The following is a 144179-nucleotide window of genomic DNA, read 5'->3' as shown; positions in this document are numbered from 1 at the left end:
TGATTTAATTTGAATCTAGTTATTTCTGTAAAGCTGCTTCGTGACAATGTCTATTGTTAAAAGCGCTATACAAATAAAATTGAATTGAATTGAATTGTGTCACCAATGTATTGTTTCATCCCCTAGTAAATATTAGTAAATAATATTGTGGTAAATAATAGTATATAATTGTGGTAATTAAGGAATTTATTATCATGGGACATCATGAAACAGATTAAACAGATTAAACAGATTATCAGAGTAAACAGGGAGCAGAACATTACTAGAGCTAATAAGTGGCGATAACTACTAAGCAGGGAAAAACCTTTCATGTGTTCCTGACTAAACTAAAGTGGTCAATGTCAATTGTCCCGAAAAGAAGCACGACTTTATGAATATCAGCATGCGTGTCTTAATTACAGCTGTCAGCTGATACCCTGCTGCATGTAGTTACTAAAATTAAATTTAGTATATTAGAGCTTTAAAATAAAATTTTAGTGACCGGCCTTCAGGTGTTTTGATGTGTTGGTCAAATATGGCTCTATGGGTTGTGCAAATGGGGACCTCTGGTGTTCAAACAGTGCAACTGAATTAAATTAATAGAATTCTGATATTGGGCATTTCCACAATGCACAGTTTTTGCAACGGGATGTATCATGTCATCTATTGCTACATCTCTAATAGTTGAGGCTAAAATGTTTATGTATTTATAGGCTAAAGATATTCAGTCTCAGTTTTTCACAGCTCATACATTTCATGTTACCATACATTTCTATTCTCAAGTCAATCAGGGCATCTACTTTGTTCACATCAGAGATAATTTTAAAACAACTGATGAGAGACAGATTTATTTCAGCTTTAATTAAATGCAGATTCACAGAATTCCATACACCAAGTTGACTGTTTCTTTAAACAGTTTGAAAGATTCTGGTAATTGATTTAATGATTTTTATAAGCTTCTGAATTTTCATAATTAGCAGTTAATTGGGAATGCACTGTAAAATTTTTGGACTGAACTGAAAAAGTGTGTCTGAGAGAGGAGGCCCACAACCCAGACTGAGTTACACCAGTTCTGTCAGGAGGAATGGGAGGAAAATTCCAGGGTACTGAGAAGCTTGTGGAAGGTTAGCCCAAGGGGCTGTGTCAAGTTCAAGCAATTAAACGGCAATGCCACCATGGTATGTGTATGTAAACTTTTGACCCACTGAAAATCTTATAGTATGTAAAAGCTGAAATAAATCTGTCTTTTAGCTATTATTTTGAAATTACCTCTTATGGACATAAATTAGACACCCTAATTGACTTAATATGCACCCACCATCCACTTTATTAGGAACACCTTTACACTTGCACATACATGCAGTTATCTAATCAGCCAATCATGTGGCAGCAGCTCAATGCAAAAAAAAAAAAAAAAAAAAAGATACAGGTCAAGAGCCTCAGGCAGATACAGGTCAAGAGCCTCAGGCAATGTTCACATCAAACAACAGAATGAAGAAAAAGTGTGATCTCCATGACTTTCATTGTGGCATGGATATTGGGCCAGATTGGCTGGTTTGAGTATTTCAGAAATTCCCTGCTGATCTCCTGGGATTTTCACACACAACAGTCTCTAGAGTTTACACAGAACAGTGTGAAAAACAAAAATCATTGAGTGAGTGACAGTTCTGTGGGTTGAAATACCTTGTCGATAAGAGAGGTGTAAGGAAGGATATAGTAAATCAAATAATCACTCTTTACAACTGTGATGAGCAGAAAAGCATCTCAGCATGCACAACACATCGAGCCTTGAGGTGGATGGGCTACAACAGCAGAAGACCACATTCCTGTCAGCCAAGAACAGGAATCTGAGGCTATCATGGGCACAGACTCATCGAAACTGGACAGCTGAAGATTAGGAAAAAATCACCTGGTGTATTTCCAGTCTTCAACCGTCCAGTTTCAGTGAGTCTGTGCCCTTGATAGCCTCAGAGTCTTGTTCCTGAGAATTTTGACACAAAATATGTGACAATAAGAAAAAAAAATCCTAGGACTTGTTTGCAAAAGTAGGTTTTACATGTTATGCAAATTATTGTAAATTGGAGTTGGCAGTGATAAATGATTCAAATGGCAAATTTATATGGGTTGAGCCAAGGAATCTAACAAAATTGTCCAGATACATACAAGCATTCATGAGTTACAGCTCTTTGACTAAACTATGCTCCATCTCATTAGAATTGATTGACGTGTGGCGGCTATATTGTTTAGAAATGGCTACATGTTTTTGATAATTATTGAGGTTCACCCTCTCCAGATTAGTTTGGCTGATTAGTTTGAATAGGAATAGTTGGCAAAAGTAGGTTTTGCATATTATGCAAATTAGTAAAAAAAAAATCCATTGTGGCAGACATTAGTGGGGAATAAGAGCAAAAAAAAAGAATTTTGAGTGTACGACTTTCGGTTCTCGAAATATACACTAAAACGTAAATGATTGCACTATAGTGCCACCATCAGGCCGATATTGGTCCCTTGACTTCTCAGAGTAGCAATGGGAATTCTGCACCATGTGACAAAGTTTGGTATTCCTATGACTTATGTTTTTGGGCTGCCCATCACGTTTTAGTGAAGAAGAAGAAGAAGAAAAAGAAGAAGAAGAAGAGGAGGAAGAAGAAGAAGAAAATCCTAACAAAAACAATAAGGTTACAAGCACTTTGTTCTTGGACCTCTAAAAACCCTAAGAATAAGTTTACAAGCACTTTGTGCTTGGAGCCTTGAAAATAGCCGCAAGCAGCGATCTGAGGGGGCCAAGCACAATGTGCAGCTCACATCACAGGAAACTAGTTCTCACCAAGCTAACATAAAGCAAACATAGATGAACGTACTATTAAAATCTGGTGACAGGGGCTTAATGTTAAAACTGTGAAGTGTGTTGCTGATGGCCCCCATGTTTTTTGGAGTAACCTAGTCAACAGTAGAAAACCACTCACAGATTAGCACAACAATGCAGTACAACAAATTTTAGCTTCATAGGACTTACAGTCTGAGAAACAGTTACTTGAGTCTAACCCCGCCCCTACTGAAATTCTGTAAGACAAACTGTGCTTTCTTATATGATCACTGTATTGAACCAGCTCATCATGACTCAAACACTCATGCATGTAACCTTTACACCCAATTACTTTACACTCAGAATCTGTCCCTGTGTTCTATGCAGGAATGTTTGGGTCATGATGTACTATGTCTGGAAAAAATGATCATGTAGAAGAACACAGTTGATATTACAGATTTTTTTAATCTATTTAAAATAACTGTGAGATTGGATTGGTGATGGGTATCAAACTGACATTTTGAGGCAGACAGAATACAAATTGACCTAGTAAAGATCAGCATTATCATCAGACATTTGGCTAGGAGGTGGTTAAAAAAGCAGGGCTAAAATGTGGAAACTTGGGTAAAGACCAAACCATAGCCTTTCATGTCAGAAACATTAGAACATTGATAATGTGTGTGTGACACTTCTCCTGTGTTGGGTCGGAAATGAGGAAGCGGGAGGCAGGCTAAGGACAATTGAAGGGCTCTTTATTTTAGCTTATGCTTTTCAGCAGATTGAACACCCACGAGCACACACAGCTCTGTGCTGGTCGGCTGGCTCTCTTTCTCTCTCTCTCTCGATGCACTTGTCTCTTCCCTCTTTTTCCTTGTCGCCGTTCACTGCAACACAGAACGTTCATTAGCAAGATTTCCTGTAGGTGTGTAATCCTTACCACTCACCTTCTCTGGCTCTGCCCCCATTCACAAACCGGCACTTGACCACAACCCCCCTTCCACATACCCCCAACTCCCGACTCAGGCTGGAGAGCCATCTGAACAGAGGGTGAAGACTCGTGCTCTGTAGCACCAGTAACAGCCAAACGCAATACAGTGAAGGTAATTCTGCAGAATATCTGGAACCTTTGTGATCCAGAGCTGTTGATGCTGATTGGTGAAGACGTGGTGGAGGGTAAGTCATCTCTGACAGCTATAAAATACTACATGCCTCATAATGCTGTGTTCTGAGAAGACAAGGTAACAAGAAAGCTGAGAGCGGTCTTTGATGCCTCATCGTATGACATGGGCCTTCCTTCACTGAATGACTGTTTACTTACTGGTCCTAACCTGAATCCAGATCTGCTCAGCATCTTAATAAAATTCAGACTGCATGAGATTGCATTTACAGCAGACATCAAGAAGGCTTTCCTGCAGATTTCTCTCGATGAGAAGGACAGAGATGCGGTGCGATTCCTCTGGCTCACTGCTCCGCCTCATGAAAACACAGGTGAGAAGCTGCATGTGCTACAGATGGCGAGAGTGGTGTTTGGTTTGTCCCCCAGCCCATTTCTCCTGGCAGCTACTGTGAGAAAGCATCTAAAAGAATATGAAACACAACTTCTTGAGGTTGTGAAGATAGTAAAGTAATTGCTTTATGCTGATGACTTCATCTCAAGTGCAAGTGATGTTGAAAATGCCTTCTCTATAACTACTGGTGCAAAACACATTATGTCCACCACTACCATGGACTTTTGCAAATGGACCACCAACTGTCCTGTACTGAAGGAGAAATGGAAGACAACAATGAATGAACTTGCGCCAGAGACAGAGACACATGGATCTGTACTGAAGGTGCTGGCTTGGTGTGGAGGACTGAAACAAATGATTTTATCTTTGATCTGACTACATTGTTGGATGCTGTAACGAAGGGGGAGAACACAAAAAGAAGTGTTCTGAAACTCTCTGCTTGCATATTCGACCCAATAGGCTTTCTGACCCCTTTCACTGTGTGAGTGACATGCTTTTTTCAAGATATGTGTATATGAAGCCTCAGCTGGGACGAGGAGCTGCCTCCAGATCTTGCACAAGAATGGCAAAGACGGTATTCAGAACTTCCACAGATCCACCACATAGTCATCCCCCGTTGGTATAGAATAAAATCTGGCACGATGTACAACAACTTCATGCGTTTTGCGAGTGAGAAGGCTTATAATGCCGTCGCTTACCTGCAGCGAGAAGCAGATGATGGAACAAAGACCACATGCCTTGTCGCTTCAAAGTCCAGTGTAGCCCCTCTGAAGAAGATGTCACTGCCACGTCTTTTGCTGATTGGAGCAGTGATTGGAGCACCACTAGGAAATAACTTGTTAAAGCCTCTGAATATGGAACTCCAACAAGTTCACATGTAGACTGATTCGATCATCATGCTACATTGGATTCGAAGTTCAGCTCACAATTGGAAACAATTTGTGTCAAACAGGTGGCTGAAATCCAGTCCTTAACCAACCCTGCAATGTAGTCCCACTGTAAAGGCAAGGCAAATCCTGCAGATGTCCCTACAAGAGGTCAGACTGTAGCCAACCTGAAAGAGAATAATCTGTGGTGGCAGGGATCTCCATTTCTAACCACACAAGATCCATTGGAGGAGAGCGATGAAGATCAGAGCTACAGAGATATGAGTGACAAGCTAAAGCAAGGTCATCAGGTCACTGTGCAACTCAGCAGCAGCGATCAAAGGGCAATGGAACCCATGCTAGATCTACTGAAGTACAGCAAGCTGAAGACTGTGTTACGGGTAACTGCTTGGATTAGGAGATTTCTGCACAACACAAGTTCAAGCTCCAAGAGACAAGGGGAGTTAAATGCTGATGAAATGTTTGAGGCTGAGAAGTACTGGATAAAGGCGACATAAGATCACAGCTTTAGTCATGAAATTAGTTTGTTGAAGGCCAGTAAAACCTGAATTCAGATTCAACAATCAGAGAGCTAACACCTTTCCTTGATGATGATGAATTACTCTGTGTTGGAGGCAGACTACAACAGTCAGACTTTAGTTATAGAGAAAAAGACCCATGGATTTTACCTAATAAGGACAGATATTGTGAGCTGCTGATTCAGCACAACCATGAATGTATCATGCAATCTGGTCTGAGAGACACTCTAGTGCAAATCAGGCGTGGATATTGGAGTTTGTGATGCAGGCAACTTGTGAAAAGTATTCTGTCCATATGTACAGTTCGCAAAATATTTAAATTAAAGCCCATATAGCAAGGCACTGCCCCATTGCCACGAGACAGACTAACAGAGAGCCCTTCATTTGAAGTAACTGGCATAGAGGCTTATAGTGCTCTGTTTACATGTGCAGTCACTAGAACAGTACATTTAGAACTGGTTTCAAGTCAGTTAAAGGAAAGTTTCCTGTTAGCACTCAAGTGATTCGTTTCCAGAAGAGGGCTATGTAAAGTCTTCTATTCAGACAATGCCAAAACATTCAAGAGAGCAAACCAAGACCTTAGCGAGTTGTGGCAAGCCATCAAAGATCCACAACTTCTGGAATACTTCTCAGGGAAGGGTATTACCTGGTACTTCATTGCAGAGCAAGCAGCCTGGTGTGGTGGGTTTTGGGAACGACTTACACGGGAATGTGCAATAGGTGGGAAGTATGTATGAGGGTGGGTTAGGTTGTTTTAACTTGCTTTAACTTGCTTTATTTTAGTACAGTATTTCTTTTATCTTTCTTTTATGCTACTTAGTATTTTCTTTTATATGGTTGAAAGTTGAATGTATGTATGACTGCGCACTTTAAACTGATCGACACTTTAAATTTCGTTGTACATGTGGCATGTTACAATGACAATAAAAGCCTAAATCCTAAATCCTAATCCTAAAGTAAAGTCTGTGAAAACGAGCCTGAGAAAGGTGCTAGGAAGAGCATCACTCACCTTTGAAGAAATGTCCATGCTCCTCACAGAAGTAGATGCCACGCTGAATTCCAGACCACTTACCTTTGTCTACAATGAACTTGATGAGCCACAGCCACTGACTCTTGCCCATTTCCTGGTTGGCGAACGACTTACCTCACTGCCCCCAAAATCATTCCCAGAAGACTATGAGCATCCAACTGACAAGGACCTATTCAGTTGTTATATCCATTAGAGATTCAAGTTGGTGAACAATTGTTCATTGGGGGGGAGGGGGTTGTGAATTAATTAATTTAATATGGTTACTGACAAGTTTATGGTTACTGAAAAGTGTTAAATAATAATAATAGAAATGTAGTTTAAATATCCCTTGATATTATGCTGTTCAGCTTTAAGACTTCAATTTCAAACTAAGACTACATTTCCAACAATGCTGAGACAGAGATAAAAAATGTAATGAGTTACTGGTTCAGTCTGTGCTGCAGAAGTGAAAAAATTCCTGTGTTAAGCTGACCAAGTTTCATGTCTGTAGGACCTACGGTTTGGTCTGCACAATCAATTATGCACAACCCAGAAAAGCAGAAGCAGAAGTAGAAGAATCAAGAAGAATGAGAACAATAGGGTTCCAGGCACTATGTTCTTGGGCCCCTAATAAGAAAAGTCCTAACAAAAACAATAGGGTTACAAGTACTCCACAAAGAACAATAAAGAGATCATAGATGAACATACTTATCAACTTTTATGATGATAGCTCAGTGCTACTTGTGTGAAATGCTGAAAACTGATTGGGTGAAGGTGGCTATGCTTTTGAAGTAATTCAGTGATTAGATTGACCATGCCCCAAACTTATCAGACTTATCATCTTCAGAACCTTTTACTGAGCATGTCTTTTAAGTCTGGTTTAAATCCAAATGACCAATAATGAATTATAACTATTTAAGTAAACCAGCTCTGCCTTCTTAGAATTGATTGATGTGTGGCGGCCATATTGTTTACAAATCCCAAATTGCTGAAAGATTGAGTTTCGCACTCTTCGGAGTAGTCCTACATCAATATTGTGAAGATTGGCAAAAATCTTAGGACTAGTTCACAAAAGTAGGCTTCCCATTATGCAAATTATCATAAATTTGAGTGGGTGGGCTTAATTGTTCCAAAGGCAGTTTGGAATTCTTTAGCCAAAGAGTCAGGAGCAAAAATACATTTCACTCTAAACCTTATTTTACAGGAGATATGCTTTTTTAAAAATTACACAAAACAAATAGGACCCCGCAGTGGCCAATTTGAGTGAAACTGCTACTAGTGGTTCCCTAGCTCACAATAGCTCAATGTTAATCCTGTCAAATGCCAGCTGAAACCTGACTGACCAATCATCATCAAAATAAACTTATACATTAGAACTTAGATGCTGTATACCAAATTTGAGCTTGACTTGACATATGGCTCCTGAGAATCAGTTTATTTTTTATCTTATTTCTGTCTACTATGGAACACTATGCCCAAACTGGGCAAGCACCCTTAGAATCTTGTCCTAAAATGCCTTGCAATTTTCGCACAAATCCATCAAATCCCTGCTGAGTTACAACTCTTTGAGTTAGCCAAGCTTCACACCACTAGGATTGATTGGCCTGTGGTGGCCATATTGTTTACAAATCACATCATTCAGTTTTTGATCATTAAGAAATAAAAGAAGAAAAACTGAAAACTAAAAACAGAGGGTTCCAAGGAGTTTGTGCTTAGCACCCCTAATTAAGAATAACTAATTTTTTTAAGGATCAATAAAAATGTGCCTGAATGTCAAGAAAATATAACCGTTTATAAAACTTACTTCCCCTATTACAATAGTTTGACCCAGAAATGCATAAGGACACCTTGTCATGCAATTTATAACAAGCACATTACAGCAGTTAGCTTGTTTTATGTACTAAATATTTTTACTATTCATTGTACAAACCTATGTATGTACCCAGTTCCCAAACAGTAACCTTTGTTTTGCCAGCAAATGTTCTTTTATTTAAATGACACTATTACACTTATAAACACAGTAACACAATAAACAGTAGTCAATTTAATGTGGAAAATCCAATAGAATTTTTAATTTAAAGACTGACAAAAAAATATATATTTGCAGAACTGTTAAACCTAGTACTTAGAAAAGTAGCATACTCAATACTCACTGTAGCATGCTTATCAGGTGAGCCCATTTCCTTATACATCTTTTATTCTACAATTTGTTATTATTCTACAATTCGTTACAATGGATTAAAGGGAATTAAAATAAACTCAAATTACTGAACAGGTCTTTGCGACAAATATATAAGATTTAATGAAAGTAAAATAAAAAAAAAAAAAGCAGACAGGGCTAAAGCATGTACAAATAAATGTTTTACATGGATTAATGATTATTCAAATGACCCATGCTGAAAAAAGGACCTCTAATTAAATCAAATAAAATGAAGTAATTGTGTGCCAAATTACAAGTTCTCACTAAAACAAATTCCACCAGAGAAAAATGAAATCCTAGAATATTCCGTACAGATTTAAACACATCCCATCTATTTCTATTTTCTGTTATGTATAACTTAATGTACAAAATCCTGGGTCCTGGGATTTATCTGTGATAAACACCACTTAACATCTACATCAATTAAATGAAAATTACAGCAGATGTAAACTTAAGGAAAACATTACAAGGTGAAAAAAAACATTTGATACTTATTTGATACAAGATGCGTAATGTGGAGCAGCATGAGTCAGCTGTTCAGCCGATATGAATTGACTATGCTGGTGACTATGAAAAGTTAAGAGTGCATTTTCAAGAGTCTTAGATTGTGCATTAGAACTGTCCAAAAGGCACCTAAAGGGTCTGTTAGAAGTATGTCTAGACAGGCACCAAAACTTTTCGGTGCATTCAGATTTTAAATAAAATCAATCAAAGGCCACTGGCATCCTGTTTAGAGCTATATGACCTACTGATTTTGAAACATGGTAAGGATGGGACCTAGGTATTAGACTAATAAAAAAAAAGGGGGCTTTTTTTTATTATTATTCTATAAAACGTATCCACATACAGTATTTGTAGCAAGTGTGACTCTGTAACAAGCAACATTTCTATTGTCTAACAGTGTGTATGACTATCTAAAAAAAAAAAGGGGGTCTGTGAAATAGCTATTATTGCCCACATACATTAAAAAATCTTCAGCTTTCCCAAGGTAAATGAAGTCTTGGTTATGTGCTGGTGAACTGAAAATATAAAAAAATTATATGAAACTCAATGCTATAGAACTGCACTTCTTAACTGTTATGTAGCTGTTGTGTAAAGTAGTAATTGTAGATTTTGGCAACACCATCTTTTGAGTCTTTAAACGACATTACCGTAAGTTGCTGTTGAGTTTGGTCCACTCAAAAATGTCCTGCTCACATACAATGTCTGTGTTGATAAGCAGGTAGCGGTCACCAACACAGAAGTGCTTCTGACAGGCTGCACATTTGAAACACTCAAGGTGGTACACTTTGTCACGAACTCGCATAGTCATTTCAAAAGCCCGGATCCTCTTCTCACAGGAAGCGCAGAGCCCATCCTGACCAAACAGTCTGCAAAAGAAAAAGAACATCTAATTGAGTTTATAGTGCACCTCACTGAGTCCCACAGTTAGGATTTTTTTTGAACATTTCTATAAGTTGTATGCATTGGGCCTCATTTCTCAATCTTTTAGTGAAGTTGTGGGTAAATGTTTGCATAAGCCAAGCCGAACTAAAATTTTTCTCCGGTTTACAAAAGTTTCAGAAAGGCTGATTTTGTTCATACTCAAGTGCACATGTTTATCACCAGTAAAGTGCAAAGCGCATTCCCAACACAGCACACAAAACTCCATAAAAGTGCACAGACGTATGGGAGCATGAAACAAACAATCAGGGTAAAGGCTGAAAGGCAGAAGTGGAAATTATTTTGATTTTATTTGATTATTTATTTAAAAATATATAATATTAATAATAATAAGCAAGCACTAAATCTTCTGTCAGGTGAGGCATTTGTTTATGACTTATGGCTATGTACAGATATACCAGCCCATTCTTCACTGATACAGAAGCATAGTTTTATTTGTCTTGATTTATGGGTTGCGTTAGCTCACTTTCTTAATTTTTCATATTTCTTAATTAATGTCAATAATATAAAGCAACTAAAATTTTCTCAATGGTCCCTGTACTAGTGAACTAGCACGAGGATGTGTTTTTGATAAGGATTCCAAAGCGCTTCTACAAGTCAGTCTGGATAAGGGGATCTGCTAAATGCTGTAAATGTAATAAAAATAAGCAATTTAAACTTAACAGAATATTCCCTATATAAAAGTGCAGTAATCCCTGCAAATTATATGAGTTAAAGACGATCAAGTCGAGATTTGCACTGGTTAGTCATTTTATGCATAAATTTACATGCACTCAGGAGCATGAGTAGGATACGAACGTTGTTCCAAATTTGCAGTATGTTCACGAATACCAAATTTTTTGTGTAAATGCCTGTACGAACAAGTTAAGAATAAATCTGTTTGTATCCAGCTTGATGTATGAGACTCACTCAGACATTTTAATATGCAGAAAGAAATGTACAAATCAGGTTTAATATTACAATTTAACTTAAAACCACTTAAAACATTGAATAAATTGACTTAGCCCGTATTCAATTTTGCAAGTACCCTAAATTGCAATCATGTTCCACAGAATGAATATGCTTGACTCTCACCTTAGGTAGTCTCTTCGACACAGCTTCCTACCGAGCTTGTAGTACAATCTTCGGCCGACCTCACCCAGGCGGCAGCCGCAAAGGTCACAGCTCAGGCAGTCCTCATGCCAGTACTGCTCTATGGCCTTCAGGAAAAAACGGTCTCCAATGCTTTGCTGACAACCACCACACATTAGCATTGACGGAGGCACCTGGAGTACCTCATCCACTAGTTCTCTAGAGAAGGGGACAAAAAATGAACGTTACAATTTTTCCTTGTCTTAGTTGCCAAATAAGCTGTAAAGACTTTCACCATTCTAATAATCAGCCTACAGCATTCATCACCCAACTTGCTGCGTCTGCGCATATAAGAAGAAATGAAGCTGTCTAAGGAAAAGTAGTCATTCACCACAACATAAAATGCTACAATACATCTATTTCTCAGAGCAGCAGAAAGCCATATGGTGTAGTGGTGCATGGAGGTAACTGGTCCATGCTGCATATTTTTGCTGGGTAGCACAGGTCCATCATGCTTTCGGGTTCTTCCACTTCCCATAGTGTAACACGAAATAGTTGGCTTGATTAAACCAGCGGCACTACTACCACCAGTTACTGTTCTTAGCTGGCATAACAAAACTTGCACCAAATAAAAATAGAATATAATAGTACCCTGTTTTACAACCTCATATTTATAAGTAATCTGTTTTGTATAAATTCTAAAACAGCAATCCAATCTAAGCTAATCTGAAGCTGTCTTACTCTCTCTCTAATCTTTTATAAAAGTATCATATCATATCATTTGCTTTCCGCTATACTTTTGTTTGATCTCAAGTTCAAGGACTCAGTTCAAGGATTCGCAATAGCAATTACATGACAGACCTCAATTTAGTATATACGTATACATAAAATGGGTTCAGGAAAATATTCAGACCCCTTCAGTTTCCATTTCACAATGATGAGAACTCCTGAAAACTCCAAGCTTTAGAAATTGTTTTATACCCTTGCCCAGATCTATGTCTCCACACAGTTTGGTCACAGAGGTCTATTGGTGAGTTCCTTGGACTTCATGGCTTGGTTTTTGGTCTGATATGCACAGTGAATTGTGGGACCTTATACAGTTAATTTGATTGGTCAAGTGGCATTCCAAGAGTGTTTATATTTAGTATAACTGCACTGTGTGTTCACCACAAAAAATTCCACTTCCTAGTTCAAAACTGTTATTACAGTAGTGTTGGCGACATCATCAGCAGACATGGCAAATGATACATTTTTCAGGAATTTAACTTTTGCCTTATATGAAATATGAAAGCTTGTCAGATGAAGATGTAAAGGGACATCAATTTCACCGGAAGCACCTTTAACGGGAATGTACAAAGCATTGTGAGCTAGCTAGCCAGCTAGTCGACATGCTATAAAGTGCTTCTTTGAGATCCATTTCCGCTAGCAGAGCAAAAGTTAGTCAATATTAATTTCTTGTTTATGGAACTGTTGTATAAAGGCAATATCGCACTCACAATCATACAAGTTATAATTATCGGCCGATATTCAGTATAACCACATGATTGAGAGTGTGATATTGCTTAATTATACACACAGGTTTGTGCCTTTCTAAATCTCTCCAAGTCTAATCAATTAAATTTGCATTTTGCAAACTTCAGTCATGTTCTCAAGACATCTCAAGATAATTAAAGCAAAGGGGATGCACCTGAGCTCAATTTTAGTGCATTAACCAAGGGTCTGGATACTTAGAAAAATTTTTGATTTAACAAATTTGCTAAAATTTCTAAAAACATGTTTTTGCTTTGTCATTATGGATCATTGTCTGGGTACTAATGGTCAAAAAACTAAATTTAATCCTATTTTAAATTAAATATATAATACTGTAAAGGTGACAATACTTTCTGAAACCATTGTATGAGTCTTTGCCTATAGCCTTGTGATGTGGAGCTGGAAATTATTTGATGAGATAGGTTTGCGCGATGTAACAGTTTTATCGTGCCTACACAATATTACATTGCCACAATATGCAGTGGTGTCTACTCTGATTATATTATATTACCAGACCTACCAACATTCAATTTAACATTGGATTACACTAGAATTTTTGAGTGACAATTCGTACATCAAAAGAACATTAATTTTTCTCCCCAATAAACTATGATCTATGTAGGTATTTTGAACTCTCTAATACGAAATGACACCTCCTGAAAGCCCCACCCCCTCCACCCTCCTCTCACATGCTCTCAACTCGTGCGGATTCCCTTGCTTTCAACAAATGGAGAATATTTTTAAATCATTAATGTTAAATAAACTCTATCAAAAGATGGATGACTGTAGGATTGGACAAGCACATACTTCATGTCTGTAAACTGTGCTTATTAGGAATGACACTAAAAATTGGCTAAAAATGGTCAAAAATGACTTTGGGTTTTCAGCTAAAAGAGGAAAAAAGGGACAAAGACTTTGACCTAAAAGATTAAACAGGCCTACAATGAAGTATTAAATCTAACACTTTACAAATCATGTTAATGGTGATTATAATTAGAAAGTGATATGCTGTCTTTTTTTGACCAGCACTCTCCTGCACTCTCTTGCTCAACACTTGAGCAGCATCAACAGTGAAAATGTCAGCCATGTGGTCATTAGGACAAATGATTTGAAAAATGATTATAATAAAAAAAAAAAAAGTACTGTCAATTTTTTTTAACTGTTTACCTCACATTTCTGCAGAATCCAGCTTACCACTGTTCCTGACTTCACAGCTGGTAATATTATGCCTCCGCTGCTCTCCTTAAACCTGAAATTATGGACATGCTAGTTTCCTGTCTTTTTTGGGTTATCCATTTTGGACGATTAAATTGTTTATCGCAATATTTTTAAAAATTCAATATCACACAAGCCTATAGATGTATATTGTTTCAGACTCATTAGTATATAATTTTAGCCTGTAATCACTGGTTCATACTGAGGAATTTGACAGTCTAACAGCCTGAGTTTTTAAGACTATTGGCTAGTTAATTGTGTATAAGATACACATGTCAGGGTTCACATCCTGCTGTGTGCTTCTGTTCGTCTGTTCAGTGTCGGTTTGTTCGGTATATAATGCAGGTTATTGGAAGGAGTTGTGGAGCTCTTATGGAAAGCTGTACATCATGGATACATTGATTTTTTTTTTTTTTAAACAATTTCTTCACTTATTCTGTCTCACTGTGCAGGCCACTCAAGTTCTTCCACATCAGCTTTGGCAAACCACGTCTTAAATGACCTTGCTTTCTACAGGGGCATTGTGATGCGGACAAAATTATAACTGAATTTACAGAAATGAACCATACTAAACCATACTTTACATACACCTGATTCTTAAAAATGTGTGTTGTTACCTGGATGATCATGATTGTTATTAGTTTGTTAAAAGATCTTTTTTCATTTAGTATTCATTTCATTTAGCCCTTCAGAAGCTACATAAGATATTTACATGTTTCCAAGGAGACAAAAATAACAATTTACACCGTTCATCCTGTTCAAAATTTTACACCCCCCGGCTCTTAATGTATCGTGTTGCCTTCCTGAGCATCAGTGAATGTTTGCACCTTTTGTAATAGATGTGTACGAGTCCCTCTGTTGTCCTAAGTGTGAAAAGATGGATCTCAATATCATATAGCCACTGTTGGAAAGAGGTCAAATATGCAGAAGATGCTGGAAAAACAAATATTGTGCAGGACCTGGAGGATTTTTCTGAAAAACAGTGGACAGTTTAACTGCTCAGGATAAAAAAGGGACTCATGAACAACTATCACAAAACATAAAAACAGTTGTTGATCATCCCGGTAACAACACACAGTATTATGAATGAAGCGTATGTAAACTTTTGCACTGGTTCATTTGTGTAAATTCAGTTATTATTGTGTTTTGTGGACGATATGTAAACATCTGTTATACGAAATAGCTTATTCAGGGCAGTCCAGATAAAAAAAAACAAAATTCAATTTTTATGATCCCTCTTTTTTTTTAATTATTAACATTTTGCAGATTCTGCAAGGCATATGTAAACTTATGACCCCAACTGTAATCATATATAACAATTAACATCTGTCTGCAGGTGGTATTTGACTGGACACCCCTGCCCTAAAGACTTCTGCCCATTCCTCAATATTTCACGTTTTGGGAGTGAGAATGGGTTGAATTCAGATCATTTGTTCCAATGAACAGACATCATTAGACAGAACTCTGACTGAATTACTATTACAGTATTGTCAGGGCGACTCGTAGGAGCTCAGGAATATAATTTATAGAGTATTTGACTCCCCTGACTCAATAATATTACATACAATACACAGTGAGAATAAATTCGTATTCTTTTTCCCATGAGACATTCCATGTAGACTGAAAGGCTTCCAACTCCTGCAATTGCACAGAATTTCGTTATCAGTCCATAACCCGGTGCTACGGCTATTTTTATCTTTAAAATAAATCAATATCTTGAATTCCACACTGTCAGTTGCGGATGTCTGAGTGATATAAATGCAGTCTACACTGTACTGTACAGCCTGTACTGTATCTGAGATCTGTACACTAACACAGTACTTAATGAAGCCTGTTGAGACGGCATACGTTAGGGAGGAGAGTTCTGGACAACCAAAAAGCCACTCACTCGTTAACTTCCATGGTCTTCCTCTCAATTGTAGATGCCATGTTAGGTCGGGCTATGATTCCCAGTTGTAGCAGGACACACTATTGTGGATTTGGAGGTGACACTTCAAAGAGGAAATGCTTACTCGTCCGTTGTACTTATACTTCTGGCAAACATACACACTCACACACAGAAATAAGCACGAAATGTGCGTAAAAAAAAAGAAAAATACACTTGCGCCCCGCTATCATTCAGCTTGTCGACAGCGTGCTGTAAAATTCGCCCATTTCCAAGTAACACGTTTCAACGTCCCGAAGATAAACAGATGGGTTCCGCTAGGGTATGAAACAGAGTAACGCCACCAGCTGTAGACGTCCTGTATATCACGCTGTCAGAAAAAAAAAAAAAACGTTTTCATCCGAACTATTGTAATGAAATCGCAGGCTTATGAATGCTGAAAGTCAAACATCATGAGTAATGCTCGGCATTTTCTTGTCGTATGCTCCAACTACAAGCGGAACTTGTGTCCTGCGTTTTTGTACTGCAGGTATTTTTAAGTAGCCCCACCCACCTGGGCTGTTCTGCTTTCGTTTCCCACTTCCTGCTCACGACAATTCGACAATGAGCAAAGATACAGCGCTTTCACAAGGAAGCAATGAGCAGGTCGTGACACAGGCGGTCAGTGTAGTTGCACGGGCTGCGTCACCACAATGGTGCCGATTTAAGATACGAAGATAAAATGTACACTTTTGCAATACATTCTGGAGCGGTTTCTGTTAAAACTAGTGTTGTTTGTTTTATGCAGAAGATAGGTTCTCAAAATCATAGTGTTACAATGTCCTAAACAATTTGTTGTTTCCAGACCACGCGCTCATACTTTATAAGAATTATCCTTATTAAAGGAAAAAAAAAAAAAGTAGTTTTTTTTTTTAAGGCCTTCCAACAGACCATGGCAAGCATACATACTGAATACTGTTTTTCAGTACTGTTGTAACCCGATTAGCTTTGCAATAATTAATTACTCAAATTAAGAAATACATCTGACTCATCTGAGCAACTGTGTTTTAGGTTTATTGCAAGTCAGCATGTTGGTAATATTAATGCCTTACATGGTGAAAGTAACATTTTTACGATATAAATTTAGTTTATATGTGTTTTACTTCATAATGTAATGTGGTATTTCATATTTTATCAGCCCAGTGTTGATAGTCTTAAGACTACTTTGTGGGCTTTTAATTTGTCTCTTTACATCCATGTCTGCCTGATATTGTTGAGGAAAAATCTTATCTGCTGCTAGTGCCAGGTTCACTGAAGGAGAGAGGCAACTGGACCTGGAGATAAAACAACAAATTCAGTGTGGTTTGACCACACCCATTTCCTCAGAGGGCATTACATGGCCTGTAGCCGGCACAGAGATAACAGAAATTGCATATTTATTTTGTATAAACTGCAGCGAGCCAGCTAAATTGGAACTAAAAATATTGGAGTGAAATTTCCTCAAAAAATGTGTGGTAACAATTGCCACACAAAAGATCTTAGTAAATGTATCTAAGTATAGTTTAAGTAAGGTTTACATGGCACCGATGATTATTCTCCTAAAAAAGTAAGTAAATTTATCTAGCAACTTTCTTGTTTTATAAATACATTTTATTCAAATCTGAGTTAAATGAACTACATAAACCTTGACACTGTTAAAGGTACACATCATCTAAACCTTATCATTATTACTTTATGGCTATACCTTTTATAGTTCATACCAGAAATAGTAGGTCAATGAGTGGATACATTCCCCTCCACCTAAAGACTGAACTGACAAAACTCAAAATGCCAGCTTAACTAAATTGTGTCCATATATCTGACTGAGAAATACAAAGAGGGTGAACCAAGAAAACTTTACCAAAACACTTGCTTTTTCAAAACCATCCATAATGCTCAAAATTAAATCAGATTAACATTCTGTGAATGCAATCGGTTCAAGTAAATATTACTTCTTTTTTTTTTTTCTAGTTTTGTGATCACTTGCAAAACAATAGTCAATTTTACCCAGTGAAGTAATTAAAATATATATTATATATTTATTTATTATATGATATATATATTGTATAAATATATGAGTTTTAGCTACATGTTTACATGAAATAATTTAGTACAGAACTTAAAGCATTTATGTAATTCTAATAATTTTCTTTCTTTTTTTTGCACAGAAATCACAGATTTGTTTTTGTCATATTTACTGAACCACTGAATCATTTTTTTCAGTGTGGTACTTAGTTTTTGTAAGTAGTTTTTGCAGTCAATACATGTCTTGAAGCCAGGCTTAATTCTGCTGAATCCTCTTGGCTTGGATGCAAACTAATTTCATTAGAGTATATATGAATATATCCATGTGCATGTAAGAGATCTCAACATATAGGCCTTTTTTTTGTATGTTAAATGCATTTCAAATATATTGTTTTTCAGTACAAAATGCTTTCCAAACAGGAGTACCTGTCCTGTCATTTAAAGATCTCTTCATAAACCATGTCTGGAACCCTAGGGTTCCATAAACACGACTTCTAACTCAGAACCAAGAAATTTCACATTTAACATTAATTTTTTTTCTTTTTCTTTTTCTTTTCTTTTTTTTTTTTTACAGACAAACTTTATCTGGTTGCAAAAACACCTGTCTACGGTTGTCTCAACCTCAATCTATTATGCGGGAAGTCAGTCTAGGGAAAATATGATAGTCAATACTACTCCAGAGTTAAATAGTTGATAGGTTACCAAAGAGTAGTTGATAGTTGATAAGTGTGCCAAACTACTAAACTGTAGTTAATATACAGATCTCAAGTTATTTCTAACTTATAGCATACAAACATACATTGTCTGCAGTAACTCATTTTGTTACATTACACTTAAAGTTATGATACAAATGCCTTATAGAAGCTATGTTAAATCTGTGTGTATAATCCATTAGCCACAATATGGTTTTAAAAAGACCATTTAGTAAACAGTAATCTTTCCAATAATTCATAAAATATGGAAAGAATGTGGGAGATTGCCAAATTCTCTAGCCAGGATTTCCTCATTATTGATAATTTCAGTGCTTTGTTCTAACCATTTATGTTAGAACATAATGCTATCGAGGATGCCCACCATTTCCTGTAGCTTGGAGACAGCAAACAAAGGGGATGTACAGGAAATGTGCACAGAGCAACGTTCTACTCCCCTTGCTTTGCTTTTCTGCTGTATCATCATTAACTGGATTTCTCCAGATGGCTGTGCATGATAATACAATGCCATTTGAGAAACTGTATGGTGTTTAAAAAGTATATATAGTAGAGAGCGTGAGGATGGCCAACCTGAGGGCACAGAGCAGTATCAGCGAGTGGGGTCATTAAAGAAAGCACAAGGTTCCATAAATTGTGCACCAAAAAATACAGTGAGTGTGCTGAAAAACTTCTGCATGTGAGAGCATTTCAGTTTGGCAAGCTCTGAGATATTCACACTTCCATTCCACTGACTCACCAGGGTCTACACTTTGCTTGCATCCCCAATACGCTAATAAATTTTTTCCAGTCCCTTCACTTCTCAACTCATACAGTGCCTTGCATAAATACTCACCCCATATTACAGTATGGAATTCACAATGACTTAATTTGTATATTTACCATTTGAATTACATAATATGTCTAATATTTGAAGGTGCAAGTATTTATTTTTTTTATTGTGACAAAAGGGTTTATTAAACAAAAAGAGGACATTTGCTAGTTGCATAAGCCTACACCCCCTGGGTCAATAACTGGAAGAACCACCTTTGGCAGCAAGTCATCCAGTTAAATTTTATTAAATTTTATATACACTGACAACACAACAAAGGACTTCATCAAGGGAAAAAGTGGAAGATTTCAGGCTTGCCAAGTCAATCACTAGACCTTAATCCAATTGAGCATGCATTTCACATCCTGAAGAGGAGACTGAAGGGAGAAACCCCCCCAAAACAAACAACAACCGAAAGAAGCCGTGATACAAGTCTGGAAAAGCATCAAAAAAGAAGAGTGTAGCAGTTTGGTGACGTCAGTGGGTCGTCTGCTTGATGCAGTTATTGCAAGCAATGGATATGCAACCAAATATGAAGTGTTATTGAATTTAAGACTACCAATACTTTTGCTCACCTAAAATCTGGGTGGTCTGTCACCAAAGGTGCCATGTTCTAAGTTGTTTAATACATCTAGATGTGAATAACAGTAAAAGGAAAGCTGAAATTCTGATCTATCATTTCATATTCATCTTTTGATCTCAAACGCAAATGTCTTTAATGTATAGCAAAAACAAAAGAATTAGCCTTGCCATTCCAGTACTTACAGAGGGGTCTGTACATGTGTATCTGTGTATCTGAGTTGGAGCACTAATAAACTAATATTGTAATATATAGAAACCTACCAGAATGTTATTACAGAAAGCTTCTGTCCATACCTCAGGTGCTATGTAATGGGTAAGCTTCCTTTTAAGTTAAAAAAAAAACAAAACACCAGGACATGTTAATAAATTATTGAACAGTAAGAGTAATCATAGGAGACTGGGCTTGAACTTGAACTTCCACCTATAAATGCAAAAAAAGAAACAAACAAAAAATGGAAAGGCTCTATGGCCCAAATCAGAATTTCCATACAGCTACATTTCCATACAGCTACACACATTGAACTCAAATAGTTTGTGTTCAGATCTTTGCTTCATAACATTGCTGTAAAAACATAACCAAACAATAGCTGTATGCTTTTAAACAGTACTACACTATAAAAGCAACATACTGACAACAAGTAGCCAGCAAGCTGCTATATTTCAAACTGTGATAATATTGGTGTAGAAGTAACTACCATCATTTTCAGTATACTGTAAAGTGAATTACTGTAAAATCCAAAGTGCTGTACAGTAATTTTGCTGTTTAATAAATTACAGCATGATTAAACGATCCTTTAGAACTTTCAGTAAACATAACATAAAATAAATAACAATGAATAAAATGAAGCCTGTAATAAAGCCAAAGCATTTGGAAAGTTTTGGGTTTATTACAAGTAAGATTTTGTAACTGTGGGTGTGAAAAAGAAAATGCACAAAGAGGTTTTAGCTACAAAACTGTATCAGTTTATTGCATTAAAACAGTGTTCTATGGCATTGTCTGACAGTGTATTCAGCAGTATGAGTGACATTTGCATTGAAGCACTTCAATGTACCTAGTGTTTAAATCCACAATTCTATCAATCACCAATTGACAGATGCTTTAGTTTAAATTTTTTTATTGAGTCACTGTGGTTTACATCACATGTGTTTATTGGGAGTCCATTAGAAGAAAGAGAAAGTAAACTGTGTGATTCTGCAGGATTAAACTGACCATTATAATGAACTACCTGGTATAATGCCTCACACTTTATATATTTATATAAACAAAATATCATATGAATGCTGTTTTCTGTAAATAAATTATACAATTATGTGATCATATCACCGTGTGTGAACCAAACGTGAAGCAGTTTCAAGCAAGAGCATGTCTATAGAAGATGGAAAGTTCTGGACGCATTCTGGATGCGTCATGATAAAAAGACGTAAATATCCGTTAACACAGAATTATAAATCGCCCTTTAGAGTCGTCTACACATTATGTTCTGAGACAGTAAGTGCACCAACCCTCCAATGGATAGGCACATTTCTGTGGAATTAGCAGGAATGCTAGCATTAGCAGGGATGCTAATATTACTGGCGATAGCATCAAAACGTGCAGAAAAATGGTTTGTTAACCAGGGAGTGGTCAGAATTCACCATGGCGTAGGATCTGCCTCTATAGTTCATGATAGTCTGTAAACCATTCTATGAAAAGAGCTGTAATTGGACCAGTAAACTTCAGGATATGCTGCTAAATTACAGTGGTAACCAGAAATTTACTGCCCAAAACCTCTTAATTCTACAGAACTGTGAATTAATTGTAATGCCTTGTTATGAACCACTTTGTGATGGGCACATAATGAAGATTAACCTTCCGTGTTTCCATGGTTCAAGGTTCAAGGTTCTTTATTTGTCACATATATTATACATGGTCAGTAATCCTCTTCTGCCTGGGAACATTTTCACAGGTTGGTGAGAAATTTCTCACCTGTTTGATACCTTGCTAATCAAAGGGTTTCCTTTACTGGTCATTTTTCTCAAAATGAATTGGTAACCCCTAGGCAGATAGAAGGGACAGCATTTGATCATCAGGTGTTCCAGGTTAGGAGAGCAGGAATGGGAGATCAATGTTCCTAGCATTACATCAGTTGTTGTTGGTCATAAAACACACTTCCCCACCTTTGGATTTACCAGACTGAGAAGGAGAAGGAGTCCATGGGTTGAATGGACTGGCCTGGTACTGGGGGTAAGCCATGTGTTGGTGAAACAAAGGATATAGCAGTTCCACAAACAAACTCCTGCACTTCTGGCCATCCAAAAGTACAGGAGTCTGCTTTTAAAACCATAACACATTAAAACAATGAAATAAGAAACAATATACAATTCTGTTTTATAATGTAAATGTAAAAAAAAAAATTAAATATAAAATATAAAATCTATCAACTCATAGTCACTTTACGAACCATTTGTAATAACAGGGATGATCTGAAAGTCTAATAATTTTTTGTCAAAGTACAAAGACAAAGAATATTCTGAATCACTATTTGAAAGAAAATAATTCATCATATGCTAGTCAAGTTGACAAGATTAATTTTAGGGCTTTTTAGGATCATTACTGTCATAAAAAATTTAAATAAACTGAAATTATCTTTCCAAGCAGTAATGCCACAAACATGGCAAGCAACGTTAAAAAAAGGTTAAAGCAATACACACTGCACCAGCCTTCACCTGAATTTGGGCACCAGCAGGAAGTAGAGTCAACAGCATCAGCAGGAAGAAGGGTCAACAGGGTCACCACCACCGGCAGGAACCAGGGTCAACATCACCGGTGGGAAGTGGGGTCACTACCACCAGCAGGTCAATTTATTCCCCTTCGTTTGAAGTGTGGTCCCGAAAAATCTTCGTTTGAAGGTCTATCTGGCCCTTCCCCTTACCCCTACCCCTCCCCCTTACCCCTACCCCTCCAACCAAAAGAGAATCAGGACACCCCTACCCCTTCACTTGAACGCGCGAAATGGAGGGGTAGGGGAAAGGGGAAGGGCTAAGGGGTAGAAATGGGATTGGGCCTAAATCCAATCTGTTGTACTTTTAGTTTGCCCCATATTAGTTGGCTGATTGTGCCAAAACTTTCAAATAAAATAATAAAATCCACAAGTAAAATATTAATTATCAAAACGTAAAAAAGTAATGAGAATCAAATCAAAATTAATTTTTCAAAAAGATGATCTGATTCACACTCTCATTTCACTTAATTATTTTTTTTCTGTTTGTGGATTTTTCTGATGCAGTGTTTTTGCTTCTGCAATCTGTCGTTAGCTTCTGAAATCTTTTTTGCTTCTGAATTTTGGCACATTTTTGGGGAGGGGGGTCTTAGAAGAAGGCTTTCTCTTTAAATCTCTATTGGTTAATTAAATTAAAGGTGGCGCTGCCTCTGACATGTTGGAATGAATGGAACCAAGTGCTCAGCATTAAAACTGTATTTAATGTATTAGTTGCACGAAAAAGCTTACAAAAACATATGGGAGGCTACTGAATCTTTTGTAGATGCATTCACATAAATTTATTTATCATACAAATGTCTTCATTCCATCCGGTTAGGTAGCAGCTTAAAAAGATAACTATGTGATGTGGCTAAAGTTGGCTTTTTATCCACCAGCTTTTTATTCTTGTTTTTGTTTGTATTTTCTGTCTAATTCCTATACTATTATCTGTGACAATTCTGCACGAAACTAAATATACATTCAAAATGCACATTATGAAAAAAATTACTGTAGAAATGTTTAAATAATGGCCCGGTGAACTTGGTATTTGAGACCATGTTATGAAAAGAAATGTAACAGATTATTATAATAATGACATTATGGCCAAGGCATTAGGCAGAAAGTGCCTTTTGCCTGCATCAGATCTCAAATGTCATGTTCACATTAAAAATCCTACAATCCTATTTCTTCATACTGAGTATTTTTACAATACATTATTTTTGTACACTTAATTTTATACGAACTTGTGTAAGAAATGTATATGATATTAGTGTAGTTCATGGTGCCATCTACAGGCACGAGCCCGTAAGACCTGGACCTTTTAAGACGGAAACTGAAAATCCGGATAAGAAACCAACTTCAGCCTCGTACGTAGCTAACGTTACCGGTCTACAAACATGGCTGCTGAAGACAAGAGCACCTAACAACCATCACGAACTCTCTCACGTTCACGATCACCATCATTCTGATTGCACACACCTGGACTCCGTCACACTAATCCCAGCCACAATATTATTATTACTCACTTCACCCATGCACTTTGCGAAGTATATGCTCAGTGTCTTGTACCTGAAATACCAAGCCTTATTGTTCTGCTCTAACGTTCATCGTTATGATTACGATTCTGGTTATTTGGATCTGGCTGTTTTCTGACTTTAATTCTGCCTCACGTTTTGGATTTGTTTTCCTGTTGTAAATAAAAAAATCTTAAACTGCAGCTGTCACCGTCTCTGCCACCTGACAGAATACTTTGTCTGCACATGGAGGCAGCAGCTTTCCAAGAGTAGTGACAGGATTGTTCTTTTTTTTTTTTTTTTTTTTTTTGTGAACACTTATTTTATTGAGTAGTCAGTTCAGTATAGCACAAAGTACAACACAGTAATTTAGACTGTAGCCATGCCCCCCCACCCCCCCAACCCACCAGGTAGACTTATACTGTGCTGAGGAAAATATAAGACATTGCAGTGGAGAAAACTACAAAGTGTAATACGTAATCACAAGAAAAATAAAAAATATACATAAATACAAAAATAAATTATACATCAAAAAGAAAAAACAAAAGATTTAACAATATCAAAAGTAGCACTCCAGGTCTTCAAAGTCTTTGTCTTTGCTCTGTGAGTGCAAGCTGTAGATAGTTCCATAGAAACAATGTCGAGCAAAGATAAGCCCCATACACGTCTGGTCATTAAATGGGGAGGAAACCAGCGACTGACTAACATTTTCTTTGCAGCAGTAAGAGCAGCTAAAAGCAAGTTTCTCTGTTGCGGAGACAAAGCCAATTCCGAAAAGTTATTTAAGAAGAAAAGATCTGGAGTCAAAACCACATCCTTTTCTAATAGGAATGATATATCATGAGCAAGCTGAGAGCACAAAAGAGAGAGTGCAGAGCATTCCCAAAAAAAATGTAAATATGTACCGAGTGCCCTCTGCGGACATAAATTGCAATTTGGGGAAGGTATAGATATATATGTATGCATATAGAAGGGTTTTAAAGGGGACAGATAGAGTCTATGTAGTAATTTCCAATGGATCATCTGATGATTTGGGTTTTTTGAGGATGATGTAATTGTCTCCCGAATTTGATTAGAAAATAAAGTTTGTATGTCACCACTGATATCCTTAGACCAGATAGTTGTTATGGATAATGGTTTGTATGAGGTTTTGAGGAGAAAAGAGTAAATAACTGAAGCAGAAATAACAGAATTATCAGTTGGGAGAATTACTTTTCGCAAGGGATGTACAGGCAATTGTGCATCCCAGGGACCTCCATATGCGCGAAGCGCTGACCTAATGCGAAGATACATGAAAAAAGGAGGTTCCTGGTAGATTAAAAAGGGCCTTAATATCTTGAAATGATTTCAGGCCTTTGTCATCATAAATGTCACCAAAGGAATTTACTTTACATTTAATCCATTGTGGACAGTAAAATGGGTTTTTACCTGTTAGAAAATTATTATTGTGGAACAAAGGTGAATGACGATGGCACCTCAAGTTTGGCTGTATCTTTCTGGTCACCGTTCTCCACGTAGAAATTAAATGTGTTATGAGAGGGCCAAAAACGAAGTTTACATTGTCTAAGTGAGACACCAGCAAAAACCAAATGCTCTATATTGTGAGGAGAAACAAGAGATTCTTCAATGTGACAAGATTTTTCTTCATGGAAAAGAAAGGAGGAGGGTTCCAACCATGCACTGATTATCGCGGATTAAACCAGGTCACCTGAGACTTTGACAAATCAAGAAGTGGGCCACTTTTTGGGAGCATACTGCAGACCAGGAGGACTAGGACAGGCTTCTGCTGTGGGCAGAACACGTCCAGAACTCATTACATCATTCAGCCATGCAACTAACCCCGTTCCAGTGCATGCTAGGTCACCAACCTCCGCTGTTCCCTTGGAACACCAACCCCACTGATTCCCCTGCCATCGATGACTGGTTCAGGAGGAGTGAACAAGTGTGAGGTTGCACACCAGCACCTAGAACAAACAACCCAGAGGAATAAAGAATTTGCAGATAGACAACAAACCGACAGCAAGTCCAGCGTCTATATCTTCCCTTTGCATTTTCAATACTGGCAATGACCTTTGTCACCTCTTTTGCCCAACAAAGCAACTGAACCTTAAAGAACTGCAGCACCAGCAACCAAGTCTTTCATCAAGCTCACTGCCTGTAAATGTTTTAAATTGCTGGACCAAAAGCCTTTTCATAAACAGGAACGGGCATTTCCTCCTTAGTTCCTGCACATTAGATGACAGTGTAGCATTGACCTCACAGGGCGGGGCTATCAACTTGTTCAATTCCATGATCAGCTCCTTTCTTCCCCTCTTGGGTGAAAATCTTTTTCAGTTCCTCTTTCCTCTCATGCAGAGAAGCTCTTTTTTCTCTATCTGGTAGCTCAGTAGACTACCAGTTAATACAACCATAGCTGTCAGTTTTGGCATAGTTTTGATTGTGCTTGTTGACTGACCCCCTTTGTTCCAGCAGGTGTTTTTGGCTTTCTGGTCCTGTTCAGGTTATCTACCTGATTTCTCAGTTGTGTGGTCAAAGTGTATTATCCATTGCCCATCCTTTCCCCTTCATCTATTTGGTCTTCAAAGCTGTCAGGATATCTTTCGATTGTGCTCTTAGTAATTGCCATGCACTGACTTAATGTAGGATTCAAACATTTTTCTCTGGAGCATCTATGATGACCCTAACCAGGTGCTGCCTGTCTACCTCTTCTGTTCTCTGCTTCTGTGAAACAGATCTTCTAAGACTTGGCTTGGCCTTATCTAATGGTATTTGGAAAGTTGATGTCCATGTTTTGTGCTGCACAAGGATGGGTATTGTGCCAACTGCATTTTTAAAAGAACCTTCTTAGATATTAGCATCAAATTAAGGATAATGATGTTGGCTGCCACAGAGTCATTTGGGTGATTGCCGGGGTGGCCACCATTATCTAGGATGAAAAAAATGTAGCCTTATCGGGGCTAAGGGACAAAGTATTTTTGTTACTTAGTTTAAGATTCAAGATCTTTATTGTCATATGTACTTTGGTACAATGAAATTCTTTTTTTTTTTCTCATGAGAAAGACAGGGTAGAAGGGCAACAAACAATAAATTAAAAAGACAATAAAAATACAAATAATATACAATAAGGAAGAATAATAAAAATAAACAATACACAATAGCAAAAGTCAATTCACAGTCTGAATAAGAGAGCCCGAATGCAATAAGAACAGTTAACAATTAAAAGGTTTCACAGTATAATGAAGCAGTGCAAGTAACGATAAAGTGGCAGTAGTGTAAAGTACGCTAATTCCTTTCCACTTGTTTCCCTTCTTCTACCCATCCGGAGGCACATAGAGATTGTGCCAGCTCCAGTAGACAGAGGCCAACCCTACGAGGATCCTGAGGCATCCAGAGATGGATCAGCTCTAGCTGCTTTCTGCCTCGTGAGGATTTGGGTATTCAAAGCAACGCTGCCAACCCTATGTGGACTTTGAGGAAGACAACAACCTCCAAATTAATATACACATATAATTCTACATGACTATACATATATGCAGAAAGGACATTGTTCATATCACACTCTCCAGTGTCACCCAAACGCGGATGGGTTCCCTTTTGAGTCTGGTTCCTCTCAAGGTTTCTTCCTCATATCATCTAAGGGAGTTTTTCCTTGCCACAGTTGCCTCAGGCTTGCTCACTAGGGATAATTTTGTCTAACATCTAGGACTGTTTGCATGTTTTTGTTTCTGTTTGCATGTTTTTTGTTTCTTATGTTCTGTAAAGCTGCTTTGAGACAATGTTCATTGTTAAAAGCGCTATACAAATAAAATTGAATTGAAATTGAATTGAATAGTAGTGTAAAGTGTCAAGTAGTGATAAAGTTTCAGTGCAAAGTGTAGTGTTTAAAATGACAATGCTTATTAATCCAATTAGTATGAGGTGTGTGTATGATAGTCCATTTGGTAAGGTGCAGGGTGCAATTGAGCTGGGGAGCTGATCCTTATCCTGATCCTTATCCATTTCCTCTGTGGAAGCGGTAGTCGATGATGACTGTTGATCAATCTAATGGCCTGTGGATATAAACTGTTCCGGAGCCTGGATGTTGTGGCCACAGTACTCTTGTACTGCTTGCCAGACTTCATGAGGGTGAAGAAATTGTGGGTGGTCGCTGCTGATGTTGCTAGCCCATTTATAGGTCCTTTTATTGAATATGTCCTGCAGTGAGGGGAGATCTGTCCCTGTGATTTTCTGGGCCAGCCTTATCACCCTCTGTAGTGACCTTCTGTCATGTGCTTTGCTGTTGCCAAACCACACAGCAATGTAGCAAGTTAACACACTCTCTACAGTGCATCTGTAGAAGTTATGGAGTATTTGTGGTGACATGCCAAACTTCCTCCATCTCCTAAGGAAGTACATTCTTTGGTTGGATTTTTTTTACCAGATGCATTGTGTTCTCTGTCCATTTAAAGTCCACCCAGGACAACCAGGAACTTATAGCTCTTCACACTTTCTACCTCAGAGTCTCTGATCAGTAGTGGCTGATGGAAACGCTCACCTCTCCTCATGTCCACAACCATCTCCTTGGTCTTGCTGATGTTCAGTGTGAGATTGTTAGCCTCACACCATGTGACCAATTCTGAAACCTCTTTCCGGTAGGCTGTCTCATCATTTCCTGTGACAAGACTAATGACCGTGGTGTCATCTGCAAACTTTATGATGGCGTTGTTGGAGTGAGCAGAGACACAGTCATGTGTGAAATGAGTGTATAGCATAGGGCTGAGTACACAGCCTTGAGGAGTGCCTGTGTTCGTTATGAGGGTGCTGGATGAGTGTTTTCCGAGGCGGACGTGTTAGGGTCTACCATTGAGGAAGCTCAGAATCCAATTACACAGTGCAGGGGACAGTACCAGGTTATGCAGCTTGGTTATGCAGCATGAGTTTCATGGTTATGACAGTTTAAATGCAGTATCTAAAATTAGTAAGTAATGGAAAACAATCTGCAATCATCCAATGATATAATTTTCATATTGGAAGTCATCCTTAATCCTATTGTGGACAAATGAAACACAAGATCTAGATCGAACTGCCTATAGACAGGCAGTGGGTAATAGTCGTCAAGAGTCTCAGTGCAAACTCATAAATAATGAGTCTTGCAATCATTTGCACTGCAAATTGTTTGCAGTGTGCACCAAGGTCCAACATTGGCACTGACTGATATTTCTCAGATGGCTAGACTGTTAACCGGCACCAAAAAACGCAAATCTATTTCACCAGTTTTAGCATCCCTTCATTGGCTTCCTGTATTTTTTAGAATTCAGTTTAAGATTTTACTTATTGTTTTCAAAGCTCTTAATGGACAAGCCCCATCTTATGTTTCTGATCTTATTCATTTGCATTCAATGCCCAGGTCCTTCAGGTCGGCTACTAAAGCTCTATTACATGTGCCTCGGTCTCAACTTAAATCAAAAGGGAACAGAGCCTTTGCAGTCGCTGCTCCACGTCTGTGGAATCAGTTGCCACCTGACATTAGGAGTGCCTCTTCTCTTTCTATTTTCAAGTCTAGACTTAAGACACATTTTTATTCTCTTGCTTTTCCGGGCTTTTATTTTATTGTGTACTGTTGTCATTGTTGATATTATTGTTTTATTATTATTGTTGTTGTTGTTTTTTATTCTATTTTAGAATTTGTTGTATTGGTTTTGTTCAGCACTTTGGTCAGTGTAATGCTGAATTTAAATGTGCTTTATAAATAAAACTTACTTACTTACTTACTCAGACACAAAATAAACTTTGACATGAGTGTCTAGTATCAGAACAATTTTGCCATGCACGTAACCACAGTCATTAACATCAAGAACAATATTTATACCCTTTTGGTATGTTGAGCCTTTGTATGTCACTGTTGGCATTTCTTTTATGGTGTCTTTAGTCAAACATCTGAACCTCACAGCTTCCTGAATGGCTGCAGTATATATTTGACCATCAAATGCATTTGCCTGACCTACTTTCCTAGGAGGAAAAAGATTCCCAGCTGGAAGGAAGATAGAAGATCAGTTGATACAATCCCCTCAAACAGATCATGCCCTAGACATGGTGGCAGATCTGGTTGGCAGACATTAAAATGTCTTAAAAGATTGAAAACCAAATCTGCTTTCACACCATGCAACAACTCTTCAACACTATTTTGATAGGTTTTCTCTTTTGAAAGCTTTGTCAATCCATAAGGCAGCATCAGCAAAGTATTTGCTTTTGTTAAAGTTTTCTGTAAACCCTCCAGCAGAATGTGATCCCAAGTTGTCAACTGCAACCCTGCCAGCCTCTAAAACAATTCCAGCATCCTCAATATCCTTTAGGTGACAGTATACTTCGTCTTGACCAAAAAGTGTAAATCCTGCTCCCTGCAAAGCATCACTAGCTGCATGGGGTTTATAGAGGATCTAGGGCTATTATGTGGCAGCATTTCAACTAAGGTCAAGTAAACAATAGCCATGAGCTTGTTTCCTTTTATCAGTGCCATCCTCACATAATGTGAGAGAGAAGATGGAAACTACTGCAAAAGAGTAGTAATTTCTGCCATCTTGCACATCCTCAAGCAAATCTGGATCTCTCATAGGATGCATCTTTGCTATGTTATACTGCACCTTAACTGATGGATGGCTCAACAGTGCTTTCATAGCCTGGCATATCCTGGCAGAAATGCTCCATTCCATTAGCATCAATACTCAGATAAATGTCAGTTGGTTCAACATAATAGAAATTCCTCTTTAAAAAGGTTCTTTCTAGTTGGGTCTGATTGAAAAACTCTCTCATTGTACATCTTTCAAATTTCAAATATACACTTTACATCTTACAAATTTTCTTTTGATAGTACAACTACCATTTCTTTAATTCATATTAGAATTCTTCTATTAAGGCTGAAATTGTGTTAGCTGGCATCTTGGCCTGCATTGTAAGATGAAAGAAGGCTTCTTCTTGGTGCAGTGTCACATATAAGTACAGGACAGCACATTATCTGAAGAGTAGAGTACAATACAATACAATACATTACAATACAATATATCTGTACAGTAAAAAGTTCAATGCAATATGAGGATTCTGCTGATCCACAGCAGAAATGCAGGATTGTAATATAATCATTATATGGTTATGACTGTAATTGAGTGTTATTGTGCAATTACTGCAGGTGTTAGTACAATTACAAATGAGTTGTACCAGTGTAGTAAAGTGACTTGCGCTGCATGTCAGAGGGTTGGGATGTGGGAAGACTCTTAGTTTAGAAGGATTGTCGTCTGGGAAAAGAAACTGCAGGTGTTGGGGGGTATGGGATTTCACGGATCTTCGTTCAGTTCAATTCAATTCAATTTTATTTGTATAGCAATTTTAACAATGGACATTGTCACAAAGCAGCTTTACAGAAATATATAAATTCCTGATATAAATTTTAAAGTTATAAATTTATCCCTAATGAGCAAGCCACAGTTGATGGTGGCACAGAAAAATTCCCTGAGACAATATGAGGAAGAAACCTCAAGAGGAGCCAGACTCAAAAGGGAACCTATCCTCATCTGAGTGACACCGGATAGTGCAATTGTAAATAATTTCTCTTCTATAACTGTATACTATATAGTCAAAAAGTGCAATTGTGTAACCAGGAACTTATGAGCTTTTGAGCAACTTAAGAACATGAGCATCAGAGTTATTTCTGAATTCATTATAGTTTTAACATGAAGTTTATTATGTTGAAGTTATCGACTGTTCAATAATGGACAATTGAGTGCAAAACAGCAATTTCCGTCCATAATGCTATCATAACAATTGCAGGCCTAAGCATCTTTATGGTTTCTAAAGAGTGAGTGAGAGAGAGAGAGAGAGAGAGAGAGAGAGAGAGAGAGAGAGAGAGAGAGAGAGAGAGAGAAACACAGATTATCAGATATGCTCATTGTCATATAATGGTTAAAGAAAATGTACATTGTGTGCAGAGTGCAAGTAGGGATTTCGGCAATGGTACATGGTTTCCGTTGTGAAGGGAAACACTGAAAAAGAAAGTGGCTGGAATGTGTGGAGTCAACAATGATTTTCCCCACTCTTTTCTTCACCCAGGCTGAATGCAGGTCACTGAGGGTGACCTGCGATTCTGATGATGCGCTGTAGCTTGCACTTTGAGTATGAAGTTGCAGAGCTGTACCAGATGGAAATGGAGGATGTGACTATGTATTCTGTTGTAGTTCTGTAGAAGAGGCATAGTAGCTTCTGTGACAGCATAAATTTCTTTAGCTTTTACAGAAAGTGCAGGTGTTGCAGAGCCTTCTCAGTGATTGTACTGGTGTTTCTGTCCCAACTGAGGTCCTGCTGGTCCTCCAGGAATTTGTGTGACTCTGCTCTGATGACTGTTGAGCTGTTTATTTCAATAGGAATCTTTTTCCGTGTTCAACTCTAGGTTGTTAGCTGCAAACCGTGCCACCAGACAACTGTCCAATATGTGGACTCATCATTGTTTGATATGAGTCCCATCAGGGTGGTATCATCTGCATACTTGATGAGCCTGATGTAGTCACTCTGTGAACTACAGTCTTTGGTGTACAGCAAGTAGAGCAGGGGAGAAATTGGACAAGAAATTAATTAATTAATTAAGAAGTTGGACAAGAATTTAATAATCCAACTGCAGACAGGTGGAAATATGTCAAGCTGCTTCAATTTATGCAAGAGTAGGTCAGGAATAAAATTATTGAAAGCAGAGCTAAAATCCACAAAAAAGAATGTGGGCATAGGTGTGAGAGCTGTCAAGATGCTGCAGGATGTAGTGTAAAGCCAGGATTATAATTTAATTTTCAGTTTTATTTGTATAGCGCTTTTAACAATGGACATTGTCACAAAGCAGCTTTACAGAAATAAATACATTCAGGATATAAATTGTAAATGTATGAATTTATGATTATAGCATCGTCCACAGACCTGTTAGCTCTATATGCGAACTGGAGAGGATTTTAAAGGGCATGAAACATGATTTTGAGGTGGTGCAAAATTCTTTCAAAGCACTAAATCATTACAGATGTTAAAGCAACTGGTCTGTAATAATTTAAACAGGAGATTGTCTGTTTCTTGGGAACTGGAGAGAAAATGGAAGTTTGAAAACAGGGAGGCACAATATACTGGGCTAGGGACTAAGTAAGTTGATCAGTAAAAATAGGAGACAATTGTTCTGAACAGTGCCTGAGTTCCTGTTCACACCTGACATTAACATGTTTCCATTAATGGATGGAGTAGAAGGGGGCAAATTGAGCAGAGCTACATATTAGTAGCAGTCAGTAATTGTATACCACATTACTGAAGTCTTGAAGAATTATATTTTAGAAAGTGTTTGCAATAGTTTGTGTGCATCTAACTACATAGTGACATGATAATGATGTCTGTATAAAACTATCTGTGCTTCATAATCATAGTAACATCACATATCTTTCTTTCTCCCCTATTGTAGATTGTCATGGTGAGGATGGACCCTTGACCCTTTGCATTCCTTACACTGCCAATAAACTACTCAGTTTCACATGTACGAGATATACATTACTGCATGCTGTATGAGGGAACAGGTTTATACAGTATAGGATTATACATTATTGCACGCTGCATGAGAGCATAGGATTATACATTATTGCACACTGTATGAGGGTACAGGCTTATAAAGTATAGGATTATAAATTATTACATGCTGTATGAGGGTATAGGCTTATAAGATCAATACTGTTTTTTTTCCCTTGCTGAACATTGCCGCCTTGGTGATATTAGTGACAGCATTGTGTCAATCTATACAACATACTGCAAAACATTTATTACCAATAGATTAATACCAGCTGTCCAATAGTTAAAGCAGAGGTTCTCAAACCATACGACCATATTCTAATCTCAACTGTTTTGAGATGAGTCAAGTGGTGACTCACACAAACCCTTAATGTTTTTGTTGGCCTTTAAAAACAATCGGGAGAATATGGTAGTAGTACTTGTGGCTTGTGAGTTAATGCATTAAAGGATGTAAAGCAAGTCATAGAAAATTAAAACATTCTCCAATAGGAAGCCATTTATGAACAAGGAACTCCACCTCCTACTAAAGACACAAAATGCAGATTTTAAGTCTGGCAACCAGGAAGCCTACAGCTCAGGGCCAACCTGAGAAGGGGAATCATGAAAGGCAAATATGAGTATAAAATGTGGATAGAAGACAACTTCAACAACTCTGGTTGGTATGTCTAATCAGGTGGCCAGTTGGTGTATGTGCTGTTTAAAACACAGTATTAAACATGGGTTTTCAGCGAATACTTGCCTAATAAAAGGCACAAGTCAACAACTATAATTGTCTTAGAAACTCAGCCTCATGCAGAACACTGCTGTACTAATAATACTGTGTATTGTGGCCATATAGGTGGCTTCTTAAGGCTTCGTATGACGACTAGTCAAATTAAAGTACTCCAGGTACTCGTCAATGAGGCCTGCATCAGAAGAAATGGGCAGAAAACTTCTGCAGGAGATTGCAACACAGTTAATAGAGAGTTTAGTGGGTAATGTTTAGGACTATTATAACATCTATCCCATGTTCTACCACAATTAAAAGACTATGTCTGTATGAAGGCCATTTTAATGTGTTAGTTCTTCAAGCCACGTATGATGCTTCAATTTTTGCGTCACATACCTCAGTGCCACATATTAAATGAAAATGTCTAATCTGCATCAGCGGGGAGCTGCATGCACCGAGGGCTTCTTAGTAAGAGCATATTAAGAAGTATTGTCTAAACCAGTGAAGTGTGCTGGAAATCAGCATTTGACTGTTGTTCACATCCAGCGATAAACTGCCATCAGCTAGGGGATCAAATCTGGACATTGCTTGAATGTTCTATTGGCCAAGTCTTTTGCTTTCGTAGTCCCTGTCAGGTGGAAAAAATACTCAGGAATGATTGTTTTGTCGTAATGCAGTCAGTATAAAGCACAGACAGTATAAAATCTGGCTACATGATCTTATATCTGCGATTTAGGGGTTAAAAACATTCACATTTGGTAATCTGGGACACTTCTTCAAATCCATAATCAATATATTATAATATTGTATGAACACTGTAGACTGAGTAAAATTGTCAGCATATTAACATGTTGGCCTAAATAACATTCTATAATTCATTTCCTACAGCAATAACAATAGCATCAATAAATATAGAGCTTCTTTTTTAAAAGTAATTATGGTAAGATTAAGTCATTAAAAGGTAAGTAACATTTTACCATTTATACACTAAGTAAAATTCTGGCCTGAAATTAGTACAAAAATCCTCAGTTATGTGATTTTGCAGAATAGTGGAATAGTAGAATAGTTTACTCCTGAGGGTGGGGTGATTTTGGCAGGCTTGGATTTTTTTTTTTTTTTTTTTGGTGAGAAAGGGCTTCTGTTTAGCCAACCTACCCCATAGCCCAGACATATATGTGAAGTATATGAGAGATCGTTGTCATGCAGGCATTCAGGGAGTGACCAGTACCTGACAGATATTCAGCTCCTTTAATGTTGCTATAGGTCTCTTGGCATAGAGACCAATGCCAACATTAAGTTTTCCTCTTGTCCTTTCGGCAATTTTGAAGGACGTCCTGTTCTTGGTAATGCCAATGTAGTGCCCCATTTTCTCCATATGTTGATGATGGCCTTCATCTCTCCTCATCGATACCTTTCAACAATGAGATCCCGTACATGCTTCGTAAGCTCTTTGCAGACTATGGCTTTAACTGGGGTTAATCAGGATCACTTCACTGATGACAAGTAATCAAAAGATAATTACTTTTGAAGATGAGTTTGAATGTAATTGGTTAATTCTGAGCACATTAACATGCCTCATTACACTGGTGAGCACACTTGTGTAACCAGGTTATTGTAAGTTATGTCCTAAAACTTTTCTATTTTTTTTTTTACTTTTATTTTGTTAGTTGCTGTATCACGTTAAAGGTAGAAAATGATCGGACATAATTTATCATAGCTTAATCATTTACATCACATAAACCTGCAGTTGTAACAGGGGTGTGTAAACTTTTTATATCCACTATATTAAACATGTTAGTTTTGATTATACAATCAATTTAAATAGTCTTTTATATTATTTATTGGTTTGGTTTAGTTATATGTTCTTACGTATTTATTCTGTTGTATATTTTCTGTCAGACTGCTTTGTTAATTACAGTAGGTGTGCAGGCCCTTTTGGCCCACCACTGTATGTGTCGTTATGGGACTACTAGCTACACTGTTATAGATTCAATTATATTGTGTGTGTGTGTGTGTGTGTGTGTGTGTTTGTGTGTTTTTAAAATGTCATGTTTTTTCTTTTAAATTTTGTCCCTTTTTTAAACTGACATCAGCACTGCCCTTTGGTCACTAGCAAAAAACACCCAGTGCAAACCAGTAAAAGCCAGCAATGGTGACCATTATAAGCTGGTACACTAATGATCCTCAAAGACCAGCTAGGTTAACCATTATGAGCTGGCAGACCAGCTACACCATCAAATATACATGAAACCTTACCATATGCTGTTCAACCAGCTTAATTTGATATCTGTTTTTTCAGCAGAGTACTCTTTGAAGAACCTTAATTAATAAGTGGTTAATGGGTATATTGGTTATATCATATATTCTACACTCACTGCACACTTTATTAGGAACACTAATACTGGGTAGAGCCTCCTTTTGCTCTCAAAATTGCCTTGATTCCTCGTAGCATGGATTCTACAAAATGTTGGAAACATTCCTTTGAGATTCTGGTTCATGGTGACATGATTGCATCATCCAAATCCTGCAGATTTTTCAGGTGCACTTTCATGCTGCGAATCTCCTGTTCTACCCCATCCCAAAGGTGTTCTATTGGATTCAGATCCGGTGACTGGGAAGGCCACTGAAGAACAATAAACTCATTGTCATGTTCATGAAACCAGTTTGAGAAGAGTTTTGTTCTGTAGCCATTAGAAGATGGGTAAACTGTGGCCATGAAGGGATATACATGGTTAGCAACAATACTCAAATAGGCTGTGGCATTCAAGCGATGATTGATTGGTATTAACGGGCCCACAGTGTGCCAAGAAAACATTCCCCACACCATTACGCTACCTCCACCAGCCCGGACTGTTGACACAAGGCAGGTTGGGTCCATGGATTCATGCTTTTGGCTCCATATTTGTGCCTCAATAGAAATCGAGATTCATCAGACCAGGCTAAGTTTTTCCAGTCTTCAGCTGTCTAGTTTTGGTGAGCCTGTGCTCACTGCAGCCTCATTGCAGCCTCAGCTTTCTGTTCAGAAGTGGAACCTGACATGGTCTTCTGCTATTGTAGCCCATCTGCCTTGGTTTGACATGTTTTGCATTCTGAGATGCTTTTCTGCTCACCAAAACCAAAGTGGTTATCTGAGCTACTGTAGCCATTCTGTCAGCTCGAACCAGTCTGGCGATTTTCCGTTGACCTCGCTTATCATCAAGGTGTTTCTGTCTGCAGAACTGCTCCTCACTGGATATTTTTTATTGCACCATTCTAGGTAAACTCTAGAGACTGCTGTGCGTGAAAATCCAAGGAGATCAGCAGTTATAGAAATACTCAAACCAGCCCATTTGGCACCAACAATCATGGCATGGTCAAAATCACCGAGATCACATGTGTTCCCCATTCTGATGAATGATGTGAACATTACCTGATGCTGCTGGCCCGTATCTGCATGAATTTATGCACTGCACTGCTGCCACATGATTGGCTGATTAGATATTTGCATGGATGTGTAGGTGTACAGGTGTTCCTAATAAAGTGCTCGGTGAGTGTATATCGGTTAGGCTGTACTTGTAATTCAGCACCTGTATTTTGCGACAAAACTTCTGCAGACTAAAAAGTAGCCCGCTGTTGCCGTAGAGCTGGCAACACTAATGCGTGCCAGGTGAAACTGACAGGACGAGTGGCAGGCGCAGCCTGAATCTTTGGATTTTAAATATATGTAACTAAAAGTACAAGTGAAAACGTTTATACACAGACAGGGTGCGCACACCTTTTCGATTTGTAACTAGATGCCATTTATACTCGCAGTAGTCACGCTATATTAGATGAGTCGCTGTTGCGCCATTTTAGGCAGCTAGTCCAACAGGAACTGACGTGTCTAAGACTAGGTGAGCAAATTTTCCGGCCTTAAGGAAATGTCCGGCTTAAAACATCGGAAAGTTTGAAGGTGGGAGCTTTTATTCACTAATACTTTGGTAAACTAAAGACGTATTGGCACTTCTGTTTGCTTTGGCTACGTAACTTTTTTTTTTTTTTTTTTTTTTTTTTAATTTATTTTTGCTTGGTCGAAAACAGTGTTCGAAAACATTGCACAAAGCTCATGTAAAGTAGTATTTCTACAGGTTTATTTGTTGTTGTTCGAGTGTTTTAAACTATTGTTAGTTCCCACTGTTCATATAAATTTTCAACTAATTTGCGGTATTGTCTTAGCTTTGACGAGCCTTTTGCTGTTTGTTATTAGCTGGCTGGGGCATCGGTTTCAGAAGAACTTTCTCGCTAATAGACCGCCTAAAGAATTGGCTCCCCTCTTGCTAGTTAGTTTAAAGATTATACATTATGATTTATAGTCTGTCTATTTTTTTAAATTATACTTAAGTATGGACTTGAAGTTACAGGAGGGGAAACAACCAGTCTATTAGCAAACAACGATAGAGTTAACCTGTAGCGCAGTGTTATTTCCTGTATACTGAAACATTTTTGAACATTCGTATGTCGTATGAGAGGAGGCCTCCGTCTTAATGCTAACTTTAAGCTAAATTCTGGTTAGGTTCAGAGCTCAAAAGAACAAAGACACATGCCTTCTTAGGGGTGGGGGTGACTTTTGAAGAAGTTTTGCACTCAGTTTTGCACTCTAAACTCCTCTGTACAGTACAATCTGTGCTGTAGAGTTACAGATATAGAGACCTCGTTAACGGTTTGATAATGAACTGAAACCTGCTAAACGTCCTCCCTCATAATAAACCTATACAATCCTCAATATGCATGCTGGTGTCGCTTTAGTCAAGTGTATTTAGTTCTGTAGCACTATGGCATAAACAGGCAGAATCAGGCTTCTTTAGCCTAAATGTACAAGTTGTACAGTTATCGCAGCAGGCTATGCTTTCTCTTTATATTTGCGTTCGTCGCTAGATTGTTCAGGCATGAAGAAACCATTAACAGGCAACATTAACCTAGCGAATGGTGTTGATAAGTTTACATAAAATTGGGACAATCCCCTTAAAATGGCCAACAGTATGAACATTGGTGGGTTTTTTAAATCCTACACCAAGATAAACAACCCTGCAATTCTTACACACGCATCTTGTCAATCTTGTCAATGTCAATCAATATTTTAAGTGTACAACAAACTACAGACTATACTCCAAACTCCTGTACTTGTAACTATAAATTCAAGTCAATGTGTGTGTACGTGTGTGATATATATATAATGTGTGTGTGTGTATATTACTATGAGTTATGACACCCTATATATATAGGGTGTCATAACTCATAGTAAAGATCTTAAGAGTTTTTTATTCATGTAAAACATGAGTGAGCAATAACAAGATTACATAAATCACAGAAGTCATAACTGGAACCAACATATCTTGCAGATGTTCCATGACATTAAATGTAACTATAAACAGTTAAAACATACAATGTGTCATTTCTTAATAAATGAAATTTTAATTGTTGGCAGATTGCTGTTGTGTAAGATAAAATGATCTGGGATGTGCTGTTAGGGAAAATCAACTTCAGGGTTGTAGATCATATAATATTCTATACTTAAAATACTTTTAATTTTAGGAAAGGTGTTGCATCTTTAATTTTTTTTTTTAATTTAATAATTTAATTTACTGGAATCCTGGTGATATTGCTATTTCCATTGAGGCATAATCAGTCATTGTGCTTGAAGTGTAATGAAGCCTATGATATTTTGGGTTTTACAGGCAAGGATAACTTTTGCAATGGGCAGGGTCCCTGGTTTGATTCTGAGTTTAACTGTGTGTGGAATATCTCATGTTCTCCCAGTGCTTGTGTGGGTTTCTTCTGGGTTCTCTGGTTCACCCACTGTCCAAAAACATTAAAAACTGATCCAAAAGCAAACTGGATCAGAGATCAAAGCACCTGAACCTTGTTAGTTGTCTACTTCCCCTTTTTTGTTTGCTACAGCAGTTCAACCTGTACTAATAGCTTTGGGCCTCTCAGGGGGCTTTATGAAACAGGGTTGGTTAGTACATAAAGTTTTTCTGTAGGCAGACTAATTCCTGCAAAATGTGACTAGTAGATGAATGTTGTTGGTGTCATGGCTAAAGCATACAATAGGTCAGCTTTGTTGTGGGAGGGCAAGATGGTGCCTATGTTTTTTCTGGCAAGCTCTCGCCTCTTATCTGTTATGTTTAATCACACTATTTAATTATTCTTTGATCTTGAACATCTCCCCAATCTTGGTCTATGATTGCCAAGCTTGACTCGCCTTATGAACTTCTGCGGAAATTTACTGTGGAAATCCTGGTGAGCAAGACTTCTCTAACCCCTGGTTTCCATCCCTGAAACTTGCATACATTTCTCATCTTCCCTGCTTTGTGCCTAAGCAGGTGAAGTGCCATAGAAAACAGGGTAAAAGAAGTGGAAAACCTGGAGATTGTGTGTGCAAAAAAAAAAAATCCAGCTTTATAAAAATTTGCACACCTGGACGCCATTTCCGCTTTATAAATCGCAATCTTCTTGAAAATATGCACAGGTTAAAAAGCCTCTTCTCCTGCCCAGTTGCCCATATGCATAAACGGTCAATGCAAATTACATCATACATATTCAGATGTGGCATTACCCGTTCATTTTTGAGTGAGGTAGGCTAGCTTTGGCAATAGCAGAGAGAAAAGCAAAATCAAAAAAAGGAATGTGAGGTGGAAGTTGGCCTCAGCTATTCATAGTTGATGCATGATGTTCTCACTCAGTCTCACATTCTGAAAATTATGCTTGTCTGGTGGGTATAGATGTGAATGGGTTAATCTGGTTGGTTAGGGGGTGATGAGGAGGTAGAGCCCATTCTGCTGTACCTTGTTAAATAGCACAGCACATGCCTTCACTATCTGGCAGACCTTTTCTGATTGGTAGGCCATAGCAGTTTCCCACCTGTTGCATCTAGACAACACCATCACCCTTTAAACAGGCCAGTGGTGCTTTCGATTGATGAAATTCTGACTAGGTGCCTTATAGCAACATGAGTGCAGTCATTTGCTCTGATTACATTTGGGAAACTGGACATTGCTGGAGACTGTGCTTTGGTGTTGTCCTCTTAACTCACTATGTAAGGAATGCTAATATACCAGCTTGTCAATTTATTTATGCCAACCAGTATAGCTGATCTGATTGGGTTTTTAATGATGACTGGACTATCCCCGACCCACCTAAGGGTTGTTAAGACCTGTAAGTGGACAGGTATTGCACGTTGGGGTCTCTAAACCTGGGATCAACTCAGCACATAGTTCCAAGAGAGTGGTTTTTGGAAATTTAAATCAGCTTATTAGCCAGTTCTCATGGCAAGGAAGTTTTTGTGGTGTCTAAAAACATGTTCTTGCTTTATTGTTCAGTTGGTTCTAACAGTATCAAAAATGCAATTGTGCCATGGACAAATACAGTTCTCTAGCCTATTTATATCATTCTGTAGCCTTTTAGTAATACATCTGTATGAAATGTGTGAAATTACTTCAAAACTCTTTTCAGCCTGTAATTACCCCAACTAATAGGCCTACCAATATATAACGTACTAATACATAATGTACTATTTCCTTTGGAGAGGGGATTAAACAAACTTTAGACTACAAATAGTTAATTGGAGCAATTAATACATAGAAACAGACTAATTAGCCAGTCTACATGAATAAATAAACTCATAAAAATCCATAGGGTGTTCTACAATTATTATTATTATTATTATTATTATTATTATTAGGGGCCAAGCACCGAAGGTGCGTAGGCACCCTATTGTTATTCTACCTTTTCATATTCTTCTTCTGAGGTGTCTATGGCAGCCCATAGAACCATCTAAGACACACTGATTGGGGAGGGTCTAAGAAACATTCTGACCAAATTTGGGCCAAGTTCTGCCAACACTCTAACAACACCATTGGGTCAAATTGGGGCCTAATTTGGAAGTACGTTTGTGGACATAACCTTTGAACCATGTGGCCAAAATTTAAAGCCAGGAATCCCGGGATTTCCTGGGTCAAGAAGAGTTCAATGCACCCTATGTTGTCTATTTCCATAATCAGATTTTCCGACATGTCAGATTTTGTCAAAATATTTGTTTTTTTGCTACTCCTCCTACAAATTTTGTCCAATCATCACCAAATTTGGTACACGTGATTTTCAGAGTAAACCTCACAAAAGCTATCTAAAGAATTTTGATACTCCAAATGGTATGCCCATAATGGGCCAAAGAATCTGACAGTGAAGCTGCCAAACAGAAAGCGAGGCTGTGTCATGGCAAAGACTCTGCACACTGACACAAAACTTGGTAGGCATCTTTTGTGCCAACTCCACCGACTGGTCAGAAATGATCAATAACATGCTAAAAAATGCTTACATCTAACTGCCATTTTTGCTACTCATCTTGAGACCTGTCTGAGTAAAAGTTATCAAAGGAATTTTGATATTCAGAACCGTTCTCCTGTACATGCTGGCAAATACGTTGTGTGAATGAATGTTATTCTTATGCAAGCATGAGATTAACTGCTGTGCTACAGTGTTTTTAGGATTTTGGAGATAAAGGGCAGATTTGATATTGGCCTATAGTTCGACCGGGTCAGGTTTGGGTTTTTTAATCAATGGCTTCATTGAAATTCTGTCTCAGAAATAATAAGAGGTAGCAAGAGGAATAACGATTCTATATTTGAAAGCAAAACATCAAGCAGTTCCTGAAATATGGTACTTCCTCTTTTCAGTAGTTCTACCAAATCATGTCAAATCTTGTTTCTTAACTCTAGGTCATGTTGCTCAATGTATGTGACAAAATAGATGCCAATACATAAAAGGATCTGATATATGCCCTCTCTTCCTGTTTGGTGAATTAGCTGTCAAATTTGTTTGCAGGGTATGGACGAAACATCAAACATATTAAAAGTCTGGACTGGTCTCAAGATGCTGTGATCTAATTTTGGTGGACAACTTGGACAAAATTTGTTGGAGATGAAGGAAATTTTTTTTTAATTAAATTTAAAAATGCCTGACTTCCTGTTTGAAAAATCACATTATTTAAATAGTGAACTCTTGGCACCTTCAAGGGAATCAAGGGAAAGAAGGATCATGATTGCATGTTGAATGGTTCAAAAATTCAATGTCATAATATGTCACGCCATTGCTGAGATAGGCCTCACTTCCTGTCTGGTGACTTTGCCATCAAATTAATTTGTATATTATACATTTGTATATAAGTCATCCATCATATCAAAAAAATCTGAGAAACAGGTTTTGTTCAGTTTCATCTCCTGATGGTCTCTTCCAAATTTCATGGTTATTGGACAAAATTTGTGGGAGAAGAAGGGAAACTTTTTTTTTGTTAAAATTCAATTTGACTTCCTGTTTGAGAAATCACAAATTCGTTACATCAACAAGACTCAACACCTTCTAGGGAATCAGTATAATATATACACACATGCATCAGCCGTAACATTAAAACCACTGACAGGTGAAGTGAATACTATTAATTCTCTCATTACAGTCACACCAAGGGGTCAAGGGGTGGGATATATATTAGGTAGCAAGTGAACAGTCAGTTCTCGAAGCTGATGGGCAAGCGTAAGGATCTGAGCAACTCTGACAAGGGCCAAATTGTGACGGCTAGATGACTGGGTCAGAATATCTCCAAAATGGCAGGTCAAATCTTGTGGGGTGTTCCCGGTATGCAGTGGTTATTACAAAGCAAAAGTGGAAGGACAACTGATAGACAAAGGAAGGACAACTGGTGAACTGGCGACAGGGTCATGGGCACCCAAGGCTCATTGATTCTCGGAGGGAGACTAGCCCATCTGGCGCAAGCCCACAGAAGAGCTGTTGTAGCACAAATTGCTGAAACTGTTAATGCTGGCTATAATATAAAGGTGTCAAACACAGTTCATCGTAGCTGCAGACTGGTCAGACTGCCCATGCTGACCCATGTCCACTGCTGAAAGGGCCTATAGTGGGAATATGAGCATCAGTTCAAGTTGTTGACTTGGCCCCAAATTTCCCAGATTTCAATCTGATTGAGCATTTGTGGTATGTGTTGGACAAACAAGTCCGATCCATGGAGACCTCAGCTCGCAACTTACGGGACTTAAAGGATCTGCTTGGTGCCAGATACCACACATACCAGATACCAGATAGCACACCTTCAGAGGTCTTGTGGAGTGTATGTATGTATGAATGTATGTATGTATGTGTGTGTGTGTATATGTGTGTGTATATGTGTGTGTATATGTGTGTGTATATGTGTGTGTATATATATATATATATATATATATATATATATATATATATATATATATATATACATATATATATATATATATATATATATATATATATATATATATATATACATACACAATATGTATACACACACACATACACAGCTCAAAAAAAATTAAAGGAACACTTTTTAATCAGAGTATAGCATCAAGTCAAGTTAAACTCCTGAGATATTGATCTGGTCAGTTAAGTAGCAGAGGGGGTTGTTAATCAGTTTCAGCTGCTTTGGTGTTAATGAAATTAACAACAAGTGCACTAGATTGGCAACAATGAGACAACCCCCAAACAGGAATGGTTTTACAGGTGGAGGCCACTGACATTTTTTTCCTCTACTTATCTTTTCTGACTGTTTTTCACTAGTTTTGCATTTGACTAGGGTCAGTGTCACTACTGGTAGCATGAGTTGATACCTGGACCTTACAGAGGTTGCACAGGCAGTCCAACTCCTCCAGGTGGCACATCAATACATGCCATTGCCAGAAGGTTTGCTGTGTCTCCCAGCACAGTCTCAAGAGCATGGAGGATATTCCAGGAGACAGGCAGTTAATCTAGGAGAGCTGGACAGGGCCGTAGAAGGTCCTTAACCCATCCGCAGGACCGGTATCTGCTCCTTTGTGCAAGGAGGAACAGGATGAGCACTGCCAGAGCCCTACAAAATGACATCCAGCAGGCCACTTTTGTGAATGTCTCTGGCCAAACAATCAGAAACAAACTTCATGAGGGTGGCTTGAGGGCCCGACATCCTGTAGTGGGCCCTGTGCTCACTGTCCGGCACCGTGGAGCTTGATTGGCATTTACCATTGAACACCAGAATTGGCAGTTCTGCCACTGGCGCCCTGTGCTTTTCACAGATGAGAGCAGGTTCACCCTGAGCAAATGTGACAGATGAGAAAGGGCCTGGAGAAGCCGTGGAGAACGTTATGCTGCCTGTAACATGGTTCAGCATAACCGGTTTGGTGGTGGGTCAGTGATGGTCTGGGAAGGCATATCCACAGAGGGACACACAGACCTTTACAGGTTAGACAATGGAACCCTGACTGCCATTAGGTATCGGGATGAAATCCTTGGACCCATTGTCAGACCCTACGCTGGTGCAGTGGGTCCTGGGTTCCTCCTGGTGCACGACAATGCCTGGTCTCATGTGGCATTGTCGTGCACGTGGGGGCCATACAAACTACTGAGTACCATTTTGAGTTGCTGCAATGAAATTTCAGCAAAATGGACTAGCCTGCTACATCATTTTTTCACTTTGATTTTCGGGGTGTCTTTGAATTCAGCCCTCTATAGGTTGATAATTTTCATTTCCATCAAACGATGTGGCATCCTTTCGTTCCTAACACATTACCCAGTCCATATCAGTATAGATATCCAGCATGATATTTTTCCCCATTGAGATCTTATGTGTTTTCAAAGTGTTCCTTTAATTTTTTTGAGCAGTGTGTGTGTGTGTGTGTGTGCGTGTGTGTGTGTTTGTGTGTATATATATATATATATATATATATATATATATATATATATATATAATGTACACTGCTCAAAAAATATATATATATATGGAAAAAAGACCAGGTGATTTATTATTTTTTTTTCTCCCTAATCTTCAACTGTCCAGTTGCGGTGCACCTGTGCCTCAGTTTCCTATTCTTGGCTGAAAGGAGTGGAACCTGATGTGGTCTTCTATTATTGTAGCCCATCCACATCAAGGTTCGAAGTTTTGTGCATGCTGAGATGCTTTTCTGCTCACCACCATTGTATTTACAGAAATACAATGGAAGAGTATGGAGAAGGAAAGGAAGGGCTCATGATCCAAAGCATACCACTTCGTCTCTCAAACATGTGGAGGCAGTGTTATGGCATGGGCATGTATGGCTGCCAGTTGAACTGGGTCACTAGTATTTATTGATGATGTGACTGCTGATAGAAGTAGCAGGATGAATTCTGAAGTATATAGAGCTATACTTTCTGCTCAGATTCAGTCAAATGCTGCAAAACTAATAGGACGCCCCTTTACAATACAGATGGATAATGACACAAACTTACTGTGAAAGCAACTCAAGGGCTTCTTAAGGTAAAGAAATTAAATGTTTTTAAATGTCCAATGACCTCAACCCAAATGAGCATGCCTTTCACTTACTGAAGACAAAACTGTAGGCAGAAAGACCCACAAGCAGCAACTGAAGGCAGCTGCAGTAAAGACCAGGCAAAGCTTCTTAAGGGAGGAAACTCAGCATTTGGTGATGTCCATGGGTGGTGGTTGTTCTTTCGGCTGCTCCCATTAGGCGTCACCACAAATAAGTGGTCTGCATATTTTGATTTGGCACAGGTTTTACACCGGTTGCCCTTCCTGACGCAACCCTCCCATTTTTATCCGGGCTTGCGACTGTCACTGAGAGTATGCTCCCAGTCGCTGGGTTGGTTCCCTTGCCCGGGAATTGAACCCAGGCTATGACGGTGAGAGTGCAGGTCCTTATCCGCTGCTCCAATTACTTTTTGAGCCTGTGAAAGTGGAAGAACTCTTCAAAAAAAATGTCTGTAATTCCTAAACGGTTAATGCAATATTTTTGTTAAACCCCTTGAATTGAAGCTGAAAGTCTACACTACCATCACATCTTGATTGCTTCATATCAGATCCATTGTGGCAGTGTACAGAGGCAAAATAATGAAAATTGTTTCAGTGTCCAAATACTTATGGACCTGACTGTACATGCACACTCACCATCCACTTTAATAGGAACACCGGCTCATTTATTCAGCTATCCAATGTTGTAGCAGCACAATGCATAAAATTCTGCAGATACAGTTCAAGAGCTCCAGTTACTGTTCACATCAAACTTCAGAATGAGGAAACTGTGTGACTTTGACTGTGGCATGGTGGTTGGTGCCAGATGGGCTGGTTTGAGTATTTCAGAAACTGCTGATCTCTTGGGATTTTCACACTCGACAGTCTCTAGTGTTTGCGCCAAATTATATATATATATATATATATATATATATATATATATATATATATATATATATATATATATATATATATATGTCCGGAAGTATTTGGACAATGACAGAGTTTTTGTGATTTTGCCTTTATACTCCACCACAATGGATTTGAAATAAAACAATCAAGATGTGATCAAAGTGTAGACTTTCAGCTTTATTTTAAGAGGTTCCACAAAAATATGGCATTTACCATTTAGGAATTACAGCCATTTTAAGCAAAGTACTTCCATTTTCAGGGGCTTAGTACTTAATCCCTCTTAATCACATTTGGCCAACTACCCATCTAGCACTATTAACTACTACCAGAATGATGGGAAGAGAAAAGTATGGTGAAAGAAAGGAACAGCTCATGATTCAAAGTATACCACATCATGTGTCAAACATGGTGGAGGGAGTGTTATGGCGTGGGCATGTATGGCAGCCAATGGAACGGGCTCACTGGTGTTCATTGATGATGTGACTGCTGACAGAAGTAGCAAGATGAATTCTGAGGTGTATAGGGCTATACTCTCTGCTCACCTTCAGCCAAATGCTACAAAACAGAGAGGACGCTGCTTCACAGTGCAGGTGGATAATGACCCTAAACATACTGCGAAAGCAACTCAAGACTTTTTGAAGGCAAAGAAATGGAATATTCTTCAATGGCCAAGTCAGTCACCTGATCTCAACTCAATAGAGCATGCTTTTCACATACTGAAGACAAGACTGAAGGCAGGAAGACCCACAAACAAGCAGCAGCTGGAGGTGGCTGCAGTGAAGGCCTGGCAAAGCATTTCCAGGGAGGAAACTCAGAATTTGAGCTTTGAGAACATGGGCTCCAGACTTCAGGCACTCATTGACTGCAAAGGATTTTCATCCAAGTATTAAAACTGTGGTTATATGTTTACAATATTTTTACAATTATGTCCAAATACCTTTGAGCCCCTGAAAATGGAGGTACCTTGTTGAAAATGGCTGTAATTCCTAAATGGTAAATGCCATATTTTTGTGGAATCTCTTAAAATAAAGCTGAAAGTCTACACTTCGATCACATCTTGATTGTTTTATTTCAAATCCATTGTGGTGGTGTATAAAGGCAAAATCACAAAAATTGTCATTGTCCAAATACTTCCAGACCTAACTGTATACATACATATAATATAATGTGTATGTGTGTGTGTGTGTGTGTGTGTGTGTGTGTGTGTGTGTATATAATTACATACATACGTACAAGTAGTAGATGCAACACTTGACTGGACTGAAGTTACAGGGGAAACTGGCATGTCTTTTCCATGCTGATCATTCTGTGTTTCATTCATCTTTTAAGACCTTTATACTCAATGAAGACATTCTGAAGTTTTTAGTTTGTAATCTAGACTACAAGTCCTTCTCAGCAGACTTAATCTCTCAATCTAGACTGTTACTACTCAGCCTCCTCATTGTTTGCACCATACCACAAAACAGGTTACTGAATCTCTACCACAAATTCTCAATGGCTGTAATGTTTACAAATGACTTTACACAGCACATAAGTATAGCATAGCAGATCTCATAACAAAAGAAATATTCTACTGTGAAAATGTACATGCATTCTTGTCAAACCTGCCATGTTCAATCTCTGTAACAATGATTCTTAATTTTTCAAATCTCTCTCCACATATTGTTGTTGTAAATGAAGAGTTCAAACAGGTATTTGTCTTTGCTGTAGGCTGCATGTATGACTATAGCCTCTAGGAAGCCTTCATTACTAATGTTATCAAGTAGCAACCATTCTGGAAGGGGTGCTTAAAAGGAGCGCTAAACAGCTAGCAAAATACTGTTCAGTGTCTGCTGTCATTGGCAGCCATCATACACGGAGAAGATGCTGCTATTTGTATCCTTGATAATCTTGATACAGTCCAATTTTGCCTCTGTACACAATCATAATGGATTTGAAATGAAGCAATCAAGATGTCATTGAACTGTAGACTTTCAGCTTTAATTCAAGGGATTTAACAAAAAATATTGCATTAGCTAAGAATTGTCTAAGAATTACAGCCGTTTTTTCATAGTCCCTCATTTTCACAGGATTCCATACTGACCCACAGAGAGTCTGTATCATTTGAAAACCATCTGAGCATTTGTTTGATCTGAGCAGCCCAATAATAAAGCTGCATGTTGGGTAAAGATCTGCCTCCACACTACTTTGGCTTGAGAAGAGAAGTGAACTTGATCCTGGGTTTTTTTATTATTCCATATAAACTTACTAATAGCTGCATTCAAACCCTTAAAAAAGTTATGGTTCAGATAACAGGGTATAAACTGAAATCAATAAAGTAAATGGGGGAGTACATTCATTTTAATCTTGTCATTAAGGGTGAATAGTTCTTAAAGAACAAATCCTTTAAATCAGGGGTTATGTGTATGCCCAAATAAAGAAACCCAGAGGCAGTGATGTAAAAGGGACATTGTAGTTTAATATTTTGTGGGGCGTTTAAAAACATGGCTTGGGATTTCCCTAAATTTATTTTGCATCCACTAAACTGGCTATACTGATTAATTGTCTCCAACACACAAGGAATTGATGATTGTGGCTGCCTCAGGTAAAGAAGGACGTCGTCTGCATATAATGATATGCGGTGTTCCATCCCACCTGCCTTCACCCCCTGGATGCCATTATTCATGCGAATACTTTCTGCCAAGTGTTCGATAAACAAGGCAAACAGTAGTGGCGACAGGGGGCAACCCTGACGGCAGCCTCTATGAATTGAAAATTTACCTGATAATAAGCCATTGGTGTTGACCACAGCTGTTGAATCAGAGTAAAGAAGCCTGACTAATCTGATGTAGTTAGAGCCCAAGTTGAATTTGTCCAACACTTGAAACAAAAACCTCCACTCGACCCTATCAAATGCTTTTTCTGCATCCAGAGATATTATAGCAGCCGGGTCAACATCTGTATTCAACCGAAGGTATTATATTCAGGAGACGACGCACATTGTCTGAACCATAGCGAGATTTAACAAATCCAGTTTGGTCAGGTTTAATGATCTTAGGTAGAATTCCCTCCAGACGACGAGCTAAGGCTTTGGCCACAATTTTAAAATCTACATTAAGTAAACTGATTGGGCAGTATGAGGCACAGTCCAATGAGTTCTTTCCTTTTTTGAGGATCAGGCTAATAGAGGCAGTCTTCCAAGAACCTGGCGTAAGGCTGTGTTCTAAAAGGTTATCGACTGCAGGCATGAAAATAGGAGAGAGCTCGTACCAAAATTTTTTTTATAAAATTCCAGAGGAAAACCATACAACCCTGGCGCCTTCCCACTAGGCATAGATTGAAGAGCCGGGATGGACATAAGGAAGTGTACAGGTTCTCATAAAAGTCTTTAAAACTCGAATTAATTTTAACCGGATCATATGAAATCACTCCATCAGTAGTTTTAATAGCCTTAATGGATCTTTCAGCTCGTTCACAGTTAAGTTGATAGGCTAAAAGATGGCTAGGTTTATTACCATATTGATAAAACCTTTGCCTATTGGTATGGTCTTAAAAAGAAGAACACTATGGAGGAGGTAGGCATATCATTGTCAAAGTCTGCAGTCAAGGGATGCATTCATGAATGTAGATATAGTTGGTTTACCTCAAGATGCAAACCACTGGTAACAATCAAGAACAGAAAGGCCGGATTAGACTTTGCTTAAAAAAAAAAAAAAAGAAAAATCTAAAGCCTCCTCAGTTCTCGTACAAGATTCTTTGGACAGATGAAATCAACATTTACTCAGAGTATGGAGAAGTAAAGGAAGTATACCACATCCCAAGTATACCACATCATTTTTCAAACATGGTGGAGGAAGTGTCATGGCATAGGCATGTATGGCTGCCAATGGAACTGGGTCACTGGTGTTCATTGATGTGACTGCTGATAGAAGTAGCAGGATGAATTCTGAAGTGTATAGCTCTGTACTTTTATGCTCTGATTCAGTCAAATGCTGCAAAACTGACACCTAAGCATCTTTTAGGTGTCAGGAGGAAATTCAGGTTTTGGTGATGTCCATTGGTTCCAGACTTCAGGCAGACATTGACTGCAAAGGATTCGCATCCAAGTATTAAAAATAATCTTTAAATTTATAATTGTTTTTGTCCAATTACAATTGAGCCTGTGAAAATGGTGGGACTATGAAAAAATGGCTGTAATTTCTAAAAGGTTAATGCAATATTTTTTTGTTAAACCTCTTAAATTAAAGCTGAAAGTCTACACTTCAATCACATTTTGATTGCTGTATTTCAAATCCATTATGGTGGTGTATAGAGGCAATATTACAAAAATTGTTACTGTCCAAATACTTATGGATCCATCTGTATATATAAATCTCAAGATTAAAGTTGCAAAGTGTAAATATCAAGCAGGTTAGTTTTTAAAAATTTGCTTTGTATAGACTTTTCACATGCTTTGGGAACCACTAATGTCATTTGTAGAAAGAGAGCTCTTTTTGTCAGGAATTTTTGTTGCTCATTTATGTTTGTCTGTGTTTGTCTCCTTGTAGGCGTTATCTCCAGCAAGAATCTCTTTTTTTATTGACTATCCTTTTCATGGCAAGGCAAAGTTACCATGGACCAGTTGTCCAGTGGCAATGAGTATGAGCTGGACAATTCATCCACCTTCATAGTGGCTCGACCAAAGGGACCAGTGGGGAAGGACGAGGCTTTGCGCATGGAAGTAGATGCATTGGATAAAATGCAACATGAACGGAGACACAGAATCCAAGCCCATGCATCCCATGTGAAAGCACACCCTAATGCACAAGCATGCCTCAGCCAGCAGGAGAAAGACCTCATTGTCTTCCCTGACTCAGAACCCAAGAAAGAATCAGAGAAGGACACATTTTCAGACATAAACGTGGAGACATTGACAAATAAGGAGCTGGAGAAGCTGCTTTTGGATGATAACTTTGGCAGGCCCTCATCTCTGTTGCAGCACAACCTCAATGCATCAAACACAGGTGGACAAACTTTCAGTCCGTATCCTTTACACTGGACATCCATGCACTCCACTTCAAAATCCACTATGCCAACTCTGACTCACCTGCAGGGGCCAGTCTTTCCTTTCCAGTCTGTCCAACTCCCTGCCCAACAGAGCCCTTTCCTCCATTTTGTGTCAGTCCAGCCAGTCACTCCTCAGGTCTTTCAGCAGCCAGTCTTCAGTCCAGAAATGGCTAAGCTCTTTGACAAGATTGCCAGCACTTCAGAATACTTGAGGAATGGCAGGTCTTCCATCATAAGAGAGGATGAAAACTCTCTTAAAGTCAAGTCCCTGGAGCCTGTACTCCACCCTACTGATTCCCCCAGCTTTAGCCGCTTTGACTGGCTGGATCTGGACCCTCTCAGCAAGCGTCGAGTGGAAGTAGAAGAGATTCCTGATGCACTATGTGGACCTGTAATAGTGGAGTCTGCACCTGCAAGTGACCCCTGGGATGCAGTGCTGCAAGAGGAGACAGAGGTCAGGATGAGCAACAGTTCTTTAGCACAGGAAAAAGACAAGTGCACTGTAACTCCTCAACCCAGACGGGCATCTACAGGAATGGCAGTTACCAGGAACCACGTGTCTGCATCCTCTTTTCTACACAGCCAGAGTGACCAAGTATGAGAACCACTCTAACTACTAAGTCCTATGAAGCATTCATACAAACTTTATATGGGTAAAAGTTACGCACATGGTATAAAAAAGGATACTGATATGATTGTCAATTTCTTAAACTCGTATCAATAACAGTACTTTTATAAAAGCCACTTAAGTATATGTAACTTTAAAACAGTGTTGAACTCCCAAAAGAGCAAACTATTGTTCAGAAATCACAACTAGAGAACTAGATCCATTGGAACTAGGATCACATGGGACCCAACAAAAAGTCCTGGGAATTTTTTACTCTCATGTGAGAAGGGGTGAGCAGTCAGATATAAAGCTTACAGGACAAAAAAAATTAATGTTAATTGACATAGGAGCAAATTTAGCATGGGCACATCTGATATAAATTGGGATTCATTCATGGGTCATTCCCTGTCAATATAGATAGGATTGTTGCTGCATGTCTCAGATTTTTGTGCATTCTTTTTTATTTGTTGCTTGTGACCTACAACCAAAGTCTGTAAAGTATTTTGGCTAACATTATCTAATTTTTTCACTCCTCTGGAAAAAAAAGTCTTAATTTAAAAAAAAGTCTTCTCTGGGAAGTAATGTTTAGGATTTAATATTTTCAGAAATATTCCAGGCCAAATGCCAAATTTGGCAGACATAAAGACAAACTTGTTTTCTGTCTGTCCAAATGCTCAAAAGTCACCACAGGCCAGTTGGGCCAGTGGTGACTAAAAATTCCTTTTTTTTTTCTTATAGTGTAATCAAAAAGGGAAAAAGTTCTAAATTTCCAAACGTGAGTGATATTAGGTGCTTATAGACCCTGCTTTAATAGACACCCAGGCACAGTTTAGGTTTATGTAAACTATTACATTTCATTGACTTGTGTCAGAATCTGATGTGTGAACAACCAGTAGAATTGAAGATATTGACAAAATTACAAGAGAAGTTTAAAAATTTTGCTCTGTTTTAACATGCCCTGATGTTGGTGTTGACTCACTAGTAGAATCATGAAAAATTGTGTGAAGTATGTTTAAGGTATGGTCATGTTATGTTCCAAGTTGCAAGGTCTTTAAAATTGTCATATTTAATATGTTTGCAAATCCACTTTTGTTTTAGGACTTTTTCAAGCATTCAAAAATTTTCCTTTCTTAGTAGTTTACAGCTCCTCTGAAATCTTCTTTTCTCTCTGTTAACTTGGCTCTTTTTGTCTATAGCCATTACTAAATATACTTCTCCATATTAAATATTTTGCAGGTGTTGCGAGAGAAAAAGGGTTCTTGCATTTTAGCTAACTGTGTTAACACAGTCTGCTGCCATCAGCAGGTGAAAGGAAAAATTGCAACATGTTGGCTGGCAGGCCACTTATCATGCATTCTAAGAGAGCAGCCGTGGGCCTGTTAACATCTCTCTGTGGGCCATGTGCAACCAAGTTCTAACTTTCTGGCTGGTGACTTGAGGTTTTGTGTCAGTATTTCTAGTTAATCCTCTGTCCTCATGTTGCCATCTATTTTCTAATGCGCAGCAGTGCCTTTTGCAGCAAAACACCCCCACAAGAAGATGCTGCCACTTTTTTCCTCCTTACATAGTGCTGGTCCTTGTGACCAAACAGTTAAATTTTTGTCCTAATAAAGGCTAGGTCTTTGTCCTGGTGATCACCTGCAAACTTTATTCTGGCTCTTTATGTTGTTCTTGGAGCAGGCGTTACTTCCTTGCGAGCTAGCCTTTCAGGGGATGTAGGTACTCTCTTAATGATGGATGTACATATTTGATACCTGATGCCTCCAACTCCTTCACCAGTTTTTTTGGTTGTTGTCTTGGGGTTGAAACTTCAGCTGAACCTTTCGGACCAATGTTTGCTCATCCCTTTGTTAATTTGTGTCATTACATAAATTTCTGGAATCATCCAGACTGTTCAAAGAGACCGTCAGCTTGGTGTATGTAAACTTCTGACCCACTGGAATTCTTATATACAGTGCCATTAGAAAGTTTGTGAACCCTTTACAATTTTCTGTATTTGTGCATAAATTTGACCTGAAATGTGATCATCATCCAGTCCTAAAATGGATACCAGTTAAACATAGTTTTTACATTTATTTATTGAGAACAATTAACTAACATTAAATATCTTTTTTGTCAGAAAAAGTATGTGAATCTTTGCTTCCAGTAACTGGTATGTAGCCAAAACATTTCTGGTAACTGGTGATCAGTCCTGCACAATGGGATGGAGGCATTTTGCCCCATTCCTCCTTATAAAACTGCTTCAACTCAGTGATGTTGCATGAACTGCTCTTTTTAGGACCTTCCACAACATTTCCATTTGGTTAAGACTGTTTAACTATATTTCTTTGTTGACTTACTAGTGTGCTTAGAGTTGCTGTCTTGCTGCATGACCCACTTATGGTTCATGGACAAGTACCCTGACAACCTCCTGTGGAATTTGCTGGTACAGTCCAGAATTCATAGGTCCATCAATAATGGCAAGCCGTCATGGACCCAAACCATGACGCCACACCATGCTTCTTGCTTGAAATGAGGTTCTTATGTTGGAATACAGTTCTAATTTGGATTCATCTGTCCATGGAACATTCTTTCAGTAGGCTTTTGGCTTATCCACATGGTCTTGAGCAAACTTAAGACAGGCAGCAGTGTTCTTTTGGGAAACTACTGGCTTCCTCCTTGCTGTCCTTCCATGCACACTGTTCTTGTTCAGTGTTTGCCTGATGTGGTCTCCTAAACATTGACATTACTCAATTCAAGAGTGACCTGTAGGTCCTTAGATGTTACCCTGTGATTCTTTGTGGTGCCCTGTAATATTTGCCATGCCCTTGGAGTTATTTTTGCTGGATGACCACTCCTTGGGAGAGGAACTGTGGTACTGAATTTACTCCCTTTGTATATCATCTGCCACACAGTGGATTACTGGAGGCCAAACTCTTTAGAACTGGTTTTGTAACCTTTTCTAAAATAGTGAGCATTGATGACTCTTTTTCTGGGGTCCTCAGGAATCTCCTTTGTTCGAGGCATGGTACACTTCCATAAATCTGTTTGGTAAAGACCAGGCTTTATGTCTGGTTTATGTTCTTGACCAAGTTTATATTCTTGGAACATGGGGAGGACCTGCTAAACTCACACCTGATTGCCATCTCCTTGATTGAAACACCTGACTTCAGTTACCCCTTTACATTAACTCATACTTCTAGAGGTACACATACTTTTTCCGACAAAGATATTTAACTTTGGATAATTTTGCTCAATAAATAAATGTAAAAACTATAATGCTATTGTTTCATTTGTTTAATTGGGTTCTCTTTATCTAGTTTTTGGACTTGGATGAAGATCAGAAGATTCAGATCAAATTTATGCAGAAACGGGTTTCGATATGAGAGAGCAGCATGCACTTCACTACGGCTCCGTAAAAAATCTAATATAACTTCTTCATCATCTTTTTAGCAATTGTGAACATTGATAAAATTATAGTCTCACATCCTAGAAACTACTAGCCGACTTTAGGATTTAATTTGTCCAGTTTTCCAAACATGCCGGCCAAATCTCGGAAAACCGCGGACCAGGCCGCGACTGCCTCCAGCTTTAATGTTGAAGAAGCGCCTGAAGAAGATGCTCCAGAGGCGGGTAGTTCAGTCATCCTCAACTCGATCTCTTCCGTTCGCGCGGAACTTATTTCAATCAAATCAGACATTGGGGAAATCACAGATTCAAAGATTGAACAGCTCGCTGTAGCTATCAGAGGAGAACTGTCGGCATTTAAAAATGAGGCCAGCGCGGCAATCTCGGAGATTAAAGGTATGATGGACGATCGCGCTGCGAAATTAACAAGCCTGGAAAGGTATGCTTCCACTTCTTCTGACACAATGGTTAAGATGGAACAAGATGTGGGAATGCTAAAGCGTACCGTGGAGCAACTTACAGAAAAATGCACTTATCTCGAAAGCCGCAGCAGAAGACAAAATATCTGCATACTGAACATTAAAGAGGGTGCTGAATCTGGAGTAAAGCCTAGAGATTTTGTTGCCAAACAACTTGCAGAGGCCCTGTCGTTAGAGAAACCCCCGCACGTCGACCGAGCCCACCGAGCTCTCTGCGCCCGTCCTGGAAATGAAGAAACAACTCGAGCCTTCATTCTGCGCTTGCATTATGTCCACGAGATGGAAGAAATAATGCAAAAGGCAGCCAGGATGCAGAAGATTTTCTGCAGGGGCCAAAGAATCAACATCTTTCCGGACTATCCGCCTGCTGTGGTAAAGCGGTGCACACTTTTCAAATTCGCGAGGGAGTTGCTGAAGGATAAACCTGGAGTCAAATACGGTCTGCAATACCCTGCTAAACTGAGGGTCTCGCACAACGGCAAAGAGTTCTACTTCAGCGATCCAAACAAAGCGGTCAGGTTTGCTGAAAGCAACCTTGCAATTTCAGGACCAGTTTAAAGGATGTCGTTGGACTGAGTCAAGTAAGATCGGAATAATGTGACCGACGAACTTTAATGATAAGCATTGACTCTTACATGGCTGTTTACATGACTCTTGTTGTGTTATGTTATATCGAGATGCTCCCCTTGAACTCCTTATTACGGAGCTGTGCTGATAGGGGTTTTTGGAAGTTTAAGGTTTGATAATTTTTGAAGGTTTTTTTTTAGGTTTTATTTGACTGTATCTTTTGTATAATTTGTTATTATATTTTACTTAACCTGCTGTGTAATTCCGTATTGCGCCGCGAGTTCTAGTTAGTCGGTTAGATGACGGGATTTATGTTTAAGTTTTGGGGAATGTGGGATAGGGGCCTGTTTAAAATACTCCAAGGTAGTAAACAAGCAGTGAAGATGACTGGCCTGATTTTTAATCAAGCAAAAAAATAACAACTCAAAGTAACAGAAAGGGTCTCAAATTTATCTCATGGAATGTTAAAGGATTAAATCATCCCGTTAAAAGAAGCAAGACATTATCACATCTAAAATCTCTCTCCTCAGATATAATCTTTCTGCAGGAAACTCATCTCAAAGTGGACTAAAGGACAAACTAAAAGGTATTTGGATAGGACAGATCTATCAATCTAATTTTTCAGTTAAATCTAGGGGGGTTGTTATATTTCGAAAAGGGGTTCCATTTAAACAAAACGCTCTGAGAACAGATAGCAAAGGTCATTATATTATTCTGTCTGGTGAGATTTGTGGTTTCCCGATTACGTTAATAAATGTGTATGGTCCAAATAATGACGAACCAGACTTTTTTAGGAAGGTCTTTTCTCTTATCCCTAAATTATCCCAAACAAATCTTATTATAGGTGGGGACTTTAATTGACTTTAAATGTTCCTTGACACATATCTCGATAGATCATCGCTCAAAATCTCTTCGCAATCTAATTCATGAAATTTTTGAATGCTGTTGTTAATAATTCTAGTTTGGTAGACATATGGAGACTTATGCACCCAACTGAAAGAGATTATACATTTCACTCACATGTACGTAATGTATACACCCGTATTGATTTTTTTTTAGTGGACACCAATCTTATTTCCAATATCCTAAACTCTAAAATTCATGATATACTGATCTCAGACCATGCCCCAGTTTCATTTGAAGTTGTTTTCGATCAAACATCTTTTATCCGCCCTTTATGGAGGATGGATCCTCAACTAATTGATGAAGTTCATTGATTTCATGAGTTGAAATGAAAATGAAAACTGAAAACTGAAAATGCACTAAACCCCTCGTTAGGTACTTATAAGAAAATTTTACAGTTAAGGTACGAATACAATAATATGGTCTCTACTAAAACTTATTAACTTTTCATTTCATTAAACAGCAATACTTTGAATTTGGAGAGAAACCGCATAAATTACTAGCCAGACAATTGCATAAAATAGATAGTGAAAGGACAATTCATAAAATAAAGACCAAAGGTGGGACGCATTGTATTGCAACTAAAGAGATAAACCATTGTTTTAAGGAATTTTACTCAAAGCTATACTCTTCAGGCACTGATTTGGACCCACAAGTAATGGATACATTTTTACGTAAATGTAAATCTCCCCACGCTGTCTCCAGAAGAGCGGGCATCTCTTAATAAAGATATTTCTTTAGAGGAATTAAAGAACACAATAAATACTTTGAAGAGCGGAAAAGCTCCCGGTCCTGACGGGCTTCCAGTCGAACTATATAAAAAATTCAGTGACATCCTTACTCCATATTTGCTTAAAACTTTTCAGCAAGCGTTAACAACTGGACTACCACCAACTTTTTCTGAGGCTGTTATCACGGTAATTCCTAAATCCTGAAGAAGTTGAGGCATACAGGCCTATCTCCCTTCTTATTGTTGATCAAAAAGTATTATCCAAGACACTTGCTAATAGACTCGGCAAATTAATTAATAAATTGGTTAGCACAGATCAGAATGGATTCATTCCAGGAAGAAGCACTATGCATGATATTAGACGACTATTTAATATAATTTATCACCCTAAGGCAACTCGAGACAATTTGATTGTAATTTCATTGGATGCCGAAAAGGCGTTTGACCTGAGTGGAGTGGCGTTACTTGCTCACTGTCTTTGAGAAATTTGATATGGGGGATGAGTTTATAACTTGGATTAAAATTTTATACAGTAGTCCATCAGCACGGGTTTTAACAAATAAAACAATTTCAGACTCTTTCTATCTTCCAGGCAGGGCTGTCCCCTTTCACTCCTTTTGTTTGCGTTAACTGTAGAGCCCCTTGCAGAAACCATTCGTTCTAACTCTTGCATACATGGCTTTAATACTTCAAACAGCGATATTTTATTAATGGTATATGTCGACGATATTTTGCTTTATATTACTCAACCACAGGTGAGCCTTCCTGTTATACTCAAGATTATCACTACCTTTGGGAAATTTTCTGGCTTTAAAGTTAATTTTGAAAAAAGTGAACTCATGCCCATTGGTTTGAAGGATTTGTCTGTAATACATTCTTCCCCGTTTAAAGTTTCCACGGAAAAATTCTATACTTGGGAATTGTGGTTACTTATAAATACGCTCTTCTCTTCAAAGCTAATTTCAACCCCTTATTATCTAAGTTACAAAACTGTATACACTATTGGAGGACTCTCCTGATCTCCCTAATTGGCAGAATAAATGTGATAAAAATGATATTACTTCCTCAAATATTATATTTATTTCGTAATATTCCAATACTATTGCCCAAGTCCTTCTTTAAACACTTATAGTTCCATAGAAAGGGAAGAATAATGGAGTCTAAGAGTCACAGAATCAAAAAAGTTCATCTTTGTAAACCCAAACACGAGGGGGGTTTGGCCCTTCTGGATTTTTGCCTTTATTACTGGGCTACTCATTTACAAGTTTTTGCACTATGGTTGGAACAGTCGACTGTTGCCCCAGATTGGCTTCAGATAGAGTGGGATTACTGCCATCCTTATGATCTTGGAGCAGTGCTACTCTCTCCCGTGATATTAGACCAAACAGCAGTTAATAGTATTGTCATAAAGAGTCAGTTACGTATTTGGAGACAGATAAGAGAATACCTTAAGATAAAATCACTCTCTCTCTTAATTCCAATTGCAAATAACCCATCATTCCCCCCTTCAAGGTTGGAGACAACCTTTAATCAATGGAAGGAATTTGGTATTTGCACAGTCAAGGACCTTTATCTTGATGGGCTTTAGCTTCCTTTATGCAACTACAACAGAAAAATAGCTTCCCAAAAAAATTTTTTTTCAGATTTTTACAAATAGGGAATTACTTGCATACACAATGTTTCCCTAGATGAGGTCCCGCCCTCTGTTATTGATGATTGTCTCATATAGTTCAGGGGAAACAAATGTCAGCTATTTATAATTTATGAAAGGTTACTAGAAGCCATTTCCTCCTCTACAAAGTTGATCAGAGAGGAGTTTCACAAGATTTGGGACTCTTTCTTCTGTTACCTCAAGAGGAATTCTATTCCTTAATGCAATGTATTGTAACTTAAAAGTTGTTTTGAATGTCACTGTATCTTATATTAACAGGGGAAGGGGTGTTACATTTAATGTGTTTTTATTTATTTATTTATTTTTTTAATTAATTAATTTTTTATTTGTAAGTTTTTTGTGCATATAAGAAAATTAATACTGGAACTTGTGATTATTGTAAGGTTATTCAATGACTGAATTAAAAAACTTACTTGACAAAAAATCTATGCAGAAACACAGAAAATTGTAAAGGGTTCGCAAACGTTCTAGCGGTGAATTATAACTGAAATAAATCTCTAATCGATTGTTTTAAAGTTACCTCTAACATGAACAAAGTAGATACACTAATTACTTGCCAAAACAAATGTATCGTAACTTGAAATGTGTGGAGCTATGAAAAACTGAGATTGAATATCTTCTGCTTAGGTATATATAAACTTTTTGCCTCAGCTGTTTAGAGAAAAGAGCAGTGGGCCTAGAACAGGGCTATATAGAGCTGTCTTTTTAGACTTACCTCCTGTTCCAGCTCCTAACCCTGTCGTCACCAGAGCCACATGGACCACCTCTCTCCATGGTTTCAGGGGATTGAGGTGGTAAATTTGATGTGCGTTGCCTCCGTTCGCCTGTCCGTTCACCTGACCTCATAGTTGACTTCTCCAACTCGCTGTGTTATCTCGAAAAGGTCCTTGCCGCTTTGTGAATAATTTAAAGCTTAATGTGGGTAGTAAAATGAGTACCTTATGTCTGGGTGCAAATTCCCTGTAGCTAAGTACTCCTGTCATACAGGACTGTTGTTCTTGGGCTGGGCACAGATTCAGCTGTGTTAGGTGACTTAAGGTGTGGAATTTTGCTCTCAGATCAAGAATGTACTGGATTTCGTTTTTTCTGTTAGAAGGTCCCTCCTCCCATTTTTCCCTAAAGATGTCTAAGACACCATGAATTTTACGCCCGTACAATAATTTGAATGGGGAAATCCCGTTGTGGCTTGTGGGACCTCTCGTACTGCAAACAGAGGTTTGAGCCACTTATCCCAATTCTGAGCATCATTTTCAACAGACTTACAAATCATAATTTTAAGCATTTGATTAAACCATTCGACCAGCCCATCTGTCTGCAGATGGTTAAGACTGGTGCAAATCGATTTAATCCCCAATAATTCGTACATTTCGTGAAGAGTGCCTGACATAAAGGATGTGCCCTGGTCAGTCAGGATCTCTTTCGGGATACTGACTTGGGAGGTAACACGGAAGAGTGCCTCCACAGCGCTGTGTGCAGAGATGTTGTTTAGAGGCATTGCTTCTGGGTATCGTTGTGTAGTCCACTAAAACCAGCACAAAGTGATGCTCTTGTGCAGTCCTTTCTAATGGCCCGACGAGATCTATACCAATTCTTTTGGATTCACCAGCTGGCATTTGCTACATGTCACACACCACCTAAGAAATCCCTGAGGGCATAGTCCTTCCCACCCTCCATGAGCCCCGATGCAGCACTGACATCGACAGCCCTGGCACCGCCTCCCCAGTGCACACACACACCACCTTCACCAATTGTGCATTTCCCAGTGCCCTGCATTGAATCAGGTTTTGATGGTTGGTGGTCTGATGACACCCCGAGTCCACAAATGCCTTATGTGTACTCCCTTGTATACTCAGTGACACGCAGTACATTCCTGCTTGATCAGGGGAGGCCTGTGACACATCAGAGATCCGGATCAGCGTTCCCGATTCCATGAGGGAATGCTGATCCGGGAAATGCCTGGCTTTACTGTGGTCCTGGTGGGCATTGAAGTTTCCACTTGTATAGAGAGAGAGGGAGCTGGGGAGACATCACAGAAGGAGATGAAGGGAGGAGGAAAATCGGGGAGAAAAACGGGTTTAGGGAGCTGGCTTTGTGGCCCGGTCATCTTGGTTCTGGGGAGTTGGGACTGGGGGAGGAGTATGGAGAGGAGTGAGAGAGAGAGTGAGGGAAAAGAGAGACGTCTGGACCAAGGATCACTTCCAAGTGATTCTCCACCACCTGAAAGGCTTTGTCCAGGGACGCAGGCCATTGGCACTGGACACACTCTGCCTTTCCTGTCAGGGGGCATGTGATGAATTGCTGAAGTACCACCAGCTTGATAATCTGTTCCACGTCCTGCTCTTTCGCCATCATCCACCAGCAACAGGAGTCCTTCAGCTGCTGCACGTAGATTTATAGGTGGCCAAACTCAGGGAGCTGCAGTGCTCCTCTCGCGTCCGGCCGACCCATTGCAGGACCTCCTTCTTGACATTAGAATATTTCAGCTGCGTCTATTACGGCAGCGAGCTGAGCTTCCCCCCGATAGCAAGGGGCGGAGTCAGAGAGGCTGTTCCTCCTCTGGCCATTTCCATGTACCTGCAGCATGCTTGAAAAGCTCCAAGAAGGCCACTGGATCATCAGTGGTGAGTAACACGGGTGGAAAGTTGGCAGGGGACACAGCTGGAGATGTGGGTGCAGCAGCTTCTGCAGTGCCCGCCAGCTCTTGGCCTGCTCCTGCATACAGGCTTCGAAGCATCGCTGCTTCCTGTTGCGCAGGCTGAGAAGCATTTGGTGTGGGATTCGGTGGAGGATGGCGAGGACTTTAAGATCTCGCTGTGTGGGGAGACTTCCGTGGTGGTGTCCGAGTCTTCCAAAATCCAAGGTTTCGGCACCACTGTAGAACCCTTTGTGTGTGAGTGCGGAGGAAGACTTGGGAGGCAGGCAGAATTCTAGCAGAGCTCCAGGCTTGTGGTTATTCACACCACGCTTTTCATCACACTTTCAAAAACTCAATCAAAAAGCACAAACCAACTAAAAAGTGTCCATCATGAACTTGCGCCTTTCGCGCTGTTGAAGTTCAAGTTCACGCTCCTCAGCGTGTGTCTGTGTGTGTTGCATCCTCTGCCAGTTCGATCACTCGCTCGATCTCTCTGGTCACGGCTGTCGGTGAAAGAATAACGAAACACAAATAAGTAGACTAGCAGTATCAAGACACAGGTGAGAATCATCACACGTTACCTGCCATACATTTTGTAGTCTATCTAGAAGAATATTATGATGACTGTTATCAAAAGCTGCACTAAGGTCAGGCAGAGCAAGCAAGGAAATAAACCCCGTCGGAGGTTTGTTTTTAAAGAGCAAATTAGTGAAATTAGTTTGGAATGTTGGATTGGAGTAAATATTATAATCCTACTATCCCATCCTTCCCCACAGCCCAGACATATGAAGAATACGAGAGATTGCTTTTATATGCAGGAAGTGACAAGTACTTGTCAAATATTCCTGCAGCTGTTTAATGTTGGTTTAGGTGTCTTGGAAGTTTTCTTCTTATCCTTTCGTCAATTTTGGAGGGATGTCCTGTTCTTGCTAATGTAACTGTGGTACCCCATTTTCTCCACTTGTTGTTGATCTTCATTTGGGGTTAATCGGAATCATTTCAGTGATTACAGGTGAATGATAATTACTTTTGAAAATGAGTATAAATGTGATGGGTTAATTGGTGATCGGTTAATCGGCACACTTGTTCAACCAGGTTATTGTAAGTTTTTTCTTTTTCCTAAAATGTTTCTATTTGTTTGCCACTTGAATTTTGTTGGTTGCTATATCACATTGAAGGTGGAAAAAGATCTGACAGGGTTTCCTTTTTTACATAACAAAAAAATCTGCATTGATTAATATTTGGTCTACGTATACAGTGGATATAAAAAGTCTATCATATATATATGTACACAGTGGAGATCAGAATTAGAGAACAATTTATGAACACTTGATTTTTTCAGGAATAATGTAATCTTCATTGCTCAACATTTGAAGGAATTTTTGTTGTGGCTATACCATGCTAATAGAACAGTGTTTTACAAAATAACCAAGGCACTTCAACAAAAAACCTTTATTTTGTAGAAAACACAATGATCAAAATTAGAGAACAGCAATGACTGTAGCACAGAGAAAGATTACAACTAAAATTTCTGAAGGTTACATCCGTCAGCATTTAGTAGAAAGTGTTCAGGCCCTTGCTTTGAATGACTATAGCACATCTGCGGCCACAGGACGTCACTAGTCTCTCACACTGCTCTGGTGTGATTTTGGTCCACTCTTCTTCCAGTCTCTTCCACAGTTCGGTGACTGTAGTGGGCTTCTTGGCCATAACTTTGTCACCAAGGATTTTCCAGAGGTTTTCTATTGGGTTTAGGTCAGGACTCTGGGCTGGCCATTTCATTATTTCAATGTTTTCAGCTTCAAGGAACTGCTTTACCCATTTTGCTGTGTGACAGGGGGCTTTGTCGTGCATGAAAATTGCTGGCTGACTGGGCTTTGGACCAGTTCTCCTCTGTCCACACAACATGCTCCTCAGCAAAGGTTAGTCTAGCCTTTTGATTCTTTCTGCTAATGAGAGATTTGGTCACTGCAGAGTGGGCTTTCAGTCCAAATTCTCTTAAACGTTGAGACACGGTATGACGAGACAGATCCTTACTCTGTTCAGCGCTGAACTGGTGAGCAATCCCAGCTGCAGTGTTGAACCGATTGCCCATTGTGATTCTCTGCATTATCCTGTCCTCTCTTGCATTTGTCTTTCATGGACGACCGGGCTTCTTGTGGGACTTGAGTTTGTGACGTTGTAAAGATGCAATATTCTAGAAATCACAGATGTGGAATGACCAACTTCTCTTGCTATGGCTGAAAGGGTCATCCCTTTGGCCTTCATCTGGACAACCTGCTGCCGGGGGGTTTCAGTCACTTTAGAACGGCTCACCATCTTGCAAAGTCACTGTAAAGTTTGGGTTCTAGTTAAATAGGGTTTGTCAGATAATTAAAGAAATTAGCACCAAGTGCCAGATTAACACCAATTACTGGGAGGTATCTGAAAGTGTTCTCTAATTTTGATCAGTGTTCTTTTTCAAATCTCATTGAAGTTTTTTATTCTGTGCTTCAAAATATATGTAACTCATGAAATATGCTTAAAAAACTGCTCTTTTACTCCTGTTTAGATAATTTCAAATAGGACTAAGCAGTGACCTTGAAATTTAGGAAACTGTAGGTTGTTCTTTAATTTTGATCTCCACTGTGTATATATATATATATATATATATATATATATATATATATATATATATATATATATATATATATATATATATATATATATATATATAATGCTTTTAAGCTTGCAAACCCTGCTGTGAATGAACATTATTTTTAGTTCTCTGACTTTTGGAGACTTTTATGCAATTGCAGGTGATAAAACTGATGATTCCTGTTAGCATTTGGAGTCATATCCAAAAATTACGTTATGCTAAATCTGCTCTAATGTAGTACTCTGTGAGATGTCGTTGCAGTATTATCTTTTGTACGTCTGTGTAGCCTGTAGGTTTTGTGTATGACCCCTATGTTTTAATGTTTGATTCTGCAATTTGTATACAGGTTCTCTAGGCCTACAGCTGCTGCAAAACATGAATTACTGTTAAATTGAAGATTGTGTTGCTTGGTACCTTGGAAAGTGCATACCATTCTTAGTAAAATGCAACTGCCTATTCTTCCCTTAGATCTCAAAAAAAAAAAAAAAAAAACTGAAATAAAGCGTTTCAGGAATTTAAGGAATTGTCCATTATTAAATAAGGAAATATGTTATACTCATATAGGAAATGTTTAATTTGTTTTACACACCTGCTTTGGTGTATAAGCTGAAGGAAAATTAATAATAATTTGATATCATGCCAATATTTTCAAATTAATCAGAGGAGGAATTGAGTTTCTCAGAATAGGTTTCATGTAGTCATAATTTCATGCTGATTTAATAGCTGGAGTTCCGTTCAAACACTTAACAAATTTTAAGCAAACTTCTAAAAGGCTGGCAAAAGAAAATGAAATCTTTGTTTTCATTAGTTTTCATCCTGGAGATGACATAAAATGATTAAGAAAAAAAACACTATAATACCAAATGTGCATGTCTGTTTTTGACTCGTGTATATAAAGAAATGAGTGCCAAACAAACAGCAGTGTTAAAGAGAAATATAGAGCTGTATTGTGTCTTTGGCTCTATCTTAATAGCTGTGTTAAAGTGAAGCAAAAGATAGACTTCTTGGAGCAACAGTGGAAAATGCGCAACATATTATTTCTGAAGAAAATCTTGGATCAGTTTTAAAGTTGTATTTCATCTTAGGAAAAATATTGAAGAAAGTTTCCTATTAAAGTACTTTGTGAATTCTGTATACTGTACACAGTAGGATACATTTTGAACAGATTATTTCTTAAGATTGGTAATCATGTTATTTATTTTAGGATAGGGCTTTGAGCCTCACCCTTCCCCATGCTGTATAATGCTGACCAGAGCTACCCCTCCCCCCTGCCCCTCCTCATGTGTGTTTTACAGGTCACTAATGAAAGTGGGAATGCACTCAGAAAGAATACCATTTTACAAGAAAACTGGGGCCAGAACCTAGAAGTCTTAGCATTCTGTGAAGACATTGCAAAGTAAGTCATTCAAATGGAAAGAAGGATTGTGTGTGAACTGTGGGAGATTCTGTGTTTATGATGTCTGTGACCTCTATAGCCATTCTTTTGGGTAGCCAGTACAAGGTCTGGAAATTGTTTTAGCTTTTGTGATGTCATGAGATATAGAGTGTCACCATGTCACCAGTGATATTCAGGGTTTTTAAATCAAAGCTGATATTTGACTGCAGAATTTTTTATGCCAATGTATCTGTCTATTCTCTTTGCAGACTAAAATCAAAGTTTGCATTTGACGATCATTCTACCAATCCTGGATATGTTTTGAGCCCAGTGATCTCTCACAGGGAGGTGACAGGAGACAATAGTAGCAGTGTGAAAGTTTCCATTGAAATTTTGGACTCCCAGCAGCCTGTGACCTTCACCTGCGATGGTAAAAATTTGTATTTACAAATTATTTTGTTACCCACAGGCAAGTAAGGTCCCTTGTGTTTAAACTTTTTCACCTAGCTTTGAATGCTTATTATAAGAGTTCTAGCAATACCATATTACCATGTGATACCATGGGTTACTGTGTTAGCCATACCATGTTAGTGTTAACCTATTTTAGTAATATCATTTTGGTTACCAAAATTGTTAGCAAAATTTATAGTTTGAACTAATAAGCTTCACCTGCTGACACTTTGAGCTACTTTAGCATATGTGAAAGAACTATGCTGCCTTCAAGTCCTCCTTGGAAATTCATGTGTTAGTATGGTGGTGGCCATTATAACATGGTGTGTGTATAAGTGGTTTTGGTTGGAAAAAATTGGATGACATGAGAAAACTCTCAATTAAGAGGAGCAGTGGCTCCTCCTCTATTTAAAAAGAAAAGACAATAGGGGCCACCATCCCAGTTCAAAAGCACTACACCAGAGCTCCATGCAACTTTGAAGAGGCATGTTAACCACGTAACTCCAACCTTATACATTGCCTTCGACATCCCTGTCAAAATTTCATTCACCCCTGCAGCCTTGCCACTACATAGGTTTCTAACTACTTTAGTAACCTCAGCCACAAAACTAGACTCCAAAACACCAGAGATTTATGGCATTGCCACCTGAATGGTGGGCATGTCCATTCGTTTATGGAGTTCCTCAAAGTACTTTGACCACTCAGCAGTATTCCTAGTAGAAGTCAAGACTGCCCTTTACCCAATCACAGCTCTTAAAGTATTTCCATTAATCCCAACAATGAAGTACCCCAGGTGCACTGTGGAGTCAGTAAGGGGGTACCATCATGACCACATTCACGATTTTACATCTTGAGACTTGAAATTTCATGGATGCAATCTTCTTGTCCACTGGTACAATCACCGACTGTGAGACCCTCAGCCTGGGACTAATGAGTGTTCTCACGCCTGCCTGAGGCCTATGTCCTAAATCTTGAGAAGGTGAGAGATCATCCCCGATATAGAGGTTTGGGACCGTTTGAGTAATGTACTAGTGGCAATTAAAAATATTAATTTCTTTTTAGACCATGCACCTTGATTTGAAAGCTATTCTTGCAATTAATTTATTGACTTTTGAAAGCTGTTTTTGGGAGGGTAAGTCCCTAACTTGCAAACATCTGCTCCAAATATCCCTATGGTATCACACTTTCCCCAAGTAGGGCTTAGCACCAACTACCAAATCTGCATAATGTTTAGTTATTTGTATTAATGATTGATTAGATGTTGAATTTTAGTGTTTTATTATTAATTGATTTTTTAGTTTAACCCTTTACTTACCCTAAATTTTGCTTTTTCCTTCTTCCTCTGTCTAATTTTCTTCCTTGTAGTGAGTTCACCAGTGGAGCTGCTGATAATGCAGGCTCTCTGCTGGGCCCATGATGACTTGAGCCAAGTGGACATCAGCAGCTATGTCCTGAAGGTTTGTGGCCAGGAACAGGTCCTACAAAAGTAAGTCATTCCCCTGCAAATAGTCATTCCTCTGCTAATAGCAAGATTCCCCATTGGCTCTTGGAGAATTGAAAAACACTTGTTTTTGTCAACCTTGGGGACAATTAAGCAGCTCTTAATTTAGTATGAGAAAGTTGATAATCATTTAGACCATTGTGTAATTTGAGCAATCTACTTAAATCTTTTTAGGATGGGGTCTGTTATCCGGTTTGGCTGATATATGCATTTGTGCATAATCAGCCAAGCAATAGAAGATAATAGCATGTTTATGAATTTGCCAAGCTGCAGTTTTGTCTATGAAAATTTGAGATTGGCCTATAGTTGTACAAGTTAATTTTCAAGGTCAAGGTTATTTCAGTTTCTTATTCCAAGACCTTTTTTCAAACACCAGCACAACTACCACCACCAAAAAAGCCAAATTGCTATTATTTTACACCTTGCATACACTTTGTACCACTCAATTAAACCAAAATTAGAGCATTGGACAAGACTTTGGAATTGAAACTGTGCTGTACTGTACACTATATAAAAAGTAAATGAATAAGAACTTATTCATTTATAATTCTGATTGTAAGAATGGTCAACATTAAATGTCTTATGGGATGTAAAAAAATCCCAAAACATTAATCCTGTGACCACTTGATTGAAAAGGCTGAAAAGATTATTTTCTTAAAATTAAGACGAAGATAACCTGGAGATCTTCTGAATAGCACAGAGAGAATCACATTAGCTAGCACCAAGTTCTTTCACCCAAACTTAATTTGTACAATAGATGGCAGCTCACTCAGGGAGAAAAAGCAACTAGTGTACCAAGGCTCAAGCTGAACACCTTTCATGGTTTATATTATGTGAACTATAGACTATTTGGTTCAAACCAGACAAAAAGAATCTTAAAGATTTTGAGCTGACCTGTATAATGTATAAAATGTGAGAGATCATTTTTTAAAGAAATATTTACACCAAGACTGCCAAAAGTTATCAAATGGATTAGTCATATTTATATTTTCAAATTTCATAATGCAGTGCCCTGACAGCAAGCAGGAAGTAAGGCTCTACAACTGTATTTTAAGTCTCTTTTTCTGTATTGAATCCAAATTTTATATTGCATAAATTCCACATGACATTCAGTTGGCCTACCAAATTTCTTGTCAAAACTTTGCCTGGTCAAGTCACTCATCACTCTCAGGAAAGAGGTTCCTGTAGTTCTCAATCCTGCCACAGCATCTTGCCAGTGCATCTCAATTGGGTTGAGGTCCTGACTTGGCAATTCCAACACCTTTATTTTTTCTTCTGTAGCCATTCAGGTATTGATTTGCTGGTGTGCTTAGAATTCGTATGCAACAGCCAAAACAAATTTGTAGGCAAAGGTGATTTTGACTTCTCCACAACCTGTGCAAACTTTGTTTCATTGAACTTATACTGAGGTAAAGGGTCTAGCCTCAGCTTGATGGTGGCGCTATAGCGCAAGCTTTTACTTTTTGTTCTATATCTTGATAACTGTAAGTCATACACTCAAAAAAATTTTTTTTCTTATTCTCTGGATTCTGCTGAATTTAGCTATGATGGTTTTTGGATATTTGCATAATATGTAAAACCTACTTTTGAATCATAGGATTTTTCACTGATCTTCACAAACTGGGTGTCAGTTTTTTATTTTTAAATAGTTTAAATAGTTTTTCTATTTCAGAGAATGTGAACCTTAATAATTATCAGTTGATGTGTAAATACTATGGCCTCCACAAGTTAATCAATTGTAATGAGCCGGAGCATAATTTACTCAAAGAGCTGTAACTCAATGAATGTTTTGTTCATACAGACAAAACTTGAAAGGCATAAACAGGACAAGATTCTGAGGTCATGTGCAAAGTTTGGGGTGTGGTTATGAATAGGGGCAGAGCTAAGGTCAGATTACTGTTTCTCAGGAAACGTAAGTCAGATCGAGCTGATATTTGGTGTGGTACATTAGTGTGCTAATCTGTAAGTGAAATTTTGATGATGACCTAATTACTTAAAAAACATGGATGCAATTGGCCAGTCACAAGCTATTGTCATGAAACTTGAATGGGAAACAGTGAAATTCCTTGTTAGTGCTGATTTCTTGGCTCAATCCATATAAATTTATCATTTGAATCATTTAGCCCTGCCCATGCCAGTTTACAATAATTTGCGTAATATATACAAAATTGTGCTGAAATTTGGTGTGCTGTATCAATGTGCTAATCTGTAACTAGATTTTTACTCAACACTGAATTACTTCAAAAACCTGGCCACCTTCAGCCAGTCAACTTTCAGAAGGCATTTCACACAACTATTGAGCATTGAGCTGTTGTCACAAAACTTCGTAAGTATGTTCATGTATGGTGTCTTTTCGTTGTTGTGTGTACATTGGCAAGGACTGGTCACTGGGGGCGATGTTTACCAAGAATGCTTGGACCCCACAGATTGCCCTTCTCCTACGTCTACCTCTTCTTATTATTATTATTATTATTATGAGGCCAAGCACTGAATGTGCATAGCGACCCAATAGTGATTGTATGTTTTCTTATTATTATTAGTGGACAAGTCCCAAAGGTTTGTAGGCACTCTTTAGTGAATGTATGTTTTCTACTGCTTCTTCTTCTCTCATTATTATTATTATTATTATTATTATTATTATTAATTAATTTATTTATTTTTATACTTCCATATCAGAGTCTATGGCATAGCATAGTGATGGCAGCATAATGCTATGGGGTGCTTTTCAGCAGCAGCGATTGGGAGACTGGTCAGAAATGAGGGAAGGGTAAATTAAGCCAAATACAGAAATTTGCTTGAAGAAGACCTGCTCTAGAGCGCACAGAACCTGGAGTGGCTTTGGAACAAGTCTCTGAATGACCTTGAGTGGTTCAGCCAAGCCCAGACTTCAACCCATAGAACATCTGTGGAGAGACCTGAAGATGGCAATTAACAAGTGCTTGCCATCCAGTCTGATTAAGTGTTCTACAGACTTGTTTGTCTCTGTTGTTCTTGGTTATTTTCCACTATTCAAAGATAAACAGTAGTGATTTTAACACAGAATTTTAGCCTTTATAACAATAAAGTTAATAATAGTAAAAATATAGCCTTTTATTCCTGTGTGGTTATGCTATGGACATGTGTATGGACATAGCTTATCTAATAAGAATGTAATATTAAAATTGTATAAAAAAAAGTGTAAAGCTCAAACTTGTTTTTTTTTTTTTTTTTTTCCCTTTTTGAACATTTCAATACTGATGCTATAGTTACATTTTGCCACTAACCCAAGTGTGATGCTTCTCTTTGTTCCTTAGTAAGCACAGTCTGGGCAGCCATGAGTATGTGCAGAGCTGCAGGAAATGGGAGACTGAGATAAAGCTGCAACTCCTTACTCACAGCACAATGAAGAGAGACCTTGCCCGAACGGTAATATCATCCTAAACTTTATGGTTGTCTCCTTGTGGGGGACCAATTTAAGTGAGCAGACTGTGTATACTGGCTTTCAGGTTTTGGTTCAGTAGGCTACTCTTTTAATGCTCTGGTCACCAGCGTTGCTTTTCTTCTTAATAACTAACTAGTGAAGAAAACCGGACTCAAACTGGTTTATTATATTTTTAGTTGTATACCATATTCAATGGTGTATTTGAAACTTTGAAACCAAATCCAGCTGTTGCACTATAGACATTAACCAATTATGCCTTCTGCCCATTTATGAGACAAATGGGTTGGTTGGGTGAATTAAGTTTATTCTGAATTAATCCCTAGGCAACAATCTCATCATAAATATTTGGTTAAATTAAATAGCTACCATTATTACCATTATTTGGTTAAATTACCGTAGCTGTCTAGGTATTGTCAGCTAGTTAGCAAGACTAGGGGTTTCACTACAATTATTCATTATCCGTCATTGTGACGGACAGGGTTGTAAAAATTGTTATTGTATAATTTTATTTGTCATATGTTTTCCTTCATACATAATTGGATGTGTCTAGTTGCATTTACCATAACTTGGGTGAGATCAGATATTTAAAAAAATTTAAAGGACATTGGTTTCATTGTTTGTGTCCCTGAAATGAATGAACCGTGAAACTGCTGAAATGGCTCACTGATCATTCTAGCTGTTCTTCTTAACCAGTGTTCTTCTAACCAATTTTTGATAACGCTGTATTAGCTAACAAGCTGACAGTGAATCAGCCTAAATTGTTCTCTCTGCTCGTAAAGCCCATGTTACACCAGATGCAGTGGCACTTCCAATATGCTCCTACTTTAATCAGTATTACTTTTTGCAGCATAGCATTTTATTTTTTTCTCTGTTGTTTTTCAGTTCAAAGTAGAACATCCATTTTATACTTTTACATTATGTAGTATTATGCAGTTTAGGTTCATATTCTACACAGTAAGCCACAGGAGCTATATTTAATCTGTAGCCTTACTACAACAGTGCACACCCTTACAAGGGTTAAACTTTAGATTTTGTGAAACCAGAAGAAAATATGTAGTTGATCATATGGTGATGCTGCATGTTTTTTCTAATTTACTTCAATTAGCTCAGTGTTGATTTAGACCCCTAATGATTAAGCCAGAGGAGAGAGTGGCAAGGAAAAACTCCCTGAGATAACATGAGAAAGACACCTTGAGAGGAACCAGACTCAACAGGGAATATAACATTATATGGGTGACACCGGATAGTGGGATTATAAATCTTACTCTTCCACAGTTGTATACTATATAATCACACAGTATTGAGTGTGTTAAAAGGATATTCAGTATTAGCATGAGGGACTGTAGGTAATAGTCTGTAGTTTCCAAGAGAAACTATCCACTGAAGAATGGGTGAGTCTTGGGCATAAACTATTTTTTTTAATATTAATATTAATTAATATTATTATTAATATTGGGCCACATCAGCTTTTTTGAGAGACACTGAAGGGTTGTAAATGAAGAGAGAGAGTGTGTGTGGAGGCCCCTCTGAAAGTATTGGAACAGCAATGCCAATTCTTTTGTTTTTGCTGTACACTGAAGCCATTTGGGTTTGAGATCAAAATGAATGAGATGGTAGATCAGAATTTCAGCTTTTGTTTCCTCATATATATAGCAAGAAGTGTTAAACAGCTTAGAACATAACATCTTTGCTGGTAGAATTTTTTTTAAGTATTGAATCACACAGTCTTAAAGTGAATATCAAGTAAATAACACCTGAATATTTGGTTGAATAGCCCTTGTTTGCAATAATTATATTAAGCTGATGACCAACTGCCATCACCAGAATGTTGAATTCTTCTTTTCCAGGCTTGTACCACAGCTTCTTTAAGTTGTTGTTTGTTTTGGGGCGTTTCTACCTTCATTCTACTCTTTAAGGAGGAGAAATGCATGCTCAGGAAGGTCTGGTGATTGACTTGGCAAGTCTAAAACCTTCCAAGTCCTTTGTTGTGTTTGCAGTGTATTTTGGGTCATTGTCTTGACTTTCTGCATGATGAAGTTCCTCCCAATTAAATTGGGTGAATGTCTCTGTAAATTGGCAGACAGAATGGTTCTGTAGACTTCTGAATTTATTTTCCATGTCCACCGTGATTGATCGATGAGCTCGTATGTTCTGGATTATGAGCGGATCCTTTCTTTCTCCACACTTTGGTCTTTCCATCCCTTTTTTAGAGGTTTATCTTCATTCCAGAACTTTTATAGCTCATCTCTGTATTTCTTTGTGTATTCCAAACTGGCCTTACAATTCCAGCTGCTGATGAGTGGTTTGCATCTTGTGGTATGGCATCTATATTTATATTCTCAAAGTCTTATTTGAACGGTAGATTGTGATACCTTCACCCTTGCTCTGTGGATGTTGTTGATGTCACTGGCTGTTGAACATTTCTTCACAGCTCTCACACCGACCTGTTCGATGTCTGGTTGTTAGTACACCAGTGGTTTCTTTCTTTTTCAGGACATTCTGAATTGTTGTATTGGCTATGCCCAATGCTTCAAAATGGCTTGCTTTTCTCCCATAGACAGATCTATAGTCTGCATATTGGTTTAACAAATGCAGTCTTCATAGGTGAAACCAAGGGCTCAAACCAAGAGTAGACATTCAGAGCTGTTAATAGTTTAAACAGTCAATCTAACAAAGCACACCTGGGGGAAAAAAAAAAAAAAAAAAAAAAAAAAAAACACCTGTCAGTCACAATATTTTTGATCACTTGAAGGATTGGGTTCAAGCAAAGGGGGTTATATTTTGCGTTATTTAACACATCTAGATGTAAATATCAGGAAATGAAGGCTGAAATTCTGATCTATTGTCTCATTCATATTTTAATCTCAAACCCAGATGTCTTCAGTATATAGCTTATTTCACCCCTTTTTTGGCTGCTCTCATTGGGGTTGCCACAACAGGTCACCCATCCACATATTTTGATTCTGGCACAAGTTTTATATGCCCTTCCTGACACAACCCTCTGCATTTCTGGGACTGGCATTGAGAGTGCACTGGCTCGTGCAACACTCCAGTAGCTGGGGTTGGTTCCCTGACTGGGAATCGAACCCGGACTGTGGCGATGAGAGTGCCGAGAAACGTCCACTAGTCCACAGGGAACCTCTCCAGTGTATAGCAATATAGCAAAGACAAATGATCACCACTGCACCACCATGCTCGACAGTTGGTATGAGGTGTTTGTGGTGATATGCTGTGTTTGGTTTTCACCAAACATCTCCATCTTGGTCTCCTCAGTCCAAAGGATATTGTTCCAGAAGTTTTGTGGTTTGGTCAGCTGCAATTTTGCAAAGTTGTTGTGCCATATTCTTTTTGGAGGGAAGGGGCTTTTTCCTTACTACCCTTTCATGAAAGCCATACTTATTCATACTTGAGCATTAAACGGTCTGAACCTGGACTGAGTTTGCTGGGATGCCCACTCCTAAGAAGATTGGCAACTGTCTTTAAGGCTCTCCATTTATAAACGATCCTTCTCACTGTACAATGGTGAATTTGAATTTTTATGGGAGATGGCCTTATAACTCTTCCCAGGTTGATGAACTGCAACAGTTGCTTCTCTGAGGTCATGGCTGATATCCTTTCTTCTTGGCATGATGGGGACATGCACCTGAGTGCTCCAGAACACTTTATAGAGGTAGTCACAATTCTTGATGATTATCTAAACTTGTGCACTTCATTAGTAACACCTGGCTGCTAATTACTCTCTGAATGATTGTGGAAGTAGGAAGGGTGTACTTATTTTTTTCCCCACCTAGTTTCTGAATGTCTGTTTACTTTTTGGAGAAAAATGACTATATATTGAAATCTGTTGTGTTTTCTGTTGTCACCCGAGGTTTTTGTTTGTTTATAGAAGTTGGTAAGGACCACACAATTGTTATTTAGGTCCTGATAAATAAAAACACAGAATTGAAGAGTGTACTCTCTTTTTCCCATGACTGTGTGTTTTATATCATTGTCAAATAAATCTATCTATCGGTGGTTGCTAGGGTGTTGCTAGGTGGTTAGTAAGGTATTTCAGGTAGTTACCAAGGTGCTGCTATGGTATTCCAGGTGGTTGCCAGAGCATTGCTGTTGGTTGCTATAAATAATCATGAGTTAGAGCTGTTTGAGTGAATTAGTCTCTGCCCCATTAGAACTGATTAGTAGGTGGCGGCCATATTGTTCATAAATCTCAACATTTTGTCAATTATTGAAGATCATTCTGTCCTAAGCCATTTGACTCCGATTTTGTGAAGATGGGAAATTAGATGAAAATCTAAATTGGCAACAGGTGTTTGCTTTAAGACTACATGGGAAGCCTGGCTTCCCTTTAAAATTTCATTAAAATGTGGCAATGAAATCTTTACCAAAGTGTGTATATTATTCATCAGTCATGGTGGAATATTTTAGCAAATCAAATATCACTACAATATCACACTGTTCATTCATTTAACTCAGTGACCAGTGTCGCCTGCATAAAAATCCCCCTTGAAGCCCCCAGCACAGTGCTTATTGAAGCTGGTGCATCTCTTGGTGTTTGTTAGACATTCGTGAAGATAGTGTTTTAATTGAATGAAAAATTGACACTCATTGGACAAGAGGCATTTAGCATGTCATTTTGAGTGCTGCCAGGATGCACGGCTTCACTGGGAGTGAATGGAGTGTGGGCAGGTGCGTTTTGCACAGGAAAAAACCCATCTTGATGTTTATTGGACAGTGTGCTCTTTGCTTGCCCTGTCTGGATACACTGCTTCTCCTTATGATGATTGGTGGATCACTCAAAGTGGTGGAACCTCGTGACCAGCTGCCAAACGGTAAGTCGGTAGGGAGCATGACTGATATCTCAAACTAAAATATATCACCGCCAGTCGGAATCACTTGGAGCCTGCTGTGGTGTAATTTGTAATTTGTGGGGCAGTCGGGGCCTAATGGTTAGAGGCTCGGACTAGTAACCTGAAGGTGAACCTGAAGGTCGTGGGTTCGAGTCTCAGGTCCGGCAGGGATTGTAGGTGGGGGGAGTGAATGACCAGCGCTCTCTCCCACCCTCAATAACATGACTGAGGTGAGACCCTTGAGCAAGGCACCGAACCCCCAACTGCTCCCCGGCCGCCGCAGCAAAAAAGGCTGCCCACTGCTCCGTGTGTGTGTTCACTACTGTGTGTGTGCACTTGGATGGGTTAAATGCAGAGCACAAATTCTGAGTATGGGTCACCGTACTTGGCCACAAGTCACTTCACTTCACTTAAATGTTGTAAATAAACTGTAAGTATAAATTTGAGTGTGATTATTAGTATTAATTTCTGAAATTTGTTGTTTATAAGACTAGCTAGCTAGTTGCCACATGCTTCTTCAGCTAGGAGCTTAGCTGCTTTTTGCAGTAAAATGCCAGACACTGCTAATGTTCACCTGATTTTACAAAATTCTTTTGATGCTCATACTTACAAGGAGAGACAGAATATTAAACAAGAGGGCAGACCAAGATTTTAATACCACAGTCTGGCAGCGGAAAATGTCCTTTTAGCTTTCTTGGTACAGTAAATTCGTTAGGCTGTATTTATTATTAGTCTTTGATTCCAAATCCCTGTGACTTAACAACAATGTGTGGGTGTATATGTGTATGTATTGGGCAATGTTAGCAGCATCTGGCATTTTGCTGCAAAAAGCAGCTAAGCTACTAGCTGAAGAAGCATGTGGCAGCTAGCTAGCTAGACTTAAACAACAAATTTCAGTAATTATTACTAATAATCAAACTGAAATTTTTACTCACAGCAGGCTCCAAGTGGTTCAGACTGGCGCCAACTCTGGAGGCAGTTGTCCACATAAAAACACTCATCTGTACTCATGGTGCCATGCTGTTCTTGATTACATGGCACTGCAGAGCATAGGTGGCACTGCAAGGACTACAGGCAGTGCCAAAAGGTAATACCTGCCATTTTAGGGGACTCATTGAATTTCAGATCACGCCAGAGAAACTGCAGTAAGGGACAATCCTCAGGAACGAGGCAGACCTGATAGAACATTGCCTTGATGTCACCACTGACTGCAGTTGGATGCTGCCTAAAACTGATGAGTACACTTAGCAACACTGCTCCAAGGGTAGGGCCAGCTGACTGGTACAGATTGAAACCCTACCCATGATATTGGTGGGGAAAAGTTGAAAACATGGTGGGATTTCCCATTATGACTGACAAGGTGATGGGGTATATACCAACATTCGTCAGAGTCTGCTGTCTCTCTAGTTACTTTCTGGACAGCACTTGTCTGCAGAAGCATCTCCATCTCTGCTCTGTAGTTTTTGGCTTTCACTGGATCCTTCAACAAACGTCTCTCAAAACAGCAAAGATTAGGCATGACTGACTCCTTAGGGGCGTGCAACAGACGCATGTCCTTCTGTCAAAGTAATGGCATTGCCAATCGGAGAATTCTGTTCACTTCTGTGAAGATAGTCTTGGTTTCAAACAGTTTTATAGCCTCCTGATCTTGCTTGGACCAAGTCACCACTTTCTCCCTGTGTGGAACAGTTTCTATCTGCCAGAGTCTTTATACATTCTTAAAGAGCTCATTTTCTGGGGATGAAGACAGAGGTCAGCAGGCATTGTTGTAAGGATGCAGGCTGCCCCATTAATGACGCAGGGCTCTGGATGGTGCCCTGTTTGCCAAAGGCTTTGGCAGCAGTTGAGAGCAGGATAGTTCTCTTAGAACTGTCATCCAGGAGGACACAGGTATCTAAGGTAGGTCTTTGTAATGAACATGTACAAGAAGTACGTTCAGCATGACAGAGAGCTAATATAATAATGAGCTGAAGAAGAGCTAATAAGGCAACTCTTCTCAGCACTGACTGTGTCCTCTTGTGAGAATCTGACATTTACCTCGTGAAGAGGATGGAGGTGTTTACCCTGACACAAATTGCAAGGCTTCTTCAGGTCACACTGGGCAGCATGATGGGTCCTGGCACAGCACCAACAAAAGTTATTGCCTCGAATCCATTCCTTGAGTTTGTCAATGGTAAGTCTAGCAGCTGCTTTGCATTGACTCAGATAATGCTCTGTAATATCTCAGAAGGGACACAATCTTGAATAGTACCCTTCTGAGGTGACAGGGAAGTTACATTTTGAGTCTCTCCAACCCCATGAAGAATGGCTACAGTTCTCTTCCTCTATTCAGACCTAGTCATCTGTCAGTCTTGAACTCCTCTTGAGGCAGGCTCTACTTCAAAGCTATTACACCAGGCTTCATAGCGGAGCCAGTTGAGAGAGATCATGTAAGGCAGGTGCAGTTCCAGGGTGACAGAACATGTGACGGCAGAATTCAGCTTGCTGGTCAGAAGGAAGCTTGCTCAAAAGACTGATCCACAGTTCAGTTCAATGTCACCTTCGGGTCCTAAGGTTTTCAACAAACCCCTCAACGAATGTACCTAAAGAACGAACTTCTTTTGCAACTGTATCCCCACGCTTTACATCAGGGGCTTCCAGGACACCTTCAGTTTTCTTCAAAGACAGCTGGTAGGGCTGATCGAACTTCTTATGGAGGGCCACCATGGTATCAGTAAAGGGGGTAAGCGAATTCAAATAAGCATCAGCTATCAGTCTAGCCTCATCTAACTTTAAGTGGCTCACTAATATCTGATATTTAAAGAGTCCCATCTGGAGGGAGCAGGTTTTCCAAATCTATTCATAGTCTGGTGACCTCATTTGGATCTGGCTGACTGAACTTTGGGATGGTAGATGTAAGCCATCTGTGCACATGCTTTGACAATGATGTGTGGGCTAAAGGTGGTGTGTTTGACTCTACCTTAACCCCAGGTGCTGAGCAACTGGACTGAGCAGCTATGGACCCAGGTCTGGGGGGAAAAAAATGGAATTTGGGCCCGTGAGGGTCTCCGATACGAGGGCTGTGCAGCTGAGGATAATAATTCTCGGAGCTCTTTGGGTGTTGGAGGTGGTGGTAACCCAATTGAGGTTTGAGAGTAATACTGAGGATGGCGGTATGTAAGTGGAGGGTGGACGTGGGAGACCCTCAAATCCTTTGGTACCTCTGGTTGGTATGTAGCTGTGCCAGGTTTTGTTAACTTTAAAGTCTCCTTACCCTTTCTCAGGTCTGCCTCAGGTGCAGGCCAGGGTGGAAGCTCCGGCCACTCTACATCATCAGCTGATGTGGCCAGCTCACTCTGGTCTATGTGACGGGGAGGGCTGGATAGCAGTATGGAGTCTGGTCATATGGGAAGACTGCCATGGCTTTTTGCTGTGCTAAGGTCTGCTATAAGTGCTTGGGCAACTTTGACCAATTCTTTGAACTCTGTACATACGTCTTTCAACTCCATCAAGTCAGCATGAAGGGCTTGGTGTGATTGAAGAAGTCATGCATTCTTTCTATGGATGGGTTTGAGTTCATTAGGGTATTCAGGCTTGGGGTAACTGGACCGCTGGGCTGATGTGAATGATTAAGGTAGGGTTCTCCTGCGCTCTGGATATCTGAAGCTTGGCGGACCTAACTGGGAGTCTGTGTGACGAGCAGCATCGCCATAGAGGTGGCCAGGATAGTTCCATGTTGACCTGAGAGGTGTCATGTGGACAGGTGCTTCCCAGGGAGATGAAAGAGCATTTTCAGTTACAGGTCTGCCCCTACATACCGCACTTCATCTCCAAATCTTGGAGCCGGACTGGTGGACGTGTTCGTCACTTTGGTCTGGTTGCCCCAGTGATCTCGTAATCTGAGTCCATGGTGGTAGGAATGAGAACTACTATCCGGCTTGAACGACCACACTTGTTGGAGAGGAGAAGGGACTGATAGGCTCTGACTCTACTCGTGTAAGCAGTAAACACTCCTGTGTGTCGGTCAGGATACAAATAATGAGGAGACTGGAGCTTCTCCTATGTACTAAAGTGTATTAATTCACAGTCTGGGAAAAAAAACATTTAAACACATTACGTTAAAATAAAGTATGAATGTGTACATATCCGCAAATAACTGTGACTGCTCAATCCAGAATACTAACACATTCCACTTCACATTTCCATAACAGCCAAAGTTTCATACACACAGAATGTGCAAATGAGGTGGACAGAAATGACTTCAGCATTGAGATGTTATGACCAATAAATCCATGTGAACATCATCAAATAATGAAATAATGCTGGTTAACCCTTCTGCAGTATCATTGATTTACAGGTTACAGGTAGATTACAAGGTAAAATGTAACATTTAACTCAGTACAGGCCAATTTACACAATGTAACTAATTACCTGATGAATATTTATCTATCACGTGATCACACTTGAATCGCGGCATGCCTGTGCAGGTGCATAAAGTTGAATAATACACTTTAAACACAGTTAAAACTTAAAGAAAACAAAGAACTTTACTTTATGGTCATGTTCTAACACTTTGAACACCAAATTACCATCGAATATCCTCATGACGGGCAGAAAAGAAACTTTACATTCACCCAGCTCACGTTATCTCCGTGTTACACAATGACTCAGTAGGCAGTGAACTGGAACAATACCTCCTCATAACGGGAATATAAGGAATTGCAACTTAAAAATAAATATTATCAAAATAGAAGTCCTACAGTAAATGTCTCTCCTTCTGGAGGCTTTTATACACTCCCACCATGTATTCTCTATAGAGAAAAGCACGATTTGCAGCGTTGCTATGCGGAAATCCTAATTCCGATCTTTCAGAGATGTACGTCTCTGCGGAATTTCATGGTACTACATTAAAAATTGCGACCAGTGAAAATGGTACAAATGAAAATAATAATAATTTAAAAAAAAAAAGACGAAGAATAAGAAGAACAGTTTGTTGAGTCTATCAAGCCAACATAAGATTATGAAGAGTAGTATTTTGGTTCTGTCAAGGCAACATCATAATAATAATAAGAAAAAGAAGAATATATTTTGGAGAACAGCCAACATAATTAAAAACCTGATTAAATGAGTGGAGAAGCTTCAAGACAGGTATACTGCACGGAGCATTAATCAATTAACATTCTACTATTCTCTCTTTCATGTCTAAAAAGAATACTGACTAGGCCTAGTTGACATTAATTTGGAATAAGGATGTAACTTTGCAAGGGGGTCTTCAGAGTCTTGAGCTCTACACTGGAAGTACTTTGTGGCCTATAGTTGCAATATTATTTACAAATGTCAGTATGTTTTGATTAATTATTTATAATACATGACTACATAATAGATTCTAAACATTTTAGAAAACTCTTAAAAGCAGATTATACTACAAAGAATGGTGTGCAATGAAAGACTATAGATATTCTTCTCTTTTTACTACATTATCAGTGATGAGTAATGTACATTAATCAATTGCTAGAATTTTTAAAATAAATTTACTGAAATCTATGCTGCCTCTCTTAGAGAAATCACCTGTGTCCTAACTCATCCACAGAATTTTTTTAATGAGTAACCAAATGCCTTCCATATTATACCACAATTCCCACTTTCTTGAATTAGTGATGTTAGACGTCTTGATGCAACCTTTAAACTTTATTCTGGGTGTTGCTTTCTGCACATGTGCCAGCAGGAAGAAGATGACGCCTCACCTATCGACTTGGAGAAATACCTATGTGATATTGAGATGCCTTTTAAGAAAATAGTCACAAGGTCAGAATGTCTCTTTTCTTATCTGTAGCTTTGATAAAGTCTAGAACACTCAGGAAACATGTTTGAATTTGCTCACACTGCCTGTTGCCACGCATTCGCTTTTTATCATCTCATATTTTTCTTTTATAGAGAGAGCCTTGCTAAACATTTAGAGGAATATCACAGCCAAGTTGACATCTGCCTTCAGAATGAGGTGCAAGACAACACAGTGTCATAGTAAATCTAAATGAGATGATTTTGATAATTTTGAGAGACTTTTAATTTTTCTGTCTGTCTCTTTAGAGCACACGGTACAAAGCAGTGGATCGAGTAATCCAAGTGGTTAAAACTCTGTGTTATTTGCTGGATGAGGTGCAAACACCAGCCATAACCGATGCTGTGCGAAAACTGAGGCATTCAGTCAACCTTCCTAAAACCTGCTCACCAGAGGTCAGAGCATCTAAGATTGAATTATTTTGCAGAGGGTATTCACACACAACTCAGTTGTACAACTAAATTGTGTATTCATGGCAGCCTCTTGTTAACAGGGTAATACCAGATCAACATTTTCAACTAACGGTAAGCACAACACCATTGAATTAATGTAATTGCGTTGCTCTTTATAGTTATTTTGAGTATGGCAATAAATCCTGTCTTCTAGGTGCAGTGTACCAATAAGTGACACATTTCTAATGCTTTTGTTCTGCTCACACATGATTTAAAGTTTATGGGCAAGAATTATAAGAAGTTTCATAAAGAAACAGGATGGATTAATGGGTCAAACTTGTAGTAATAAAATACCATATTGCATACTGTAATTTTAACTAAAGTTAAAATGTTTTAACTGTAAATATGTTTATGAAAAATATTATTGCAGTTTTCTCTTGATATAAGTGTTTTAAAAAGTTTTATGCTAAAATGGATTTTTAACAGTCAAATTATGGCTCATGGTCCCTCCATGGATTGAAAGTTTAATTTTGTTGAATCTGTAACGCCACCCCAATTTGTGATGAAATAGAGGGGGTTTTTCCCCACTTACATAACAGTAGGTACTGTCAATGATCCCAAACAAAGAAGGACCTGCGTGGCTTGGCTCTGATCCATAAATGTAGCAGTAACTCTCACAAAGCATAACCACATATTGCTTATAATAGACTGTTTATGGACATTAAGCTGCTGCTTTTCCATTTTATTACTTTAATTATATACTGATAATTTATATTATTATTTAATATACGCTATATGGCCAAACATTTGTGGACCCCTGACCATCACATCCATATGTGTGGCCTTCCCCAAAACTGTTGCTCCAAAGTTGTAAGCACACAATTGCATAGGATGACTTATACGCTGTAGCAGTACAGTTTCCCTTCACTAGCTGTAAGGGGCCCATCCCAAACATGTTCCATCATGACAATGCACCTGTGCACGAAGTGAGGTCCGTGAAAATGTAGTGTAGAAGACCTCAAGTGGCCTGCGCAGAGCCCTGTGCTTTTTTTTTTTTTTTGACACACAAGTAGATTGGGTTCAGTTTTGGCCTAGATATGCAGCTACTTGAACAGCCGCACTAATAGTTAGATTGAATGGCAGACACATAAGAATTACATGTATGTTTGACTTTCTCCAGTGGAATGTAATCTGCAGTACAGACAGTAGAGCCTGTATTCATAAAATCCTGTTTCAGCACAGATCCATTTAGTGGGTCATTACACACTGTGTACTGCCTCCGCACAAGCTGGGGACCTGCATTTTTCAAAATTACAGAAAGGGTGGGGAACAGAAATCGAGGGTGTACATATTATGCAAATATCTTATTATTATCTTTATGCAAAATCACTATACAGTATATCACTATTTGTAGGTTATACAAGTGCAGTGGAGGAGCACCTAAGGGCCCTTACAAATGCAGTGTATGATTTGGTTAAGCTCTACCTGTGCTCTTTCTGCCTGGCCTTCCCTGTTCATGCGGACCAAGAGCATCCAGAAAAGCAGAGAGACAGCCGAGAGGCATGCAGCATCACTGAGCATGTACACTTCATGCTTTTTGCCATACATGGCATTTCTGCTGCATGGGTTAGCAGGTAAGAGCTGTGCAATTCAGTTCAATATCATTTTCATTTTATTCTCAAACTACTGCAAAACTGTGTAATATGTTTCATATTTTTTTAATATTCAAAAAATAAAATACATTTCATGTATTTCAGACTCTTAATAGTATTTAAGTGTAGGTTTTAATTTAGTTCTAGCATACAAATCTGAACTGCCTTGTAGTTCAGGCTTCATCTTCTGTTAAACTGTATTCTATTTTCTGTGTGTATATGTGTGTGTATGTGTATATATATATATACACTATATTACCAAAAGTATTTGGTCACCTGCCTTGACTCACATATGAACTTAAGTGCCATCCCATTCCTAACCCATAGGGTTCAATATGATGTCGGTCCACCTTTTGCAGCTATTACAGCTTCAACTCTTCTGGGAAGGCTGTCCACAAGGTTGAGGAGTGTGTTTATAGGAATTTTTGACCATTCTTCCAAAAGCGCATTGGTGAGGTCACAAACTGATGTTGGTCGAGAAGGCCTGGCTCTCAGTCTCCGCTCTAATTCATCCCAAAGGTGTTCTGTCGGGTTCAGGTCAGGACTCTGTGCAGGCCAGTCAAGTTTATCCACACCAGACTCTGTCATCCATGTCTTTATGGACCTTGCTTTGTGCACTGGTGCACAGTCATGTTGGAAGAGGAAGGGGCCCGCTCCAAACTGTTCCCACAAGGTTGGGAGCATGGAATTGTCCAAAATGTTTTGGTATCCTGAAGCATTCAAAGTTCCTTTCACTGGAACTAAGAGGCCAAGCCCAACTCCTGAAAAACAACCCCACACCATAATTCCTCCTCCACCAAATTTCACACTCGGCACAATGCAGTCCGAAATGTACCGTTCTCCTGGCAACCTCCAAACCCAGACTCGTCCATCAGATTGCCAGATGGAAAAGCGTGATTCATCACTCTAGAGTCCAGTGGCGGCGTGCTTTACACCACTGCATCCGACGCTTTGCATTGCACTTGGTGATGTGTGGCTTGGATGCAGCTGCTCAGCCATGGAAACCCATTCCATGAAGCTCTCTGCGTACTGTACTTGGGCTAATCTGAAGGTCACATGAAGTTTGGAGCTCTGTAGCAATTGACTATGAAGAAAGTCGACGACCTCTTTGCACTATGCGCTTCAGCATCCGCTGACCCCTCTCCGTCAGTTTACGTGGCCTACCACTTCGTGGCTGAGTTGCTGCTGTTCCCAAACTCTTCCATTTTGTTATGATAAAGCTGACAGTTGACTGTGGAATATTTAGGAGCGAGGAAATTTCACGACTGGATTTGTTGCACAGGTGGCATCCTATGACAGTTCCACGCTGGAATTCACTGAGCTCCTGAGAGCGGCCCATTCTTTCACAAATGTTTGTAAAAACAGTCTGCATGAATAAGTGCTTGATTTTATACACCTGTGGCCAGGCCAAGTGATTAGGACACCTGATTCTGATCATTTGGATGGGTGACCGAATACTTTTGGTAATATAGTGTATGTATATATATATATATATATATATATATACACACATACACATACATATATGTATGTGTGAGTGTGTACATATACATATGGTGTAGTATTAGCAGCAGATCCTTAAAGTCCTGTAAGTTGAGAGGTGGGGCCTACATACCTACATTATACATATATAATAATTTTGCCACTGCACTACAATGGATTTGAAATGAAGCAGTCAAGTGTAGTGTAGACAGTTGTAGACTTTCAGCTTTAATTGAAGGGGTACAACAAAAATAGTGCATTAACCGTTTAGGAATTACAGCCTTTTTTTTTTACAGAATCCCTCCATATTCACAGACTCAAAAGTAATTAAACAATTGACTGATGAGCAGTTTCATGGCAGGTGGGGCTTGTTTTCTTGTTATTTCATGACAAATAAGGAGATAAAATGTCTGTAGTTGATTCCAACCGTGGAATTTGCATTTGGTAGCTGTTCATTGGAACTCTCAATTGTCTGGTCCAAAGAGGTGTCGATGCAGGTGAAGCAGGCCATCATTAGGCCGGAAAAAAAAACTGACCCATCAGAGAGATGTCAAACTGTAGGAGTGGCCAAATCAACAATTTGTTACATTCTTAAAAAGAAGGAATGCACTGGTCAGCTCAGCAACACCAAAAGGCCTGGAATGCCATGGAAGACACCTAAAGTGGATGATCACAGAAGTCTTTCCTGGATTTGAAATGAAGCAATCAAGAAAAAACCTTTCAAAACATCTAGCCAAGCCAAGAACACTCTGGAGGAGGTAGGCATATCATTATCAAAGTCTACAATCAAAAGACGCCTTCAGGAATGTAAATACAGATGGTTTACCTCAAGATGCAAACCGTTGGTAACACTCAAGAACAGGAAGGCCAGATTAGACTTTGCTAAAAAAAAAACTCTTTTTTTTTTTTTTTTTTTTTTTTTTTTTTTTTTTTTTAAAAACAGTTCTGATGCAAGATTAACTTGTACCAGAATGATGGGAAGAGAAGAGTATGGAGGAGAAAAGGAAGGGACTCATGATCCAAAGCATACCACATCATCTGTCAGACATATGGAGGCAGTGTTATGGCATGGGCATATATGTCTGCCAGTGGAACTGTCACTATTGTTTATTGATGATGTGACTGCTGAGAGAAGAAGCAGGATGAATGGGTGTATTGAGCTATCCTTTCTGCTCAGATTCAGATGCTGCGAAACTCATATGATAGCGCTTCACAGTACAGATGGATAATGACCCAAAATGTACTGTGAAAGCAACCCAAGAGATTCTTAAGGTAAAGAAACCTCAATCTCACCTGACCTCAACCCAGTTGAGCATGCTTTTCATTTGCTGAAAGCAAAACTGAAGGCAGAAAGACCCACAAACAAGCAGCAACAGAAGGCGCCTGCAGTAAAGGCCTGGCAAAGCATCCCAAGGGAGGCAACTCAGCATTTGGTGATGTCCACAGTTTCCAGACTTCAGGCAGTCATTGACTGCAAAGGATTTGCATCCAAGTATTAAAAATAAATGTATGATTGTTAGTTTGTCCAATTACTTTTGAGCTTGTGAAAATGGAGGGACTCTGCAAAAATGGTTGTAATTCTTAAATGGCTATTGCAGTATTTTTGTTAAACCCCCTGAATTAAAGCTGAAAGTTTACACTTAAATCACGTCTTGATTGCTTCATTTCAAATCCTTTGGAGGCAAACAGAGGCAAAATTATGAAAATTGTGTCGCTGTCCAAATACTTATGGACCTCACTGTATATTCATCATTTTAATCATACTCATGTAATGTAGGATAAGTGCTATTTTTGTTCTGAGTTCATTTAAACAGAATGAGTGTCTTACAACAGTTAACTGAAGAACAAGGCATTACTTTGCTATAGAACTGACCAAGCTGTCAACACTACATCTAAAAAATTTTTTAGATGTTATGTAAAGTTTGCTGGGCTGTAATCTCACTAAAAGCTTCCAGTCCATGTGTCTATCACCTCAAAAACAATGCTCTTTTATTTATCAAATAACTCCTATAAAACACATTTATCATAAGGTACAATATTGGGGGATATATCAATGCCAACTGATCTTGTAAAAATGATGGAACACTATTCCCAAAAATAATTTGTGGAGATGTAATTTAAAATGCAAGTTTGGTTCTTTTCCCATTCACTAACACCATAATGGATGGGTTAAAAAATTGTACTACAGCCACCCATATGCTGTTTAGTCACTGTCGTCACAGATGCTCACACACGTAATATTTTTCTTATGCAGCCAGATTATTGTAAGTCCCCCACCCCCAAACATTTTTATCTGTTTTTCAATTTATTTTTTTATTGGTTGTTTTATGACATTGCAGGTGAAAAAAATCTGATATTTGATTTTAACAAGGGTGTGTAGACACTTTATATCCCCCATGTCTATACATATTTATAGGTAACCTTTATAACATACATTTATTGTGTAACACTCCATTATAAGCTCACAATCTTACTATTAATTTTAAGCTGTTTACACTGTTTCGTGGTGTTTTCATGATTTTACCCTATATTTTGAAGAGTTTGTAGCTTGGTTACATTTTTGCCTTTCTTTTTATGTTCAGAAGTTTCATTTGTCCCATTACTGTTTCTGTAGTTATGAAAAATACTACATGATGTGTGCTCTGATGCACAATGATGGGAATCTTTTGAAGCCTGTCAAGTCCAAGAAAGTGGGGATATACAAGAGCTTCTTCTATCACATCAAATGGGATGAACAGTGAGTGATCTGAATGTTCAAAAAAAAAGTGGTGTTCTAACCACCAGATTGCAATGACTTTTGCAAGATTTGTACTCCTGATGTATCTTGGTGCCATTTTATTGTTTAGGATAACCTTTCCCATCCCTGTCGCATTGTTACCTCTGGAGACTGTTTTGAGCCTCTCTCTTTATGGAGTTCTCAACCAGAATTCTAGCAACTCCCCTGATTCCAACAAACAGCACAAGGGGCCAGAACTGTTAGGCAAAGTCACCATCCCTCTCTTTGACTTCAGGCGGTAAGGCATGAAGCAATACTTCTTAAATCTTTCAGACTGGTTTGTTTTGTGTAACTTGTCTAAAATGTTATACAGTTATGGATCCTCAGCAACTTTTATAAGCCAACAGATAACCTCAGTTGACAATGAAAAACATAACAGATTTCAATATGTAGTCATTTTTTTCCCAAAAAGTAAACCAACATTCAGAAACCAGGTGGAAAAAAATAAGTGCACCTTACTTCCACAGTCATTAAGAGCATAATTACCAGCCAGGTGTTATTAACTACCTTTTGGTAGTTTGGTGTTCTGGAGCACTCATGTGTGTCTTTACATCATGCCAAGAAGAAAGCACATCAGCCATGACCTCAGAGATGCAATTGTTGCTGCTCAACAATCTGGGAAGCGTTATAAGGCCGTCTCCAAACAATTTGAAATACACCATTCTACAGTGAGAAGGATTGTTTACAAGTGGACAGCCTTCAAGACAGTTGTGAAGCTTCCCAGGAGTGGGTGTCCCAGCAAATTCAACCAAAATCAGACCATTTAATGCTCAGAGATATAAAGAAAAACCCAAGAATAATAAACTCCTACAGAAAGCGTTTACTTCAGGTTATTGTTGCTAAAGGTGGTTCTACATGTCACTGAATTTTAAGGTGTACCTATTTTGTTGGTTTATGGATTTGGTATACCTTTTGGAAACAATGGCTACATACTGAAATCTGTTGTGTTTTTCTGTGCAGCATGTAGTAGACCAGAGCTTCCCAAGTTCAGAGGCGTATGGCCCCACCAAAAATCAGCAAAAGCTCCATGGCCACCCTATTTTTTGTCCTGGGTGAATGATAAATATAGATTTTATATATATATATATATATATATATATATATATATATATATATATATATATATATATATATATATATATATATATATATATAAATGTGTGTGTGTATATATGTATATATATATGTGTGTGTGTATAATGAAGTAGACTGTTGACATCATTTATTAACAATTGGAAGGGTTCCATTAGCATTATGTGCACTACCATAAAAGTTTACTACCTCATTACCTACATTTTGTTTACAAACATGTCGCATCTAAATCCAAAACACTTCATACTACTTACAATTGTATGACATCAAAATCTTTAACAGAGGCTACACAGGCAGAGATCAGATTCAACACTCAGCACATTCCTGCACTTTGTCTTTAAGGCCACAAGCACTGAAAATCTATCTTCAAAGAGATGCGTTGTGGCAAATGGGATCAAACATTACTGCCTTGTTAGAGAGCTCAGGGTATTCAGAAGACACATGCAACCAGAACTGAGTCAAAAGTCTTCTATCACAGGATAGATCAACAAGGCTGTCTGGTTCCTTGGAGGTGAGATCCGCAATTACGTCCTCAGTGTGATTGGCAAAGGGAGTCTGTATCCAGCTCTGCTTTTTGTTGATGCCAGGAAAGTAGTCCTGTATCTGTGACTTCAAAGCCGTGATGGGAAGTGGCCTCTCCTCTTTAGTAAAAAAAAACTTGGATGTTTTTGAAGGATTCATAGTTGGCTCAATTTCCTTTGTGGTTTTCTCTATTTTGTTTTACACATGAAACATTGTTACTGCGTTCCTCTTTACAGCTAGATTGAGTCTGTTCAAGTGGCTGAAAATGTCTGCCAAGTACGCCAATTTACAAAGCCAGTCAAAATCACAGAGGTGGTTTGCAAGTTCATACAAAGTTTTCCTCAATTTCTCCATCACACTCATACCTAATGCATGCAAGCAAATTTGCCATACCTGCAATGTCTGTGGACTCATCGATTTGAATTGTGTAAAAAAACGACTAGCCCGACCTCTGCTAATTACACATTCTCAGACATATCATTGACTCGGTGCTTAACCATGTTGTTTGATAAAGAAATCAAATTTAGTTGCTTAACTGCATTCTTTCCCAGCATATTGCTGACCATCTGCTTAGAGGCTGATAAAATCAAGACCTCACATATGGTATGAGGCTTTCCAGATGTAGCTTTCAGTCTTGATACCTCATATGATACTGTCACTGCCTTTTCATTTTCGCCCCCAGTCACACAGGTTGGCTCAATTACTTTTTTTTTTTTTTTTTTTTACAATGCTGCTATTCTTTCAATTTATTTTCAAATCATTCTTGAGGCTTGCTGGCAAATGAGTCATGTTTTGTTTCAAGGTGATGTTGTAACTTGCATTGTTTGAGTACCTCATTAGCAAAGGGTTTCTTAGCATAGCACACAAACAGATGTGGGGTTGTCAGCAGGTCCAACACTTGTACTTACGAGTCTTTTGCTTAGTTGTAATGCAGTCAGGTCCACTTGATGAGGTTGATGCACTGTTGTACTCTGCTCCTCTTTTACCAAGTAGCCATGGATGCATTTTGGAATAGGAAGGTAATCAACTGACTGGCTGAAATCATAGTAAGTAACTGAATACAGTTAGAAATGAGCAAGATATCTCACCGCGCTATAATGAGGAAAAAAAATCAAAAGAGAATATTTTAATTATGTTAATTTAATATTTTAATTTGATTGATTTAGCCTAGGCCCCCACCCCCCACAATACCTCTGCAGCTCACACTTTGGGAAGCACTGTACTAGACCATGGAAAGTTGCTGTATTTATCAGCATTTCTGCTTTCTGTTGTTTTTCAATGTTTAAACACTGAACATTGTAACCATAGGTTGCTGTTCAATGACTAAAATGTAGACATTGGTATATTGTAGGGTTTTTGCTAGAGGGACTAAACTGCTGAGGTTGTGGACATCTCCATTCTCCTTGCCTGGACCTGTAGGAAAGAGTAAGAACCTGGAAGAGAGACTTATACTGCAGGTATTTCCCTGTCATTTTCCTTTCTGGCATGTTAAAGAAATTAGTCATTTTAAATAGTTATTAGATACAGACCATGGATATGCAACCATTGAACTTCTGTTGCATCTCCTACAGCTAGATTTACCCAGTCCAGAAGTGGATGTGCTGTACGTAAGTCCTCTAGAGACGGCATTCCCTGACCTTCAGTCTCTAGAAATGCCTGATCCGGACATCCGGAGGAGGATTGAAAAGCTCTGTGCACTGGCATCTTCTTCCAGGTATATGCATAGTTACTTGGGGTGTGGGTATTTTGTGTGTAAGTATGTAATGTAGAATTAGGGCAGAAGCAGCTTACTGAAGATTTTGCACTAAAATCAACTGGTATTTGTAACTATTCATGATTCCCTCCATCTTGGTAAAAAGCCCCAGTTCTGGCTGAAGAAAATGCTGCTGCCACCACCATCCTGCACCATGGGTATGGTGTTCTTCTGGTTGTGTGCTTTTTTTTTTTTTTTTTGGCACCAATCATACCTTTTGGAATTAAGGAATTATTATACCTTTTGTAATTGATCTCATTAGATCATAACACTTTTTGCCGCCTAGTTTGGGGTGATTTAGTTGAGCTTGGATGTTTTTTGTGTGAAAGGGTTTCCGTCTAGCCACCCTACCCCATAGCCCAGACATGTGAAGAATATGAAAGATTGTTGTCACATGCAGAGAGTAATCAGTACTTGCCATATATTCCTGCAGCTCTTTTGCTGTTGCCGTAGGTCTCTTGGCAGCCTCTCTATTATGTTTTTGTCTTGTCCTTTTAGAAATTTTGGAGGGATGTCATGTTCTTGGTGATGTCACTGTGGTGCTCCATTTTCTCCACTTGTTGATGATGGCCTTCACAGTGTTTCATAGTACATCTAATGTTTTGGACATTTTTTTGTACTTCTCTCCTGATCAATAACATTCAACAATAAGACCCCGTACAGGCTTTGTAAGCTCTTTGCAGACCATGCTGGCTTCAGAATTCAGATGAAACCAAGAAGATGTGAAGAAAATACTATAGAAACAGCTGGTCTTTATTTGTGGTTAATCGTAATAATGTCATTGATGACAGTCGTATGATAATTACTTTTGAACATGAGATTGAATGTGATAGGTTCATTCTGAACACAACCACATCCCCAATTATAAAAGGGTTTGGACACTTATGCAATCTCTAACCTGCCATTTCTTTTCATCCATCCAGTTGAATGATGTAATCTTAATGTGACCAACTTAATGTAAACCATCTTAATGAAATTTCAGTTTGGCTTCTGGGCCTGTCACAGCACTAAACCAGCAATTGTCAAGGTCTTAAATGATCTGAGAGTTAACAGAGACTCAGGCAACCTCTGCAGTCTAGTCTAGTTTTGATACAGTTGATCATGAAATTCTACTTGTTCAATAGCAAAACTGAGTGGGCCTCACTGGCCGAGTCTTAGGTGGCCATATCTAAGTGGCTGTGACTTTATGTTGAATTATGTTGCACTGGGCATTTGGACCTCTAAACATCATGCAATAACCTGTGGGGGCCCCCAAGGATCAGTTCTTGGGTCTTTGCTTTTCAACTTCTATGTGCTTCCACTTCCTGGCATAGGCACCAAATGCCTATAAGTCTATCAGCTCAATGTTGTGCCACTTAGCTGACACCTATGTGTGGATGTCTAACAATTTCCTACGGTTAAATTAAGAGAAGACAGAGGTTATTTTTGGAAGCAAAGCACAAAGGAAGGACATTCAGTCTTGTCTAGATCCCATGAATTTGGCCAAACAGTGTGTCAAGAATTTAGGAATCATTTTTGATAATGAGTTCAGTTTATGATTTACATTAGTGCTACATGCAAGCCACAGCCTACTTTCACCTTTGCAGTATCTCAAAGGTCCAGGACCTTCTGTCCCCTGCTGACAGTGAGAAACATGGATGCCTTCGTCACATCAAGATTAGACTATTGTAATGCTCTTTTATCTTCACTACCAAAGAACACCATTACATACCTGCAGCCTGTTTAGAATGCTGCTGCTAGGGTCCTGACCCGCAAGAAAAAGAGGGATCACATTATACTAGCACTCCAATTACGCCATTGGTTACCTGTATCTTTGAGAATTGATTTTAAGATTCTCGTATTGATTTTTGAAATGTCTCCATGGTTTTGCTTCTCTCTAATAAGGGAAATGATTGTTAGATATGTTCCAACTAGGGCATCCCCTAACAATATGCTGCTATTTGTCAGAACTCAGTTGAAGAGTGGGAAGGTAGCATTTCACCATTATGGCCCAAAGCTCTGGAGTTCTCTTCCTCAGTCACTCAGCACTTTCAAAAAGAAGCTTAAAACATATTTCTTCAAATCATCATTTTTCTAAGCGAACCTTGTCTTTTTAATGTTTTATGTTATTGTCCTTTTGTAAAGAAGTTTGAAATGCTTTTTGTATGAAAGATGCTATATAAATAAAGATTATCATTATTATTCTGTTGCAGACTGACACGGGGAGACATGCAGCTGCTTTGGGACCATTGGTACTACTGCCAAAGACATGAGCACAGTCTTCCCAAGATCTTAGCCAGTGCACCCAGCTGGGACTGGATTAGCGTAGCAGAGATCCACAAACTCCTACACCACTGGCCCCCACTCTCTCCTGTCTGTGCCCTAGAGTTGCTAGATTCAAAGTATGTACCTCATAGAGATGTAACAGAATGCCATTACCTGTATTTGTATCTGTGTCTGTTAACTGTTCAGAGTATTCCTATAAAGTTTTTGGATTCGGATTAAAATGGAAGTGGGCATGGTCAGTACCAGACTTTTTTTTGTTTGTTTTGTTTTGATTTTTTGTTTTTTGGGTAACCCTACCACTTTGCCCTGGAAACACTGCCAAATACTGGAAAAAATGGGGCTGCTTTTTTATATTATAATATAGCTTTCTCTCTAACATGACAAAGTAAGCAACAGTGATGCCTTTTCCAAATCAAGAAACTGTTATTTAGGTTACAATTGACAACAACTGTATAATAAATCTAGTAAAATTATATGAGATTTACTTCAGTTTTTGGATATAGAAAAGCTCACTCGACATGCTGTCAGAATCTACTGTAAGTCTTGGACATACTCTGGAATGTTGCTGTGAATCAAAATGGCTTATATGATATTTTAAAAGTGATTAGAATGATTTTAAGAATCATTCTAGAATTTAAGAAAGATGAAAAACACAATGAACAAGTTTACAATATGTTGAAATTTTATTTTTTGGACAGCACCGCAGAGATATTCTGCCCTGTGCAGAGTCTGTACAGGTTTGTCTAAGTTGTGTGTCTCGAAAAGCGTATTTCTTTTGTTTGTACAGAAATATGGTAGAAATAATGTTTTAATTTGGAGCTCAGTAAGGCAGTGTTTAGGTTGGAATAAAACCGAATACATATATACATTTTAATTTTAATTTTTTTTTTACCTACGGAATAAACAGTGAGTACCTAGCAGTCTACTCTGGTGATGTAACCAGGGTGGCCAGTATTGTGACAAAACAGCCTACCACTGACTGGCTGCTTTTAGGGGGAATTAACTTATAATAACCTGGTTTCGTAAGTTAACTAATACTTTGTTAAAGAACCTTTTTCTTGTAATACACTCAGTCTTTTGGGGTTAAACTCAAAAATAACACAACGTGATTTGTCAGTTTTATTCCACTCTTCCTTGCAAAAATGCTCCAGATCTATCAGTTTGCAAAGGGATGCACAGCGCTCTTCAAATCATTCAACAGGTTTGCGTTAGGATGTAGATCTGGGCTTTGACTGGGCCATTCCAAAATGTACATCATCTTCATCTAAAGCCATTCCTTTGTTGACTTGGACGTGCTTTGTGTCGCTATCGTGCTAAAAGGTGAAATTTTTCGTAATCTTTACGTGTCTAACAGAAGCCTGCAGGTTTAGTGTCAAAATAGACTGATATTTGGAGCTATGAATGATTGCCTGTATCTTGACTAGAGCCCCAGTACCAGCTGAAGAGAGGGCAGGCTTGGATTGATTGATTGATTGATTGATTGATTGATTGATTGATTTATTAAGTGAGAAAGGTCTAGCCACCCTACCCCATAGTCCAGATGTGAAAAATATGAGAGATTGTTGTTGCATGCAGACACTGAGCAGCACTTGCCAGATATTCCTGCAGCTCCTTTAATGTTGGCATAGGCCTCCCTGATATGTTTTCGACTTCTACTTCATCAGTTTTGGAAGGATGTCCTGTTCTTGGTAATGTCACGGAAACTGCAGAAAAAACCTACAATTTTAACAGCTGTGTCTAGACATTTTATACCCACTGTAGGTCCTTTCCCGCACACTGGTTTTGAAATCCCTAATGAGCAAGCCAGCTGCAACAGTGGCAAAAAAAAACTTCCTGAGACATAATAAGGAAGAAAGCTTTGAGGAACAACACTCCAAAGGAAGCTCAAAAGTATCAAATGCATTGGAAATAGGCTGATTGTTAGATATATGTATATTGTGTATAGGAGTCTTGAGATAATCACAAATTTCGATAGACGTTAGTATTGCCAAAAATTAATGCACAAATAATTCTGCTAAAAAGTAAAATGTTTGTGTGGCACAAGAATATGAAAATAAGTTGTAATAAAATGGAGAGGGTTGTATTATTTTGCTCACTGCTCACCACTATTTCGAATAAGTGGTGTAGAAGGTTGAGAGTCTAGGGTAGAGAGCTGTCAATCAAGCATGATCTTTGTCCTCTGTTGGACAGGTCTTGGATCCATCTATTCAGCAAGCCCAGCTTTACTGTGTAACGTTTTATCACATTTTATGGTGTCTGAGCCAGGAATTCTGCTTTTGTTGTGTAATTCATTGCTATTATCTGCGTGTTCTTTAAGTTGTTCTATCTTGAATTTATTATCTACTGGTAAGGTAGGTTTCTGACTTTGTGTACTATCTACTTGACTCGGATCTAGATTCTTGCCACTGAAGTTGTTGTATATTATTGTTGATTCTGTTGTGTTGTTTGGAAGTGTCTGTTAGTCTATGCTAATTAGTTCTCTCAGGTGGCTAATCAAGTGTAGTTTCAGTCTTCCTTAAGGTGTGAATTGTGGGCAGGGCTTACTAAAGATATATTGAAGATTATCCATAATGTTGCATAATTTGCAACAGTTAGACACACACATTTAGAAAGTGTCAAGTTTAATAGTGTATATTCTTGCTTAGTTGAGTGCTACAAGTTCCCTCTCAGTCTTATTTTCACTAACCCCACTCCTGACTAGGCTGCAGACATGTGCCTCAAACCCATCTCTGTTGTTGCCTCTCACAGACCCAGAAGCTCTCATTCACAAGCCAGAGGCCGCACTACCAGTAACCTCATCTACCCTCCTCTGTTGTCTCAGTCTCAAACAGTGGTGGTAGGTGGGCTCTGGAACTGCCAGTCTGCCATAAAGAAAGCTGATTTCATCTCAGCTTTAGCTTCCTATTACTCTCTTGACTTTTTGGCACTAATTGAGACCTGGATCGCTCCACAGAGCTCAGCTACACCGGCTGCCTTATCCTCTGCTTATGCTTTCTCACACACTCCAGGAGAAGCTGGCAAGGGTGGTGGTACAGGTCTGCTGTTGTCTCAGAGATGGTGCTTCACACCGCTCTCCCTGTCTTATTTCAACATCTCATCCTTTGAATTCCATGTAGTTACAGTTACTTCTCCAATCAACCTTCTCATTGTTGTCATCTACCGCCTTCCTGGTCCCCTAGGAGCCTTCCTTGAAGAAATGGACATGCTCCTCATTCTTTTCCCTACTGACAGCACCCCTCTTACTGTCCTTGGAGACTTCAACCTCCCTACTGACAAGCTCCAGTCCTCTTGCCTTCTCCCTCTTCTGCATTCCTTCTCCTTAACATTCAACAGCTGTCCTCCTACACATAAAGGAGGAAACACCCTGGACCTTGTCTTCAGCCGCCCCTTTCCTGCTACAGACATCAGTGCTACCCTTCTCCACATCTCTGATCATCTCTTGGTATCCTTCACCATCACCCTCGCTATCCTGCCTAAAACCACCAGCCATCAATACTTCTCTCCCACTCGTAGAAACCTCCACTCTATCTTCCCTTCCTCCTTAGCTTCCTGAATCCTATCATCCCTTCCTATCCCTGACTCCTTTTCCTCCCTACCATAGGAGCTAGCCACTGACACTTTCCTCTCCTCACTTTCCTCCATGGACCTCCTCTGCCCTCTATCTTCTAAACCCAGGAAGATTTCATGCACTGCTCCTTGGCTTTCAGATGTGTTATGCTGTAATCGGAGAGATTTAAGAACAGCAGAGAGAAAGTGGAAGAAATCGCAACTCAACACAGATCTTGCCTCTTACTCCTGTCCAAATTTTCATCTGAAGTGACTTCTGCTAAGACTGCCTTCTACAAGGAAAAGCTGGAATCCTCTGCACAAGATCCTCACTAGCTCCACAACATCTTTTCTTCACTACTCAACCCACCGGCTCCTCCTGCTCCATCCTCCCTGACTGCTGAAGACTTTGCCACTTTTTATGATGAGAAGATTGAAAAAATCTGCCAGACATTCACTTTTACCCCTACTCCTACACTACACACTGAGGATTCTCCTTCTCATTCACTGGCACAGTTTTCTATACTAGCAACAGAAGATCCAATCCTACCACCTGCCCACCTGCAATCCTACCACCTGCCCATTGGATCCAATCCCTTCCACAATGCTCCAGACCATCTCTCAAGACCTCCTCCCCTTCATCACCACTATTATCAATGGCTCCATAACATCTGGTAATGTACCAACCTCATTCAAGAGAGCAAGGGTTATTCCCATCCTGAAGAAACCCACACTGGATCCCTCTGACATCAGCAACTACCGACCAGTATCACTTCTCTCTTTTCTTTCTAAAACCCTTGAAGGAACCATCTACAATCAACTGTCTTGCTATCTCTCACAGAACAACCTCCAAGATCCCAACCAGTCTGGCTTCAAACTGACATACTCCACAGAGTCTGCCCTTTTGGCCATCACTGAGAAGCTACATGCTGCTAGATCAGCCAAACTGTCTTCAGCATGTCTGGCAGACATTTCATCATGGATGACAGCTCATCAGCTGAAACTTAATCCCAGCAAAACGGAACTGCTGTTCATCCCAGGTGATTCATCCCCATCTCAGGATCTTGCAGTCTCCGTAGACAATTCTCTGATCTCGCCTTCGGTTACTGCACGCAACCTTGGGGTAACCATGAACAATCAACTGTCCTTTTCCTCTTACATTGCTAATCTGACACACTCATGTCGATTTCTCCTTTATATCATCAGAAGAACTCATCCACAGAGGCCACACAGGTGCTTGTTCAGTCTCTTGTCATTTCAAGACTGGACTACTGCAACTCACTCCTGGCAGGTCTGCATCTGAGCGCCATTCGTCCTCTGCAACTGATCCAGAATGCAGCTGCACGATTGGTTTTCAACCTTCCAGCTGAGTCTCTGGCAATCTTCAAACGATGTCTAAAGTCTTACCTCTTCCTAAAGTACTTAAGTTAGCACTTACAAAACCAAAAAAAAGTGTATTGTCTGAGCGCTTGTCTATTACCTCCCCAGCAGAGTTTTGGACTGATGGTATTCCTAGTTTGTGACCTAGTGAGCCAGTATCAGAATGTATTTCTGATAGACTTCAAAGCACTTTTGTAAGTCGCTCTGGATAAGGGCGTCTGCCAAATGCCGTAAATGTAAATGTATTATCTGGCTTTCCTCTTTGTGTCTGCCAGGGTCACCATGTTGTTGTTAAACCTGGGACTGAGACTGTAGTAACACAAATTTGTAGACACAAAGGTTAAAGCTGTTCTGTTGCTCCTTGTACTGCAAGATCACAACAATATGTAAGATATCTATTTTTTTCTATATTTAGATTTGCTGATACAGAAGTTCGGGCCATGGCTGTGAGCTGGATTGAGATTTGCAGTGATGATGAGCTAACTGACTACTTGCCTCAGCTTGTACAGGTTCCCATGAACAGCATGCAAAATGTTACCATAAATTTATCCCATCTTTTCTTATCTGCAACAGAATATATATAATCCATTGTCTTTTTAGTGGTGCTGATAAACATTTTTTTCTCACCTTTCTACCCTCAAGGCTCTAAGGTTCGAAAGACATCTAAAGAACGCCTTGGTTATGTTCCTGTTGTCTCGAGCTCAAGGAAATATCAACATTGCACACCAACTTTACTGGTTAATACTTACTTGCTGAATTAGACCATTTTTTTCAATCAAGACATGTAACAAATTTGTTTTTTTTTGAGAGAATGTTTGACTAATTTCAATTGGCTCCAGGCTGCTGAGGGACGCAATGCAGGAGCCTGTGTTTGGCCAGCGCTATAGTCATGTGCTTGGAGCACTGCTTTGCATGTGTGGTGCTGGACTAAGAGTTGAATTTGAGAAGCAGACACGCCTGGTGCAATTGCTGGGAGCTCTGGCAGAAAACGTGCGCCAATCCAGCAGCTCAAGTCGACAGGTAAGGGGAAAAAAAGGAGCTCACATCAAGGGCATGGGTTCACATACTGCAGGCTTAAATAGTGTGATTACAGTACAGCTGACCATCCAACTGAGCAACAGTTCCCCCACAATAAGGGATGCACACTGTTGCTACATAGCTGGTTATACTGACCACCTGACAGTATAAAACAGGAGTTTTCAGCTTTTTGCAGCTGGGGCCTTATTCATTGTCAGAAGAAAATTTATAGGTCCTCTTATGATTACTGCACAGATTAACCTGCAGATGCAGGTTAAGGTTCCTTATTGTTATAACTACCTTTCTAGTAATTTTTGATGAGCTTAATACTGTTCCTGGCTGAAGTGGACATTTTTTTTTCTGCAAACTCTGCCCTGTATGTGCATCTGACCAGGTTTATTATGCTTAAGATAAAGGTCTGAATACTACACAGTCTGGGTTGCTCATTACACATGCTTAATTCAACACATGCTTAGCTCGTGGAGCATTTGCCAGTTTAATAACTATTTTCTTGTGGTGTTTGTGAAAATATAAAACTAACTTGATATGTTATTATTAACACTGGCTCAGCAGTAAGTAGCTGCAGATAAGACCCTTGTCTGCCCAGATAAATGAATATTTATATTTACCAAAAATTTATGAATTAAATGATGTACCGATCACATTTTGATAAAAAAAATAGGATGGTACTAATTATTTCTAAGCACAACAAATCTTATATTTACTTCTTGCTGAAGATGGTGCTCCAGGAGGGCCTAGAAGGAGTGCAGTTATTTTTCCAGAGGGACAACTGCAGACTTCCACTTAATCCCAGTCTAGTGGCCAAGGAGCTTAATATAAAGGTAAGTGCTTACCATAGCCATAGTACTGCAAATAACCCCACCCACTGCAGGAGGAGTGCACTGAACTAGAGGTGTCCTCTGAGACTGTGGAACTTACAGAATCAAACAAAAAGCTGTGGTCTTGAAGCATTTTTACTCTCGTATAGATAATCAAAAGGAGAAACAATAATCACCAGTGCCAAAAACACATTCTTCATATTCCAGCTTCATTTCTGAACAGGCAGTTGCAGGAGGAAAAAAAAAAGAACAGTCCCGCAAGTAGTTCTATATTGAGTTGTCAGTTTATTCAGTACTTTTACCTTGTACCTACATTTATTTGCCATTTTATCAGGTGATCCTACCATATTGGTGCATTTTCCAGGTATGTGGTTGCTGTTTGTAATCCATTTTTTGCTATATATAGGTTGTCAGACTCTTTTTACCCCAACCAAAAGTGTGTGACCACTGTTTCTTAACTCACCATGGTGGCAGGGTAGTGTGGGTTGTGCTCATAGTGCTAACTGTTGTTGGAAATAAGTGTCTAGTTAACTGTTAAACCTTATCACTAATGCAGAGTCACCTACTGTATAAACTGTAGGTTTTGCCCCAGTAGAAAGAAATTAGATGATAGATGTACAAGTCCTATTGGACTGCTGGTTATCATAGCTAGAAATTTACGCTGCCTGTATTATCTGTCAATATATGTCAGTTAATAAAAACAAGAGCTGCTGACCACACTAACAGGGTTCCCATGTGCTAGAAATTTATAAACTAGTGTTCCTGTCACAGAAATCATCTAGAAACATGTCCTGAAAATATTAGTGAGGTGTAAATTTGGCCTGTTAAGCCACTGAAATTGAATATTTTATGTCAATTCAATCCATTTTAATTGTTTAGCAATTTGTATAAATTAAAGGCAAACAGTTAAATGTTGAGGATGCAGAATGTTTATGATCATAATATGTATAAGAAACCTGGAATGGACATAGGACAGTCTAGCTCAGTGGTATTCAGGTAGGATTATTCACTGAAGATGAGTCACAGGCATTGGCATTTTTTGAGAAGTCTCTAAGAGAAATTATTATTCAAAGCTGGGGGGATGAGTCAAAATGGCAGAAAGGTATGGATGAAGAAAGCAGAGGGAACAGAGCAGGAATAGAGCATCTGAAGTTTTTATTATTCTAAGCAATGATGGAAAAAAGTCACCCTGCACTTGTTGATTGAAGCAGGCTTGGTGAATCATAATAAACCAAGGGTTCTTTTAGGGACTGTGGAGCAAGAACATTTATAGTGTACCCAATGTAGTGTGGACAGTATATGGGTAATATGGTCAAACTTTCTGGTTGTAGTAAAGACTGCGGATCTGAATGGACCTTTATGCACTTACTAGAAGATCCAGGCATCAAAGGGTCACAGTAATACAACCTCTGCATCATAGACACACCCTAGACACTTAGCAGTGTTTTAGATGTATAAAAAGGCTGTCTTTGTCCTAGTAATGTTATCTGCATTAGCTTGCAATGAGATACTGGTCAATAGACATACCATGCTCTACTCCACATGATGCAGGTGAAAGGCCATTAAAGTCACTGTATAATCAGAATGCTTACTTTAAAAGTGTCTGAAGTAAGTAGGAGAAAGCTGTAATGTCTAATCTCCTTCATACATTGCCCATATAAGATAAGATCAGATAAGTAGTGATGGAGGGAGTGTGACATTCATAAGTGACAGACGCAGTGGGGTTTTTGAACCCATTTTGTATAAAACTTGAAAAGAGTGATGGAGCAGCTTCTTGTTTTTATTCACCAAAGATCTGGAACACATTATCATTACATATTCGTCAGGCTCCATCTGTCACTGATTTAAAAAAAAACAGCTAAAAACATTTTTTCCACTTAAGCTTTTAACTAGGTTTTATTTGCCTTTCCCTTACTTAAGTCAAGTGGCTTTATTGTCATTTCAACCATATACAGCTAGTTAGTACACAGTGAAACAAAGCAACATTCCTCCAGGACCATGGTGCTACATCAAACAACATAGAACTACAAGAGACTACACATTACTACATGCACATTAAAATGTGTGCAAGCAGCACAAGACACTGAAACAGTACAAGAGGAACACTAAGAGACAGTGCAGCGCCGACTAGTACACAGTTCTAGTATGAAAGTGTCGGATATAATAGTAGTGCAAAAAAATAACAATATAATAAATTGCTGTCACTGTGACATAGTATTCGGCAAATAGGCTTATACTATATATGGACATAGCAGATATTGGGGTAGCAGCCAGGTAAAGAGTATAGTAATGACAAGAAATTATGGCAAAGGGAGTGGGATAGTGTTCAGTTGTGTGTGTGTGTGTGTGTTGTCAGTCCAGTCTCTGAGTATATAGTCTGATGGCTAGGGGGAAGTCTGGCTGTGAGGGCCCGAATTCTTAGATACCTTTTTCCAGATGGCAGGAGGGTGAAAAGTTTGTGTGAGGGGTGCGTGGAATGCTGGTGGCTTTGCGGATACAACGTGTGGTGTAAATGTCTATGATGGAGGGAAGAGAGACCCTGATGATGATCTTAGCTGTCCTCACTATCCACTGAAGGATCTTGCGATCCAAGACAGGTGCAATTTCCAAACCAGGCAGTGATGCAGCTGCTCAGAATACTCTCAATAGTTCCTCTGTAGAACATGGCTGCTGGGCTTTCTTGGTTATGGAGCTGCACAGAGGATCCTTCAAAGTTCAGCGTAGAGTGGTTGCTCCGTGCTCTCCTGAAGTCAACAACCATCTCTTTAGTTTTGTCCACATTCAGAGACATGTTGGCTCTACACCAGTCCGCTAGCCGCTGCCCCTCGTCTCTGTATGCTGACTCGTCATTCTTGCTGAGAGCTGCCACGGTCGTGTCATCAGTGAACTTGATGATGTGGTTCGAGCTGTGCATTGCTACACAGTCATGAGTCAGCAGAGTGAACAGCAGTGGACTGAGCACACAGCCCTGGGGGGCCCTAGTGCTCATTGTGGTGGTGTTGGAGATGCTGTTCCCGATCACTGACTGAACTGACTGAGGTCTCCCGGTCAGGAAGTCCAGGATCCAGTTGCAGAGGGAGCTGTTCAGGCCCAGCAGGTTCAGCTTTCCAATCAGGTGCTGAGGAATGATTGTGTTGAATGCTGAACTGAAGTCTATGAACACCATTCGAATGTACGTGTCCTTTTCTGTCCACATGGGTGAGGGCCGGATGGAGGGTGGTGGTGATGGTGTCTGTTGAGCCGTTGGGATGATACGCGAATTGCAGGGGGTCCAGTGAGGGGGGCAGCAGGGTCTTGATGTGCGTCATAACAAGCCTCTTGAAGCAGTTCATGATATTGGGTGTGAGTGCAACAGGATGGTAGTCATTGAGGAAGGACACTGAAGACTTCTTCTGCATGGGGGCGATGGTGGTGGCCTTGAAGCACGTTGGAATTACGGCGCTGCTCAGGGAGGTGTCAGTTAAAACATCCACCAGCTGGTCTGCACATCCTCTGAGCACTCTGCCAGGAATGTTGTCTGGTCTGGTAGAGTGTTCCTTACATCAGCCGTGGTTAGACACAGCACCTGGTCGTTGGGAGGATGGGTGGTCTTCCTTGCTGTCATGTCATTCTGCATCTCGAACCCACTGTAGCATTTGTTCATCTTGTCTGTAAAGGAGGCATCACTGTCACAGGCAGGTGGTGATGTCCTGTGGGTGGTGATGGCCTGGATGCCCTGCCATGTGCGCCGAGTGTCGCTACTGTCCTTGAAGTGGCTGTGGATTCTTTGTGCGTGTGTGCGCTTTGCCTCTCTGATGGCCCTCGCTGTTCTTAGGGCCGCCTTGGCTCCTGCTCTGAAGGAGGAGTCTCAGGTCTCAGGTTTGGAGCATCTGATGAGCGGTCTGGTGGCTTGTGTGTTTACATCAATACAGAATGCTGCAAGAAAACTGTGCTAGTTGCTAGTTACTGCTTATTTTTATATTATTTTAATTATTGTACTTTTATTTTATTTTTTTTGCACACTTTTTAATATTAGAGGTATAAGCACCACTTTTTTTGCTAGAACCCTATTGCTTTTGGGGGCAAGCATGCTGTTGATGTTTTCACACTTAGAAACAAGCATATCTCTTGGACGTTTCTTTTTTTTCTCCAGATTCTGTGGCATAAGTCATAAAAATTTGCCTTTTGGATCATTTAACCCTTCCCACTCAAATTTAAGATAATTTGCCTAATATGTAAAAAGTACTTTTGTAAACTAGTGCTAGGATTTTTGCCATATTTTCACAAAATTTGTGTTAAAGTACTTAGTAGAGTCTGCTCCTTAGTAATTATTAAGAAAAAGGTTGACATTTGTAAACAACATTGAAACCAGATGCCAATCAGGCCTATCAGGGCTGGAGCATATTTTACTTAAACAGCTATAGATCCTTAATGCTGCGATATATTCTATGTTCAGAGCATGATTCTCAGGAGGCCTACCATGTTGGGTCCATGGTTGTCAATTGGAGCTCTATAACAATGATTTGTGTTTTTCTCAGGAACCACTAATCTGAATTGGTTTGGGCACTTAGAATATCAGTGAGAGTATGACAGGCTTAGTATTAGCCAGCAATCGCAAAAATTGAAAGCTATCTACCTCTGGCCTCTTTACTAGCTATGGAGTCAATCCCCATAGTATTGTCAAAAAACCTTGCCCAATGATCGAAGGAAACATGAATGGAGCAATGTACCAGGACATAATAGAAGAGAATTTATTCTTGTTGCCCGAGTGCCACCATTAGGCCAAAGTGCAGGGTACATTTACATTTGTAACTTTTGAGCCATTTGGTTTAGAGATTAAATACTTTTTCCACATTAATCCTTTGTTCATGCCAAGTTCACTGAGGCCATTTTTGGCTATATTGGATTTTCCTCCATTTTGAATTTTCTGAAAAGCATGCTTCACTAAAGTGAAGGACATTATATAGCTACTGTTGTTGACACTGTTGGAATGTAATATAAATGTAAAATTTTATCTTTAATACAGTAGGAATTTATGTAATATCCTGTTTTTCCTACCTTGATCTTGGCATGAAAATAGCCACTGATGCTGACATGGCATTAAAAGAACAATCAATCAATCAATAAATCAATCCATCCAACTTTTGAAGAAAACTTGAGAGCAGAAATAATAGAGGCCATACCACAAGATGCAAACCACTCATCAGCAGTAAGAATCGGAAGGCCAGACAGGAATTTGCGAAGGAATACAGAGATGACCAACAGAAGTTCGGGAACCAAAATTAACCTCTACCAACGTGATGGAAAGGACAAAGTGAGGAGAAAGAAAGCATCATCTCATGATCTAAAATATATGAGCTCATTGGTCAAGCATGGTGGAGGTAGTGTCATGGCTTGGGCTTGCATGGCTGCTTCTGGAACAGGCTCACTAATCTTTATTGATGATGTAACTCATGATGGTAGCAGCAGAATGAATTCATAAGTCTACTGAAACATTCTGGAAATAACACTTCTCCTGTGAATCATTTAGCTGTGAGGACAAAGTTGAATATCTGTTTACCTTTTTTTTCATAGCTGCACTGAAAAAGCTGTTGCATCCCTTTTTAATGTAGTATATTTGTCTCTGTTTTTCTTTGTTTTCTTCTAGGCCTGCTCCTTTTTCAACTCCAATGCTGTGCCACTAAAGCTTGCGCTGGTCAACGCAGATCAGCTGGGAGAAGAAATTAATGTCATGTTTAAGGTGTGAAGCAATAGGCATGCGTGGATACATGCTTTATGTATCCATGTGTGCTTTTTGGATGCATACATATAAGTATGCCTCTATCTTTTGTTTATGACACATACTACTGTGTAATACAAAAAGAGTATAATATAACCATATGCATGTGTCATGTCAAATACCAAAATACAATCAAGTTAAAACTCAAGCACCCTTGCTAAAGATCACAAAAAAGGTGTCCTTGTGGTTAATTAGCTTAATCTCACACCCGTATTTTGGAATGCTAACCTTTAATTAAAGTAATTTTATTCTAAGAAAATAAAAAACTCTTTTAAAAACATATATATTTTAAACAAAACCACATGTCGCATTTAGGCAGTGCAGCCTCCCTTTGCCAGCTTAACAACACTAAGTCATTAACCCAGGCTTACTTGTGTTTTTAAACAAATAGTTCAGTTAGGTTTGTTAAATGTAAAATTATAAATTCAATATAGGTGGGAGAGGATTTGAGGCAAGATATGCTGGCAGTACAGATGATTCGGATCATGGATCGGATCTGGCTACAGGAAGGGCTGGACCTGCGCATTGTCAACTTCAAATGCATCTCAACTGGAAAAGACAAAGGTATATAAAGGACCAGCAATTGTTGGGTTTAGTAGTAAATACCTTTGGTAGTTATTTGACAAGTTTGCTTTGTCAATTTTTAACATACAAAAAAACCTTTGACAACATTTAATAATCTAAATCTGTTGTTTTATATTTTATTTTATTTTGCTCTTATATTTTTGCTCTTTAAAGAAATTTAAACAAATATGATAATATATAAATGAGAAGAAGGAAAAGATTCAAATATACTAATCTAAAAGTAGAGGTACAAACCAGGCGTAAGTCAGCAGTTGTGTTTGAGGTCTATGATCAGTTATGGTATTAACTCGTCACTATACATTGATCAGCCATAACATTAAAACCTTCTGCCTAATATTGTGTATGCCCCCCTTGTGCTGCCAGAACAGCTCTAACCCATTGAGGCATGGACTCCACAAGACCTCTGAAGCTGTGCTGTGGTATCTGGCACCAAAGATTAGCAGCAGTCCTGTAAGTTGCGAGATGGGGCCTCCGTGGATCGGACTTGTTTGTCCAGCACATCCTTGATCAGATCAGATTGAGATCTGGGGAATTTGGAGGCCAAGTCAACACCTTGAACACTTTGTCATGTTCCTCAAACCATTCCTGAACAATTTTTGCAGTGTGGCATGGCACATTATCCTGCTGAAAGAGGCTACTGCTATTAGGGAATACCGTTGCCATGAAGGGGTGTACTTGGTTGCAGCAGGGTTTAGGTAGGTGGTACATGTCAAAGTAACATCCACAAGAATGCCAGGAAACCCAAGGTTTCCCAACAGAACAATGCCCAGAGCATCACACTGCCTCCATCAGCTTGCCTTCTTCCCATAGTGCATCCTGGTGCCATTTCTTTCCCAGGTAAAGACATGCACGCACCTGGCTGTCCACACAATGTAAAAGAAAACATGAAACATCTTTATCAGTCCAGGCCATCTTCTTCCATTGCTCCATGGTCCAGTTCTAATGCTCACATGCCTGTTGTAGGCGCTTTCAATGGTGGACAGGGGTCAGCATGAGCACCCTGACCAATCTGTGGCTATGCAGCAAACTGCAATGCACTGTGCTCTGACACCTTTCTATCATAGCCAGCATTAACTTTTTCAGCAGTTTGTGCTACAGAAGCTCTTCTGTGATATTGGACCAGACGTGCAGCAGTGAGCCTTGGGCGCCCATGACCCTGTCATTGGTTCACCAGTTGTCCTTCCTCGGACCACTTTTGGTAGGTACTAACCACTGTATACTGGGAACACTCCACAAGACCTGGTGTTTTGGAGTTTCTCTGACCCAGTCGTCTAGCCATCATAATTTGGCCCTTGTCAGAGTTACTCGGATCTTTACGCTTGGCCATGTTACTTTCTCCAACACGTCAACTTCGAGAACTGACTGTTCAGTTGCTGCCTAATATATCCTACACCTTGATAGGTGCCACTGTAACAAGATAATCAATGTTATTCACATCACCTGTCAGTGGTTTTAATGTTATGGCTGATCGGTGTGTGTGCTTAACTCAATTCTGAATATGGCCCTCTGTGTCGCACACCTCTGAAGTATTTTGAAATTATAAAAAACATTCAGTTACTCCGTGACAGGTTTGTGTTTGCTTGTTCAGGCATGGTGGAATTGGTCCCATCCTCAGAGACGTTAAGGAAGATTCAGGTGGAATATGGCGTAACAGGCTCCTTTAAGGACAAGCCTCTGGCTGAGTGGCTACGGAAGTACAACTCTGCTGAGGATGAGTACGAGAAGGTAAATTACAGAAAAAAATCAGATTGTATTAACTCATTTATATAACTAATTTTTGTGTGGTGCAGTTCAAATCAATTTTGATTTCGTACAGATATTCTCAGCTTGTTATAAGAAGGGAAAATTTAAACTGCAGGGAAGTGGGTTCTTGGACTCAAGCCAAGACTACACCCCAAATGGGATGCCAGTCCATCAAAGGGCACCATGCACACTCACATTCATGCACTCATTCACATCTAGGGGCAATTTAGAGTAGCTTACAGGCATGTTTTTGGGAGGTGGGGTGAAACTGGGGAACCCAGAGGAAAGCCGGATAGACACTTGGAGAACTTGTGAAACTCAGCACTGACAGATCTTTGTAAAAGTTTGAAGTCAGGAATACCACAGGCAAACTGCATGCATGTGTACTACAACTCAGGAACACCTAGCAAATGTGTATGCATTCATTGTTCTGCGTCCGAAAATGTTTTGCCCCTAATCGACAGGCCATTTTATGGAGTATTACGGATTTAGTGAATCAGAGACTGGACCAGTGTAGTGTTGATGTTTATATATCTTTGCAGGGGCAGCTCATAATCAATGGGCTAGCAACATAACCTTGGCTGTTACAAGGACATAAACTTGAATATTAAACACTTGCTCTCACCATGCAAAGAAACTGAGTCAGATATTGTTTTTTTTTTTTTAATTTTTATTTTTAATTTTTTTTTTACCCATTTTGCTTTTTAACTATCTTAACTTAAATTAATTAACTTTCTTTCATTGTCACCCACATAAGCCCTCCCATCTTTCTGCAGGCTTCAGAAAACTTCATCTATTCTTGTGCGGGCTGCTGTGTGGCTACCTATGTGCTTGGCATCTGTGACCGCCACAATGACAATATCATGCTTCGCACCACAGGGCACATGTTTCACATTGACTTTGGCAAATTTCTTGGCCATGCACAGATGATCGGGAGTTTCAAAAGGTTAAAGAAATATTATGTCAAAGCATTTTACTCATTTGGAGATCAATTTGATTAATTTAAGTTGAGGTCATTAGCTCAGTACTTTGCTCTGACTTTTCACCTTCAGGGACCGAGCACCGTTTGTCCTGACCTCTGATATGGCCTATGTCATCAATGGTGGTGAGAGACCCACAAGCCGCTTCCAGCTCTTTGTGGACCTATGCTCTCAGGCATACAATCTGATCCGCAAACACTCCAGCCTCTTCCTTAACTTGCTGTCCCTGGTAATGCTCTAAAACATTGCAGAGAGAAACAAAAAGGGGGAAAGTCTTTAAAATATTGGCAATTTTGGCACAGTGTACTCTTTGTGTATTTCTATTCCATGTTCTATAGTCTGTATTATCTATGATCATTATCAGTCATACAAATTGTGTCTGCAATTATTTACATTTTGTTAAATATTTTAGGCATTTATTTTTATGTGATATTTGACAGATGACACAGTCAGGCTTACCTGAGCTGACTGGAGCCCAGGACCTGAAATATGTGTATGATGCTCTGCAGCCTCAGAGTACAGATACAGAAGCAACCATTTTCTTTACTAGGTATAGCTTTAGTTGTAGTAAATTTTATTTATCTGTTTTAAGCTTTGATTCTAATACATTAATCTTCACGTCTTATCTCTTACTCAGGTTGATTGAGTCCAGTCTTGGCAGTGTAGCCACAAAGTTTAATTTTTTTATCCACAACCTAGCCCAGCTGCGTTTCTCTGGCCTGCCATCTAATGATGAGCCTATCCTGTCATTCTCTCCACGCACATACACACTAAAGCAGGATGGCTGTATCAGAGATGCTTCCATCTTCTCTTTCCAGAAACGCTACAACCCTGATAAGCACTATGTGAGTCTTTTTTTATTTAAATATTAAATGTCTAAATTACATTATTATTTGAATTTTGTAAATGTCAATCTCAGAGTCTTTATGTGAAAAAGTTGCAATGCAGAGCCTTATTTGGCAAAAAAAAGGGTGAGCATTATTGAGTCAGTGGAGTTCACTCCACAGCACAGCACCCAGAACCAACTGTAGCAATCTTTCTAGCAAGTTGAAAGACAAGGCAGATAATTCAAATCAGATAGGGTAACATAATGACTCTGGGGTGGCTTACAAATGATTTCTTGTCTAATGATTCCTTTATACCACTTCTTTTGTCATAGACATATGTAGTACGCATATTAAGGGAGTGCCAGAGTGAACCCCAATTTGTCTTCCGCACATTTGATGAATTCCAAGAGCTGCACAACAAGCTCACCATAATATTTCCTTTGTGGAAGATTCCAGGGTGTGTTGCTCCTTTCTGTCCACCACAAGCTTTGAATCACTGCATCAATTTCAATGTTACTTATATTACTTAATTACCTATTTAAGAACATTTTCTGTTTGTAGGTTCCCCAACAAGCTTGTGCTGGGACGCAAACACATCAAGGATGTAGCATCCAAGAGAAAGGTGGAGCTGAATATTTATGTGCATAACCTCATGAAGAGTTCAGCAGAGGTAGCCCAGGTCAGTAAAGGAGGCTTCAGGACCAATTTTGAGACTTTTCTCTGTTTAGTATTCACTGACACTGTAGGAGTATAGCAGTAAAAAAAAAAAAAAACCTCCCTAGATATTAAATGAGCATCTGCTTGTATAGCTTTCATGTATCATGACTCATCTAAATTTAAAAGTCAATTGTAAAGGGTTATGGCAGTTTATTTTTTATTTTTCACAAAAAATTGTTGCACTTTTAACTCTGCCTCAACTTGATTGTCAAAGTAAGACTGAGTAGTATATGTATATTCTTCCATAGTGCGATCTTATCTACACGTTCTTCCATCCACTTGCAAGAGATGACAAGACAGAGGGATTGGACGGACTCCTCAAAGTACCAGGTGTGCCCAACTGAATCTGAATCATAAGTGTGAGAGCAGTACCTTGATTCTCAAGCCCTCTTCGCTCTAGGCTAGTCTGTAATTCATATTCATTTTCATTTAGTCTTAATTCCAAAATCCTAATCTGGCAATTAGCAGTACTTTGCTTGAGTGTTTGGAACTGGAACAGAATAAAAGTGTGAAATGAACAGGCAAGAAATGAGTCAAGAAACTGGGTAATGTACAGTCCCCATATTTTCCTGTACAGTAAGTTATTGCAAAAGTCATTGCAAGAAATATATTCTTACTAATTATTTCTTTGTAGGTTTTCCTTTATAGCAACTTATATAACCACTGTAGTATGTACAATATGTTGAACCATCCATGTTGAAACGAATATTTAGGGGTCCAGTTATGTAGTGCAGTTACTACAGTTTTTCTTATGATGACCTAACATTATTTGTGAATACCAAACCTGTAAGTCATAACTTGATTAGTAGGTAGTACTCCCTCCTGCTACTCAGGCATGTGAGATGGACTGATGGTGGTGCTATCGTGCAGTGTTGTATATTTTGTCACATGTTTTGCAAATTTTCACAACACGTGAAACTACTTTTGCAAACTACTCCTAGGATTTTTTTTTTGGCGGATCTTGATAAAATTGGTGTCAAAATCCTCAGTACTGTCTGATCTGCAGTAATTCTAAAAAACATTTTGAGATTTGTAAACCACATGGTTGTGACATGCCAGTCAATTCTAGCAGGACAGATTTGAGTTTAATTTACTCAAACAGTTTTAAGTCATGATTGGTTGCATGGATTAACATTGTCGATACCATGCATCCACAGATAGGGGAGCACAGTTTTATTAAAGCTCCATTACAGTAACTGGAAGGATGTGACATGACGTAACCCAAACTAACTTTTCAGTCTCTCCGTGGTCTGAACTTCGGACTGTGAAAGGGAGGAACTGTCTCACATTTTGTCTCTGGTTTGAAGCCTTGTGCTGAGACCATAAAAGAGAATGCTCACATTGCTCAGCACTGTAAAATCAATCAATGCTATCCAGTAGCATTGTGCATGTTTTTGCCTTTGGTTTTCACTTTAACTTTTAATGTATGCAAAACAGCTCTTTTCAACTTTCTTGGACGGCAGACCTCCGGGAGTTATAAAGCTGACTGAACTTTGTCAGGAAGTGTATCCATGAACGGCTCAACCTGCAAATATCACGTATGCATCACATATGCGTGAAGACAAACTCAACAATCAATCCAGAAAACTGAAGGGCACAAGGGCAACTCTTCCAAAGGCTGCATCTGTGCTCATTCTGAGGGCACACACGAGCTGCTCGAGCCTCATTTCCATCACACTCAACTGTGGAAATCAACAACTTTATTCCCATAAAAGTTACTGCCCTTTGGAACTTATTTTGTTAACAGAAATATTTTTATAGCTTTTATTGCTGGTCATCCACCACTTGTGGAGACATTGAAATCCCTGCCATATTTCTTTCCCCCTTGTTCTCCTGTCCGCACACAAGGAGGCGCAGCCACATATTTCACATGGCTATTCATCTGTCTAAGCTCAGCGTGAACGTACACACACAACTCTACGTTGTCTGCCTCTATGTAGGATTACAAGTTCATAGTTAAGTAGTTGACTGGTGTTTCTTCTTTCCTCTGTATTTCAGTAAATTTTAATTTATTGAACGTGTTGTGGTTATTACTCTAATACCTTTTTAAACTTTAATTAACTTTTGCATGACGCCACACTATTCAGAACTAAGCCTTCAGAAAGTCATTTGTTATTATTGCTCTCATTTAAAATTCAAGTTTTAATGTGACGGATTACTTTATAAGACTGATTAATTAAATTTACAGTGAAGTACCTATATTGCTGTTATGTACATTCTATTTCTAATGCAGACCCATTTCCCCTCCAGCATGAGACTTGTTGCAGGTATTAGACAGGATTCTGAGTCACTGTGCAAAGTGTGGTCATTCATAAGGGGCAGGCTAAGAGTAATTTGATAGTAAAAATATCATTGAATAAAGTTCTCTGCTTTAAATAGACAAACATTGGGCCTCCAATGTCGAAATAAGTCGAAATAACTTTCACTTCTGCCTTTCTGATTTTTCTCGCATGATTCATTTTGTGTTTCCAGTCCTCTATGTGCTTGATCTTTTATAGAGTTTTGTGGGTGTCACTAAATGCAACTGAGCTGTGTTGGGATCAATATATGTGCACAGGTACTAAGAAATTCAGAATTTCTGACAAATCTGTAAATTTGGCAGAAAGTTTTTGTTTGGTTTGGCTTACGCAAACATTTTACAAACAACTTTACTAAAAGCTTGACAAGTGACTGCCCATTGTCAGTAATTGGAATCCTTTCAAACTAAATCATAAAGTATGGCGGGTATACTGCAAACTTGAGCCTAGAGTACAACAGCACAACAGCTACACCGATCAGCCATAACATTAAAACTACTGACAGGTGAAGTGAATAACATTATGTTGTTACATTGGCACCTCTCAAGAGGTGGGATATATTAGGCAGCAAGTGAACAGTCAGTTCTCGAAGTTGATGTGTTTGAAACAGGAAAAATGGGCAACCATAAGGATCTGAGCAACTTTGACAAGGGCCAAATTGCGAGGACTGGGTCAGAGAATCTCCAAAATGGCAGGTGTTATGGGGTGTTCCCAGTATGCAGTAGTTAGTATCTTCCAAAAAGTGGACCATGGAAGGACAACCAATGAACCGACAACAGGGTCGTGGGCACTCAAGGCTCATTAATGCGCCTGGGGAGCGAAGGCTAGCCCGTCTGGCTGATCCCACAGAAGAGCAACTATAGCACCACTTGCTGAAAAAGCTAATGCTGGCTATGATAGAAAGGTGTGTGTGTCGCTTACCTAGGGAAGAGAAGGCACCAGGATGCACTATGGGAAGAAGGCAAGCTGGCAGAAGAAGTGTGACGCTCTGGGCAATGTTCTGCTGGGAAACATTGGGTCCTGGTATTCTTGTGGATGTTACTTTGACATGTACCACCTACCTAAACATTGTTGCAGGCCAGGTACACCCCTTCATGGCAACGGCATTCCCTAATGGCAGTGGCCTCTTTCAGCAGGATAATGCGCCCTGCCACACTGCAAAAATTGTGTAGGAATAATTTGAGGAACATGACAAAGTGTTCAAGGTGTTGACTTGGCCTCCAAATTCCCCAGATCTCAATCCGATCGAGCATCTGTGGAATGTGCTGGACAAAAAAAGTCCAATCCATGGAGGCCCCACCTCGCAACTTACAGGACTTAAAGGATCTGCTGCTAACATCTTGGTGCCAGATACCACAGCACACCTTCAGAGGTCTTGTGGAGTCCATGCCCTTGAGGGGTCAGAGCTGCTTTGGTGGCAGAAGGGGAACCTACACAATATTAGGCAGGTGGTTTTAATGTTATGGCTGATTGGTGTATGCTTGAGCACCTAAGCTTGCTAGGTAAACTAGCTAGTGTTAGCAAACTAAAACAATGCAAAGGCTAGCAGTAGTTATGAAATACAACAGCCTGTCAATGCTAAGAACATAAATTGAGTTACGACTAGTTAGCTTACGATTTTGTAAGCATGGTTGTCTACTGTCATGCTGACATGAGACTAAATCTGTTTGTACAACAACTCTGTCAGTTTGTTGTAGTCAATTTGTAAGAGCACAATGTACCAACTGGTGGCATGAGATTTTTCATTCCATAATTGTTCTATAATCATTTTGTTCTATGCATGGCATGAGATAGAATCGACATCTGTTCACCATTCTGACATTCTGACATTCTGTGGCTTGCAATGGAGCATAAAAGCTCATCTCTTATCTCAAAAAAAAAAAAAAAAAAAAAAAAAAAAAAAAAACCTGAAAGTTGATATTTCTCTCACACTCATGTTTTTGTTTTTGTTTTTTGAAAATTTGTTTTTGTATTTATTTTTTGCATTTATATTTTTAAAATTGGATTTATTTATTTAATTAATTATGTTTTAGAATTTCTGGTGTAAATAGTTTTGAAATACGCTATTTGTGATATAAAATTATAAACTAAAATAAAGTAATTTGTATATTGTTGGATTGCTTAAAACACATTTTCTTATGTGAGTAGTTGATTAATTGACAAGATAATCAGTAGAATAATTGATTACTAAAGTAGTCAACAGTTGTACCCATATTAACATCAAATAGCTATTCCTCAGAAGTCCAGTCAAGCTGAAATTGTTGTGATAATTTGTAATTGGATTTCCGATGATGACTGGATTGCATAAAGAACATGGCTGCCATCAGACAATCATGTTTCAGCAGGCATTTCACAGGGTTGGCACAGAGCTACTTTCATGAAACAGCAAGGGTGCAAGGGTGCGTGATCCCTGCAGATTGCCGCTTGCGTGTGTATTGTAGGGGTCCTTGCTCTGAACGTGCTGGAAGCCTATTATTTTTGCTAGATTATTTCTTATTTTTTTTCTCCCCTAAAACGAATGGTACAGACAAAACCATAAGTCATATTGGTCGATAGATAGTACTCGCTCCCATATCTCATGGACTGTAAGGCCCACAAATAAAAAACTAAAAACTTTCTACTGTTTACCTGGGTTCTTCCAAGCAGAATACCCTAGTAACCATTTAGCTCCATCACTTAGGTTTTGAGTTAATTTGCACAATATCCGAAACTTACTTTTGCGAACTAGTCCTAGGATTTTTGGCCTGTCTTCACAGAATTGGTGTCAAATTACTCAGACGAGTGTGATCCTCAATATTCATCAAAAACGTTGAGATTTGTAAACAATATGGCTGCCACAGATAACTGTTTCTCAGAAAACATAAGTCTGATCAAGGTTAAATGTTGTATACTTCATCTTTATACCACATAATCTGTAACTGGATTTTTGATGATGAGCTGGTTACTTAAAAAAACATCATCAATGGCTTGTCAGCAGGCATTTCACAGGATTTACATTGTGCTGTTATTGCAAAATCTTAATGGTAGGTCTCATTAGGGACCAACTAGTAAATTATTCAATCTCACTTAAATTGGCCACAAGGGGGGCTATGTTCATGTTTATTCACATAAAAACAAGTGTAAATCTTTTAAAATAAGATTTAAAATGAGTTGGAGTAAGGTCGTTTATGGTTTCTGGACAAAACCATAAAAATTTATTTTTGGACCTTTTAGCCCTGCCCACTCAAATTTACAATAAGTTGTATAATATGCAAAACCTACTTTCGTGACTCAGTATTAGGATTTCTGGCTTACCTTTAAAAAATGGTGCAGAATATTCTGAATCTTAAGTATAAAAAATATATTGAGATTTATAAACAATATGACTGCCAAATGCCCATCAATTCTAGTGAGGCAGAGCCTAATGCACTTTTTGACTATATAGTATACAGTTATAGAAGGGAAGTGATTTATAATCGCACTATCCGGTGTCACCCAGATGAGGATGGGTTCCCTTTTGAGTCTGGTTCCTCTCGAGGTTTATTCATTATATCATCTCAGGGAGTTTTCCTTGCCTTCATCACCTCTTGCTTGCTCATTAGGGATGAATTTATAAATTTACAATTTATATATTTATATAAAGCTGCTGTGTGACAATGTCCATAGATTACAAGTAATACAAGAAAATTGAATTGAATTAATATATTTAAACAGCTGGCTCATGATTCCTTCCATGGATTCGCATGAAACTTGAAAACTATATTCAGGACAAAGTTCTGAAGATATCTGCAAAGGTTGGGGCCAAAGATAAGGGGCAAAGTTAAGTTTGAATAGTTGTTTCTCATGAACCATAAGTCCAGTTAAGTTGAACTTTAATGTGCTACATCTCTTTGCTTATCTTTAAGTGGCTTTCTAAAGATCTTTGAGTTATTTACAAAACATGGCCACCATCAGCCAATCAGGTTTCAGCAGGAATTTCACACAATTAGCATTGAGTTACAATAACAAAAGTTGATAAGTATGTTCATTTATTTTTCTGTGCAACTTGGCAAGAGCTGGACACTGGGGGTGCTATTTGACAAGGGTGCTTGAACCCCCCAGATCGCAACTTGTGGCTATATTCATTTTTGAATTTGAGTTTGTTGCAACAGCTGTGTGTTTTGTTTTGTAGTTTTGCCAAGAAGAAAATTTTTTACTTGGACTGATATCCACTGTTAGTGCCATTTACTGTGATAAGCCTGCGTATTACAGTACCCACGCATGGACTATGCTGTAAACAAGAGTCTTGGTTTCAATTCAATTCAGTTTTATTTGTATAGTGCTTTTAATAATGGACATTGTCACAAAGCAGCTTTACAGAAATATATAAATATATAATGGTTTCTCTGTATGTATTTTTCAGAGGAGACGCCACCGAGTCCTGCTACAGGCCGTGTAGGGGGAGAGGTGAAGTTATCAGTGTCTTACCGAAATGGAACACTGTTCATTATGGTTATGCACATCAAAGACCTTGTAAGTTTTCACCACTTTTAAAATAGCTGAGAATATTAGATGTGTGTGTGTATGTGTATACACTTGTAGAGGCAAAGAGTTATTGAAATAATGTCATCTCTTTTTTTTTTTTTCTAAACCTTCACACAGGTGTCTGATGATGGAGCAGACCCCAATCCATATGTTAAAATGTACCTTCTTCCAGACCCACAGAAAACCTCAAAGCGCAAAACAAAGGTCTCCAGGAAAACCAGGAACCCCACTTATAATGAAATGGTAATTCCTACTAATAAAAATAAAATTAGTATTGTATTGTTAGCATGTTCAAATTTAATTGTGTAAGGTGAGACCAGTTTATCCATAATTTATGATGATTCCCTATACTTCACTCACAGAGCACTTTATTAGGAACACCTGTACACCTGCTTATTCAAGCAATTATCTAATCATCCAAATGTGGCAGCAGTGCAGTGCATAAAATCATGCAGGTACAGGTCAGCAGCTTTGGGTAACGTTCACACCAACCAGAATGGGGGAAAATGTGATTTCAACGATCAGAGGCGGGTTGATTTGAGTATTTTTGTAACTGCTGATCTTCTGGGATTTTCAAGCACAACAGTCTCTAGACTTTACTCACAATGGAGCAATAAAGAAAAACCATCCAGTGAGTGGCAGTTCTGCGGACAGATGAGAGGTCAACGGAGAATAGTCAGACTGGGTAAAGCTGACAGAAAGGCTACAGTTACTCAGATAACCACTTTGTACAATTGTGTTGAGAAGAAAAGCATATCGGAAAGCACAACACATCGTACCTTTAGGCGGACGAGCTACGACAGCAGAAGACCATGTTGGGTTCCTCTTCTGTGAGTCAAGAACAGCTGAGGCTGCAGTAGGCACAGGCTCACCAAAACAGGACAGTTGAAGCCTGGAAAAACATAACCTTGTGGGATGAATCGCTTTGGTCAAACTTTGGCACCAACAGCATGAATCCATGGACCCAACCTAAATCGTGTCAACAGTCCAGGCTGGTAGAGGTGGTGTAATGGTGTGGGGAACGTTTTTTTGGGACACTTTGAGCCTGTAAATACCAGCCAATCATTGCTTGAATTCCACAGCCTATTTGAGTATTGTTGCTGACCATGTGCGACCATGTGCGTGTGCATGGCCCCAATTTACCCATCTTCTAATGGCTACTTCCAGCATCATAATGTACCATGTCACAAAGCAAAAGTTGTCTTAAATTGGTTTCATAAACAATGACAATGAGTTCAGTGTTCTTCAGTGGTCTTCTCAGTCACCGGATCTGAAACCAGTATGGACCAGAATCTCAAAGGAATGTTTCCAACACCTTTTGGAATCCATTCCACGAAGAACAAAGGGAGGCCCTACCCAGTATTAGTATAGGGTTTCCAATAAAGTGCTCATTGAGTGTATTTTCGAATGAATTAGCTAACATCTTCCTGTACCTTCATGTAGGGGTAAAGTTTTCTTCTTTGAATGCAAATTAAGTCCTCCCTGGCCAATGACAAAAATAGAGTCCCCTTCAAAAGTATTGGAATGGCAAGGCCATCTCTTTTTTTTTTTTTTTTTTTTTTTTTTTTGGGCTATACACTGAAGACTGGAGAGATCAAAATATGCATATGACACAGCAGATCAGAATTTCAGTTTTCATTTCATGATATTTTCATCTAGATATGTTAAACAACTTAGCTCATAGCATCTTTTGTGTTTGAACCCACGCATTTTTCAAGTGATCAGAAATATTGGTACATGTGACTGATGGATGTTTCTTGCTGCCCAGGTGTGTCCTGTTAGATTGATTGTTAAAACAGGTAATATCTCTGAATGTCTTCTCTTTTTTGGGCCTTGGCCTTTGCCTGTAAAAAGGATAAACCAGCATGATGACAGAGCTGTCTGTGGGAGAAAAGCAAGCCATTTGGAAGCTGAGATAAGAAAGAAAATCACATTGGGCATAATCAGTACAACAATTTGGAATGTCCTGAAAAAGACCTCACAACCAGACATCGAACAAGGTCGGCCCAGGAAAACAACTGTAGTTGATGACAGAGGCATTTTGAGAGCTGTGAAGAAAAACCCAAAAACAATAGTCAGTGACATTGCCAACAACCTCCACAGAATGGGGGTGAAGGTATCACAATCCAGATTGGCCAGATTGGAATTCGCAAAGGAATACAGAGATGACCAACAAAAGTTGTGGAACAGACTTTTATGGACTGATGAGAGCAAGATTAACCTCTACCAACATGATGGAAAGGTGGATCATTTCCTCCTGCTTATGATCCAAAACATACAAGCTCTTTGGTCAAGCATGGTGGAGGTAGTGTCATGGCTTGGGCTTGCAGGGCTGCTTCTGGAACAGGCTCACTAATCTTTATTGATGATATAACTCATGATGGATGCAGGAGAATCAATTAAGACATTTACAGAAAAATTCCCTCTGCCAATTTAAAGAGAAATGCATCCAATTTAATTGGGAGGAACTTCATCATGCAGCAAGACAATTACCCAAAATACACTGCCAACACAACAACAAAATAATTGGCCTTGTCTTTCCAGTACTTTCAGAGGGGACTGGTGGTGGAGGAATGTGCTGTATTCTTAATACTTAAAGTGTATACTTAACGTACTTAATAATCTATAAAAAAAAATGATCTGCCTGCAAATTGTAAATTTTAAGTTAGAAATGTACATACTATGGTTAAAAGATGATGAAAGTGTAAATTGCTCTTCTCAGCCTATGTTAGTATATTGTGCATACCCACAGTTTATCAGTCTTCTTCTTGCCATGTCAGAAGTTTACTTATTAGTGCTGACTATATGACTGTAGCCCATCTTTTGCTATGCACAATTTGAGTGTAGGCATCAGGGGTGGGCAACTATTCTGGGAGTCTGTGCTATTAGTGTTTTTTTCATTTTGTAGTTGTGCAGGGGGCAAGTAGGTTCAGTAGGCTGCTGTGACCACTTTTTTTCTTGTTTTGTCCAATACCCAGAGAAAGAGAAGCCCTACTCTCTATTGCATTCAAACTGTGGGGTGTGGATGAGGGGTGAGATGGAAAATACAAAAAATGGCACAGAGGGTAGCATTGTTGCCTCATAGCTCTGGGGTCTCATTTTTGAACCTGAGCTCGGGTGATTGTCCTTGTGGAGTTTCACATGTTCTCCCTCGTGGGTTTCCTCCGGGTTTCCTCCCACCTCCCAAAACATGCTGGTAGGTGGATTGGCTAAGATAAATTAAGGTGTGAATGAGTGGGTGAAAATGTGTGTGTATGGTGCCCTGCGATGGACTGTTGTCCCGTCCCGGGTGCATTCGCCTCACATCCAGTGTTGCCAGGATAGGCTCCAGATACAATGCAACCCTGACCAGGATAAAGCGGTTTTTGAAACTGAGTGAGCAAGGGTACTGGACCTGCCAACCTTTATGCATTTTTTAGGAGCTCTGCATTTTAACATTGGAGTGCACTGGAATATACTCCAAAATTACCCTGTACTGCTATTTGGTGCATATGCATAATGTCAGAGGTTTTCTTCCTGACACTCGAAGTCTCATAGACACAAACTTCTTGTTCACAACTCTAACTGTGAGGCACTGGGGCTTGCGAGTATTCCCATACCCGATTGAAGCCTATCTCCTGTGGGAATCTTTGGAGTAGGAGCGAGACCACCACCCATGATCAAGAAGTTTGCTACCAGAGCCTTTACTGTGTATGGATGTAAGGCCAAGCTCACCCCATATTGCAATTTTGGGCAGAGCCCAACTGGGTTACATGGATGACCTTGTTATCATATGTTCCCTGCAGTAGCCACCCCAAGCCTGGCTCCAGGGATGGGTCCTGGTAACCCTTATCTGGACAGTGTCCACTTAGCCTTTTTTTTTGTACCTTACATGGGGGTCATTAGAATCACTCTTTGTCTGACCACTCCCCTGAGATCTGTTCTCCAATGGTGGCCCTACTGGGAGTGTTAAGCCCCCGGTGACACAGGGGTTCACAAAAGTACACAAGCCCTTTCAATGCAAGGTCAAAACAAGGTCTCACTCCATGAAGAGAGATGAGATTTTGCCCTCCATGCTGGCCTATTGAATGATATGTCTGCCACTTTGTGCTGCCTAGGCAAGCACTACCACTTTTCAGCCTAGTCAGTCAGGTTTCTAGGCAACTTGAAATGGGACTAGACAAGAACACTGGAGATTCCACATGAATTTAATTGGGTGTACCCCTGGGTGTCACTACGGTTAGCATTAATGACTCGCAGCTCCAGGGTTTTCTGTTCAATCCTGAGCTCATAGTACTGTCTGTGCAGAGTTTCATATATACACCGTGTCCATATCGGTTTCCTCCCACCTCATAAAACCATGCCAGCAGGTGGAATGGCAACTCCAAATTGCCCCTGGGTATGAATGAGTGGGCAAATGTGTATGTGTACAATATGAAATATATGAAGATGAATAACCGTACAGTTATAGCTTTTTCTGTTCACAATTTGCTTTAGTCGTCCTCCATAATTACCATCAGTGGTAATTTTCTGACCACAGATGTTAGCTGAATATACTGGCAAGCTGTTCAGTGGCATTGATGCCTAATACACTCATACTAGTGCCAGAGGCACATTATGCAAGTGCTACTTATAATGTTTCACCACCCAGTGAATATCTGCTTAGCAGTAGGCCATTGATGGTACATGTCCACTGATGGATGGAGTAAGAATTTGTATGAAAAAGTGTGCACAGCAACAGATGAACTATGGTCACAGATTCTATAGCTACAAAGGCTATCTACATTCGGGTCCATAAATATTTGTACAGTGACACAATTTTTGTAATTTTGTGTCTGTACACCACCACAATGGATTTGAAATGAAGCAATCAGTATGTGATTGAAGTGCAGACTTTCAGCTTTAATTCAAGAGGTTTAAAAATATTATTGCATTAACGTTTAGAAATTACAGCCATTTTTACATAGTCCCTCCATTTTCACAGGCTCAAAAATAATTGGACAATTGACTGATAAGCAGTTTCATGGCCAGGTGTGGCCTGTTTCCTCATTATTTCATGACAAATTAAGGAGATATGGTCTGGAGTTGGTTTTGCATTTGGTAGCCATTCATGGAAACTGTCAATATGACAGAGATGTTGATGAAGTGAAGGAGGCCAACATTAGTCTGAAAAAAAAAAAAAAAGCAAAACAGACCTATCAGGGAGATAGCAGAAACTTTAAGAGTGGCCAAATCAACAATTTGTGAGCGCAGCAACACCAAAAGGCCTGGAAGACCATGGAAGACAACTAAAGTGGATGATCACGGACATCTTTCCTTGGTGAAGAAATACACACAACAACTTCACAACATCTAGCCAAGTCAAGAACACTCTGGAGGAGGTAGGCGTATCATTTGTTGAAGTCTACAATCAAGAGGCGTCTTCAAGAATGTAAATACAGGGGGTTTACCTCAAGATGCAAGCCACTGGTAACAATCAAGAACAGAAAGGCCAGACTAGACTTTGCTAGAAAACATCTAAGAAAGCCAGCCCAGTCCTGGAACATCTTTGGACAGATGAAATAAAGCTTAACTTGTACCGGAATGATGGGATGAGAAGAGTACGGAGAAGGAAAGGAAGGGCTCGTGATCCAAAGCATACCTTATAGGTCAAACATGGTGGAGTCAGTGTTATGACATAGGCATTTATGGCTGCCAGTGGAACTGGGTCACTGGTATTTATTGATGATATGACTGTTGATAGAAATAGTAGGATAAATTCTGAAGTGCATAGAGCTATACTTTCTGCTCAGATTCAGCCAAATGCTGCAAAACTGTTAGGATGGCGCTTCACAGTACAGATGGATAATGACCAAAAACATTCCACAAAAGCAACCCAAGAGCTTCTTAAGGCAAAGAATTTGCTTAAATGGCTGAGTCAGTCACCTGATCTCAACCCAGTTGAGCATTCTTTTCACTTACTGAAGACAAAGCTGAAGGTAAAAAGAACCACAAACAAGCAGCAACTGAAGGTGGCTGCAGTAAAGGCCTGGCAGAGGAGCTCAAGGGAGAACACTCATCATGGGTTCCAGACTTGGATTTGCATCCAAGTTTTAAAAATATACTTATATTTATTATTGTTAGTTTTTCCAATTACTTTTGAGCCTGTGAAAATGTAGGGACTATGTAAAGAATGGCTGTAATTCCTAAATGGTTAATTTGATGGTTTTTTTTGTTAAACACCTTGAATTAAAGTTGAAAGACTACACTTCAATCACATCTTGATTGCCTAATTTCAAATCCATTGTGGTGGTGTACAGAGGCAAAATTATGAAAATCGTGTCACTGTCCAAATACTTAGGGATCTGACCGTGTATGATAGATGTACCTGATAAAATGGCCAAGGAGTATATAATAACATTGCCTTTAATATAATTCTTTTTATTTATCTCAGGTCAATTTATCTAATTCACTCTTGTCCCAACTACAGAGGGTTTACTTAATTTTGGCTTAAAACTGGGTGTTATTAATGTTTGGTTGTACACACAATAACAGGGCATAAAAAGGCACATTGTATATTTTTGGTATATTTGTGACCATTGACACAGGTCATAACATGGTATGAATGAATACATAATCAAAAGGTGTGGTTAAGCATGCTGCTGTGATATCCAGTCGGATCAGCTCTTCTCATTTTCTTTTTAGAACATATAATAGAGTTCACTTACAGAATTTATGTAGACTTTTCAGTAGTACCAATAACTAGTTGACTGATCGAACTTGCAGCAAATATATTCCGTTTCTGTCAATATTTTAGTGGTAGTGTAATACGTAAAACTTGAATAAAAGTGTGCATGTTTTTTCAAAGTCCAAAATCTACAATTGTGCAAGGAGGCTTGCAAATGTACAAGTCTCGCATACCTATAAATACTAAAATATGGAATTCTAATTTTTTCTTGTCAGTGCTACTCAGTACTTTACAGTAAACCTATAATACTCTTTCACCCTTACTTCATAATAATTTCAGGTGGCTTTCCTGTGCTTTTTGCCCACAGCTGGTGTACAGTGGCTACAGTAAGGAGACACTGAAGCAAAGGGAGCTGCAACTAAACGTGCTAAGTGCCGAGTATTTGCGTGAAAACTGCTACTTAGGTGGTATTACCCTCAGCCTCAAAGACTTTGACCTGAGCCAAGAAACAGTCAAGTGGTACAGGCTTAATAGCAGTCCCCTTCTAAACTTATAGGACCAGATGTTCTCATCCAAGTCTTATGAGAAGACAGTGATATTTAATAGAAACACTACATCTAAAGTATAAATCTAAAATACAACTCCATATAGATTTTGCATGTTGTCCTCTAAACCCCTCTCTCAAGACACCTGCAATACATTTCTTTTTGATTTTAGAAACTGATTTTTTGTTTTGTAAATTTTGTTGTTAGAGGACCAAAATTACTTAGAATTTATATTATGTATCTGGACATGTATTTTAAAAAAGGGATCATTGTTACACCTTACTTCACTATAAAGGAAAAAAGAGGAAGCATAGTCTTTATAATGGGTTGAAAATTAATTTTGGGTGTCTGGACAGGCACAGGAAAATTGTAAATGTTATTAAACATGTGCCAAATGAACTGAAACTTCTTCCTGAAATATGGAAGTATTTTTTTTTCCCGCAAAGGAGAAGCTTTCCTGTATTCCACTATGCATTGTCTTTATTGATATTGCTATTCTGTCAAAAATAATTATAATAATTTAATGATTTTTCCACCTCTAGTGTACATTATAGAATGCTGAACTGATTCATTTGCTCTCATTCCAATCACAAAATCCTCTCATGACATGTCTATTCCAGCACATCTATTTTTTAATACCTGGGAATGGTATGGCCAGAACATTTGATTTTAATCTGATTTTGTTCTGCTACTAAGTAAGCTAAAATGAATCATGAGTTTGGAAAATTTATTTGTATAAAGGTTTTGAAAAAAAATTATTGCCAACTTACAGCTCCAGAGTTCCCAGTTTGATTGCGAGCTCAGGTTACTGTCTGTGTGAAGTCGGTGTGGGTATGGGTTCCTCCAGGTTATCTGATTATTTATTGTTAATTGGCTGTCTTTAATCTAAACAAAATAGTGTGTACTGTAATCTTTCCCCCCACAAGGCAAATTAAATGTCTTTAAACAATGCCTTGAATTCATTCTTTTGTACTGTATTGTATAGTCCGTTTTAATATAGTTTTTAAAGATAGTTATTGTTGGTGAATTTTGATCTGCAAAACACTGTTTTCAAATTGATCACTGACCCAGCAGTCAATTCTGGGTCAAAGTGTTTTTTGGGGATAGAAACCATCATGGTAGTCTCAGTAAACCAGGACCAGTAGACTTCAGTGATCCACCATATAGTGCTTATAGTGCTTTTCCTTGCATGTAGTCATCTTTGATCACCAGACATTCAGGTAGATATTAATGACCATAGCACACCCACATGTAAGTCCAATGATGCTTGACAGTTTCAGGTGCTACGTTTTGTATGTTACTCTCAGGAAGGGCTTCTTTTGTGCAACACTTTCAACAAGTGGTGTCTCATAGTTTGTTTGAAACATGACAAATTCTACAATTCTGAAACTAGGATCTTTGGTTTTCTTTGCCTCTCTCACTGTCCTCTTCACTGTCCTGGGTGGTGGCATTATGCTCATGGAAAAAGTATTAGCCTTCCCAGATTGTTGATTGTGTTTAAATTGTTATGAATTTTTATACACACATATATATATATATATATATATATATATATATATATATATATATATATATATATATATATATATATATATATATATATATATAAATAACTTGAAGAACTCTGCACTGTTCTGTCTTGTGTTAAAATCTCTTTGGTTTTCCCCATGGTGATGGATGACAAAGGAATTAAACATGTCTGCATCCACATAATTATACCCCATTTTTTTTACTGGGAGCAATAAAAATGTGATTTTTTTCAAGAACTATAATTGTTTATTTACATAAAATATTTGTAGGAGTGTTTATTTATGAGTAACATTATTTAAAAATTAAGTCCTTATGAGAACGTTCTTGTTATTTTGTTTGTTAATTTGAACCAATTTAATTATAATTTTTGCTTTATATTGAAGGGTGCCAGTAACTCTGAAACTGACTGTACTGGGCAAATCTCCAAAACAGAACTATCCTTTATATGTAGTTATATTATAATCCGATCTTGCATATAACAGCCTGCCAGGCCAAATCTTAACACAGAACTGTAGGCTTTGGGAAAGTTCTTCTATTTCACCACATCTAACCAACCGGAGTGGCATAAAACGCGTGGATATTCTCTCATGCACACGCATGCCAAGACCTTCAACAAAGTCACAAAGTGACCATGATGCTGGATTTGCTATAAATACCTTCACAGCTTCTGAGTGGCATAACAGAAAAACATTCAACCAATTGTTGTGACATTTGTGAGTTTGAATCCTGACAATGCCATAGCCATCCGTGGCCGTGAGGAAAAATTGGCTGTGCTCTCTGGGTGGGAGAGATGGCATTACTTTCTCTCTTCAGCCAATCGCAGGTATCTGTGAGCTCGTATATACAAAGCACTTTTCTTGCCTTGTGATGGTGCATTAGCAGCACAAAACTGTGTATAGTTAAATAACTTCATGCCATGCCATGCCACTTATTTTCTTTTGCTCTACTCGCCATTTATGCACATATCAGACCACATGTAGATTTGGAGCTATCCTGTGCAGCTTGTGACTCAGGCTGGGGCCATTTCTGTCCTCCATGGATGTGACAGACTCCTTATTTTCTCTTCTGTTTTTTTTCTGCATTTGTTGGACAGTGACTTGCCATCTCCTCTTCTCCTACAAACTTTTTATTTTGATTAAACTTGGTCAATCACTGATAGACCTCATCCTAAGGGTCTCCAATAAGTTTTGTCTTCACATCTAGTTGGTGCTATAATTTGCAAATTTGCATAACTGCTCATAACTTTTGTACTGCTCAACATCAAATCATGATTCTTGTTCCTATTCATTCTACTGTGTCCAACTGTTGATGATTTATGATTTCTCAAGGAGGAAGTTGCCCATTTTGAATTATAACAAAAAAATTGTTTTTTTTTTTTTTTTTTTGCTTCTTCTACCACAAATTTCATCGAATAACCAGGAAATTTGGAAGATAACATTGGGAGACCTAACCGAATAAAAGTTGTTTCTCAGATTTGTGATAGGATGGACAGTTATGCAGTACTGTGCAAGAGTATTAGGCACATGCAAAGAAATGCTAATAGAGCAAAGATGCCTTCAAAAATAATGAAAAAATATATTTTCCTGTATTTTAAAAAATACAGTAAAGAGCAGTAAACATAAAAAAAGAAACTTTGACTGTTGCACATGCTTCTAGTTTTTGCATGCAAAACCCTTCATTATGTTTTTTGTCTGAAAAGTGGTCTCTTACGCAATTGTGCAATTTCCCCACTGCGGGACAAATAAAGGAATATCTTACATACTATGATGCTTTCGTTACTGACATACAAACATTTTTCTGTAACATTTAATTTTGTGCTGGAAAACTAATGTTTGGAAATCTAAAATATTTTTGTGCTGACTTCGATAATGTACAAGTCATAAAATAAAAATCTATGACAAAGTTTGTACTAAAATTAAAATAGGATGCCTAAGACTTTTGCACAGTACTGTATTTTGACCAATCTTGGTATGTCACTGAAGGACCTTGTCCTAGCAATCTCCAAGAAGTTTAGTCTAAATTCACCTAAAATTATTATTATTAAAGTTCCATCATTCCCAAAGTTGATTCACATCATGAGACTATCCCAAAAAAAAGTTTGATTTTTTTAAAAATATATCTATGAAAAGGTTTGTCCATTACACACAAATTAATTTGATGTCAAAGCCAGCAAACAGGAAGTGAGGGCATATCTCAGCAATGGTGTAATGTATTTTGGCCGAACTTTGTAGATAAGTAAATGACCCCTCTCGGGGGTGCTATAATTCAAGTTAGTAAAACTGCTAATAACTTGTGAACTGTTTTTCTCCATTGCTGAGGAGTGGGGACAGAAAGTGCTTGGCCCTCTTGAAAAACTATTTGTATTTGCCTTTGTATTCAGACTTAAAACGGAAGTGAGTGTGATCTGTACCGGAAGTTTTTTTGTTAAACCTATCACTGTGCCCCAGAAACACTGCAAGACAATGAAAAAAACAGGGCTGCTGGAAAAAGAAGTCATTTTTCGTTCACAAATTAAAATGACAAATAGCAATTTGCAGAACATAATGCTATTCAACTCCTGAAACAGATGCCTTATGGACCTTTCCGGAAAGCTTCCGATCTTCTTTCTAATGTGACTGAGTAAGCAAGCTGTTTTAAAGCCACAATGCCTTTCCCAATCAAGAAACTGTTATTTAGGCTACAGTTGACAAGAATAGCTATCTAATGATATTTTATCAGATTTACTTTAGATTTTGAGTGTGTTATGTTCCAGAAAAAAACTGAAAATAATCTAGTATTTTAAAAAAACAAAAAACAAAGACTCTTTCATAGAACTGGGGTGCAATTACAGTGCTGCTGTGAGTCAAAATGGGGTCCTTTAAGCTGCCCTTATGAATTTCTTAGAACATTTTAATAAAATTGGAAAATGATCATTTAACAATGATGAAAAATATTGTAAGTTTTACAATATTTTTACAGTTCATTAAATTCATTATTTTTGTGGAGAGCCCTGCAGAGAGACACTGTGCGGTCTCTGTGAGCTATATGTGAAAACATATTTCTTTTGTATAGAAATATGGTAGAAATGTGGTTTGATTTTGGAGCTCAGTAAGGCAGTCAGGATATCTCCCATCTCCCATTAGTGTCATGTTAATGATTTTGTTTTCAAGTTCTCTGAGCAGGGTTGTCAGATTCCGCATAAAGGTTAAAGTGGCAGTGTAGTAATGGTTGTGAACCCGAGATGAATGAAATTTAAATGACAGTGCAAAACTGTGACTGTGAGTCAGAACAATCAAAATGTCAGTGTGCTGTAAATAGTACATCAGTGCAGTAAGTAACAGTAGCACAGATATAACAAATACCACTAAAGTGATGTATGCATTACATATTTGAATCCCAGGGCAATGTGAGTGGAGGGGGGCAGCATAGTGTTCAGCATAGAATCCCAGGGCAATGTGAGTGGAGGGGTGTAACAGCTGAGGGTAGAAACTGTTTCCCAGTCTAGCAGTCCTTGATCGAATGCTGCAGAACCTTCTGCCATATGACAGAGGGGCAAATAGATTATGAGAGGGATCATCCACAATATCAGAGGCCTTGTGGATGCTATGTGAGTAGAACATTTCCTGAACATTGGGTAGAGGCACAACAATATGTTCAGTTGTCCACACTATCCTCTGTAGGATCTGAGATGTTGCAATTCCCAAACCAGGCAGTGATGCAGCTGATCAGGACACACTCTTTGGACCCCTTGTAGAATGAGGTGAGGATGGGTGGTGGATGATTGCCTTCTTCAAGTGCTGGAGGAAGCACAGGTCATGCTGGGCTTTCTTGGCCAGGAAGCTAGTGATAGTTTGTCCAGGTGAGGTCTTCAGTGATGTGAACGCCAAGGAATTTGGTGCTTATCCCTCTCTCTACTGTGGAACCATTTATGCACAGGAGGAAGTAATTAGCACAGGACTTCCTGAAGTCAACAGTTATCTCTGTTGTTTTGTAAATATTCAGGTTGTTCTTGCACCAGACAGTAAGCCGTTCCACCACCTCCCTGTATGATGCCTCATCACTGTCACTAATGAGGCCAACTATTGAGGGAGGGGTGGATTTTCTCACTGGCAGTGTTTAGTGCTTCAAACCTTGCATAAGTTTAAGTGTTTCCAGGATGGTGGCATCTGTGTCAATGTTGGCAGCACGTGATGGAATCTTCTAGTCTGTTATGGGCTGGACACCTTGCCACGTTCGCATCTCTGACGTTACTGAAGTGGTGATTCTGGTGATTCACTTTGCCTTGGTTGCTGATGTAGCCTGAGGCTGCGGAACACGTTGGTTATCACCATCCTGAGTGCTTCCTCTTACTCTGCTCTAAATGCAGTGTCTCGGGTTTTCAGCAGTTTGTGGACCTCAGTTGTACATCACGTTTTCTGGTTGGCATATGTGGTGATGGTGTTTTGTGACATCATCAATTCACATATTGATGTAGCCAGTCATTGTAGCTGCATATTAATTTGTCTGTGAGATGACCTTTGGTAGCTGCTCTGAAGATTCTCCAGTTAGTGCATTCAGAGCAATCCTCAAGTGCAGAAGTAGCTCCCTCTGGCCAAACTCTGATCTGTTTTGTGTCCAGTTCAGTGCGCTTGAAGAGTGGTGTGTAAGCTGGTGTTAGCAGGACTGAAACATGGTCTAAGAGTCTGAGGTGGGGGTGGCATCTGGCTTTCTAAAAGTCCTTTTAGTTTGTGTAAACCAAGTACGTGTTCATTCCTCTGGTTGCAAAATCGACATCTTTGAATAGCGTTGGTAGAACAGTTTTCAGGTTTGAATGTTGAAATCAATGAACAGAGTTTCATTGTTGACAATGAAAGAGTCGTCAGGGTGAGCAGATTGTAGTTCATTTCATACATTTCATGTAGTGCGTCCTTAGCATTAGCTGCAGGAATTACACAGCCACAATAACAATGACTGTGAGTTCCCTTGGCAGATAGTAAGGCTGACATTTGTCCACTAGGAATTCCATTAGCGATGAAGAATATTTCGAATCTAACACAGTGTTTTGCACACCATTCTGTGTTGATGTAAACACACAAGACTCCTCAGTGGATCTTATCACTTGTCAGCGATGCTGTTGTTGAGCCATGTTTTCATAAAAATAAGAACACAGCAGTTCCTCATCTCTCACTGTATGGTCCGGAGTAGAGAAATGCAGTCCAGTTTGTTGTCCAGGGAGTGAACATTTGACAAAAGAATGGATGGTACAGCCAATCTGGCTGACTGAACCTTTAGCCTAGCACAGTTGCCAGCCCACTTGCCATGTTTCCGGTTTTGCTCACACTGTTTGCAGCGTCTCCTCACCTGGGGAGTCACATTAAGCGAGGCCATGACCTCTGGGCCTAGCTCGCTTGGAGCACCACAGGCTTGGCTTCCTATTGTCCAGTTTGTTCCAATATCCAACAGTGTCCAGTTATCATAGGTGAGTTGATGACCACTTTGGAGACACATTTGCCTCAAGATTACACCTTTTTGTTGGATCTGGAGTGACTGCTGCATCCTAGCATGCTGCCATCTAGGATCATCATGGGTATAAACTGGGCATTTTGATAAAAGGCTGGATGATTGCATATTTACAACAAGACATAACAGAACCACTCACTAGGAGTTAGGATACTGCCGGCAACAACATGCAGCACATTGCTAAGAAGCAGCATGGGGAATACATTCCCGGGGACAGGAAGTAGGCTTCATATGTAAGATTATATATTTATTAGATAGGTTAAATTAAATTGGTTTAGGAAGGCTGAGCAAATTGGTAAATTCGAGGGGTCATGAACTGAAGATGAAATCAGTGACTTTGTACTGTAAATCTTGGCAATGAAGAATTTCAGGAATTCTTTGCAGGTTTCAGCAGTAGCCTCTGGAATGGCTATGAGAGCAGGGTTCAATACTGCATTTATTGTATTGAACGACAGCTACTCTGAAATGAAGACAGCCTGGCTGGGGTTAGAATGTGGTTCAAACTGCAATGCTGAATGCGCTTTTCTGCTCACTGGTTGCCACTGAATTCAGTGCAAGTATAACAATGACGGCTATGTGGCAGGTTTTCAGCAGCCATCAGCTACATGCCAAGGCCCCGTCATATGACCCTTGGTTAGTATGTTGGGTGCTGACAAGGTCTGCCTGAATCAACCTTGGTTGTTGACTGTTAACTTCATGTTGAATGCAACCATAGCAGTGGTTCCCTTGGGCCTGTTCAAACTAAGATGCTGTCAGAGATGGATCATCAGCCTATGCCTGAACCCCAGGCTGGATCAGCAGTGATGCATTCTCATCTCTGTGAAAGGTGCTTGGACCCTGACCTGCTGTCCTTCAAATGTCTAGGAGCTTGGAGGACTTGTCCCTCCCCTGATTGGGAGTCACGGTGCATATGGATCCTCAATGTGATCAGCATCAGCCTGCGAGAATTGAGAGCAGGCCTGGTTGACCCTCTGGTACTCCCTACCTTTTCTGAGAAATTGTCACATCCGGATGCATTTGGGCAATGGTGTGGCTGTCAGGTACATAAGTCACCAAGACAGCACAATGAGGTTTCTGGGTGTTTAGAATTGATTGATGTGTGGCAGGCATACTGTTTACAAACGTCAACTGTTTTGACCATTGTTGAGGTTCACACTCTGCTGAGCAGTTTGACACCAGATTTGTAATAAAAGGCCAAAAATCCTAGAACTAGCTTTTTTTAAAAATATTTATCATCTTACATGTATAAATTATTGTACGTACCTTCACTGTATGTTTATTAAAGTTAAGCGACATCATGAAAAACAACAATAATACTAATTCTTCTTCTTCTTATTATTATTATTATTATATTTCCACTAAAGTTCCACATGACAAAATAATTTGCAAACATGTAATACGGCACAACAGACATTAAAAAGACAATATGTGGCAGGAAAGCTGATTGCTGGCCCAATGTTGTAATATTGTAGCTTTGAACTAACTGTTTTAATAAATAAATATCTGAAATGTAGAATAGAAATTAGAACATTAGAAAGGCCTATTTATGAAGATTTATAGCCTGATGCTTCCATCTTGTGGTTTTATATGGTATTGCAAATTGTATGCCTTTAGAATGTAATGCAAATCACTTGACCTATAAACTGTTTGTCACTGGGGTGCCCCTTCATTCCAATATATAAAAAACTGGCACACATTAGAATGACATTTTCAACAGATGTTTAGAAATTTGTATGAATTGAGATTAAAATTAAAATGTACTCTTTTAAAATATGATTCTCCAATGGCACACTGACAACATTGGATATTCTGTCTTTTGCTGTTTTTTTACATACTTCATCTATATTATAAATCTTGACAATAGTCAGTTAAATATTATTGCATTATGGCTTCAAATTTACTGCAGTAGAACAAAGAATGTCTTCTAATGCATGTTTATGAAGATTCATAGATTTATGTTGGCAACTTATGTTGTAATACTGCATGTATTTTTTATTAGAGAACATAAGAGTAAAATGTAATGGACATTTATAAATGTCAGATGCACGGTGTCCACGATGCACGGTGTCCACTGTATATTTCACAGCCATCTTTGTGAAAGATGTGATAGGCCATAAATCCTAGGATTAGTTCACAAAAATAAGTTTTCATTCTGACTGAGCATGGTTAAATGATTCAAAGGGGAGTTGTAATGGATCAGATCAATGAATCTGAATCACGAATTTTCAGTGAACACCTTATTAAGAGATATTTGTGCTAATCAGATATACTGCTCCTGATAAACAAGTACGTAAACTTAGCACTGCCCCTATGAGCAACCACACCCCAATTCTGGCAGATAACACTGATCTGCTCTAAACATTGCAGTAAATATGCCCTTCAACTTTTGTTCAAATCCAGCAAAGCAGTCCTGAATTACAGCTGTTTGACTAAATGACATGTCACCACTATAGGATTGATTGGCCTGTGGCAGCCATATTGCTTAGAAGTTTCCATGTATTTTGATGAAATATGGACTTTTATCCCATGGGCCTTTTTGACAACAAATTTGTGAAGGTAGGCCCAGAATATCACATGCACATCCTAATTTACAAAAGATATGCTTCTTTCAATTTGCAAATTGGACTTACTGATCCTGAGAAACAGTTTGTAGAACTTAACTCTGGCCCCTATTGATGACCATCTCCAATCTTGTCCTGAACATAACTTTCATGGTTTGTGCAAAGACATTTACTCTGTTGTGAATTACAGATGAGTAAATTAGGCTCCATCTGGCAAAAATTGATAGGTGGCCATATGTGAATATGTGAATATTTGAATAACTTTTGAAAACAGACTCCCCTGAATAGTTTGACACCAATTTTGTGATAGGCCACAATGCCTAGAACTAGTTAGCAAAGGTAGGTTTTGCATATTGTATAAATTATCATAGTAGGTGTGACTATATGAGCCAAAAACTATTTTTTATGGTTTCTGTTGAAGAATCCAGATCAATAAGGCATTTAACTGTACACCTTATTTTCCAATTATTTTGTGGGCAAAAACATGAATAGTGCCCCCCAGTGGCCAAATTGAGTAAAACTACGTCATATTGTATTGGGTCCCTACCCAGCACTACCATTCAAGTTACATGATGATAGCTCAATGGTAATCCTGTCAAATGCCTGCTAAAGTCTGATTGGCCCGATGGTAGCCGTGTTTTTAATTAATTATGCATCTTCAAAAGATCACTTACAGATTACAGATATTAGAGAGTTAGCTAGAGTTAGTGAGTTATTAATATCTTTCTAATCAGATACAAGTATACTTTAGTACGAAATACCATTCTACAAAGCCTTGGTGCGACATTACAGAGGTCTGTGCTGGTTATATTAACAAGCTCTCTCTCTCTCTCTCTCTGAAATGTCTGTTTCTGAAAAGAAGTGGAGAGTGATTTTATCTCTTCTTTTATACCACTGTGATTGCAGTAAAATAAATAAGCTGAAGATCAAGTTCACCCTGAGTTGGCTGATTCCTTGAGTACCTGCAGTAACTATTATGAATGATTCAGTCTGCAGAAAAATATACAGGAAAGATGTATAGGTTCACCTAAATCACAACACTGAAGAGACATATACATTAAAAAAAAAAAAAAAAGAAAAACCTTTTGATTTCATCCATACTTGTGGCTGGTAGCAGTGCCAATTGTAATTTGTACAAATAGACTTTTGTTTTAAAAATTGACATTTTTATATAAAAATCATTCCAAGTAAAAGAAATAGGTTGTTGTTCCTCTTTCGGCTGCTCCAATTAGGGGTTGCCACCATGGATCATTGGACTGCGTATTTGATTTGGCACAGTTTTTACGCAGGACGCCCTTCTTCACGCAACCCTCCCCAATTTTATCCGGGCTTGGGACTGGCACTGAGAGCACACTGTTGCATGCAACACCAGTGGCTGGGGTTGGTTCCCTGGCCAGGAATTGAACCCAGAGCGCTGCGGCCTAACCACCAGTCCTCCAGGGACCCCAAGTAAAATAAACAGGTTAATGATGAAAAAAATCATTTCTTATACTTTGTCAAAATTATTTAATTGAAATAAAACATCATTATACAATAAAGCTATTATTTTAGAAAACAATAAAGAAATTATTTTTCAGAAGGAGAAGCAGATGCATCAAAGGCCATCCAAAATAACAATGTATGCACTGCCAAAACAGATTTTCTATTCTTCAGCGCACCCATAAAAAGAGCTAATGGTATGTTAGAATACCTCTTTTTTGATTCTACAGTTCTACATTTGAAGACTGGAAAAAGACTGCGTGATTTTTTTTTTTTTCCCCCTAATCTTCAACTGTCCGGTTTCAATGAGTCTACTCCCATGATGGCCTCAGATTCCTATTCTTGGCTGACAGCAGTGGAATCTGATGTGGTCTTCTGCTGTTGTAGCCCATCCACAGCAAGGTTTGATGTTTTGTGCTTGCCGACATGTTTTTCTGCTCACCACGGTTGTAAAGAGTGATTATTTGAGTTACTATATTTTTCCTGGCAGCTGAAACCAATCTGGCCATTTTCATCTGACCTCTCTTTTCCATAAGGTGTTTCCACTAACAGAACTGTTGCTGCTCACTCAATGTTTTTTGCACCATTCTATGTAAACTATAGAGACTGTTTGAAATTTACAGGACATCAACAATTTCTGAAATACTGATTACCAGCCCATCTGGCACCAACAACCATGCCACAATCAAAGTCACAGACATCACACTTTTTTGTGTTTGCATTTAAACTGAAGCTCTTGACCTGTGTCTGCATGATTTTATGCATTGTGCTGCTGCCACATTATTGGCTGACTGGATAAATGCATAAATGAGCAAGTGTACAGGCGTTCCTATTAAAGTGGACGGTGAGTGTGTGTATGTACAGTGCATTCAGACACCTTCATTTTTTTCACATTTTGTTATGTTGCAGACTTATGTTAAAATGCTTTAAATTATTTTTTCCCACATCAATCTACACTGCATACCCCATAATGACAATGCAAAAAACAGATTTTTGATAACTTTGCAAATTTATTAAAAAGAAAAAAACTGAAATATCACATTGACATAAGTATTCAGACCCTTTTTTCTGAAACTTGAAATTTACCTCAGGTGCATCCCATTTCTCTGGATCATCTTTTAGATGTTTCTTTTCTTTGATTGGAGTCCACCTGTGACAAATTCAACTGACATGATTTGGAAAGGCACACACCTGCTATATAAGGTGTAATGGCTGAAAATGCATATGACAGCAAAAACCAAGCCATAAGGTCAAAGGAACTGCCTGGAGAGTTCAGAGACAGGATTGTATCGAGGCACAGATCTGGGGAAGGCTACAAAAAATTTCTGCCAGACATATGAAAGCCTGCTTGGAATTTGCAAAAAATTTCAAATTTTATTTTTTTCATGCTTTCATGCGTCTTGCACTGAGGAGAGGCTTCCATCTGGCCACTCTGCCATAAAGCCCAGATCAGTGGAGTGTTGCAATGATGGTTGACCTTCTGCAAGTTTCTCCCACCTCCACACATGATTTCTGGACCTCTTTCACCAAGGTCCTTCTCTCAGATTGCTCAGTTTAGTTGGGCAGCCAGGTCTAGGAAGAGTCCTGGTTGTTCCAAACTTTTTCCATTTAAGAATTATGGAGGTCCTACAACCTGACCATTGGATCAAATCCCTTCCACAATGCTCTGGACCATCTCTCAAGACCTCCTCCCCTTCATCACCACTATCATCAATGGCTCCATAACATCTGGTCATGTACCAACCTCATTCAAGAGAGCAAGGGTTATTCCCATCCTGAAGAAACCCACTCTGGATCCCTCTGACATCAGCAACTACCGACTGGTATCACTTTTCTCTTTCCTTTCTAAAACCCTTGAACAAACTGTCTACAATCAACTGTCTTGCTATCTCTCACAGAACAAACCCCAAGATCCCAACCAGTCTGGCTTCAAACTGGCACACTCCACAGAGTCTGCTCTTTTGGCCATCACTGAGAAGCTACATGCTGCTAGATCAGCCAAACTGTCTTCAGTCCTCATCCTCCTTGACCTTTCAGCAGCATTTGACACAGTGAACCACAAGACTCTCTTGTCCACCCTCATGAGTCTAGGAATTTGTGGTGCAGCATGGCAATGGATTGCTTCCTACCTGGAAGGTCGGTCATATCAGGTGACAAGGAGGGGATCCACATCTGCTCCCCACAGACTCTCTACTGGTGTCCCACAAGGCTCAGTACTTGGTCCGCTCCTGTTCTCCCTCTATACTCGATCTCTTGGTGCTGTCATATCCTCACATGGGTTTTCATACCACTGCTACAACTCATCCTCTCCTTCCCTCCCTCAGACACTCATGTTTCTGCTCAGATCTGCTCATCCCAGGTGATTCATCCCCATCTCAGGATCTTGCAATCTCCCTAGACAATTCTCTGATCTCGCCTTCGGTTACTGCACGCAACCTTGGGGTAACCATGGACAATCAACTGTCCTTTTCCTTTCACAATGCTAATCTGACACACTCATGTTGTTTTCCCCTTTATAACATTTGAAGAATCCATCCATTTCTTTCCACACAGGCTACACAGGTGGTTGTTCATTCCCTTGTCATTTCATGACTGGACTACTGCAACTTATTTCTGGCAGGTCTGCCTCTGAGCACCATTCGTCCTCTGCAACTGATCCAGAATGCAGCTGCATGACTGGTTTTCAACCTTCCTAAGTTCTCCCACACCACCCCATTGCTATGCTCCCTCCACTGGCTTTCCTGTAGCTGCCTGCATCAGATTTAAAACACTGATGCTTTACAAAAATGGACCAGCACCCACTTATCTCAAAGCACTTATCACACCTCGCACGGCACCACGGTCCCTCTGATCCTCTAGCACTGCTCGACTGGTCCCGCCATCTGTCAGGGTACAAGGAAGGCATGCATCGAAACTCTTCTCTGTTCTGGCACCAAGGCAGTGGAATGAACTTCCCCTAGATGTCCGAACAGCCGAGTCACTGGCAGTCTTCAAACGATGTCTAAAGACTTACCTCTTCCCACACCTGGCCATGAAAATGCTTATCAGTCAATTGTCCAGTTACTTTTGAGCCTGTACAAATGGCTGGAGGGACTCTGTAAAAATGGCTGTAATTCCTAAACGATTAATGCAATATTTTTGTTAAACCACTTGAATTAAAGCTGAATGTCTATACTTCAATCACATCTTGATCTTGTTTCATTTCAGATTCATTGTGATGGTGTATAGAAGCAAAATTATGAACACTGCGTCACTGTCCAAATACTTATGTGAGGTTAATGAGAAAGTGTATGTGTGTGTTATCTGTTTGACCTCAACTGATTTGTCTTCTTGTATGTGAATTCTGCTCTTCATTCTTTTTGGTGGAAATGGCACCTTTTGTTTGAACCCACCCATTTTTCAAGTGATCAAAAATATTGCAGCATTTGACTGACAGGTGTTTCTTGTTGCCCAGGTGTGCTCTGTTAGATTGACTGGTTAAAGAGTTAATAGCTCTGAATGTCTACTCTTGGTTTGAGCCTGGGTGAAGCCTGTGAAGCCTGCATTTGTAGTTAAAAAGGGTAAACCAATATGAAGATCACAGAGGTGTCCATGGGAAAAAAGAAAACCATTTTAAAGATGAGAAAAGAGAGGATATCAATCAGAGCCTTTACACAAACATTTGGCCTAGCCAATACAACAATTTGGACTTTGTTAAGACTGTGTTCCAATACTTTTTCTCACGAAAATTGGATTGTCTGCCACCAAATGTTGTAAGTTGTTCAACACATCTAGATGTAAATATCAGGAAATGAAAGCTGAAATTCTACCTACTGTCTCATATTCACCTTTTGATCTCAAATGTCTTCAGTAAATAGCAAAAACAAAGAATCAGCCTTGCTTTTCTACAACTTTCAGAGGGGACTGTATGACCCATTGTGAGTGTATGATTTTACTTGTTTTAAACAACAGAAGCTCCTCTCTGCATCTATTGATATACATTTACTGTATAGCTCTGTGGAAGCGGGGGCGTGGTCGAGCGCCGGTTTGTGAATGGATGGCGGAGCCAGAGAAGGTGAGTGGTAAGGAATACACACCTGCGGGGAATTCTACTGTTGCAGTGAAATGAAAGAGGCGAGGATAAAAAGTGAGGATAAAAAATTGAGCAGAGGCGAGGATAAAAAGGACAAAGACAAGCGCCTCGAGAGAGAGCCATTCAACACAGACCCATACTCGTACTGTGCATTTAACCCATCCAAGTGGGCACACACAGTAGTGAACACACACCCAGAGCAGTGGGCAGCCTTTCTTTTTTTTTTGCGGCACCCGGGGAGCAGTTGGGGGTTCGGTGCCTTGCTCAAGGGTCTCACCTCAGTCATGGTATTGAGGGTGGAAGAGAGCACTGGTCATTCACTCCCCTCAGCTTCAATCCCTGCCTGGCCTGAGACTCGAACCGACGACCTTCGGGTTACAAGTCCGACTCTCTAACTGTCAGGCCACGACTGCCCCTATGGTCAGGCTTTGATGCCTAAATCCCCTAGGATCCTTGAGCCACCCATAGTTGTGAATTACAGTGTTCACTAACCCTATAAGGTTCCATCGAGTGGGAGCATTTTTGGCAGCCGCAAACATTCTTTGGCATCAAGAAAGCTGATTATTTTTGTTGATTTGGCAGAAAATGTGGCAAACCCAGAGAGTGATGCAAAAGCACTCTTGACTGAGACAAGCATTTTGCTCCTTAAGACAGTAACAAATGTCAAATACAGACTCAGCATCTTACCCTCCTGAAACACCAAATAACCTCCTCTCATATTAAATCAGCAGATAATTATACCTAAATATAATGGACATTTGTGCATGGCATGATCTACCTGCCATGCAAAAATAGGAGCCATTTTGACTTTGTCTTTTGATCTAGTCGAGAATAGTGGCTGCAGTTGCAGCAATTAAATCATTCTATATTGAATAGCACTGTGGCAGTGGGAGTGTGGTCAAGCGTCAGCTGCGGACAGAGAGGTGGCGGTTTAAACCAGCAGGTAACGTGATGATTCTCACCCGTGTCTTATTACCACTAGTCTACTTATTTGTGTTTCTTTGTGCTTTCAGTGACTGCTGTAACAAGAACACACACACACTGCAGAACTGTGAACTGGAATGGGGTGAAAGTTGTGAACTAGAGACGGCCCCTTTTTCAGTTGGTTAGTTGAAGGTGCGCTTAAAGTGTGGTGCAGATAAACTCCAGTCCAGAGCTGTGCTAAATTCTGCCTGTCTGTTGAGAAGCCTCCCCACTTGGCGAGACCCTGGCCAGTCTCCGCCACTGTGCTTTAAAGCTCTCCCGCAGGAGCAGGCCGAGAGCCGGCAGCCACTCCACATCTCCAGCTGTGTCCCCTGCCACCGTGCCCCACGTGACCCCCACCATGATCACCACGGACGATCTGGAGGCCTTCTTGGAGCATTTAGAGTGTGCAGCAGCTGCGTGGGGATGGCCAGAGGTGGAATGGGCTCTGTGACTCCTCCCCTTGCAATCGGGTGAAGCCCAGCTTGTCACCCAGCGGCTGCCACCACAGATACAGCTGGAGTATTCCAGCGTCAAGAGGGCGGTTCTGCAGCGCGTTGGTCGGACACCTGAGGAGTACTGCCAATGCTTCCAGTCGCTGCAGCTCACCGAGGTCTCACAGCAGCTGAAGGACTCCTGTCACCATTATTTGATGGCAGAGGAGCAGGATGGGGAACAGATCATTGAGCTGGTGGTACTGGAACAATTCGCTGCCTGACTCCTGACAGGAATGGTGGAGTGGGTCCAGTACCACTGGCCCACGTCCCTGGAAAAAACCTTGAAGCTGGT

General features: G+C 39.2%; 2 protein-coding genes across 5 annotated transcripts; one reads left to right on the top strand and one right to left on the bottom strand.

The window, feature by feature from the left end:
- Positions 1-8511: 8511 nt before the first annotated feature.
- Positions 8512-16626, bottom strand: lmo2 (LIM domain only 2 (rhombotin-like 1)). Its single transcript, XM_026914425.3, has 3 exons — positions 16055-16626; positions 11425-11640; positions 8512-10277 (listed from the first exon to the last, which is right to left on the bottom strand). The coding sequence occupies exons 1-3, from the start codon at positions 16093-16095 to the stop codon at positions 10055-10057; spliced, it is 480 nt and encodes a 159-aa protein (XP_026770226.1). The 5' UTR covers positions 16096-16626; the 3' UTR covers positions 8512-10054.
- Positions 16627-38296: 21670 nt separating this feature from the next.
- On the top strand, positions 38297-128256 carry pik3c2a (phosphatidylinositol-4-phosphate 3-kinase, catalytic subunit type 2 alpha). Of its 4 annotated transcripts, none has more exons than XM_053235038.1 (33): positions 38298-38641; positions 52462-53555; positions 67874-67974; positions 68223-68383; positions 69769-69889; positions 73198-73309; positions 83874-83956; positions 84086-84149; positions 84239-84385; positions 84484-84514; positions 85797-86016; positions 90131-90253; positions 90363-90530; positions 93258-93363; positions 93478-93620; positions 95852-96040; positions 101266-101359; positions 101493-101587; positions 101690-101870; positions 102605-102709; positions 108333-108425; positions 108899-109028; positions 110638-110774; positions 111569-111738; positions 111845-112001; positions 112213-112322; positions 112410-112617; positions 112932-113056; positions 113161-113278; positions 113565-113646; positions 119995-120104; positions 120234-120359; positions 127102-128256. In XM_053235038.1, exons 2-33 carry the CDS (start codon positions 52527-52529, stop codon positions 127150-127152), a joined length of 4890 nt encoding a protein of 1629 aa, XP_053091013.1. In that variant the 5' UTR covers positions 38298-38641; positions 52462-52526; the 3' UTR covers positions 127153-128256. The 4 variants fall into 4 exon arrangements, with proteins under 4 accessions (XP_053091014.1, XP_053091013.1, XP_026769485.1 ...); XM_026913684.3 differs by having other exon boundaries at positions 38302-38641; positions 127130-128256; XM_026913687.3 differs by having other exon boundaries at positions 38305-38641; positions 83877-83956; positions 127130-128256.
- The last annotated feature ends 15923 nt before the right edge of the window (positions 128257-144179 follow it).

The sequence above is a fragment of the Pangasianodon hypophthalmus genome, chromosome 6 (assembly GCF_027358585.1).
Source record: "Pangasianodon hypophthalmus isolate fPanHyp1 chromosome 6, fPanHyp1.pri, whole genome shotgun sequence".
Lineage (NCBI taxonomy): Eukaryota > Metazoa > Chordata > Actinopteri > Siluriformes > Pangasiidae > Pangasianodon > Pangasianodon hypophthalmus.
The sequence above is the reverse complement of the archived record's forward strand: the minus strand, read 5'-3'. Positions and strand labels throughout refer to the sequence as shown.

What these genes read in the sequence shown, in the direction of transcription:
- lmo2 (XM_026914425.3), bottom strand. Translation starts at nt 16,095, where the DNA reads ATGGCATCTACAATTGAGAGGAAGACCATGGAAGTTAACGA. An exon ending in AAGACCATGGAAGTTAACGA is followed by an intron (nt 11,641 to 16,054) that starts GTGAGTGGCTTT and finishes CCCCTTCTCTAG; the next exon opens with AGAACTAGTGGATGAGGTAC. An exon ending in TGTCGAAGAGACTACCTAAG is followed by an intron (nt 10,278 to 11,424) that starts GTGAGAGTCAAG and finishes TTTCTTTTGCAG; the next exon opens with ACTGTTTGGTCAGGATGGGC.
- pik3c2a (XM_026913684.3), top strand. Translation starts at nt 52,527, where the DNA reads ATGGACCAGTTGTCCAGTGGCAATGAGTATGAGCTGGACAATTCATCC. An exon ending in CCAGCAGCTCAAGTCGACAG is followed by an intron (nt 101,871 to 102,604) that starts GTAAGGGGAAAA and finishes TTCTTGCTGAAG; the next exon opens with ATGGTGCTCCAGGAGGGCCT. An exon ending in ATGATCGGGAGTTTCAAAAG is followed by an intron (nt 111,739 to 111,844) that starts GTTAAAGAAATA and finishes TTTCACCTTCAG; the next exon opens with GGACCGAGCACCGTTTGTCC.